At 38.5% G+C, this 143,765-nt stretch overlaps 3 protein-coding genes, 1 long non-coding RNA gene and 1 pseudogene across 9 annotated transcripts; 2 read left to right on the top strand and 3 right to left on the bottom strand.

Annotated features, from left to right (window-relative positions):
- The first annotated feature begins 23,569 nt into the window (after window positions 1-23,569).
- On the top strand, window positions 23,570-29,836 carry LOC126728637 (methylsterol monooxygenase 2-2). Of its 2 annotated transcripts, none has more exons than XM_050434434.1 (7): window positions 23,570-23,804; window positions 25,158-25,295; window positions 27,477-27,622; window positions 27,779-27,898; window positions 28,000-28,212; window positions 28,317-28,397; window positions 29,427-29,836. In XM_050434434.1, the coding sequence occupies exons 1-7, from the start codon at window positions 23,775-23,777 to the stop codon at window positions 29,506-29,508; spliced, it is 810 nt and encodes a 269-aa protein (XP_050290391.1). In that variant the 5' UTR covers window positions 23,570-23,774; the 3' UTR covers window positions 29,509-29,836. The 2 variants fall into 2 exon arrangements, with proteins under 2 accessions (XP_050290391.1, XP_050290396.1); XM_050434439.1 differs by lacking the exon at window positions 23,570-23,804 and adding an exon at window positions 24,714-24,852.
- Window positions 29,837-41,561: 11,725 nt separating this feature from the next.
- Window positions 41,562-43,838, bottom strand: LOC126728650 (probable protein phosphatase 2C 24). The gene is made up of 4 exons (XM_050434447.1): window positions 43,148-43,838; window positions 42,735-43,052; window positions 42,466-42,571; window positions 41,562-42,377 (listed from the first exon to the last, which is right to left on the bottom strand). The coding sequence occupies exons 1-4, from the start codon at window positions 43,592-43,594 to the stop codon at window positions 42,052-42,054; spliced, it is 1,197 nt and encodes a 398-aa protein (XP_050290404.1). The 5' UTR covers window positions 43,595-43,838; the 3' UTR covers window positions 41,562-42,051.
- Window positions 43,839-67,727: 23,889 nt separating this feature from the next.
- LOC126728657 (tropinone reductase homolog At5g06060-like) lies at window positions 67,728-103,028 on the bottom strand. 4 transcript variants are annotated; one of them, XM_050434453.1, is made up of 5 exons: window positions 102,848-103,028; window positions 102,483-102,690; window positions 101,947-102,229; window positions 68,284-68,408; window positions 67,728-68,128 (listed from the first exon to the last, which is right to left on the bottom strand). In XM_050434453.1, exons 1-5 carry the CDS (start codon window positions 102,922-102,924, stop codon window positions 67,946-67,948), a joined length of 876 nt encoding a protein of 291 aa, XP_050290410.1. In that variant the 5' UTR covers window positions 102,925-103,028; the 3' UTR covers window positions 67,728-67,945. The 4 variants fall into 4 exon arrangements, with proteins under 4 accessions (XP_050290410.1, XP_050290414.1, XP_050290419.1 ...); XM_050434457.1 differs by lacking the exons at window positions 101,947-102,229; window positions 102,483-102,690; window positions 102,848-103,028 and adding exons at window positions 68,475-68,691; window positions 68,935-69,142; window positions 69,430-69,596 and having other exon boundaries at window positions 68,284-68,390; XM_050434462.1 differs by lacking the exons at window positions 67,728-68,128; window positions 68,284-68,408 and adding exons at window positions 101,261-101,672; window positions 101,822-101,928 and having other exon boundaries at window positions 102,013-102,229; window positions 102,848-103,026.
- Window positions 75,177-80,501, top strand: LOC126728680 (uncharacterized). 2 transcript variants are annotated; one of them, XR_007656418.1, is made up of 4 exons: window positions 75,177-76,271; window positions 76,414-76,619; window positions 78,671-78,756; window positions 80,009-80,501. It is a non-coding gene; the product is annotated as an uncharacterized LOC126728680 (long non-coding RNA). The 2 variants fall into 2 exon arrangements; XR_007656419.1 differs by having other exon boundaries at window positions 75,188-76,271; window positions 76,414-76,547.
- Window positions 81,325-82,410, bottom strand: LOC126692081 (mannose-1-phosphate guanylyltransferase 1-like; annotated as a pseudogene).
- Window positions 103,029-143,765: the final 40,737 nt, after the last annotated feature.

Genomic DNA, 143,765 nt, shown 5'->3' on the forward strand with positions numbered 1-143,765 from the left:
ATGGAGAAATAGAGAAGGAAGAGAGAGAAAAGAATAGAAATAATGGGTTGATGAGAGAGAAATTTTGAGGGAAAACATCATAAAAAATATATATATATATATTTTTCTTTTTTACAATACTGCTACAATGCAATTCTATGTTTAGAATTGCACTGTAGCAGTATTGCAAATTTAATTTGCAGTACTGTTGTTTACAATTCTCTAATGCAAGAGTTTTTGGAAGTGCAAATGCCAAATTCTCCTTACATTTGGCATTAACATTCTCCAATACTAATGCTCTTAACACATGGAAGGAAAATGGTCCTCGTTGAGTTGTGGTTGACAAATTGTCATGTCATCACACACAAAAGGACTTTTTTTTTTTTTTTTTTTTTTTTTTTTTTTTTTTTTTTTTTAATACAAAAGGACATGTTTTTGGCAAATTATATTTTAGATATTTTTTTAGAAACTCATTTTAGACATCATATCCTAAGGATACTTTCAAATTAAATGATATAATTTCAAATTAAATCTTAAATTTTAAGATGGTTACAAATTATATTTGACAGTCACTCATTAAAAAATTTAGGAGATGTTTTGTACATGCACTTAAAAATATGTGTTTTGTTGTTTGAAAACATATGTGGATATACGTATGAGTGAAAAAGTGTGTGAAAATATATGTAATGTTGTTTAAAAACTGAATACATGTGTTTAAATTGTCATACCAAACGAGGCCTTATATTTTATAGTTTCGTTAGTTTTAAATCAACTCAACTTCTAAAATTAGATGAATTTAAACCCTAAAATTTTCAAATTTGATTTCTATAGATTTGATTAGAGAGTTCAAATTGATACGATTTTAAATTTCAAGATTTGATTTGAAACTAATGAAACCATGTTGTGATAATCTTAAATATTAGGTCCAATTTGAAACCATCCTTAAAATTTATGGTTTAGAAGGTAATTTTCCCCTATCTCTCTCTAAAGTGGTGAAGAGGACAGTACGAAGCTTGGAGGCATATCCATCACAAGTATAAAGGTGCTGGTAGGCCAAAATATGATTGGCGAAAGGGAAATTCAAATAGTCTAAAAATATGTGGCCATGATAATTCATGTTCAATGGTAAGGTTAATCCTTAAAAATTGTGGATGCGTACGAAGTTAAAATTCGATGGACAGGTTCTTAAGGATCATGGGATTTCGTGATTTGCTACAGAGAGGCACGCCGTGCGTTAATCATGATTGCCTTTGCGATATTGCATGTCCAAAGCTAAAGGAAAAGTACACATGAACGTGCTCGCAAAAAGAAGAATCTTTTCAGATTAAAAAATAAAAAGTAGCCGACAAGCCTTGCGATTACTGGAGAAATTATCAGCTCTACCGACTGCTAAAGTGATCCTCTTAACTAATGAAATAATGACATATATAGAGATGTTGGAGTCAGTTTTATAATTAATACAAGAATTTTTTTAAAAAAATTACTATGTCATATTTGCATAAACAAAAAGCGTTTTATTGGATAGATTGACCAAAATGACAAAAATATGTTGGCTCCATAGTTGCTCAATTTCTTCTATCGATTAGGTCACTTGGAATTGTGTGTATTTGTTATTGGGTAATGGCAAAATTATTTTGTTTAAAATATTTTAAATGACTGAATTATTTGTTTTGGGTAAAATTAGTTAATTGATCTTAATTTTTTTTAGGCTTGTTAATTTTGTTTTAAATTTTAAATTTGTAATTTTTTTTTTTTAGAAATAATTATAACATGCTGCTAATCCTGCAGTTCGAATCTTTTCCCCCTAGACCCCCAAGTACTTTGTGCATGGAAAGATATCAATTCAGCTACAAGACCTTTGGCTTGTAAATTTTTATGGACTTTATAAAGATTAATGATATTATTAAAGAGGGGTTAAGTGTAATTTTATTGAACCAAATTACTAAAATTAGTGTACATATAAAATAATAAAATATGATAAATGCAACTAGTTTTTCTATTATCTACAGTAAATGTTAATGCCCAAATGGTTAATGGAGTAATGATATGGCATCTTTTTACGTGATGTAACATTTTTTTAATTAAAAAATTTTAAAAATTGAGTTATCTTGCTACCTGATTGAGTTCCTAACTGGTAATAACTAAAAATCAAATCCCCAAGCGCTCCTAATAATAGTTTTTTATTATCAGACTAAGACACTAATCAGTTTTTGCTGTAGGCGGGGGTTGAACCACAGATCTCTTATACAACTATCAGAGACTTTACCAGCTGAGCTAACTGGAACCTACAAAATTAGTTGTTGAATGCAGAGTAGTAGTTGACCAAATCCAAGGCACTGGAGGGCAACTCCAACATGGACAAATCAAGTTTAACGCTCGTATCAAAACCAAAGTGTGGGCTCAATGGGTGAGGCAAATAAACAACCGTTTAACTTCCCAATGAAAAAATGTCTTCAAATTTTTATAAATAGAGATATTCATGTACTAATAAAAATATTAATTAAGCTCCAAATATTCACCAATAAATAAAAAGTAGTTTTTTTTTGTCAAAGAAAAACCAATTAACGAAAAATCTTTTCATTGGATGTCGCAATGTCTATTTGCTTTTCTCAGTTTTAGAACTTAAAGTGTAAAACTAATTAATCCACACACACAAATACGAAAAAAACTCATCAATCTCCTATTAGTAAATAAATTTATACTCAAATTTTATTTAGAGATATCAAATATATAATTTTATTTAAAATTTTAATCATAATTTTTTAGTATTTGGTTGCTTCTCTCAATAAATAGTGTTTATTTTAATTGCATGGTCATTGAATAATACTATGGATTCGTTTTAATTTGTACTTTTGCATCTAAAAAATAGGTTTTAAATTAAAAAATACTAAATATTAAATAAATATTAAATTAATACTCCATTTAAAATAGTCACCATAGACCTAACAATACCTTGAGATGGCCATAAACCAAAAGTCTGGTAATATGATAATTAGTGGAATAGTAAAGCACACATGTCAAAATCTAAGCATGGTGATGTACTGATAAACACGCATGTTTGAACTAAACATGCTAATGTGATCAACACACATGTTCACAGGGATTAGAACATGGTCATGAAGCACCCTTTTATAAATAATTCTATAGACATTGGACTTCTTTTATTAACACTAGCTTATAACTCATGCATATGCATAGATACACTTAAAGATATACAATAAGATGCATAATATAATTCATATATATATATATAATTTAAATATTATTGATAATCATTTTTATATTTTGTTAACTCTTTAAAAAAATTTGTAAGGATATTATTAGATATAAAATGTAAATTATCCATGTTTAAAAAAAAAAAAAATTATTGTGAAGCATTTTTTTTAACGATTCATTTATTCTAAATTCTTTGATTTTTGTACTTAATAACTTATTTGGATGAATATTTATGATGTGTTCTCATATTTTATTCTAAAATTAAGAAATAAAACTCTTTAAGAATAAATAATTTAGAACACATGATGCAAAATTGAAACTATAATTTAAAATTCTAATTTGAGTTTCTCTCAATTTCACTTATTATTATTATTATAGATAGATTTGAGATAGCTTGTGAATTGTAAGGTTTTTTTTTTTTTTTTTTTTTTTTTTTTTTTTTTTAATTTTTTAAAAAAACGAAAGCCCGCGACTTAGGGGCTTAGTTAAAGTGAAGGGTGGTTTTTGAAAACTTTAAGGTTGATAAATAAGATTTACTCCCTCCGTCCCACTTTGTTTGTCCTGTTTGAAAAGTCAAACATTTTAAGGGAACATCATTTATTATCTTGTCTGCCTTATAAAAATATATAAGTTTACAAAACTACCCTTAAATAAATTTATTAGCTTTTTTTAAAAAGAGTTATTCTTAATGAGGCTTAGGGTTATAATAGGAACATTAGTAAACTAATAGTTTTTATTTTTAGAAACAGGACAATATTTTGGGACATCCTAAAATGGAATAGAGGACAAACAAAGTGGGACGGAGGGAGTAATAAAGGGAGGTAGTGCCTTACTGTAGTAGTATGATATTTTTAAGTAGCCTAGGCCCTAGTAGCCAATAGGATTAGCGGGCTCAACTCTCTTAAGTAAAATGAGTGAGTATGAGTTTCAAAAAAAAAAAAAAAAAAGAGTGGGTATGGTAAAAACGGGTCTACTTTTAAATAAGAAAAATGTTATATTTATAATATTTTCTCAACACTTCACAACACTATACATTAAATCTTAAATAATAGGTTGTTGCTTGTTATTACTAATAGGCAAGAAAGTAATTTGGCTAATTTCAATAGTGAATTTAGATTAAAACCAACAACCTACTACTTAATTTACTATCTAGAATTTGTTGTAAAAATATTGTAAATGTAACAATTTTATTTAAAATTACAAAAATAATAAATTGTTTTTTTAGTGCTAAAAGCCTAAAAACGAGAGATGCATCTACATTAATTACCTATGACCTTCGCCTACCTAATAATTTATTGGGTTAGCCGGATTAATTTATTAGAGTTTCTTTCCTTATCTACACTTCACCTTCTCTCTCTCTCTCTCTCTCTCTCTCTCTCTCTCTCTCTCTCTCTCTCTCTCTCTCTCTATATATATATATATATATATATATGGATTGGGTTCAAGTTACACTTGATGTAACTCTAAGCAATGTTACACCAATCAATATTTTTTAATTGGACATGAATTTTGACTAATTGACCGTTGGATTACATTATCTTTATATATTATCCATGCTTGCAAAATTTCAAGGTGATCAAAGATCAATAGTCATGTCATCTATCACTTTTATAAATTTGAGTTTTTGTAGTTTAAAATAATGTATAAAAGATTAGTTTAAGGATTTAATAGTAAATAACATCTGATTGGTATGAAATTTGGCATGCATGTTTAGAACATATAGAACATGTAATTTAATGATGAAATTTTCAAAATATAAATTCATTAACAAGTTATTGAGTGATGTAACATTGCTTAGAGTTATAGCAGGTTTAACTTGAATCCAACCCCCATATATATAAGTAATAGCAAGTGAAATGGGAACGCAATATGAGATTTATAAGTAATGGCAAGAACTAAGGGCTGAAAAGGTCCAAGTGAAAGAAGAGAAATGAAAAAGCCCAATGGGCCAATACAGTAGAAAGCAACAACAGGCAAACCCTCGGGCCCAAGAAGCGGCAAAAGTGGGGCAGGCCTAATGAGCTTGTGTCATTATCCATAAAAGATGAGCACGGGCAGAGAGTATACAAGAGTAGAATGGGGAAAAGTTAAGCAGTAGCGGCAGAAACAACGTGGGAAAGAAAGAAAACAAAAACAGGTAGTAATGGAACAACCACGCTATGTCCAGAGCACCATCAACCTACACCCAGCCAATGCAAGGGAGGTGGGCCCATGGTCAAAGGATTTGCAGAGGGTGTGGTTGGTGGAGGGGGGGAAAGGGCCTATTCTCGGTATCCAGTCAGGGCCTCTTTTGGGAGATACTTTGCTAAGATGTCATCTTTGCCCAAAATAGGTTGTAAATGGCTGGGACAACTTAATGCATGCCAAAGGGGTAAGTGGAGAGACCCAAAGCCTTATCCATTCGAGCAAGGAGGGAAAGGCTCACGGCAAAACCAAATGAATTAGGATCTATTGTGAGATGGGTAGTGGAAGAGAGAGAATGCATTGAGCATGACTAGATGTAGTGGTGACCGAAAAACCAATAGGATAATGGATAGCCCTGAAGAGGTTTTCATAGCAGACAAAAATGGTTGATGAGCCATGGGGGTAAAATAGAGAAATCCCATAGGCTTGAACCAATGTAAATATGAATAGTAGCCATAAATGGAAAGGGATAGCAACTAAGGCAAGAAACAGAGAGAAATAACAAAGAAAAAAAATAAAGAGTGAAGTAGAAAGAAAAAAGAGTAGACATGGTAGAAAGGCATGCATTAATAGACTATATTTTCCTTCCCTTTTATAGTAAACCCACTCTTTGAAATCCCAAAAATAGCAACAAATAGCCATCTAGGCCCATCCCCTATAATGCATAATGTTGATGGCTTAGCCTAATAATAAGATTGTCCAAGCTGGGGTACAGGTTCTTTTTGGTCTGCTTTTTATGGAAAGGCTTATCATTTTACATTCTACTATATCACTTTATATTCTACTGCATTGTTTTTATATTCTATTGTCTCATTTAATATTTTTCTTTATTGATAGTGTTAAATGCTCCCAGATTACTTCTCTCCGCTATAACTTGTCTTTCTGCCATAAGGCATTCACTTTAAGCTTATGAATATGTACTGACATTCATGAATTGATACATATTCGTACTTGTTAATATATGTTGTCTTTATTCTTGGTATCCTAGGCTTGTGCAAAGACTGGCCCTTTAGCAAGGTTCTACTAGAATAGTGGGCTAGACTCGACTCTTCGACCCACAGCAAAACAGGCCTTAGCTCAGTAGAATAGGCTTAGCCTAACAGCACAAAAAGGCCCTCACAATATACAAGATAGAAATTTTACTCTAATCCAAGTGTATATGTGTATAAAGCTCTCATCTCGAGACTTGAACCCAGGCTCTTTCCCCCCCATCCCACAAGAACTTTGTACTTGTGGAGTGACTATCATGTCAAGGGTGCGTGGTGGTAAAATTAGGATCTTTAAATTTGGTAAGACAACAAAATATGACTTCAACCACTTTAATGGCACAAATTAGGATATTGAATTTTGGTAGGATAATAATACTTGGCTTATATTTTTCTCCACTTTTATTCTAGACTAATGATCCGTTTTGTTGAAAGTGTGGAAAAGTAGAAGGATAGAAATAGAGAAGAGATAAAAAAAAAGAAAAAAAAAAAAAAAAAAAAAAAAAGAAAAGAAAAAAAAATAAAAAATAGAAGAGATTTTAATTTTCCTCATTTGTATTTGGTTGAGGGTGGAAAAGTGGAGAGATGAAAAAAATAAGTTTGTATAAATTTACTTATTTGCCCTTATTAAAAAATGATACCCAATTAATACAAAAAAATTGGTAAACAATTAAAAAAAATAAAAAGAGACAATCACCTAAATTTATTAAAAAATAAAAAACATGTCCAAAAAAAAAAGTTTTAAAAAATCACGTCTAGTTAAACCCAAAAAAAAGAAAAAAAGAAAAAAAAAGAAGAAAATAAGAAGAGCAAAACCTGTATCACTCCAAAAAAAAAATAATAATAATAAAAAAGCAACTAGCAAGTCCACACCCAAGAAAAAAAAAAAAAAAAAAAAAAAAAAAAGGTAGTTCGGTCATTGATGCAATTATTCCTCTCCTCTCTATTTTCTCTCCAAATTAGGGAGACAGAATTTTAGTGGATTAGGGGAGAAAACAATTAAGCTCCACCAATTTTCCATCCTCCCATTTTCTCCAACCAAAAACTTCAATTCTCTCAACTTTTCTCTCCCTTATTTTCTATCCTCCATGTTTAATCTCCAATTAAACAGTGTTGATGCACATTTTTGACAAAAATGGTCCAATGGCAAAAGAAACCTAACAATAAGAAAAAGATAGAAAAAAAGAATAGTAAAATAAAGATCATTGGGCCAGAATGGTAGGAATAATAGTCAACAGGCCCACTAAGATAATAAGTGGCTTGAGAGAAAGCAAACGGATCGAGGAAGCCCCAAGGAATGAAGTAGTAGACTCATGGGAATTGTAAAAGATGGAAAGAAAGTAAAAATAGGCCGGGGAAGCCCAAAGAAAGGAATTAGTAAATGGGATTGGCTTAAAGGCCAATAAGCCCAAAGGTAAAGATGTAGTAATTGGGTCAGGGAACCCCAAAGAATTTAGCAAAAGCCCATAGAAATGAAAGAGGTAGAAAATGATGAAATGGGCCAAGAATGCCTAAAGAAAGAAATGGGCCGAGGAAGCCCAAGGTATAGAATGGATTGACCTAGCAGGAATGCTAGGTAGTAAAGACCAAAAGAAGGAATAAGGTAAGAAATTGACATGGCAGGTGCTTCAACCCTTAAGCCCAGAGGTAATAACAAGGCAAAAAGATAAGTGATATCACAGCAGGAGTAGTACAATGACATGACAGGAGCACCAGTCAGCCCACAGACTCAGGATGAAAAGGGACATGGGCCAAGTTAAAGAAGAGAAAGCTCAAACCCAAGCAATGCCCAGCCCGAAGAAGGGATGAGATGCAAAGAATAAAAATCCAATGATTCATTCACGCCATAAAAGCTAAACGAGCACCAAAGCATGTAGTAGAATCATACAAACCTGGAGGCAATGGCAAACGTGTGAGAGCCAGAAAAGCAACAGACTCATATGGAAGTGGAGCGTGCACACTAGGCTCAAGCACCACCTACCTGTACCCAGCTAATACAAGAGAGGTGGGCCACAGGTCAGAGGTATGAGAGGGTGTGGTCTGGTTGTGGGGAGAAGAGGGAGCCTATTTTAGGGTTCTTGCTCAGAATCTTTTAGGGAAAATGTTCTACTAGGATGACATTTCATCCAAAAGAGGTAAATATAAGCTGGAATTACTAGATGTATGCTATAGAGGTTGGTAAGGGAGAGGTTTAACCTTTATTTGGATGGGAGTGTCAAGGGGAGTAAGAGACAAAACAAAACCACTTTTGTCTGGGGATGAGGCGTGGCACAGCTAATATAGTGTAGTGGTGGTGGTTAGGTAGCTGGCAAACCAGTGGGCAGTCTTGGAAGGACACCCACAAAAGGCCAAAAGTAGTTGAGGGGTAAAAATGACAAATCTTGTCATGACAAGCAATATAAAAGGCCACAGACGTGTAGAATGGAAAGGAGGAGGAAAAAAGGAAGAGAAAAATGGTAAACAAGAGATATAGAAAAACAGAGAGAAAGAAAGAAAGAAAATAGAGCAAAACAAAAAAATAAATGAAGAATATAGAAAACCCAAAGTAATGGAAAAGTATGAGTGATAGGAGTAAAAGCATGTATTAGTAGGCTACCCACTTCTCTCCCTCTCAATAGCCCACCCTCTAATGAATCAAGAATCCAAGATTAAGCCATCTAGGTTCTTTTTCCAAAGTGTGTAACTTCTACGGTAGGATTCCCCTCTGAGGTTACCCATATTGGAGATTAGTTCCCTTTTGAACTTGAAACTGCTAAAGAGCCAAGCCCATTCTTTTAGCAGACTAATCTTCTTTTTCTCTTGTCTTGGTTGATTAATGACTAAATTGACATCTTGCTATTAATCTTTATTGGTTGTAGTCACGTTGTGATATCTTTCTTCGTGAAGCAGTTCACGTATTATTATTCTTAGTAGAAGATGTTTTAGTTAAGAATATTTTAGTTATCTTGCTGCATTGTTTTTCCTGCTATAACATTTTGTAACAATTTTTCTTGCCATGAGCACATAACATTCTCAAGACTCTTGCTAGGGTGCGTCAGCACAAGAAGGGCTCAACTTGCGCACAAGCTGGTCTAAGGTGTGTTTCAGTTAGGCCAGTCCCGACTCTCCTACCCCAGATCACAAGGTCGTGGTGCTGCAGGAGTAATCTAGCCTAAGACACAAAAAAGGCCCACCACAAACGGACCCTAAAGTACACTTTTAACCTTTAGAGTTTGTGGTTGAATTCACTTTGCCCCTTTACATTTCAAAGTTTTCATTTTAGCCCTTCATGTTTGACTCTATTTTCATATTGACACTATAGATTATTAAATGTCCCATTAAGAGTCTTTCGTTTATTTATTCACTAAATAAGCGTATCCCTTATCAAGTTGAGTTTGATTTTTGGCTGGATTTCATTAAGTCCATTATTTCTTCATAAGTCTAACCAAGGTGATTTATAATGTATCAAACATAATGTTTTAACAATTGTTGAGAGACCAAAAGCCTTATAACTAAAAAACATTGTATGTTATCCTTTATTAGGAGAACATGAGTTAGAATCCCCCTCTCTCAAGGTTGGCTCCATATAGTTTGAGGTCAAAAGTGAGAAATTTAAGTGTGTTTGATGAATTGAATACATAACTTGATGAATTAACTAACCAAATCAAGATTAATTTCATATAGAGAATTAAATTTCATAATTCAAGTATAAAATTTAACAAAAAGAAAAGAAAATTTATGACTTAAAAAGAAAAGGAGGTTTACTTTATCTTGGATATAAGGTGATGTGGGGTTAAGTAAAGTTGTAATCTAATTTTCAATTTTGATTTTGGTGTTAAGCGAGAGAGTGAGATTGTTCGGTGTATAGCCATGTAGGGGATAAGGTGCTTGATGTGGACAATTAACTTTGTAGAAGTAGGATTTTTTATTTTTAGTTTCAAGTTGACAAGTAAATTAATTATCATTGATGATTCAACACACTTATAATAATTGTTTTAAAAATAATAATTTTTGGGGGTGGGAGCCCAAAAAGAAGGAACCATCAATAGGATCCATCCGAGGTATACTAGGGCCCAACTGTTCATCAAATCAAGCCCAGCCAAATCAGGATAACCAAGGTGCTAGGTGGATCAATGAATCGGGGTGGGCAATCTGCCTGAGGAGGCTGAGGAGCAAATACTTCTCGAGAGTAGAGAGACAAACCTAAAGGGCTATGAAATTGGAAACTAAAGAGGATCGTTATGACGTACGAATAAGAGTGGGAGGAAATATCCAGGGAAAGCATCCATCACCTCCATATTCAATGTACTGCACCAATTCAGACTACTGCATTAATGATAGAATGAACCCTGAACAGTACCCCCATAGCTTGCAGCCTATTCTACCACCACTAGTAAGGTAGTGATGGGACAAGTATCCAAGGAAAGATCAATAGTACTCCAAGTGGAAGGCTGGGATGCAATCCCTATAAATAGGAAGTAAGGTCCTCCTTGAAAGGGGGATTGGAAGAAGTTCAAAGAGAGAGAAATAGAGAGATAGAGAGAGAAAGTGACTAGTGCAATATCGAGAAGTGTATGTTTAAGAACAATTGCTTCCTCGGGCTAAGGAATGACTCAAATAAGAATCTCTCTTTTCCTGCTATAATTTTGTACATGTATTGTCATTCTCATTAACTCCTTCCCCTTAATTATAGAACCATAGCACTTAGGAATCAAGTGTTGGCCTTAGCTACCCACTTTTATAAATTAGTTGTATTGACCCTCCATCTCAGCCCAATCTTAGTGGGTGGGGCCTGGTTCTAAGGATTTGCCCCCTATAATAATAATTTAAGGTTTTAATTGGGTTGGAGTTTCCATTGGTCTAATATTTTGGAAACTTTGTTAGATATGAGAAAAATAGGCTATAACCCTTAAAAAAAGAAACACTTATTATGATAAAAGTTGGACATCTATCTATCTATATATATATATTAACAGGAAAAACTTAGAGAAAGTTTAATTAGAATTTGAAATTAGAATCCAATTTTGTGCCAGGTATTTAAATTTATGTGGGGACCACAAAATAATTATCTACTTAAGTTTGTGCCATATGTCCACTTAAGTTTTTAAATTTTTGTGCTAAATGAGTTAATGAGTACAAAATATTGAGAATATAATATTAATGAACTAAAAAAAAAAAAAAAAACTAATCACATATATTCAATAAAAATCACCACTTAACAAAGATCACCACATGTTCTATATTATTAAAAATTAGAAAAAAAAATGATCATAAGTAGTATTAAATTTAGGTAAGAATTTTAATATGTGACTAATTACATTTACTTTTTTTTTAAAAAAATTACTACTTATTTAGATTTTTATGATAAAATTGTGTTTAATTTTAAATGTATCGATATGTACGCATGTGTTGCATGCTATTTCTTAAAAAATAATTTGACTAATAATTTATATTTTTATAATAAAAATTGTGTTTAATTTTATATGCATCCATGCATTTGGGCCAATGCATGACTTTGTTACATGCTAGTTTCTATAAAGGGAGTAATGACTTTGTATGAAGGGGGTAAAAATAAAAATTGTGTTACATGCTAGTGTGTATAAAGGGGGTAATGACTTTGTATAGGGAACATAGACCTTAGGCCAAGGCCTTGGGCCAACTATACTTCCCCTAATGTTGGAACCATGGAATCAGGGATGGAGGGAGACTTGGACAAGGGGGGCAATGGCCTCCCCTAATTTTTTTTTTATAAAAAATATTAATATATACATAGGTACAAATTTAGCAATTTTGTTCTATAAAATTACATTTTCCCCCCCTTAACAATATTATTGATTCTTTTAAGAGTACTACTATACCTACAATTTTTTCTACAATATTTTTATAAACTGTTGAGGTAGTAAATTCTTATTAGTTTGCATTTGGGCTCATCACTTACATCACATTTTTACTCACTAATAATCACTCATCACATTAACAATTTGTAAAAAAGTTTGTAACTTTAGCATTTTCTTACTTTTAAAGGCTAGATCTAAAATCTAAAATAAAATAAACAAGTCCAAAAAAGTATCCAACAACAAAAATTACCAATAGTAAAGCTAAAAACAATTAAGCCCAATCAACTAATTTTACCTAAAACAAACAACTTGAGCTTTTAAAAAATTTTAAACAAAATAATTTTGTTCATACCTAGACGCACACATAGAAAACACAAATAAATAAATAAAAAATCATTAGCTATTAAGTAACAGAGCTAGAGGCTAGAGTCGTTGCACGCAACCAACAGTAAAGCCGCCCCTAACCTCAAGTCCCTCCGTCCCTGCATGGAATTGTAAAAAGTAAAATAAGATAACAAATGTTTGAAGAATTCTAATGATCGCAAAATTGCACCATGGCAAAATTCATACATTAAGACCAGAAGGATGGAGAAAGCATTGGTTCATTAAAGAATAATGTTTTTTTTTTTAATTAAATAAATAAATTAAAAAATTATAATAGGGATGAAAGAATTGAACCTAGACATTTTCATTGGAAATATTAAGTATTAATGGAGCTACAACCTACAATGACACTTGACATCAAATGGTTTGGTAATTCAATTTAGAGTTTATCAACTTAGGTGGTTTTCTTAAAATTTAGAAGCTGGTTAAAAAAAAAAAAAAAAAAAAGACTATGAAGTATTAATGGGCTTCAAGCCTAAAAAAAACCTAAGAAGTAATAATAACTAATCTCCCATCGTAACAAATGCCACTTGGCATCAAACAGTTTGGTCATTCAATTTAGAGTTAATCACCTTAGGTCCACTTGCTTAAATGTAGAAGCTGACTTTTTTATAATAAAAAATTAGTTCATTTATCATTTTTCCTTTTGTTTAATGCTACGAGGAGAGATGCACCTTTCGCCTACTTAATAAAGCTAGTCTGGTTAATTGGACTCTCTTTCCTCATCTATCATTCATTAAAAAATGCTTACAAAATTTTCGTAATATTTTCATAACAAATTTTATGAGGTAAGTTGTTGTTAGTTATTATTAATCAAGGGCGGTGTTATGTATGATTCAGGGTGGTCAGGGTAGTCACAGGACCACCCTAAGCTTGGAATTTTTTTTTTTTTTTTTACCTAAAAAAATGAATTTTAAATTAATATAGATTATTGACCACCTAGGGAAAAAAAAAAAAAACTTGACCACCCTAAAAAAAACTTGAACATCCTAGATAAAAAATTTGAGTCCATTAAAAATAAAATTTGACCTCTCTAAAATTTTGGTCTATTAAAGATTGAACCAAAAAATTGCAAAAAATGCTATAGTCACAACATTTTCACAACACTTTTATGACAAATTTTAAGTGATAAGTTGTTACCAGTAAACAAAAAAACAATTTTAGTGATATGTAAATTAGAACCAATAACAATTGTCAACTAGAATTTGCTGTAAAAATTTATGATATAGCATTTCTCAAATATTATCCAAACAAATAAATTAGTCTAAAAGTCCAAATCAAATGTTTAATTGTGATATTTTAAATTGCTTTTTCAAAAGACATATTTTTAAATTGCTATTTTTTTTTATATATAAAAAGCATATTTTCCAATAGCTAGTTGGTTAGTGCCTGCTTTAATCTTTGGCTAATTTTTTTTTTGGATTTATGTGATACATCTTGTACATACGCATATGCACCAAAATAATGTTTCAATACTTTATTGAACATGATTAATGTAACAATTTAATGCCTAAGTTGAATATTTTGAATGAACTTATAATTTACCCTTTATTCTTTTGTTAGCATTATTGACAAAATTCTTATAAGGAAATTAGTTTTATTGCAAATTTTATCTTCTAAACAAATTCATAATTACTTGAATAATTTTCTTTTAGATTCTAGGCTATGAGAAAAGGTCTCATCTTTTCATCCTAATGATAAGGTGAAAATAAAAAGAGCATACATGGTTGGTTTAAAGGATATATTTTCATCCTAAAGATATTCTTGTCAATCTCTTAACCGTGATTTCCCTAAAATGGAAATTAGTGAGGTATTGCATTGATTTAATCCTAATTAGTTTAAAGAATACAAAATATTGGTTGGAACATGTCATAAAAAAGGATAATACATTTTGTTTATATTGTTACTTATTTAGGCAAGATCTAGGTAATTGAATGAGAGATCAGTAATTTAAAATTACTTATTGGTTGTGTGCATTGACAAAGATGTAATTGATAACATTAATAATGAAGCTATCATACAACAATTTCAAATATGAAAAACTCGTAGAAGGAAATTTTAAAACTTTATGTATTTGAGAATTTTTTTTTATGTCAATATATTCAAGTTTTATTTTTATTAAATTTTGTTTAATTTAAATTTCTTAATGACCACCCTAAAAAAAATTCATGGAGCCACCGCTATTAGTTGTCAAAAAAGTAATTTCAAATGTGGTTGTAAATTAGAATCAGTAACAACTTATCACATAAGATTTGTTGTGAAAACATTGTGGACGTAGCTAACACTTGTCCTTCTTCACCTTCTTTAATGCCCAAGATTAGGATCTTTAGATTTGGCAAGACCATAGAATACAATTTCAACCACTTTTTTTTTTTTTTGAGAAACAAACACACACACAAGGGAGAGGGAAATGGTTCTAACACAAAGGAACACCACAACTTCACTCAATTTCAACCACTTTAATTCCAAAAAATAGGATAATGAATTTTTGGTAAGATCTGAATATTTGCCCCCACCTTTATTCTAAACTAAAGTACACTTTTAGCCCTTAAAGTTTTGGTTAATTTCATAGTCTTTCATATTTGATTCTATTTTCATATTAATACAACTCATTATTAAATGCCCATTAAGAGTCTTTTGCTAATTTATCCACTAAATAAATGTATTTCTTCTTAAGTGGAATTTGATTTTAGTCTAGGTTCCATTAAATCCATTATTTATTCATAAGTGTATTCTAGGTAATTTATGGTATATCAAACATAATTTTTTAACAAATGTTGACAGATTAAAATCCTTAGAATTCAATGACATGATCTGTTAGCCTTTATTAGGAGAATAGGAGTTCAAATCCCCCTCCCTAAGGTCGGGCATGATATAGTTTGAAGCCAAATGTGATAAATTTGAGTATGGCTAAGGGGAATTGAATACATAACTTGATGAATTAGCTAACCAAATCAAGGTTAATTTCATATAGAAACTTAAATATCATAATTCAAGCATAAAATTTTACAAAAACATGAGGTTTTCTTTATCTTGGATATAATAATGCATGGTATTTTTGATTGTTTGGTGTATGATCTCGTGGGAGATTAGGTGGCAATTTACTTTGTATTAGTAGGATAATTTTTTTTTAAATTTAAAAATAATAATAAATAAAGTCTCAAGTTGGCAGGGGAATTAATTATCATTGATAATTTGACACATTTATAACATTTTTTTATATAAAAAAAATAATTTAAGGTTTCATTTGGGTTGAAGTTTCTATTGGCCTAATATTTTGGAGACCTTCTTAGATGTGATAAAAATAGTGGATAACCATTAAAAAAACTAGTATGTAACCCATGCAAATTCATGGATACATTTAAAATTAAACACAAATTTTATTATAAAAATATAAATAATTAATCAAATTATTAAAAAAATAGCATGTAACACATGCATACTTATAGATACATTTAAAATTAAACAAAATTTTTATCATAAATGTAGGGATGTTAAGCCCAGTGATATATATGTCTATGTGTATATTGGGCCAGAGGCTCAATCCGAGGACATGAAGTAGTCCGAGGAGGGGCGAACATAATCAGAGGAGTTCGTGTTAGTAAATGAAGAGGTTAGTTTTGATTATATGGGTCCATGAGGGTGGTTTGAGGATGAATCCCTCCTCGGTTGAGAAAAGCTGAGGTTCGAAGTGGTGGTTTATCATCCAGGGCAGCGTTCTAGGAGATTTTATTGATATGGATAAGTATCACAGAAACATAGAATAGATGAAAGTCCTAAATTATTTAGAGAGAAAGTTGCTACCTCCATATTGAATGCTCTACACCTAACCAACTGGCCACATTAATGTGGAAGTGATACCTGAATAATAATTTTCAGCCTTACAGTTACTACCAGAGACTTTAGGAAGGTGCTGATGGGACAATGATCAAATACCAGCAATCTGCCCTACACGTGGAGGGTAAAGAGGAAAGAAGAAAGATAGTATAAAAGTAGAAGACCCTGAAGAGTAGGGATCGGGAAATTAAGAGAAAAACATTGTAGCAATCAAAAGTTGAACTTGTAATCAAACTTGGAAAGAAATATATAAGAACTAGTCTCATCGGATTGTGCCGAGGACGATTTTTTATAGATTAAACCAGTCTATCTTCATTCTCTTGTCATTTGAATCCACTTTACTTGTTGTCTAACTCATTAAAGCCCAGTTTTCCAACCCACTCTCTACAAATTCATTGTATTGGGTTTTTTGTGCCTAAACCCATCCATCCTTTGGGCTAGAGACTCAAATTGCGTCCTTACAGTTCAATTAGAATTTAAAATTAAAATTCAATTTTACGTCATGTGTATAAATTTATGTGGGAACCACACCATAATTATCCACTTAAGTTTATACCATGTGTCCACTTAAGTTTTTTAATTTTTGTGTCAAGTGAGTTAATGAGTAAAAAATATTAAGTATCTAATATTAATGAATTATAAAAAACAATAAAAAGAAACCAATCACATATACTTAATAAAAATCACCACACGTTCTACCTTATTAAAAATTAGAAAAAAATTATCATAATTATTATTAAATTTATGTAAGAATTTTAATATGTAACTAATTACTTTTACTTAAAAAAAATAATTTGACTAATTATTTATATTTTTATTATAAGGATGCAATTTGAGTCCCTAGCCCAAGGGAAGGATGGGTTTAGGCCCAAAAAGTCTAATACAGTGAATTTGTAGAGAGTGAGTTGGAAAACTGGACTTTAATGAGTTAGAAAACAAATAAAGTGGATTCAAATGACGAAAGAATGAAGATAGACTGGTTTAATCTAAAGAAAATCGTCATTGGCACAATCCGAGAAAATTAATTCTTATATATTTCTTCTTAAGTTTGATTACAAGTTCAACTTTTGATTGCTACATTGTTTTTCTCTTAATTTCTCGATCCCTACTCTTCAGGGTCTTCTTTCTCTTTTATACTATCTTATTTCTTTCCTCTTTACCCTCCATGTGTAGGGCAGATTGCTGGTATTTGATCATTGTCCCATCAGCACATTCCTGAAGTCTCTGGTAGTAACTGTAAGGTTGAAAATTACTGTTCGGTTGAAAATTACTGTTCAGGTATCACCTCTACATTAATGCGGCCAGTTGGTTAGATGCAGAGCATTCAATGTGGAGGTAGTAGCTTTCTCTCTAGATATTTTAGTACTTTCCTCTATTCTGTGCTTCTGTGATGCTTATCCATATCAATAGAATCTCTTGGAATGCTGCCCTGGATGATAGACCACCACTTCGGACCTCAACTATGCTCAGCCGATGAGGGATTTATCCTCGGACCACCCTCATGGACCCATATGATCAAAACTAATCTCTTCACTTACTAACCTGAACTCCTCTAATCATGTTCATCCCTCCTCGGACTACTTCATATCTTCGGATTAGGCCTTCGGCCCAAAATACACAAACATATATATCGCTGGGCTTAACATCCCTACATGAACTTTATCTAAACTTTACCTATTAATATATATATATATATATATATATATCTATATGTTTTAGAATCTAATTAGATCTAAACTTTTTGGTTTTTGCACCCAAAAATTCACTTGCCACAAAAATTAAAAAAAATTTGATGGAACACATGGCACAAAATTGAACCTCAATTAAAATTCAATTTAGAATTTAATTGAATTTAAACTCTTTGATATTTGCACTTAATAATTCACCTGACACAAAAATTTAAAAATTAGATGAGACACGTGGCGTAAAATTAGACTCTAATTGAATTTCAATTTGAAATTTAATTGGATTTTCTCTTTGCTTTGCCTATTAATATAAATATATATATATATATATATATAGATTTATTATGATAAAAGTTGGGCATTTTTATTATGGGGCACGATGTATTTTTATAAAGGGTGTAATGGCTTTTCTTTTATAGGGAATTGACCTTAGGCCTACGCCTTGGGCGAACCATACATTTCCTAATGTTACAACTATGAAATCATATTATATTATATATAATAAAAGTTGGGTTTAGACGCCGTGGTTGTGCCACGTAGTTTCACCAAATTGCAGAAATTTTATTAAATTTTTAGATTTTAAAAATTTTTTTTTTTTACTTTTCCTATAATTTCTAAATGTTTATTAGATTAATCAGGACTCTATTTCATTCTCATTATAAAGTAAGTGTATCTCTATAAAAAAAAAAAAAAAAAATCATATAGTAAGCGTAAAAAAGTTTGAGAAGATTGATCCAAGAATTATTGAAGGACGAAGGCAAGAGAGAAACAAATGCAAGGTAGTGCAACGCCCCAACTTCTTCAGAAGTCTGCACTAATTGTAGGTGACCTCACAGACACAAACGGAGAAAGAGGTATTATAGTAGAAACTCAAAGTGATGAACTACAAAGAATTAGTGATCTACATCTGTCATTTATGGTTATGCAGTATCCAATACTGTTTCCTTTTGGAGAAGATGGTTTCTACATTGGCATTCCTTATTTCAATAATGAAGGAAGAAGAAAAATAAAGCGAGAAATTGTTACAATGAGGGAGTATTACGCATATAGGATTCAACACCGAAGAAATGGAGGACAAACAATTCTCTGTGATGGTCGACTCTTCCAACAATTCATAGTTGATGCATATATAGTTATTGAAGAAGAAAGACTAAGGTTTATACGCAAAAAACTGCCACAATTAAGAGCAGATTTTTACAAGAACGTGCGTGATGCTGTTGTTAGAGATGATACAAGTTGTAAATCACTTGGTAAAAGAATAGTTCTCCCTACAACTTTTACAGGTGGACCAAGATATATGATACAAAACTATCAAGATGCCATGGCAGTATGAGATGGGCAGGTAATCCTAATCTATTCATCACATTCACTGCAATGAGAAGACAATTGATGATAATGGATATCCAATTTATAGAAGAAGAGATGATGGAAGATTTATACAAAAAGGAGATGTCAAGCTTGAAATGTTATTTACAGGTATGACATATGGAAGGGCTATGATTGCTCAACTTTTATATCATGTATAATTTAATATACAACAAAAAACTTTAGTTAAATATATATTCATTATATTTTTGAGATCATACAAATTTATGATTGCATTTCTTAACTATTACATTGAGGTTGCCACTTAAATATGCTTTAAATAATTTTTTTTTTTAAATTATTGAATTCAAGGTCTTTCATTTAAATATGCAATTGAGTTTTAATTATGCAAACTCCCCTTATATTTTTCAAGCATCTCCTTTTTTATTAGTTGCATAGTTATCTACCATATTCCATTCAATTAATTTTGGACTTATATATGATTTTTTTAATAAAATTTTAATCTTATACAATATGTATTTATTTGAATATACACCACTGTTAGTTTCTTTAAAAACCTTCTCCCCTCTCCTTTTGTGTGTATATTAAAATACAAAGTATTCTAAAAAAAAAAAAGTAAAAGGTTACATCTTTAAAAAAAAAAAAAGAGAGTAAAATATTAGTTTTTTTTTTATTATTATCTATTTAATTTTAATTAATATAAAATTATTATTTTTTGTTTTCAATAATTTACACATGACTCTTGATTAAGCCATGCATCGCATGACTATATAATAAAAATTTTGTTAGATTTTTAAAAAAAAAAATATATATATATATATATATTTTTTGTTCTCATCTTCTTCTCCTATAATTTCTAAATTGATAAAAATTTCAATTTGAATACAATCCAAATTCTTCATCTAATCCTTTTATTATTAATTTATCTATAATTTCTAAGTGATTTATTTTATTATCAATAGGAGATGAACTTCATTTATGATTTATGAGTTCTAGCATTCCAGGGGATTAGAATTTTGGTTTCACACTAATTGTTCATATCAACATTAATTAAAAAAAAAAAAAAAATCATAGTACACGTATACAACTACTAATATCAACCTTTAATTCTATTTTTTATTTTTTTAAAACACCTCACGGATAGATACAAAATCATAATTGTTCTTATTGATTTTTCTATATATCTCTATCAATTTTTAGATAAATACAAAAACTTAGTTGTTGTTATCTTTTGTTTAAGTTACATATGATTCTTAATTAAACCGTGCATCACACAGGCATAATATTAGTTATAAAAAATAAAATAAAATAATAAATGTTTAAAGAATTCTAATCACTGCAAAATTTCACCTTGGAAAAATTCATACCTCTTTTTTTTTTTTTTTTTTTTTTTTTTTTTTTTTATAATCTGAGAAGAAGAAAAATTATTACCTTAAGTCCAAAAAGATGTAGGAAACATTGGTTCTTTAAAGAATTTTTTAAAAATTTAATAATTATAATGGGGTGAGAGAATTGAACCGAGACATCTTCAAGTGCTAGTGGAGCTACAACGCCACTTCCACTTGACATCAAACGGTTTGGTAATTCAATTTAGAGTTTATCAACTTAGTTATGTTTTCTTATATTTAGAAGCTTGATTTTTATTTTTTATTTTTTTATTACTATGAAGTAGTAATTGGCTAAAAAAAAAAAACCTAAGAAGTAATTATAAGTAATAATCTCTTGTCTTAACAAATGCCACTTGACATCAAACGGTTTGGTCATTCAATTTAGGGTTTATCAACCTAGGTCTGTTTGCTTAAATGTAGAAGCTGGATTTAAATAAATAAAAAGTAGTTCATTTATCACTTTCTAAAATCTCAAATTTCGTATGGGTTATCTCAATATTTTTTCAGGATAAAGATATAACTAATCTGGTAGTATAAGTTCCTATAATTAGAATTTGGTAGCAATTTTTTTTGGATAGGTTGGTAGCAAAAGTTTTGAGTTTACTATAATTAAAAAAAAAAAAAAAAAAAAGCCTCACTGTTTTTTAGGTATGGTTGTACATATCCAACTTTTTTTTTAATAACCAAATAGCATATTTGTTTTTAAAATTTTTTTGTGGAGGAAAAGGGGGAGGTGGGTTAAATGTATGACGCGGATAGTTATTCCATCCATCAAACATATGTATTGTTATTTTCACAAATAAGTTTCCCCTACTATATGATACCGAGATAGATATCAGAAAATGATGTATATATTTGGTAAGTTAACTGTAATAAAATTTATAATATCTTACTTTTTTTTATAAATTTAAATTTAAGACGAGTAGGTGCAGCTAACATTCTTTGCCTTTTATTGGATTGCATCTTCTCATGCAACTCTCTCTCTCTCTCTCTCTCTCTCTCTCTCTCTAAGATTGCGTTTGAGAACAGATTATAAAGTCAGTTTATTTTACTATTTAGCTTATTTTTGCTATTATTTATAAGTCTTACTGATTTTTTGGTACTATTTGTGGGTCTTATATATTATTTCAGCTAACTTTTACTTTTATTTACAGTACTTTCAGTAAAAAGTTTTTAATTTCAACTAAATAAGATGTTCCAAACGGACCCTAATTTTCCTTGGTGGAATAATAATATAAATGATAGCAATTGAACTCATAATATGATTCTATAATGATTGTGCTAATTATGAAACTAATATACCCATGGACGCCATGGTTATATATTAAGTGTCCACGTTACTTCATTTTTTTTTTTAATTTTTTTTAATTTTGAGAAAAAACATACTTTCTCGATTAAAAACACAATTATATTGTTCATTCAAATCATCGAGGCAATAATAAAAGTCTAAAATTTTGGCAGAAGATCAAGAGAACATATCTCCCTGGCTCAAATTGGTAGATCTAATTAAAAGTTAAAACACAAATATAGGTAAGATAATGATAATAAGTAATTGTAGGGACACAATTTGTAACGACCCACAAAATAGTGTTGGGTTCGCACGTTAAGGGCCCAAATAATACAATTTGTAGAGAGTGAGCTTGTGAGGCTAGGTCTTGGTCACCGGACAGCGGTTTGGCCATGGTCAGCCATGGTGTCTATGGAAATTTACATGAAGGCGAATCCTAACGAGTTTAACGAGATCTTCTTCTGGTAGCCACAATGAATGGTTCCCGTTTTTTAGACCTTGTCCGAGGAGCTTCCTCCCTCCCCCCTTTTCTCCTTTGGTTCTCCTTCCATTTTATACTAGCGTTTGCCTCTCTTCTAGTGTTCACATGTCAGCTCCATTTTCTGGGGTTGAGACTTGTCCTATCAGCCCATACCTGGAGTGGTTGGGAGTAGTCGTAAAAGCTGGATAGTATGGTCGAAGGCATGGACCTGTCAGACGCAGGGTTCTTTATTGCTGTATTGACAACTTTTTCCCTTGACCCGCTCCTGCACTGAGTTCGTCCTTTTTCTTTAGGTGTCCTATGGGATGCTGAGCGTGAGATCGTTCTCGGCCACATCCTTGGGCCTTTTTGAGGTTTTCATTATGCGTCCTCGGCAATAGGTCTCCTCGACTTGGGTCTTGAGCCCTAATGTAAAGTAGGCCGGGACCACAAATTCTCCGGCCCCACAGTAATTAATTACTAACTAGTAGTAAAAAGTCAAAATTTGAGAAGCCAAAATTTGAGATTTGGTGCGATATTTATCCGTGAAATAACTCTCAATGACTAAAATTAAGAGTTGAAAAAAAAACAACTTTCAAAATCGACCATTGAATAAAAAAAACAACGTGTATCATTCTGTTTTGATTTGCCTCAAAATTAATTAAGCTTTTTACAATTCTTTCAAAGATATAACAAAATATTACAATATTTTCAAGTGTCAATTAATTAAACATTTTAAAGTTTTTTCAAAGATATAACAAAATATACAAAGTTTCTCATATTTTTGGGGGGACCTAACATGCATGGGTCAAAAAGGTGGTGCAAAGCAAAAGCGATTCATTGGTTGGGGTGCTCAGAACAGAGCAGCACAGCACAGCACATCCGTTTCATAGATAGCAACGACGTGCGCTACTTCAAATCCTATCACTCTATCTCTCTCTTTCTCTTTCTCTGTTTTTAGTGTGTACAATGTACTGCCACCACTTCTTCCAAATCTTGTATTAACAAATAAAATATATAGAAATTGAAAGAGGGGCCCAAGGCCCAGATTCCCCTTAGACAGTCTGTCTCGGGGTGGGTTGTTCCTACCTTCCTTATATTATGCCTCTTCCTCACTGAAACTCTCTCTCACTATCTCTTTCTTTCTCTTAATTTTTGAGTATTATTATATGTAGTTGTAGCTTTGTTCTTAATAAAGATCAAGTTTTTGGTCCAAAAGTCTTCAATGGCTTCGATCGTCGAATCTGGGTGGCAGGTACTCCCTTTTATATACCCTTTTCTTTTGACAACTTTTACTCACTGTTTTTTCACTTCATCTTGAGTCTGGTGTTTGATAATTGTTAGTTCTTGCCCTAGATTTAGTTTCTTTGTTGACCATTGTTGGTTCTGGACCTTGTATGTGCATGTACCAATGTATGTGTGTGAATAGCAATGCAGGTTAGAAGACATCAAATGGGTTTATCTTGGTTTCTTGTTTTTGTTAGCGTTGTGCGTGATATAAGGGATTTGATTTTTGGCAGTGCTTTTCAAATTGCATTTGGGTTTATGGGATTTTGTTTTTTTTTTTTTTTTTTTTTTTTGGTTTCTTAAACTTTTAATTTTTCCTTTTAGTATCTGTTGAGGATAGTGACACTCAAGAGTGCTGTTTATTTGCTAGTGTGAGATTAAATGGTAGAATGATTAGATTGGATGTGAAGCAATGTTTTCTTGGATTTTTGCATATTCTATTAGGAACTGTACCTAAAGGTATTTGGTAATGTATATTTGGATGGAGAATCTAGAATCAACAACTCGAATCATCAAGGTGATGGTCCCACGGTTGAGATGCTCTAGTCAAGCTCTGAATTGTCTTTATAGATCTCTTTGACCCCAAAATTTGAAATTGAAATCTGTGTTGTTCCGAAATTTTTTTCAGGATTGGGTTTTTAGGAGGTTGAGCTCTAGTGGGGATTTGATGTCTCAAGTTTGTGATAAAATACTCTATAGATTTTAGCTGAATTCTTGCCACTCTTCCCCTCTCCTTTCCCTCCTATTTTCCTCCGATGTGAATATACCTTTGGGCCAAGAAATTATTTCTAGTGAGTGGAAACTATTATACCCTTGGGCTAAAAAGTTATTTTGTAGAAAAATGCTTAAAAAGCGGTCAAGATGTTGGAAGTGTTGGCCATTTTCATGATGAGCATTGCACTCTTTTTCTTAACATGCCAAGCACGTTCTTTTCATTTCTCAGGCCTACAGGGACTTGGGTCTTCTGATAGAAACAAGACTGTTAGTTGCTTAGGTGCCACTGTAGATTATTGGCTGTAAGGATGATGAAACTATTCTTTGTACCACGCCCCTTCCCCCCCACTTTTTTTTTGAAGTTTTTTCTTTTGGTTATTTCATTAATAGGAAGACAGTTTTCGGCCTAACCATTTCCTCATCTGTATGAACACCCAAGTTTTTCTTTTTCTTTTTTTTTTCCCCTTGGAAATAGGGCAGTAGGAATGTTACTTGAAAATGTTTCTGATTTGACATTTATGATTCTTGAAATGATAATTGTAAGAATTTCCTTGGTTGTTATGAAATATTTGTTTAACTATGTAGAACTCTCTTTTTGATGATGCAGTATCTGATCACACATTTCAGTGACTTTCAACTGGCATGTCTTGGAAGTTTCTTTCTCCATGAAAGTGTGTTTTTCTTATCTGGACTTCCTTTTATATTTCTTGAGAGGGCAGGCTGGCTGAACAAATACAAAATTCAGGTTTAACTCTTTTACTTTGTCATTACTCATGAAGTAGTTTTGTAATTTCTTACTTTTTCAAGCTGAACTACAACAAAAACAAAGCCTTAGTCCCACATCCATGGATCCTTGACAGCTTAGTTAGGGTTGGATGTAGTGGATCCATTTACAATAGAGTGATTGCCATCAATTTACTGCAACCCTCCTCCTTTTCCTGGCCTTGGGACTGACAATGAACTAAATATATGACACTAAGCACAAACACAGTGATAGTTAGTTTTTTCTTTTCAAGATGAATTGGGGATCATTTTTCCCTTTTGTCAAAGCTTTAGATTAGCCAGTGATATATGGGATTAGAACATTATAAAATTCAGTCAACAATGAACGTGTTTACTAGATAGGGGCAGTGTTCATTTGGACAATAAAATGGAGTTGGCGTTTTCCTTGTTCTGTGGAAATAGCTTTGCAATACTATTCTTCTTCTGATCAAATTCATGCTCTAACCATGGTCAGAATTTTGATCATAGTTTTCAAAATACAAAAATTTCTTATGTGTGTGTGTGGATGGAATTTGTAACAGTTTGCCCATAGAGTTTGATAGTTCCTCACCCATTTTTATCTATATAGATAGAATTTTGTAACATGTTCAAATGTTTTATAAGTTAAGGATTCGTGTACAAGACACTCAAATATATGAAATTGTGTTAGTATGTGTGTGAAGGGAATTTTGTAACGGTTAAGATCAGGTGGTGATGCAGACAATAAAGAGTTCGAGGGAAAACAAGATTAAATACCAAAAGTTTCAAGAATTGTGGTCTAGTTTCAATGTGCAGTTTTTTGACACCTTGGGTGATTTAGGTTATTATTGAGTTTTAGGATTAAGTTTCTTTAGGGTAAGTTTCTGGTTCAATTTTATTTATTTTTTACTACAAGAGTGGTAATTTGTAAATTTTCAGATTTGTGGAATATGCTGTAGCGTGCTGTTCTAGAGAACCATGTCTTCCTTTATGTTTTGAGTCCTTTTCCTTTTTGGTTTAAAAGTTCATAATTACTTTTCGTTATTGTTAGGAGTCCTAGACTTTCTAGGAAGTGATTATTTCAAATCCAAGTGCTTTGAGGAGTAGTCTTGGTAATAGCCTACAAAAGGATCTTTATGTATTCAATTAAAGATAGATATAGAGAGATTGATTTTAATTAAATTCTAGTGGCTTATTTCAAGCTTTGAGGGTGGGTGCGTTTGTCTTCTCCTTCCTATGTGTAATTGCCTAGTTTTTATATTTCTTTGTTTCTCATTCCATTTGCCATTTAACCACAAAGAACCATCAAACTCATTCAAGATCTAATTTTTTTTATCGCTCAACCTACCCGAACCCTTAAACATCAAAGCCTATTCAAGAACTCTTTAATGTCTCATCAAGAACCGTAATTTAGTACTGAACTCCTAAAAAGACCCTACATCACAATCAGCATCAGAGCCCAGCAAGGCTTTTGTCCTGCATCAGGTAGTTCTCCATTGATTTTGATAGGGCCTCACCCATTTTTACCTATGTTGATGGAATTCTGAAACAGTTTAAGATATTCTACAAGTTAAGGACTCTTATACAAGTTATAACAAAGTTAGAATATGATTAAATGCTTTTTTTTCCCCCTGCAAAAGATGAATGTTCCTTTCTTGCTCATGTTTGAACTGCTATCTTCAATTCAAATGCAAGTTCAAAAATAACCATTTTACTCTATTAATTCAAACCCAATTGGAAAATATTGATCATTATGGTTAATAGATTTACTAGTAGACTAATATGTGTAAATGGGTGAGGCCCCATTAAGATTGATAGGAGGCCATCCCATCATAGTTTATTCCTTTATAGGCACACACACAAAGCTATATACAAGAATTATTTTAGTATAACTTATTAAAAAAAAAAAAAAAAAAAAGAGAATCATTTTAGTATACTTCACTTTGCAAATAATGCTGTGTAACAAATAGCACACAACTGCACAATACTAAGCCTTTTTTTCCCCCAAGTTGTCCTCTGACATTTTATAGTCAAAAACTTTCCATTTGCAATTTCTTCTTCCACTAATTTGGTACATAGTATAGATATGTTCATCCTTCTTAGTTGTAGTCAATACAATATCTTTATTTTTCTCCCCTTCCTATTTTATCAACTAGTGACATTACTTATTTATGTTTTCATACAGACCAAAAATAACAGCCCAGCAGCTCAGGAGAAATGTATTACTCGCCTACTGCTTTATCATTTTGGTGTCAATCTTCCAGTTATGCTTCTATCATATCCCGTCTTCAAATTCATGGGCATGCGTAGTAGTCTTCCATTGCCGTCCTGGTATTTTCAGGTCCTTTATATACTAAAGCTTTTTTTGTTAGATATATACAATGCTATTATAATTATATAGATGCCTTCCATCAACTTATGCTGTACCTGTGCAATTTCCATTTCATATAAAGCATACTAAGCAAGATCCTGATTTTGATTCTGCAGGAATATAGTTTTTGTGCAGGTTATGTTCTACTTCGTCCTTGAGGATTTTATATTCTATTGGGGACATCGGGTTCTGCATACAAAATGGTTATACAAACATGTCCACAGTGTCCATCATGAGTAAGTGAAAGCTATGAGTGCTTTATCAGGTATTTGGTTGTGAAATACTCTTTTTCACTAGCTGCTTTTGGTTGCTCTTATGGGCTTGTTAACATGTCCAGATATGCTACGCCCTTTGGTCTGACTTCTGAATATGCTCATCCTGCTGAAATACTTTTCCTTGGTTTTGCTACCATTGTTGGTCCTGCAATCACTGGACCCCATCTGATTACTCTCTGGTTATGGATGGTACTAAGAGTCTTGGAGACAGTTGAGGCACATTGTGGTTACCATTTTCCATGGAGCCTCTCAAACTTCATTCCTTTGTATGGGGGGTAAGTGTCTAGTTTTTCCTCTTGTGGGTTCACTTTGCATTGTGTGTGGTTTAATTTCCATGATTTACATGTTGTTCTGAAGTGTTTGTTTGATGATTTTCCAGTGCTGATTTTCACGACTATCATCACCGTTTGCTCTATACCAAGTCTGGCAACTACTCGTCAACTTTTACTTACATGGACTGGCAAGTATTTTTGCACATGCTGGTGAAAGCATCAGCATGTTTCTATTTTTTGGGTTGGACTCTATACTGTCTTATTATCACTTAGCCAAGCTTGTGAAACATAAATGGATCTATGTTGAATTCTTTTATTTTCTTTTCATTTTGTTGATTTTAAATTCAACCTTTACTGTCTTCAGTCAATTCTTTTAATATGTAATCAGTCAAAAAGAAAGAACGGAAAAAAAGAAAGAATGTGGAAGATAATAATAATAATCTCAAACCAATCCTCGACCAGTTCACTTATAGTGTTAGTTTCTCTAAATATTTTGCAAATATGAGGCTTTTCTGACATTGAGTTTTAGTCTGATTTGCTCTTACTTGTAATTCAAACTTTTTCCAATTGAAGGTGTCTAGAGTATCACCAGTTCTAACCAGCCTCCTGGTTAACATTTACATGCTAATCGTCATGTATGGGTCTTAGATATAGCCAAGCCTTCACCGGAGGCATAAGATGGATTGAAGCTTATCCAAACATATTGTGTACATGCACAGGTGCTCACACAGAGAGAAGTGAAAACACATAGAAGTCTTAAGCTCTGTCTAGATACTAATTACCAGCCTTCTTAGTTTTTAATATTGTATTGAGGCCATCTTAGTTTTTATGATGAACATTTGGTATTGTTATCATTTTAGGTATGGCTGTGAGAACAATGGACTTTAGATTCTTAATGAGCCCTTGTCTCTTTGGTAAAGAATGCGTTAATGTTTTATGTGCGTTGTTGCCAGAATCTGATGCTTATGATTTTCAAGTGCTCATGCTCCAAATGTTTCTTCTTAATGTCCTTTTGACATCTAACACAATTCCAATTTTCTAGTTCTTTTTTTCTTTGTAATCCAATTGGGTTCTAAGCTACTAGAATTGTAACATGCCTATTCTTTTGGGTTTTGGTGCTTTAATTCTTTTCTTGCATGATAATAAGCTTGTAACACCTGGAGCTTAGTATGAAAGTATACTGACCTTGTGATGACTATTCTGTATGTTTTTTTCAGGATATTTGGAACTGATAAAGGTTACAGAAAGTTGAAAGAACTGCAACATGTTGGAGACGGAGATGGAAGCAAGCAAATGTAGCGAGAGTAAATTTCTTTTCTAAATAGCTGGACATCAAAAAAATTTCTTCCTGATTTAACATGTTGGAGGTCCCGTCCTCTCCTTGCCTTATCTTGTGTTCAACCGCCTTTTTGTGTTTGATAGCTGTTCTCATGTACAGCTTGTGGTTATGTGGAATCAGTGGAAAGCTTTCTTAGGACATGGGTCCTGCTGTTGCTTACATGAATGAAGTAGCTGTTCCTTTATTCTTTCTCCTTTTTCTATGTTTGATGCTAATTCCTTATAGATTACTACTGAAGTCACCCAGTTAATAATTTGATTTTGGATCATGGAATCTTGATTGCGAGTACCTTGGACTTCTTAACTGTGAATGCTCATTTCTTTTATATTTGTTTCAGGTAGTTAGGTTAAATGGCAAAGGTTTTAATATATAATGTAACATTCCCTATTTTATTTACATCTTTAGGATGTACCATATGGAATCCTAATGAGATCTATTTGTAAATTATTAAAATGTTATGTCTCAGGTAGTTAAGATTGATCTTAAAAACTTACATGAATTCTCCTTTGTCACATTTCACCAATTGTAGAATTTTTTTATAAAAAAATTATAAATACTTAATGATTTCTAATTCCTTTAAAGATTTACAATGATGACAACAAAGGCAGTTATTTCATGGAATTTTATAAATATGCTTCCAGATATTTGTGGGACTTGGATATGAAGGACAGTTTTATTTGCTCGGATCTTGTTCTTTAACCTCTCGTGGGTCCATTCTTTTCCCATGTTAGATTAGATGTGTGTACATATTCTACAGAATTGTGCAGATTGAACAACTTGATTGTGGAATGTCAATTATTTTTCTTATATTTGATAACCTAAACTGGCACATTGTGTAAACTAACGTATTTTAGTCAGAACAAAATAGAGAAGAGAAGCCTAACGAAGGTTGGATAAAAGAAAAGAATAACTTCCTAATTTGCATTAAAGAAAACTTCAATTGGATGTCAAATTCATACTAAACCAAATGCTTTTCACTGAAGTGGCATAAGGTTGGTCCATAGTTCATAGAAGCTTCAATCATGAGATCATAGGCATTAAATGTTATAAATTTAAAGATATATTCAATGCCATGTTTTTTAAAATTTTAATGATGTAATATCCTATACAGTACTAAATCCAAAGAATAAAATCTTAATCTTGAAATTTGACTCTATTGATTTTAAATGAAATGAAGAGTATCCAATACAGTCCTGTGCTTTAAATGAAATGATGGGATGGTAGGAAGCCAAAACAGTTCTATGCTTTTAGCACTTGTCTCAACGTTTGGTTTAGTGGTTCTCAATGCCGTAAGAGATTTATGGGCAACTTAGTCTAAAACTCTTAACTAGCATCTTAGGGTCATCTCTCTCTCAAAGACTTAATAATTGCTACAAGTACCTTAGTGTGTGGGATGGAGGACTAGGTACAATTTAGAATAGTCAAGTGTTGGACCAAGTTTGGAGGCCTAATTCAAAACCACTAATGAGGTCAAAGAAAAAGCCAACAGAATTTGAGAATCCTGTAATGAGAGGTGATTTGACGTACATGGGTGTCGTTGTGTCTTTGTTTCTCACCAAACAAATTCCCTTAGATTGATAATAGAATTCTATTATGGATCAATCATTCAAACTCGACTGCTCTTTGTTCTTTTCCCCCAATTATTAGCTATAAGGCATAGACTATAGACCACTCACGCTACCGTATCTTAGCGTTCACACTTCACAGCTATATTCCCTTCTCTTATACGTGTCCATTGTTTATTGTTACAGCCTTAGGCTTTTACTAATTTTTAGTACCATCTTTGACGAAGAACCCTAAATTAAATTCACCATTAGAAAATTTTAGGAATCAAATTACTTTTTTATTTTTAATTTTAATTTTTTTTTTTAACATGGTCTATCAGAGTAGTTGTTGGTTTGGCATGATAATCTCTCTCTCTTTTTTTTTTTTTTTTTTTTTTTTTTTTTTTTTGTAAAATGCTATTTTGGCCTCTAAACTTTAATTGTTTCAAAATTTAAATCTTTTTTTTTTTTTTTTTCATTTTTAAATTTTGTGAAGAGTTCTTTTAGTAGTTTAGAGACAAAAATAAGGATGAAAAATGAACATTTTTTAATAATATGGAGATGAAAAACAAACATTTGATAAAGTTTAAGAACAAAAAGTAAAACGCTTTTAAAAAAAAAAATTGATCAAATTTAAGGACTAAAATAATATTTTACTTATATTTTTTTTAATGAAAATATATATTTTGAAAACCAGAAAAGCTTAACAACAAGAAGATCCCAAGTTAGGGACAGAAGGGATTAGTGAGCAGTGACGACAATCAATTCTAGGAATACAATGGAAATGAAAAAAGAAAACTACAAAGACTAAATAATATAAAAAGAAAATTACAAAGACCAAATCATATAAAAAACGTAAGAATTAAGAACCTATATTACAGATGAAAATTTGAAGGGACTAATTGGAAATTCAATAATTTTTTTACTAAGGAAACATATATTTTAACTTAATTATTGCTAATCTTGCATATTTTTTTCCTGTTCATCGATTTGACTTTTTATTTTTAGTCATAAGTTATTTTGATTTTTGAACTGATGGAAAACATCAAATATAACTATATAAGTAACAGCTAATTATTGATTTCTTTTTGAGATTTGTTAATGTCTGTGAAACTCTTCCTTAGTACTTTTTTTTTTTTTGAATGCCAATCCCTAATTTCCTCTGTCATGGAGTTGTAATAACTCATCAGGATTTTACTTTAGGAGACGGAAAATTTTAATTTTGATATAAAGATTTAACTTGCAGAATTTTTACCATTAAAATTGAATTGTAGATTTATTTATTATTTTTAATGTGGCATGCTAAATGAAACTTTGGACTTATCAATCTGGGTTCAAAATATGAGAGATTCAAGCCCACAATTCACTCTAACGCAAGATAGAGGCTAGTACTGAATCCTAAATAACAATATAGAGATACTTTTTATTTGATAGCAGTTTATCTAGTTTTTTCATGTAATTTTTTTTGCTAAAAGTGTACTAAAGTATAATTGTATTTTGAAAAAAATTTGAAAAAGTAAAAAATATGGGAAAAAGTGAAGTTTTAAAAAACTGTACATCAAAAGTAAAAACTAAAAGTTAAAAGTTAATGCTAAAAGCTGATGCCAAACACACTTTTAGCTCATGTTTGGATGTTTTTTTTTTTGTCACTTAATTTCCGTCACTCGTCACTCGTTACTCATCACTTATCACTCTAAAATACCATGTTTGTTTGGCACCATCACTCACTTCCCATCACTCAATATTTTTCACACTATTTGTGGGCCCCATACCTGTCACTCAGTGTAGTTATTTTTTTATTATTATTTTTATTTTTTTTTCTCAATACCCAAACTCACCGAACCTAGTGAAAAAAAAGAAGAAGAAAAAGAAACCCAGAACAGACCGAATCAGTGAAAGAAGAAAAAAAAAAGAAAAAGAAAAAAAAGAAGAAGAAACCCAGAACAGACAGAACCAGTGAAAGAAGAAGAAGAAGAAGAAGAAGAAAAAAAAAAAAAAAACCGAACAACCAACCTAGGAGAAGAAAGGAAAAAAGAAAAAGTCAAAAGGTGGTCAAAAGGTGCGGCTGAGTACTGTTTGTGGGTCCCTTATGTGTGTTTAATTACAATATTGTCATTGAGTTATGAGTTATGGAAACAGAGTTATGAAAACATAGTTATGGACTTTCCAAACAATCTTTTTGCTATGGGTCTTACCATTTTTGAGTTATGAGTTATGAAAATTGAGAATTGAGTTACGGAAATAGGCCATCCAAACAACCCCTTAGTATCCATCTTTGCTAAGAACTGAAACTTTGAGTTGCTGGATTGAATTCTTAGGAGAATTGCAAGTTGCAACCTTAAGCTTTATTCTCACTAGTGTATAACTTGTGCATATGCATGGTAAAATTAAAAAAATTACAATTACACATATATGAATTCAAATTATACTCTCTCTCTCTCTCTTTTATTTTTTTTATTTTAATTTCTTTTGGATATACACATGAGTTTACTTTTTTTTTATTGAGTTTTTTTTTTTTAATGATTTATATATATTAGACTCTTCGTTTTTTGCAACTTATTAACTTACCTAGAACAAAATTAAAAAAAACTTAAATAGAACATGTAGCGCAAAATTAGACAACAATTAGAATCCAATTTAGAACCTAATTGAACTCTCTCTCTCTCTCTCTCTATATATATATATATATATATATAGACACACACACGTACCACTTTTAGGTAAATTGTTTGATAAACCAACTTTTTTGTGCTAAATTTAAGGGATCTCATCAATTTGCATTATGAAGTCGGAATGCTTTCTCATGATTTAAGGCAATTAGTCCGAGATATGAACAAATATATTAGATCAATCAAATGCTCTCCTTATGTTTGTGGCCAACATATGGGCTTAGAGCATTCCATTTGGTCTTCTAAATTGGAGTTTTTGCTATTATAGATGATGATACATGAAAAGAGAGAGAGAAAAAAAAAAAAAAAAGCATCCACTCATGCATTTTGCAAAAAAAATAATACAAACTTGTAAATACACAAGTCCACTATTCATTCCCATCTTTTTTTCCTCATATTAAAATACTCTAAAAATACCATCACACACCTTTAACGGTCACTCTACAAATATAAGTATTTGTAGGGTGTCGAGAGAGGTAAGAGCTGAAGTTCAAGTCTCTGAGTTTCACGCACATATATATTTTGATTATTTTAAAGTTAAATTCAATGATTCTATTGCAGACAAGAAAAAGAAAAAGAAAAACTCTCTCTCTCTCCACAGGGGGTGGCCTTGTGGGTCAAGTCGTGAGGTTTGATAACAAAAATTGGCCAACACGAGTAGATTTGGGTGTGTGTTTTGGGGGGGGGGGGTTGTGTTGCAACTGATAGCTGAGCTTGCCGTTGTCATGAGTAGTATGTTTGTTGATTTTTGTTTTTTTGGTCTTATTTTTTTAACCTGTGGATTGAGCTGGGGATGGTTGATGGGTCGGATTGCCATTGGGTTGGTTGGGTTTTTAATATGATGTGTTGTAAAATGAATGTAATTATGTAAAATAGATAAAATAATTTTTTATTAGTTCATTTTTGAGAATTTTTACAAGACCAGATGTTCTCATGGCTTTGAATTTTGCAAATGTCATTAATCCGTTTGACAAAAATCCCTTTTTATTTATTGGCCCATGGATGAGTTTAAAATATGCATTCTTTTTCCCTCCTTACTGCACTCCTCCAAATTTCCCATGCATATGTGAGAAAACAAATTTGTATAAGTTGTTGCAAACTAATGTTTTGAATTTAAGAGAGCGTTAAAAACAATTCCCGAGTCCCCCTTCAAAATCTGCTTGATAGGTACCGAGCTCCACGACAAAATGGACTGCCTCCTGGTTGCCATTGCTTCCAAAAATCCTATTAATGGTGGAAGAGAAATCTTCTTTGACAACGCTGCCATATCCTCCCTTCCATTTCAGATGATAGTAACAATGCCAGCTTCATTAGTCTTCAAACATAGTCCCGTCGTAGTTTGCCTTAAGCTTGTCGGGGTCTAGAGGTTTCCACTTAACACTAGCAGTACGTAACTGCTTTCGAGAGTTGTAAAGAAACAGAGAAACTAAATAGAATAGAGAGAATTTCATTGATTGAAGAATGAATTACAATGAAATGAATTGAATGAATAAACATCTACACATTACTCTGTTTATATACACAGAGAAATAACTAACTCAACTATTGGCGCCAAAATCAGTTATTTGAATTTTCTGGTGGCTGTACACGTGGCAAGCCTAAGTAACTAACTCCTAGATTTGTGGAACTAACTTCTTCAATGATCCTGGATGAAGAACTCATGATGTGGCATGGACTCAATCATTTCCAAGATTGCTGAGTTGATCTTGTCCTTTGATGCTAGCTTGGTAGTCTGATCAGTGCGTACCTCATCAGCAAATGCTGCACTGACTGCTGGTCTTGTGGCTGAGCTAGTGCTTCCTTCATCAGTCCCAGCTACACTACTAGCTAGCTGTGTGGCTTGAGATATGCAACACTTCTTTGCATTCTTAATACTCCCCCTCAAGAGTACAGCTCTTGCCTGTTGATCTTCCATACCAGTATGAGGATATTCCACATGAGAAGCAAAAATATTTATGACACTTAGTCTTCTAATTAGCCTTAAAAAACTCTCCACTCCCAAGGCCTTGGTAAACACATCTGCCAACTGATTCTTAGTCGAAACATGGAAGGTTTTGAGTGCACCCTCAAGGATCTTATTCCTTACAATATGGCAGTCAGCTTCTATGTGTTTTGACCTCTCATGGAACACTGGATTAGCTGCTATATGGATTGCTGCCTGGTTGTCACAGTACATCAACACAGGCTGATCATGTTTGACATGTAAATCTTGTAGCAGATGCAAAATCCAAGTCAATTCACATGTGGTGTTAGCCATAGCTCTATATTCAGCTTCTGCACTAGACCTAGAGACTATGCTTTGCTTCTTAGACCTCCAAGACACTAAGGCATCACCAAGGAACACACAATAGCCTGTTAGAGACTTTCTTGTGTCAGGACACCCTGCCCAATCAGCATCACAGTATGCTTTTAGGTGTAGATCAGATTTAGTGGGAAAGAAAACACCTTGACCAGGTGTTCCTTTTATGTATTGAAGTATTCTAGAGGCTGCTTTCATGTGTGGTGCTCTAGGGTGTGCTAAGAACTGGCTGAGTCTATGAACTGCATATGTGATATCCGGTCTGCTCAAGGTCAAGTACATAAGCTTCCCAATGAGCCTTCTATACTGTCCTGGATTGGTAAGTAAGTCTCCACTGCCTTTAGACAACTTCAGTTGCTGTTCCATTGGGGTTTGGATTGGTTTACACCCTGTCATACCAGTTTCTTCAAGCACTTCCAAGGCATACTTCCTCTGTGTTAAGCTGATCCCACTCTTGTTCCTTGCAATCTCTAAACCCAAGAAATACTTGAGTGATCCCAAGTCTTTAATACCAAACTTTTGATCAAGAATGGACTTGAGAGAGACAACACAGGCATGATCATTGCCAGTGATCACCATATCATCAACATAGACCAACAGAGCAGTGAACAAGGACCCTTTGCTGTGCACAAATAAGGAATGATCAGCCTGAGATTGAACAAAACCAAGCTCCTTTATTGTTGTTGATAGCTTAGTGTACCATTGCCTTGAAGCTTGTCTCAACCCATAAAGAGATTTAACCAATTTGCACACCTTAGGAGCAGTGGAAGAATCTGAAACACACTCCCCCTTACTGTGAAAACCAGGTGGCAATGACATATAAACCTCTTCATCCAAATCACCATGCAAAAAGGCATTGTTGATGTCCAATTGGTGCAAAGGCCATTGCTTGGCAGCAGCAAGAGCAATCAAGACCCTCACTGAAACTGTTTTAGCAACAGGAGAGAAGGTTTCAAGAAAATCAAGACCTTCCCTTTGAGTATACCCCTTTGCAACCAGCCTAGCTTTGAACCTTTCAACACTTCCATCAGGGTTAAGCTTGACTTTATAAACCCATTTGCAGCCAATGGGAAGCTTACCAGGAGGCAAGGTAGTCACAGTCCAAGTATGATTCTGTTCAAGGGCCTGGATTTCTTTGTCCATGGCAGCCCTCCAAAGTGGATCTTGAACAGCTTGGGAGAAATTTGAAGGCTCTTTAGGACTAGAAGTAACTGCCAGCAAATAAGAATGGTAGCATGGCTCCAAGTGAGAATATGTAAGACATTGATCAAGAGCATAAGGAGCACCAGGTGCAATGGCAGTACAAGCATAGTCCTGCAAATAAGCAGGAGGTCTGATATCCCTAGTGGACTTCCTTAGAGGCACTGGAGGCACTGAAGCAACTGGTGGTGATGAAGAAGGTACTGCATCAGAATGACACATCTGTATAGGACTAGAAGAAGAAATAGGATTAGAAGACAAGACAAGTGGAACATGCTGATGAGAAGAAGAAGGTGGATCAGTAAAATCCATGGAAGAGGGTTCAGAAATGCTGACAGGAGTAACAAAATCAGCAACACCAGCTGAACAAGAAGCTTCCACAGCAGATGATAGGAAAGGATCTGCATTATGAGGTGAAATAGAAGCAAAAGGGAAAGAATTTTCATGGAAAACCACATCTCTAGAAAGGAACACCTTGTTAGTAGACAAATCAAGAACCTTATATCCTTTAACCCCAAAAGGATATCCCAAGAAGACACACCTAACAGCTCTAGGGGCAAATTTAGACCTATGATTTGAAAGAGTGGAAGCAAAGCATAAGCAACCAAACACTTTAAGATGTGCATAGCTAGGTGGATGACCAAATAAAACTTCATAAGGAATCTGATTTGACAAAACAGATGAAGGGGTTCTGTTGATTAAGTACACAGCAGCTAGTATAGCATGACCCCACAAATGCAAAGGTAAATGGGATTGAAACATGAGAGCTCTTGCCACATTTAAGATGTGTTGGTGCTTCCTCTCAACAATAGCATTTTGTTGAGGGGTTTCAACACAACTCAAATGATGTAAGATGCCCCTTTTTGCAAAAAAATCTTTCATGATGAATTCAGTCCCATTGTCAGACCTTAGAGTTTTAATTTTCTTACAAAATTGAGTCTCCACCATAGTGCAAAATTGTTCTAAAACAGATTGTGTTTGAGACTTATGCTTTAACAGATAAACCCAAGTGGTTCTAGAATAGTCATCAACAATGGTTAAAAAATACTTGCAATGATCAATGGTAGAAACCGAGAAGGGTCCCCACAAATCACAATGAATCAACTCAAAGCAAGATTTAGACAAATGAGAGCTTTTATTAAAGGGTAAACGTTTTTGTTTTGCAAGGGGACAAATGTTACAATCAAGGGTCTCAACAGAAATGAAACTAGGTACATCACTAGATTTTATTGAAGCCAATTTGGCATTTGACAGGTGGCCCAATCTGGAGTGCCAGATGTGAACTTGAGGACTATGTACAGAAGCAGCAACAGATGGTGAAGAAATGTAGCTCTTGTCCAGCAAGTAAAGTCCATTGCTTTCTCTACCCAGACCAAGTGTGCTCCAATGAGCAAGGTCCTGGATAAAGCAACAATGTCCAAGGAAAATAAGGCAACAAGCAGTGGACTTAACTAACTGACTGACAGAGATGAGATTGAAACTAAAAGATGGGACACAAAGAACATTGTGAAGTATAAGGTGTTCTGATATCTTCACAATGCCAACATGAGTAACAGAAGCAACTTCACCATTAGGTAAATTGACAAAGGTGTTTAGGGTAGCAGTGATAGTGGTGAAACATGCAATAGAATGGACCATATGATCTGTAGCCCCTGTGTCTATGACCCAATCAGTGGCACAAAAAACATCCCTATCAGCTACTTTAGCAGAAAAGATTGAATGCTTCAAGGAAGGGGAAAAATGAAGCAAAGGATTGATACCTGACATGGTGTCAACAAAGGTAGATTGAGTATAGTCTGAAGATGTCATAGATGTGGAAGGCACACCAGTTGCAGCATGCGAACCAGTAGCTCCAGAAAGCATGCTAGAGACAGCAGCACTTGTACTAACACTTGCAACATGGTGATTAGCACCTTGACCAGTCCCAGAATTGAATAGAGCAAGTAATTGTTCACACTGTGCCTTAGAAATAGGACACTGAACAGATGCATTAGAAGGAACCTCAACAGCTTGACCTTGAGGATATGAAACTTGGTTAGCATTGGAATTAGGCTTCCCTTTGTGCTTGTAACCTGGTGGATACCCGTGGAGCTTGTAACACTTGTCCATAGTATGTCCAAGCATGTTACAATGGGTACACAAAGGTCTTTCCTTCTTGAAACCACATTTATTGCCTGAATATCCCCTGGTATTGGCATACATTGCCACTGAATCAGGCTTAGGTGTGAAGGTAGAGCCATGGCCAATGCCTTTGTGAGATTCTTCTTGGAGAACCAGAGCATATACCTTGCTCATTGAAGGAAATGGTTCAAGCATGAGAATGTGACTCCTCACTGTCTCGAAATTCTCACTGAGTCCCATCAAGAACCTCATCACATAGGATTTCTCATGTGCAATGCTCAGAGTTTTCATTGCTCCACAAGAGCAGGCTGGTAAAGGTTCATAATGAATCAATTGATCCCAAAGCTTCTTGAATTTAGAATAGTACTCAGTCACTGATAATTGCCCCTGAGTTATCTGTGAAATCTCTTGCTGAAGATTATAAACCTTTGGTCCATTTCCTTGTGAAAACACACGCTGTAACTCCAGCCACATCTCCCTTGCAGTCTCACAGTACATGATGCCACTTGAAACATCATCATGCATAGAGTTGATCAACCAAGAAAGCACCATTGTGTTACAACTTTCCCAATCTTCATACAGAGGAGAATCATCTTCAGGCTTTACAATCTTGCCATTCACGAATCCTATCTTTTTCTTGGCAGTCAATGCTAGAACCATAGCCCTAGACCAAGATTGATAGTTCCTCATCCCCAAGAGTGGTTGAGTGACTAAGATATTTCCAGGATTCTCATTTGCACTAAGGAAAAACCGATTGGGAGAATTGATTTCTGTGTTAGACTGAGGAGCTTGGTGTGTGGATTGATTGTGCGTAGGATCAGAGTCACTTCCTTCAACAGAGGCCATTGATGATTTTCACGAAGCTTGAATGAAACTTCTAATGAAATTGGAAATGGAATCGAAAGACAAGATTCAATATCAACAGAGATGAATTAAGATCTTGCAAAATCAGAATTCAAGGAAAACTCTTGAAGTATTCTCTGTTTGGCAAACAAGAAAAGTTTGTAACAAGAAGCGAAGCTAGCACATGCTAGGGCTCTGATACCATGTAAAGAAACAGAGAAACTAAATAGAATAGAGAGAATTTCATTGATTGAAGAATGAATTACAATGAAATGAATTGAATGAATAAACATCTACACATTACTCTGTTTATATACACAGAGAAATAACTAACTCAACTATTGGCGCCAAAATCAGTTATTTGAATTTTCTGGTGGCTGTACACGTGGCAAGCCTAAGTAACTAACTCCTAGATTTGTGGAACTAACTTCTTCAATGATCCTGGATGAAGAACTCATGATGTGGCATGGACTCAATCATTTCCAAGATTGCTGAGTTGATCTTGTCCTTTGATGCTAGCTTGGTAGTCTGATCAGTGCGTACCTCATCAGCAAATGCTGCACTGACTGCTGGTCTTGTGGCTGAGCTAGTGCTTCCTTCATCAGTCCCAGCTACACTACTAGCTAGCTGTGTGGCTTGAGATATGCAACACTTCTTTGCATTCTTAATAAGAGTAATTAACTGATAGTTGACCCTAATCTGCAGTTCTGAGAGTAGGCTGATATAGTTGACCCAAAAATCTTCTGAGATGGTAAACTCGGTTCGTTGAGACGAAACTTGTTTCTTTGAAAATTGAAACCAGATAAACCAAGCCAAAAATTTCCAGAGAACGAGGTCATTGTCCCACGAGTGTAACAGAGTCTCTCTCTATCTTCCTCTTCATTGTATAAATCCCATTTTTACATTTCGGCCAAACCATACAGTCCTGTTGGTAAGTCGCCCACAATGGTATGGACCAATCTTCTGAGCTTCAAAAGGGAGGAAAAGCTGGTCGATCCTATTCGTATCCCACCATCCAGAGCCAGAATCAATTAAGTAGGAGACAATAGTAACATCAAGAATCTCAGCTCGTGGAGAGAGTTTTTGATGGTCTATCCCCCAGCAGCCAGTTATCTTCGTATATTCGAGCACTCTTGCCATCCCCAGTTCTCCACAGCATCCCAGTGGAAATGACAGCTCTAGATTTTAAAATGCTCTGCCACGCAAAAGAGCCCGTACGTTTAAACTTTAGCCTCAAATACTGATCAATGAGGATTACCCAACTTGTAAACAATCATTTTTTATTTTGATTTGAAATTTTGTAAACAATCATTATTACACATTAAAAGAGAGCAATAAAAATGATAGCGCATCCAAATCGAAGAGATATCATTAGAATGAATTATTATTCTGATATCAACCATACGATCCCTTCCATGTGACCAACAGTATCATAACCTCAAAAAAGAGAATCCATTAACCTTAAAAGGCTATCATATTTACTTCATATACTTCATAATGATGTATCTGATTTGGGTTTCAGCCCAGTTTAATGAAAGCTTATCAGCATTCTTATAAAAAAAAAAAGAAAAAGAAAAAACTACAATTACACCATTGGCCTTTTTTAATTGAATGAAATCTCTTGATAAAAGATATATCGTTCGAAAACCAAATACAAAAAAAGTTGAGCTCAGCAGTTACAAACAAATAGTGGTTTCACTATTTCAAATTTGATTCTCTTCTTACCAATCACCCAAAAAAGCCCAACCCTACAAACCCAACCCATAAATTTAATTTTTTTTTTCTTTAAAAAAAAAAAAAAAAAAAAAAACATTGGATGGCTAATGGTTACGTGTCCCTTCTTAGGTTTACCACGACCACGCTCACGTTGTCAGTACTGTGCCTAGCCAAGGCCAACTTCGTCAGCAACATCGCCGCGTCCGAACACGCCTTGTCGGATGTTTCGGAAACAGCCACCTCAGCACCCGGCGGAGAACACGGAGGCGCGTGTGCTTTCCCTCTTAAGCACATACGCGCCACCCCACACGCCGTCTCGTTTGAAACCACGTCCCAAAGCCCATCACTCGCCAGAATCAGACAGTCATCCTCCGCCGTCCGATCCGTGATCGTCACCTCTGGCTCACAGCTCACATAAGGCTTCAGATAATTATCACCTGCCCAAAATATCAGAACCCAATTGAGAAAATTTACCATTGAATTTGAACACGCAGACCGTGTTAGTTTTCAGTGTTTAATAATTACCAATAGCTCTAGACATGGCGAGAACTCCGAGGACACGTGGGCCGTCCCAGTAGATAACCCGACCACCTGCGGCTTGGATCCGATTCAACTCGTCCGGACGATCCGGCTGTTACCACAGCATCTCAAATGTCACTGAAAAGAACAATTTTCAAATAAAGAAATTTGACATATTTTTTTTTTGCAACAATCACAACCCTCGGATCAGACGATCCGACGGTCCATGCTTCCTATTGTTGTTGCAATTATATGTACTCTTTTTAAGTACTAACCTTGTGATCGGAGGAAAGAGGTACAGCCTTGCCGTTTCGGCAAAGCACAGCTCTTGAATCGCCACAATTGGCAACGATGATCTTATTGGGTGTCACAATTGCAACCACCGCAGTAGATCCAACCGCATCACACTCTGGAGATTGAAGCTCACACCTACACTTTGCACCCAAAACGGTCTCGTTCCATGCATTCACTTCCTTGTCCATGCGATAAAAGCTTCGCTCCATCACTCCCTTCCATTCTTCCTCTTGCGTCTCCAACAACAACAACTCTTCCTTCACCAGCTCATGTAACTTTTCTCTACACTTCGTTGCCACCTGAAAATAAAAACAAGGCAAATTTTAAATCAAAGTTGCTATTTTTAATGGTTTGAATGACAAAGCGAGAAGAGAAAAAAAAAAAAAACACATACGTGAGAGCAACCATGGCCGTCGTAAACGCCGAAGTAATGCAATTTCGTTGTGGAATTGTGGTCATGGCTAGAGAACGAAGGGTGGATAGCCACAGCGTCTTCCATGTCTCTCCGTCTTCCACACACAGATGCAACACCGAATTTCGGGTACTCACTCGAAACCGAAGTCGAAGCACAACCATCATTCGAATTCGAGATCTCTTTGGTCTCTACTACCGCCACTTCTTTCTTCTCATCGTCCGTACTAGAAAACGACGCCGTGTAATAGCCTTCTAGCTTCTGACGCTTTTGCTCAGTACTAGAACTCTCTGGCTCCGTTGTGGCCACGCCGGTTACGAATTTGAACCGTCTGATCTCCATTCTCCTCCGCCTCGCCGCTCGGGAGCTCTGCTCACACGCCGTTGATGTCTCGCTTTTGTTCACCAATCCACAGCAGATCCCCGCCATTTTGAAAAACCACCCAGTTTCATAACCAAAACCCAAAAAATAAATAATCTCAGGCCATTTAAACTTTTGATTTTTCTCTTCAAATGATTGAAATCCAAGAGAATGCTCGCGCGCTAATGAAAAAAAATGCTTTGAAAGGACTTTCAGTCTAAATGGCCTTCTTTTTACGTAGAGAGAGGCTTTTTTTTTTTCTTTTTTTTTTTGGGTTATGACCGTAGTGGTTCTCGGCCTAAAAGAACAGATCTCCACCGTTGATCTTCGCGGTATTCTTCTTTTCTACTACGTTAAAATCAACCACGTGTATCTGCAATTTCATGTAAAGAGGTACGTGGTCCAATTGGATTTAAACACCTTTGAGTACATGAACTTTCTTTCCTTACACGCATGTTGTCCTACGCTAGGCGTGGGTTTTCTCTGTTTTTTAAAAATAAAAAATTTTCGCTTTTCATGATTTTAGAGTTGTTGACACGTGGGATACTAGACTCGGCCACGATTGTTGTTTAATTAATTAATTAATTTATTTTTTAAATTCCAACTTTATTCCTCTCAGCTTTTGTGGTCCAATCAAATGCCTGTACGTATCAGTTTCCGATTTGGACAGGTGGGGCCCATGTGTCCCAATCGTTGACGTCTAATGGGAATATCTATAGGCGATTTCCTAATCTTTTGACACGTGTCTTAATCTAAGACCTATTTCATTGACCCCATATTAAAATTGGTCTAAAAAGTCTAAAATAACCCCTACCGTACACGTCAGTAATAATAAAGCTTTTGATTCAGGTAGGCAGGAACAAAATCAATAAACTAGATTTCTTTTACACGTGGTGTGAGGGCATTGGGCAACGTGTGCAGTGACAGATAGGACAGTACGTCTTATGGGGGCCCCATGCCATGGAAGAAAACACTCAGGCCTTAGAATAGGCTCCACGTGGAAAATCTGGCTGGCGAGCAATTGTACTGTTTCTGTTGCATGAAATTGACAGGAGGCAAAGTCAGTGCCACCCGCCACGTGACCAGGCAACAAGGTCCATTCACGGCTCTAACTAGGGTTACTTTTTATGGTAATGGTACTAGAAAGGTCAGGTTAGGTTAAAAATTAATTCTTTCGCTTTTGAAATGGGAAATTGAAACCCTACCAAACTTCAACCGTACTCAACATGTGCTGCTGGCTTAAGTTGTGTGGGGATGTTTGACACGTGTGGAAGAGGGGTTGTGATGTGCAGGGGCGGAGCTACAGCAAGGCTTGGGGGGGCCATGGCCCCCCCCCAAATTTTAAAAATTTATTTTATATTATGTATAAGTATTAAAAAATTTAAATATTTAGCTAAAAAATAGAAGTTGGCCCTCCCAAATGTTTGAATTAGTTCAATGATGCTCTTAAAAATCAATAGAAATTTTCAATTGATCTAGTAGTTATAAAAACAAGGTAGTTTTTGTTTTCTCTAATTCGTTTTTTTTACATGTTTAATATCAAACTAGACAGTTTTTGTATAGTATTGGAGTTTAAAAGATGATAAATTCCCCTAAAAAATTATCTTGCGAATATACAAATGTGAAAGTTATTAATTTTATATACAATATATTTATAAATTATGACCTACTCTAGTATCAAAATATTAATGTTTATATTTATGTATGTGCGTTTATGCCTGAGTGTGATGGTTTATCTTGACTCGAAACTAATATATTAGTAACAAAATTTGGCCCCCCCAAACAAAAAATCCTAGCTCCGCCCCTGGTGATGTGAGATACGTGTTGGGGAGAGGTGGACACGTTAAGCGTTGAAGTGACTCGTGTCTGGTTGGATCTATCTAGGGTTGTAAAAATTGGATGGCGTTGATCGGGTAAGAAAGAAGAGGAGGGTACGTGGTGAGCGATGATGTGGTGGGGCTTTGGGGGTTATAGCATAATATAGGAGTGGTGCATGTTGGGCAGGTTGCATTCGAGGGAGGTTGCATGCGTGCTTGGTTTTTAGAGCTGTGGGTTTGTAAACAATTGGCGCTGTGTGTGTGTGTATGTGTGACAAACATGCATGCAATGAAGCAAGTAAAGCTTTGACACAGCGACTTAATTTTATAGTGTTTTCAAGCTCTTTGTGGCAGCCTAAAATCGGGATCTTGTACACATTTTTTATATTTTTCCTCTTTCTTTTCTTTGAACTCAGGCGGGCAAGCGGAGCTACGTGTTGAGTGGAGGCTCCTCCAAAAAATGAAAATAATTGAAGAACATTTATCCCTAAGGATATAATTAAAAATCATATTTTTGAACTTTGGTCTAACAAATTTATGAACTCCTCCCTGAAAACAAAAGTATTAGATCTGATAATTAAAGGAAATACTACACCTATAACATTTTCATAACAATCAAATTTTAAATAATAAGTTATTATCGGTAAATAAAAAATTGGTTTTAGTAATGGTTTAGAATTAAATCCAGCTTTGTACTTTGAGATTTTTTTGGTTGTCCAAGCAATATTTCTTAGCTTGATTTGTCCATTAATCGCTAGTGTTAATATGAATGATGAGGAAGACATGATCATACGGTTTTGATCTCAAGCCCTCGTGAAACATATTTTCAATTCTGTTGATGATATTCTCTTGTCAGCATATGGAAGTGATTAACAATATGATGCACAGGGGTAAATTTCACTAAAGCAGATTTTTTCTAGCATCGGAGGAGGATGCTAGTTAAATTTCTCAAAAACCATGATGAGGTTATAAACTTATTCAACGTGAAAAACAATTTTTAACAAATCCAATAAGACAAAAGCATGTTCTAAGAATCCAATGAATCTTTTTCAGGTTAATGAAAGGATATGAAATAAAATTAAATTTAGATAAGGCGAAGTATTATGTTCAACTAAACTCTGTTTATTGTCATTGCATTATTGCCAGCTCTTAACAAATGAGATCTTTTGCGTGTATTTGTAAGCATGTTTGATTATGTAGGAAAGTTTGATTTAATAGGAAATACTAAGAAAAAATAAATACTGACGAAAGGAAAGAACTAAGTGGGAACAAAGAACTGAAAGAAGGGACAGATACAAGTATTTCGAGTTCTTTTTTATATCGTAACATTGATTATAACTTACACAATGATCTTGTCTACTACTAATAGTTTTATAAATTAATTTTGTTAATGTATTAGTTTATAAAAACATTGTTAAGAATCATGGAAAAGGATCATATCTTAAAATCAAAATAGAGTTTTGATTAGGTATATAGTATCTATTCTGGTGAAGTTCCTTAGAAGTGCACGTAAATAAACTATGAATTCTTTGGCGTCTTATATGTTAGCAATGAATTATTAAAGCAGCCAATATGGAAGGTGCTTGTTCGCTTGATCAGAATTTTGCCATATTTAGCAAGCATTTAAAACGATGCCAAACAAAAAGAGCCCAAGTTTATTAAAAAAGAAAAGTCAAAGAGCCGAAAGGAGCTATGGAAGGAGCCGTGCAGAGAAGAGGAGGTTCGTTTTTGCGTAAACGTCATTCTCTTTTCATTATTTTCCTTCCCTTTCCTATTTTAATTTTCTATCTTTCATTTAGGGAGGACCTAAATATTGTATTTTACAAAAAAATTTCATAATCCCAGCAAGCACGTAGTAGTTGAGTAGTGGTTTTAATTGGAGATATAAAATAATAATATTTACATGAATTATATATATTTGACTGAAATTTTCTGAAATGCTTCACAATTACCGGTTGGTGCAGAAGTCTAGCAATTGAAGTTAGAATATTTTGGAGACCTTATAGAACTTTTTAGATACGTAATGTTGCTATTGGATGGTTCGGTCGGTTTAATTTGTTTGAAACTTTTTTTAGGTTGGGCCAAAAAAAAAAAGTTTTTAAATAAAAAAATTGGGGTTTCAAGCCACAAATTGGCCCAGAAGCTCTATTTTGCCCCTCCAACAATAACAATTTAGACAAAACATAAACTTGATATATTAAGTTACTTAATTAATATTTTGATTTAGTTCATATTTGATATTATTGAATGAAATTATTCATAATTTTTTCCCCTAATTACATATAGGGAAAAGGTTTTAACAAAAAACTTGTTTAAACTAAAATTTACTTGAAACACTTATTTTTGTTATGTTGTTTCGCAGATAGAGGAAGACAAAATGATCTATTTGAGTATTTTTCAAAGTTCAAGGATTTCTAATTTTAAATTAATGGCTTGTTTGGAAGATAAAAGAAGATGTGGGAGTAGAGTAGAGAGAGGAAGAGTAATTTAATTACCTTGTTTAGAAGTTTTTTAAGGAAGGAGGGGAGGAGTTTGGAGGGGTTTCAACCACCTCTAACCCTTTATTTTTTATTCTTTCAAATTGGAGAGATTTGGAGGGAGAGTAGAGTAGATAAATTATTGACTAGATAAATTTATCAATTTACCATTTCTAAATTAATAATAGACCAATGTTGCAAGTCTATTTTCAAATAGGGGTAAATTTGTCTATTTTAATAATTTCTTTTCCTCTCCATCCTAATTTTTAAAACATCCAAATAAGGGGAAGGGCTATTTACTTCCTTCCCCCTTACTAATTTTAAAAACTTCTAAATAAGGTGGAGGGGAACTATTTCCTTTTACTCTTCTCCCCACTACTCTTCTCCTCTCTACTCTCTTCTACTCTCCTTACTCTCTAAACTTCCAAACAAGCCATAAAAGTTCATGAGGACAATTTAATTTTAACCTAAAGTTCAAGGTTGTTTTTAAATTTTACTCAAAAATTATTTTAGCTATAAATCATTTTCATTATGTTTAGCTAAAAAAAAAAAAAAAAAAAAAATCAGTTTTTCATAATTTTCTATAGTAAAAATAATCACTTTCTTGAGTTTCTTGTCTATTTCAATGTCATTAGTCCAAGCTAGCCCCTCCCCTTGGTAGATCCGTAGACCAAAATGCCTTACCGGGTCCCAATATCACAACCAAATTACGTAGCATACAGCACGCTTGTGGGTCCCCATTTCAGTGATTGTTCAACGAAGTAAAAGAGAGTAGAATTCGTACCAATTTACCAAAGTGAATCTCGGACCCAACAATATCCACCTGGGCGTCAAAATTTTAGGCTGTGGTCCAATCTTGTAGAACACATGAGTCGACATAATCATATTATTAGATACGTGGGCAGCATTAGGCATCGTTGAAATGATCCTCTAGAAGAACTGAATAATTTATTGAATCAGTCTTTTGATCAACAACAAAAGTTAAGCCGTAATTATCCTAATAATAAATATATTAAAATACACTTTTCGTCCTTCACGTTTTAAAAGTTTCATTTTATCACTTACTAATGTTTTGCTTCTGTTTCTAAAAAAAAAAAAAAAAAAAAACAAAAAATGTTTTGCTTCTGTTTCTCTAAAGGGCCGTCCCCGTCCATATTTGGTGGTAGTCTCACCATTAAAGGTTGGATAGGCCTCCACACATCACCATTTTATATTATGCCACATATCACCAATTGTCACCTCATCCATTTACTTGTATAAAATGAAAATCACTTAAATCCAAAGAGAAATGGTATCTAGAACATTTTCACAATAAATCTTTAATAATAAATTGTTAATTATTAATTGTAATTGATAGGCAAAAAGGTAATTTTAGTAGTGAGCTCTAATTAGAATTAGTAATAATTTGCCACATAAATTTTTTTGTGAAATTAATGTGAAAATATTATGAGCATAGTATTACTCAAATTTAAAATGCTAATTATTATTGCACACGTTGAGTTACTCACGGTCGACATACATTATAATTACTAGCATGTAACCCATGCAAACGCATGGATACATTTACAATTAAACACAATTTTTATTATAAATGATTAGTCAAATTATTAAAAAAAAAAGCATGAAACACATGCATACGTATAGATACATTTAAAATTAAACACAATTTTTATCATAAAAATATAAATTATTAGTTAAATTATTTTTTTAAAAGTAAACATAATTAATCACATATTAAAATTCTTACATAAATTTAATACTACTTATGATAAATTTTTTTTCTAATTTTTAATAAGATAGAACGTGTGGCAATCTTTGTTGTGTGGTGATTACTATTGAGTATATGGTATTGGTTTAAAAAAAAAAAATTATAGTTCATTAATATTAGATTCTTAATATTTTGCACTCATTAACTCACTTGACACAAAAATTAAAAAATTTAAGTGGATAATTATGGTATGGTCTCCACATAAATTTAGATAAATGACGCAAAATTGGATTCTAATTTCAAATTCTAATCAAACTTTCTCTAAGCTTTGCCTATATATATATAATAGTGTTGTTGTGTCTTTGTTGTCTGTCTGTGTCTATTCGAACCTTTGATACTCCTTTGTTCTGTTCCCTTCTTACCGTCGTTGGCGTCATCTTAGACATAAAGTGAATTCCCAAAACCGAACAGTAAGGCCCGTTTGAGCTAGAGAGGGCCTGTAGGGCATGAGAGGTATAGGGTTGCTTAGGGTATGTGTTACGAAATGCAACAGTGTTGAGAAAAACATGATAATTGAGTGTTAAACCTAGGATAGTATGGATAGGTTGTGGAGATCCAACTTCTCTGTTAGCTCCAAGACTAGTTGTCCTCCTGATATTGTGAATAAAGAAGATCACACTGTTGAAGAAAATGAGATTCCGGATTTCCAGAAATGGAATATCCCCAAGGTTAATACTAAGTCCATCTACAACATTAGTTGGGCTGAAAATACTGCTTTTTCCCAATACAGAGTTAGAACTGTTGAACAAACATTTTCTATCTCTAAAACTCATGAAAAATGCTGCTTGTTTTCTAAAAGAAATATTAATGATTTTCTTGCTAAAAAACTCAGTTATTTGCATATTGGTCTTGATCAAGTTGCTGTTAAACCACTTACAAGAAAAGGTATTAATGCTTATATTCTTATGTGCTTAAGAGATGCTAGATTTAAGAAATTTAATGATAGCATTCTTGGTATGATTACTGCTTCTTTGTATGATGGTCCTGTTTACTTTGACTGTTATCTTGATATTTGTCTTGCTTTGGATGATCTTAATATTGTTAAAGCTTTGAATATTCTGACATCTGGTTATGACATGGAAGAAGGTAGTAAGCTTTTTGCTCTTATCTACCGCATTTACTACAGACTTTTGGGTTCTCAATTGAATCCTTGTGCTAGGATCAAGGATCCTACTGATAAAACTATGTTGATTCAATGTTCTACCCCTGATGATAAGATTTAAGTCTCAAAAATGATTCAATGGCAAGATATCAATCTTTCCAAAGAATGGTTGTTGGAACGAGAATCCCTTCCTGCTAAACCTGTTATTGATGAATTAAACCTTGCTCATATTCACCAATATCTTGATGGAATTGTTAAAATAAGTTTTCATGATGAAAAACCTTTGACGAACAACGAAGGAAGACACTCCTTCGCTGGATCTGAAAGTATTTCAAAAAGAGATCAAGATCTCACTGATTTTCTTCAAAAGAATTTTGAAAAACCTGGTTTGAAGCTAAAAGGAGTTTCAAGTGATAACTCCCAAGTTAGCACTGCTTTCTATTCTACTAAAACTAAACCTTCCTCTCCATATAGCAGAATTGCTAATGAAGAAGAAGAAGAGACTAAATCTGTGTCTCCATCTGCTTCTGAATTTCAAACTGTTGAAACCCCTGTTTTTCAAAGTTAATTAAGAGTTTTGAATGCTTTTGATAAAAACTTTGAAATCGATATGGTTTCCCTATTTAATGAATTTATTTCTTCTAAAAATAGAGATAAAAGAAAATATTACCAAAGTAGTTTTGCCCAATCTAAAAAGGATCGTGTTAAAAGGAAATGGAAAGAAAAAAATGAATCAATTGCAAAAACATATTCTGTTTTTTGATTTCCTTGAAAATTATTTTGTTTCAAAAGTTGAAGTTTCAAAAAATCATTTGAATGTAATAAAAAAATCAAATTTTGTTAAAGAAGATAAAACTGTTGTCAAGTCTAGCCATCTGCCCCTTGAGACAGTTCTTGTAAGCTGTAAAAGGACTGAAGTGAAGGTTTCTCCTTTCAAAATTGCTGATGATCAAACCCCTGTTATTAGTATCATTGAACAAAACAATTTTACTAATGAGTCTTTGCATGTTATCGGTTAACAACTTGACTGTATTGAAGAAAAAATTGTTGAAAAAACTCTTTTTGTAAAACTTGAGAAACCTTTGATTGATTTGTCCTGTCAAAGAGAAAAAATAAGTTTAAAAACCTCTCAGGTGAAAACCATTGACATTGTTGAAAAAATGCTTTTTGATTTAAAAGTTAAAATTGAGGGTACTTTTACCAATGCTGCTCGAACCATTTCAAGAAATGAGAAAGAGCCTATCTTTGAGACAAACTTTGAATCATTGTCTACTGTTTATGCTAAAAATGCTTTTGATGATGGATTACCAGAAATTAAAATATTTGCTGGAAAAACCAATCCCATGTCTTTTACAAAAAACTGGTATTCAAAACGTACTCTTCCTGATATGTAGTTTGAAGAAAGATCTTTTCAAAATCAATTTTCTGTTTCTGCTGATAAACTTTATGAATGAAATATTGATGGTTTGTTTGAACAAGAAATCATTAATAAAATAGGTCATATGTCTATGGTTGGAATTGATTATATGAATAACCATAATCTTGACCACCCTGAAATTGTTGACCTCCTTGTTACTGGTTTTTCTGGCACTCTTCGTGGATGGTGGGACTCATATCTCATAGAAGATTCCAGAGAATCTATTAAAACTGCTGTTAAAAAGACTGATGAAGGTTTTCCTATTTTTGATGAAAGTATTGGTCGAGGTATTCCTGATGGTGTCAATACCTTAATTTATACTTTTCTCAAACATTTTGTTGGTACCCCCTCTAATGTTTCATCTCCAATTTCTGATTATCTAAACAATTTGAGATGCCCTACTATGTCTGATTACAGATGGTATCAAGATGTTTTCCTTTCTAGAGTTATGCTTTGGAAAGACTGCTGCAAACCTTATTGGAAAGAGAAGTTTATTAATGGTCTGCCTCCTATCTTTGCTCATAAGGTAAAACAAGAATTAATCGGTAAAAATGATTCTATTGATTATGTTAATTTTACATATGGTGATATTCTCAGCACTATTAAAAAACTTGGTATTAATATGTGCAATGATGAAAAACTACTAAAACACCAATAAAAAAACAAAAGAAAAGCTAAATATGAAATGAGTAATTTCTGTGAACAATATAGTTTGCCCCCTATTCCTCCTTCCTGGAAAAAGGGTAAAAAACATGATAAAATTCACAAAGATGGAGACGAAATAATTGAACTAAAAATTGGTTGCAGAGATTCCTGTTGTAATGTTATTAAATTTGTTAATTTTCTCACTAAAAGTGAAGAAAATGAAAGCTTGTTAATCAAATTAATAGGTCAGATTGAAAATCCTGAACTGCAAAAAGAATATTTGGATAAGTTAAAGAAAAACTTAACCAAAGAAGAAAATACTAAAAAACTGAAATCAAAGATAAGCTTTGAAGAAACTTTGGAAAGATTTAATAAAAAGAAATCCAAAGAATTAATTGTTAATGATCTTCAACATGAGATCAATGTTGTTAAACAAGAAATAATTGAACTAAAAAATGAGTAAAAAACCATTAAAGCTGATAATGTTAATCTTAAACAAGAATTTTTGTTATTAAGAATTGATAAAAACCTTGATAAACATCAGTCTGATAATAAACAAGATGAGCTCAAAGATGGAGACGAAAACCAGTCAACAGACTCCTCTTTTTGGTACAAGTATTGTTGATGTTTTTGATAAAGCTCAACTTAATCTTGTTAACAAAATGCTTCCTCCAAAATGGTTTACAAGAGTTAAAATTTTTGTTTCCCATGATTATTGCTTTGATGTTATTGCCATGACTGATTCTGGTGTGGATATGAACAATATCTAGGAAGGGTTGATTCATTCCAAATATTTTGAAAAATCTACTGAAAAGTTGATTTCTACTAATGATACTCAAATGAAAATTAAATATGAATTGAACAATGCTCATGTTTGCCATGATATTGTTTGTTTCAAGATACCTTCTATGCTTGTTAAAAACATGACTGATAAGCTGATACTTGGTTTGCCATTTATCAATGCTTTGTATCCCTTTCTTGTTGAACATGATGGAATTACTATTGAACTTTTTGGACAGAAAGTAAAATTCAAATTTGCTTCAAAGTTTGAAATCGATACTGCTGATGCCTTAAATTTGATTCATGCTAAAACCAAACATCTCAACTTCCTTAAGCAAGAAGTTAGATACAAGAAAATTGTTGAACAGCTTTCTGATAAATTGTTACAATAAAAAATTGACATTTTTCAAAAAATTTTGATTGATGATGTTTCCTCTGATATTCCTAATGCTTTTTGGCATAGGAAGAAACATACTGTTAACCTACCTTATGTCAAAGGCTTTGATGAGAATAACATTCCCACCAAAGCTCGCCCCATTCAGATGAATGCTGAAACTGTTGAATTTTGCAAAACTGAAATTCATGATTTGCTTAAAAAGAATTTGATTAGAAATAGCAAGTCCCCCTGGTCATGTGTTGCTTTCTATCTTCAAAAAAATGCCGAGATTAAGAGAGTAACCCCTCGCCTAGTTATCAATTATAAGCCCTTGAATAAAGTCTTAGAATGGATTAGGTATCCTATACCCAACAAGAATGACTTGATTCATAGGTTGAGTGAGGCTGTGGCATTCTCCAAGTTTGATATGAAGTCTGAAGTTTGATATGAAGTCTGGATTTTGGCAAGTCCAGATTAGTGAGAATGATAAGTACAAAACTGCTTTTACCTCTCCTTTTGGGCATTATGAGTGGAATGTTTTGCCTTTTGGTCTTAAGAATGCCCCTAGTGTGTTCCAAAATATTATGAATGATATTTTTAATCCTTTCATTCACTTCACCATTGTCTATATTGATGATGTTCTTGTTTACTCCAACTCTATTGATGAAAACTGGAAACATTTGTATTCGTTTCTAAAAGCCATCAAAAGAAATGGTCTTGTTCTTTCTGCTAAGAAAATCAAACTGTTCCAAACAAAAGTTCGTTTTCTTGGCTATAACATTTTTGAAGGACAAATCCGTCCTATTGATAGACCTATTCAGTTTGTTGATAAATTTCCTGATGTCATCACTGATAAAAGTCAATTACAGAGATTCCTTGGATCTCTTAACTATGTTGTTGATTTTTACAAGGATTTGAGAAAGCATTGTAAACAGTAAACCCCTCTTTGATCATTTACAAAGCAATCCTCCTCCTTGGACTGATATTCATACTTCCCTTGTTAAATAGATCAATTTCCATGTTAAAATTCTACCTTGTCTTGGTATTCCTACTGCCAATGCTTTCAAAATTGTTGAGACTGATGCCTCTAACATTGGTTACAGAGGTATTCTAAAAGAAAGAGTTTCCCCAGACTCATCTGAACAAACTGTTTGATTCTATTCTAGTGTCTGGAATACTGCACAGTTAAACTATAGTACTATTAAAAAAGAAATTTTATCTATAGTACTATGTATTTCAAAATTTCAAAGTGATTTATTAAACTAAAAGTTTTTGTTAAGAATTGATTGTAAAAGTGCTAAATATGTTCTTGAAAAGGATGTTGAAAATATTGCATCAAAACATATTTTTGCTAGATGGCAAGCTATATTAAGTGTTTTTGATATTGATATTGAATATATTAAAAGCTCTCAAAAAGCTATTCCTGATTTCCTTACCCGTGAATTTCTGCAGTGCCACAATGGCAAGTAGAAGATCCAAAGATAAACACCCTACTAAAACTTCCAAGCAAATTGTCAAAAAAGAACTTGTTTCTTCCTTGGAAGTGGCCAACCGATTTACCACCTTAGGAACCATCCCTAAGCCTAACTACTCCACTATTATAGCTTCATCTTATGATCCTTATGCTTTAACCCCTGTTAACCAACCCATTAGGACTGTTTTCCCCAGAAATTCCAATGTTTCCCAATATGTCAAAAAACAGTATTTCCAAAACTTGTTTTCCATTGAACCCAATCGGGCATCAACTGTTGATCCTCTCTAGCTTGCTAAAAGTTACTTCCCTCCAAACTTCCATTGGATTCTTGAGCATGGAGAAAAGAATTTACAGTATTATTTTGATCTCTTGCGTCATGAAAAATCCATTATTATTAGAACTATACCTGATAAAAGTGATCCCTCCAAAATTATTTATCACAGTGTTTTCCTGACTAATATCATTCCTGAAGGAAAATGGGGCCCTTCCCCTAGTTCCACCAAAAGGATGCCATCTTCTCCCATTCCCTATTCATATCATGATTATATCACTGCTTGGTCTAGATTCATGCTACACTAGAATGAAAACATTTCTCATTCTTGGTTTGTTCATTTTGATATACATTTTAGTGCTTATTTGCCTCTTTGGTTCAATCGTTGGTGGACTCAATTTGGCCCTATTGCTAAAATATTTCTAGAACCATTACTTAATGCTTTTAAGTGTTTCTCACGAGCATTCAAAGTTGATGCTTATGGTGCTAAGTTCCCTGCTCTGCTCCATTTTGTTAAACGCCATAAGATCCCTTGGATTCTAAAATGGCAATATAAAAAAGAAGGTGATGTTCTAGCTCGTCATTGGTATGTCAAATGGTGGGATAAATTTCCCCATACCCAGAGCATTGTTGCCATTATTATCAGAGAATTTTCACCCTATGCTGATTCCCTTGCTGCTAAAGACTATTCACCAGCTTAATCACCTGTTCAAACTGACGCACCCACCACCTCCTCCATTAAAAATGTTAAGTCTAAAAAGAAGAGTTCCCCTCTTGATGACTTACGCAAAAACCTTGATGCTTTGTTTGCTTTTCTCAAGTGGGCTGAGGAAGCAACCGCTAATCGTGAGTCAAAAAGTAAAGGTTCCAAAACATCTTCTGAAGCATCTGTTGCTGATAGCCCCTATTACCCTTATGACCAGGAACTATTTGGTTATGATGTTGATGACACTTCTGACCTAGGAGATAATTGATGCTCTATTATTTGTCTAGCCTGCACAAAGGCCAAAGTGATGATGCTCTACTGTTTGTCTAGCCTGCACAAAGGCCAATGTTGTTGATTGATGCTCCACTGATTGTCTGGCCTGCACAACGGCCAAATTGCTACATTGTTTGCCCAGGGTAAAAGCTTTGATTGTTGCTCTGCTTGTTCCCCACAAGAATCTGCTGCTACTTTTTGGCAAAATGCCAAAACTACTTTCGGTGTAAAAGCCAAACTGTTTGAACTGGTTCTTTTGATAAAGCTCCGGATTTTGCTCCTGTTGTCCGTTACTATTCACTGTTACAGTTCACTATTTAAAAATGCTTTTTCTGCCTATATAAGGGGGGATGTCCCTTATTGCAAATCAAGTTCTACAAATTATAAAACTTCACCACTTGAGAAACCTCTAGACTTCAGAATTCCCTTTAGGATTCTCCTCTAGAACCCTCACTTGCTTCTTGCATACAAAGCTTGTAACTAGAACTAGTTCCCAAGCCTTGTACCTGTTAACCTATAACTACTCCTACTACTGTAAGTGCTTCAAGTATTTTCAATAATACTTTTGTTTATATTACTTTGAATTGTTTTGATATACTGCTTGGCTAGTTTTACTGCCTTAATATTTGTTTTAAAACTATTCTAATTATATCTATTGCTACCGCCTCCTTGACTGGTCCTAACTATTTTCATCTATTATAACTATGCTTCTGCCTTCAGCGTTGTGCTAGCTTCCTTTTGTGGTATATATATACTAGTATGTAACCCATGCTTATGCATGAGAATGAAAAATTGAAGTGGTGCTATTGATGCTAGCTTTAGAGGTATTAAAATGGTTTTTCCTTGTAATTTTTATGGTATTAGTTATGCCAAGTTTCTCATTACATTGCTATTATATATATAATTTTGAAAATCACTATTAGATACTACATATAAAATATCAATTTACAACCATTGTACTTGAAATTCTACTAAATACAACACAAAATATTAAGAATAGATTGGTACACTAATATATCCTAAATTGAATAGGGATGGGTGCATGGGATCGTTTGGCTCAATTACAATTTTTTAGGTTCAAGATCTTTGCATTCAAAATATTTGAATAGAAATAGTATAAGAAAAAAAAAATGCTCATCAGTTTACTCTCTCTCTCTCTCTCTCTCTCTCTCTCTCTCTCTATATATATATATATATAGACTAGCTTGTAACCCCATGCATATACATAGATATACATTAAGATGCATCATATAATTCTTAAATATATAATTTAAATATTATTGATAATCATTTTTATATATATTTTTAACTCTTTAAAAAGTCTTGTAAGAATATTATTAGGTAGAAAATATAAATTGTCCATTTAATTTTTTTTATGTTCATTAATTCTAAACTCTTTGGTTTTTGTGCGTAATAACTCACTTGGATGGATATTTATGATGTAGTCATACATTTGACTCTAAAATTAAGAAATAAAACTCTCTCTAAAAATAAATAATTTAGGTCACATGACGCAAAATTTGGACTTCAATTGTATAATCTAATTAGATTTTATCTAACTTTTACCTATTAATATATACTAGCATGTAACCCATGCAAACACAAGGATGCATTTAAAATTATACACAATTTTTATTATAAAAATATAAATAATTAGTCAAATTATTAGAAAAAAAAAAAAAAAGCATGTAACACATGCATACATATAGATACATTTAAAATTAAACACAGTTTTTATCATAAAATATAAATAATTAGTTAAATTTTTTTTTAAAGTAAACATAATTAGTTAAATATTAAAATTTTTACCTAAATTTAATACTACTTACGATCAATTTTTTTTTTTTAATTTTTTCAAAAATAAAATGTGTGGTGATCTTTGTTGTGTGATGATTTTTACTGAGTATATGTGATTATTATTTTATTTTATTTTATAGTTCATTAATATTAGATTTGTGGGGCCCAATAATTTATGGGTCAGGTCCATTTGCTCGTGGGAAGTCCAAGGGCCCAAGCCAAAGACAGCTACAGCCTAAACTCAATAACATAAAGCCCAAATGGCCCGGAGATGTTGCCGAGGACAGTTCAGTCCTCGGCAGACCCAAAATTCCACCAAAAAAGAGGGGTAAAAACGGTATAGGACCAGACTGGAAAGGAGATCTAAAATATCTCGGGAAAGCTGCCCTCATTACCCTTCCCAAATAAGACTCAGCATCCAGCAGAGCCGGATTCTTCGGCTTTATCAACCATCCCCAACAATTCTAGGATTAGACTGACGGGACAAATATCAGTCTTGTAAAAGTTGACCCTACATGTGGACGAAGAACAGCAAACGTAGGCTAGTATAAGAGAGAAAGTAAGTAATCTGGGTAAAGGGGGGGAGGAATGGACAAGAAACCAGGGATTCCCATCCCACCTCAAGGAAAAAGACTCCATGGGTGAAAATCACTTAAAGATGTATGCATACCACAAAAACTACCGCCGGATAACCGGAGGAAGATCTTAATGATCCTCGGACTAAGTCCGAGGAGTCCAACCCCTCAGGATGTAATGATATAGGGCCTAAATGTTCAAATCCAACTCTTATCTTCCACATGAATTTCTCTAAAAACAGGACCGGACCATCACCCCGTGATCAAAGGTAAGCCTTTCAAGCCCACTCTCTACAAATCATATTGTGAGGGATCTTTCATGTACGAGCCCAACATCATTATTGGGCCGTTAAGAAAATCGTGTCCCTACAATTGGCGCCGTCTGTGGGAAAGGCTAGCGTGTTGGCGCGGCTGGCGGTGGAGTCAAGGCTATATCTAGTAGAGGTCCGTGAAGTTTCCTCCATCTCCGGCGATATGCAGTTATTGCTTTGACATAAACTTCCGTTAGGGGCTACGCCCTGCAGTGCCGATGGCGCGGGCAACTCTAGGGGCTTCCGGTCTCAAGTCGACTCTCCCCGCTCTGGTCTAGGGGCTAACCTTCGAAAAATAAATAAATACAGAGAAAAAACTACTTAAAATTACAAGTTTTGGATAGAACCAAGGCCTTGCATGGTCCTCGGACTCAAGCCTATGGGGAAACCAAGTACTCAGAAGTTTTGGACAGAACCAAGGCCTTGCATGGTCCTCGGACTCAAGCCTATGGGGAAACCAAGTACTCAGAAGTTTTGGACGGAACCAAGGCCTTGCATGGTCCTCGGACTCAAGCCTATGGGGAAACCAAGTACTCAGAAGTTTTGGACGGAACCAAGGCCTTGCATGGTCCTCGGACTCAAGCCTATGGGGAAACCAAGTACTCAGAAGTTTTGGACGGAACCAAGGCCTTGCATGGTCCTCGGACTCAAGCCTCTGGGAAAACCAAGTACTTATAACGAAAAACTACATTACAAGGACCGATGCAATATAGAGCAATATGTCGCCTGAAAAGCGATCGAGGTTCCCAACTACTCAGTCAACTCCTCGGATGGGTTATTTTGAGATTATCATTCTCGGACAATATTTTCGCACTTATTACAGAACGTTCAACCGTTATCTCGGTTAGTTTCCTAAGTTTAACTTACTATGAATTGTTATTATTATGCCTGGTAGTGTCGGTAAATTAGAATTAGTTGGATTGTGTTTCAAGGGTTTTTGCTGTAAATATTGCTGAGGAGAAACACACACATGAAGCACACCCATTCACAAAGTAGTGTTGCAAAAAGAATAGTATTCAAAACAAGTAAATAAATTTCCCTTTTTACTAAAACAAAGAAATAGTACAGCGTACATTGAAAAGCTGGAATCAGCTTATGTCAGAGCTCACTACATAATTGAAAAGAAAGATACAAGAGAATAAGATAAAGCTGAGGAGGCAACAAAGAAAAGAGGTTGGCTACTGTCTCAAGACCTTGCTCTTCTTCAATGCTTTTACATGCCCATAGTTCAGGCAGTAAAAGAACCCAGCTTAGGGCTTGCACCGTCGAAGAAAAGGTGCAGAGAGAAAACCCAACTTGAGCCTCACACCGCCGAAGGAAAGGCGCAGGGAGCCGGAAGTTGAGGAGCCTTCACCAAAAATTTGCCTGCAACAAGGCAGAGGCGATGATGGCAGAGAATCTTTCTTCTGACACACCAAAATTCGGGCATGAACAGAACCTGCTTCAGATTTTGACTAAAAGAGGGAGAAACACCCTTTCCCCTCTGCCGAAACGGAATATTCTCTTGAATTTATGCCTCCTTTGCCCGTACCTCACTACTTTGAGTCTCAGGAGGACACGGCGCCTCTGTGGCGGAAAGAGTTCCTTTTCCTCAACCCTCGCCTCAGACATGATATACTAAGGGAGGAAACTGAAGGACTTGTGTGAAGGTAAAACACCTTTCTCTCCTATTTATTTAAAAAGGTAAGGTGGTGGCATTTAATTCTCGCAGCGTCCCAAGGAACGCTACAGACAAAATGACTCTGGCTCAACTTCCAACGCCACCTGCAACCATGAGATTAAAGGAGCCTCGTAAAGGCGCACCTCGAACACTGGGACGCCAAAAAGTACCGCGTGACCAGAGACTACAGAAATATCTCTTAACTTGTGGGCCTAGTGAATTCGCGGCCCAGGCCCGTTCTGCGTGGGGGGCCCAGGGACTATGGCCCACGCCGAGGAATAGCCGTTTCCAAGGACAATCTCCTGCTCGGCACCTCGTGAAATACCTGAGGAAAGGAAAAAAGTTTTGGACAGAACTAAGGCCTTGCATGGTCCTCGGACTCAAGCCTATGGGGAAACCAAGTACACAAAAAAGTTTTGGACAGAACCAAGGCCTTGCATGGTCCTCGGACTCAAGCCTATGGGGAAACCAAGTACACAAAAAAGTTTTGGACAGAACCAAGGCCTTGCATGGTCCTCGGACTCAAGCCTATGGGGAAACCAAGTACTCAAAAGTTTTGGACAGAACTAAGGCCTTGCATGGTCCTCGGACCCATGCCTATGGGGAAACCAAGTACTCAAAAGTTTTGGACAGGACCAAGGCCTTGCATGGTCCTCGGACCCAAGCCTATGGGGAAACCAAGTACTCAAAAGTTTTGGACAGAACCAAGGCCTTGCATAGTCCTCGGACTCAAGCCTATGGGGAAACCAAGTACACAAAGTTTTGGACAGAACCAAGGCCTTGCATGGTCCTTGGACTCAAGCCTATGGGAAGCCTATGGGGAAACCAAGTACTCAAAAGTTTTGGACAGAACCAAGGCCTTGCATGGTCCTCGGACTCAAGCCTATGGGGAAACCAAGTACACAAAAAGTTTTGGACAGAACCAAGACTTTGCATGGTCCTCGGACTCAAGCCTATGGGGAAACCAAGTACACAAAAAGTTTTGGACAGAACCAAGGCTTTGCATGGTCCTCGGACTCAAGTCTATGGGGAAACCAAGTACACAAAAAAGTTTTGGATAGAACCAAGGCCTTACATGGTCTTCGGACTCAAGCCTATGGGGAAACCAAGTACACAAAGTTTTGGACAGAACCAAGGCCTTGTATGGTCCTCAGACTCAAGCCTATGGGGAAACCAAGTACACAAAAAGTTTTGGATAGAATCAAGGCTTTGCATGGTCCTCGGACTCAAGTCTATGGGGAAACCAAGTACACAAAAAAGTTTTGGATAGAACCAAGGCTTTGCATGGTCCTCGGACTCAAGTCTATGGGGAAACCAAGTACAAAAAAAAGTTTTGGACAGAACCAAGGCTTTGCATGGTCCTCGGACTCAAGTCTATGGGGAAACCAAGTACAAAAAAAAAAGTTTTGGACAGAATCAAGGCTTTGCATGGTCCTCGGACTCAGCCTATGGGGAAACCAAGTACACAAAAAAGTTTTGGACAGAACCAAGGCTTTGCATGGTTCTCGGACTCAAGTTTATGGGGAAACCAAGTACAAAAAAAAAAGTTTTGGACAGAACCAAGGCTTTGCATGGTCCTCGGACTCAGCCTATGGGGAAACCAAGTACTCGAAAATTTTTGGACAGAACCAAGGCTTTGCATGGTCCTCGGACTCAAGTCTATGGGGAAACCAAGTACACAAAAAGTTTTGGACAGAACCAAGGCTTTGCATGGTCCTCGGACTCAGCCTATGGGGAAACCAAGTACTCGAAAATTTTTGGACAGAACCAAGGCCTTGCATGGTCCTCGGACTCAAGCCTATTGAGATGCTAATTACTCGGATGGGGAAAGTCCTCGGCTCAAATACTGTAAAATGTTAAGGCCAATGAAAGCGTTAGGATGATGGCGAGACGCCCCACTATTTGGTAGCCTAAGGGGCTGTTCATTTTTGCGGGTGATATGTCCTCAGATGACTACTTACTACACCGCATAAAGCATCCAGTTCTAATCTTGGCGTTGTTTTGGGTAAGTATCGTTATTCACAGGTAAGCATTGTTGTGTCAAACAATTCTATTAAAGTTATAGTGATATCTTTTCGTTATCAAGCATTTTGGCCTTAGTTATCATTGGTTCAAATGCTATATTATTGTGTCGAGCAGTGCTTGCAAATTTGTAAAAACATAGAAACAAAACATGCGAAGTAAAATAACAACAATTTTTATTAATATAAAAAATTATTACAACGTACAAAGAGGGGCTTAAACAAGCCTATACAAAAAGTGAACTGCCGAAGCAACAATAACCTCCGCAATACAGATAAGTAAACAGTCAGGTGTCTTTTAAACTTGTCTTCAAAGTTTCTCCAATCTCTGCCTCAGTATTGCTCATGTTGAGAGAAGAACCTGCTTTAGGAAAAAATGAAGGAGAAGGAAGAAGAATATGAAGGAGAAGGAAGAAGAGGATGAAGGAGATGAATGAGGAAGATGGAGGAGATGAATGAGGAAGATGGAGGACATGAGTAAAAGAAGGAGGAGAAGAAGAGGGAAGAGATGAAAAGAAAGAGAAAGGAGCAAAAGAGGGAGAAAGAAAAGCACCAGGATGGACCTGGTGGTGGAAAGAAGAAGAAAGAGAGGCTAAGGGAGGCGCCAGTGAACGAAGAGAGGAAGAAGCAGGGGCACTTAGTCCCTGCCCCAGTCCTGACTCCTAACACACTGGTGTCGTGTTAGATATGCTCGTGAGAGAACGGGTGGTACTGATGATGTGCTTCCTCGGCTCAGTCACGCCGAAAGTGTGACGTGACGAGTCCCTGCTTCGGATTTTGGCTAAAAGGAATGCGAGGCAAATCTTGAGTCTCCGCCATCCCTGCCTTGACCGAGCCATTTCGAGCTTTGTTATAACATGGTGTTTCTGGGAGGGGAATGGTTTCTTCATTGCTTAATACTACGGTGAGTATATTTCAGGCTAAGATATAACCGGAGAGCAAAAGTAAACTCCGGAAGGAATCTAAGGGTTTCAAATTTTGTGGGGATTAAAGGGATTCATCTGTGGGAGAAACAACTCTTGTTTCTTCTCTTTATATAGGGGACGAAGGGGAGAGCACTTAATGTGTGCAGATCTCCAAGGAGATCTGCAAACATGAATACGCCCGTTTCATTCCCCCACGCCATCAAAAACCGTTGAATCTGGGAGGTCTCGTAAAAGGAAGATATTAAAGGCATGCTTCGGATAACCAAACAGCATAAACGCATCGTGCGTAAATTGAAGGAAACGTCTTGTAGACCGGCACATTCCCTGGGGAGGTGAAGAGTCGCCAGCGTCGGTCAAGGGCTGAATTAAATGAGCCATAATAAAGGCTCGGTATTACCAAAACCCCCCTCTCCAACCATGAAGTCGGACAGCAGGGTTTTGAGGGGCTATTGTGGGGCCCAATAATTTATGGGTCAGGTCCATTTGCTCGTGGGAAGTCCAAGGGCCCAAGCTAAAGACAGCTACGGCCCAAGCTCAATAACATAAAGCCCAAATGGCCCGGAGATGTTGCCGAGGACAGTTCGGTCCTCGGCAGACCCAAAATTCCACCAAAAAAGAGGGGCAAAAACGGTATAGGACCAGACTGGAAAGGAGATCTAAAATATCTCGGGAAAGCTGCCCTCATTACCCTTCCCAGATAAGACTCAGCATCCAGCAGAGCCGGATTCTTCGGCTTTATCAACCATCCCCAACAATTCTAGGATTAGACTGACGGGACAAATATCAGTCTTGTAAAAGTTGACCCTACATGTGGATGAAGGACAGCAAACATAGGCTAGTATAAAAGAGAAAGTAAGTAATCTGGGTAAAAGGGGGGGAGGAATGGACAAGAAACCAGGGATTCCCATCCCACCTCAAGGAAAAAGACTCCATGGGTGAAAATCACTTAAAGATGTATGCATACCACAAAAACTACTGCCGGATAACCGGAGGAAGATCTTAATGATCCTCGGACTAAGTCCGAGGAGTCCAACCCCTCAGGATGTAATGATATAGGGCCTAAATGTTCAAATCCAACTCTTATCTGCCACATGAATTTCTCTAAAAACAGGACCGGACCATCACCCCGTGATCAAAGGCAAGCCTTTCAAGCCCACTCTCTACAAATCATATTGTGAGGGATCTTTCATGTACGAGCCCAACATCATTATTGGGCCGTTAAGAAAATCGTGTCCCTACAAGATTCTTAGTATTTTGCACTCATTAACTCACTTGGCATAATGATTAAAAAACTTAAGCAGACACATGGTACAAACTTAAGTGGATAATTATAATGTGGTTCCCACATAAATTTAGACACATGGTGCAAAATTGGATTCTAATTTCAAATTTTAATGGAATTTTTTCTAAGTATTTCCTATTAACATATACTAGTGTATAACCCGTGCATATGCACGATACACTTAAAAAAAAATTACAATTACACACATATATGGATTCAAATTATACTCTCTCTCTCTCTTTTATTTTTTATTTTTATATTTTAATTTCTTTTGGATATACACATGAGTTTACTTTTTTTATATTGAGTTTTTTATGATTATTTATATTAGACCCTTTGTCTTTTGCACCACATTAAATCGCCTAAGAAAAAAAAAAAACCTTAAGTAGGACACATGGTGCAAAATTAGACAACAATTGGAATCCAATTTAAAACCTAATTGGATTTTTTCTCAGGTTTACCTATTAAAAAAATATATATGTAGATATTAAATCACTTGGCACAAAGATTAAAAAACTTAAGTAGACATATGGCACAAACTTAAGTGGATAATTATGGTGTGATCCCACATAAATTTTAATTGAATTCTCTCTCTCTCTCTCTCTCTCTCTCTCTCTCTCTCTATATATATATATATATATATATATATAGCTTCGGTTTCTAGTCCTAGGAGTGTAGGACTCATCGCCCCACTCGCACCATTAGGCCTTTTGAGTTGTACCCATTGTTCCAAATATAGGGCCCATATCAACAATTTGAAAGCAACGGGCATTTTTAAGAGGCCGCCCCAGAAGCCCAACCTATATGCACTATAGCACAGTAGAGACTCGTGCAAACTTAAGGGTACGTTATTTTCGAGCTTCTTAGTAATAGATTTTGTTTGATTTTGAATTTTGTTTGTAAGGTTTTGGAATTTCAATTATGGGGTGTTTAGTTTTTGGAGTAAGCACAATCAGAATTTTCTAATTTTTATGTAGTACCGCGAAAAAATGCACAAATTTTGCTACAATTCTCCATGTGATTGATTATGATCGGTTGAGAAAAAGTAGTGAATTTATGTGAAAGTGACATACAATTAGTCACAGTATGCCACGTAAAAGAGTTGTGGAAAAAGTTGTGAGTTTGTTTGTTGTACTAAAAGAACTCTTTTTTAAAAACAAAAACAAACATTTTTAGGGCCAAAATGAAACATTTTGAATCATTAAGGGTCAAAATGAGAAAACCTCAAACTTTAAGAAGGAAAAATACACTTCAACTGAATAAATAATTAGCTTTATGCATGTTGTGTTTTAATACTTTTTTAAAATTCCATTGTATAATAATTTTTCTATTCAAAATAAGTTTAACTGTGATGTGAATGAAGTTTTGAAAGTTTCTACAATTAAAAATATGGAAACAACGTCTATTAAGAAAAAAGAAAAAAAATGGATACAATGTAAAGTATGAAGTTTGATATATTTAAGATTTATTTTAATTTGACTATTTTACCCCATATATATATATTCAATTTTTTCTTTTAAAAATTTTTCAAAATACTTTTTTTTTTCTTTCTTAATTTGTGTTTTTGAGAAATGGATAAAGGTGGACACCAAAGAGTCATATATTCCAATTATATAAACGAAATTACAAATAACAAAAAAACACATGGGTACGGTTAACTTACAAAAGTGAAAGTGCTTCGTGTAAGAAATTCTCTCCATTTGAAATGGACCAATTTAATGGTTTAAATTAAATATTATAAATTTAAAATTGTGTCTAATAATATGTCATCTAAAATTTAAAATAACATGATGTAATGTACACAGTTTGAGGCTCATATAAAAAAAAAAAAAAAAAATTATTTATAGCTTATCACAACAAGCCTAGAAAAATAAACTTCACTTCTTCGGGTCCAAAAAACTTAGGTTCACTTAGGTTAAAAGAAATGGGTTTTGGCCACTCAAGTAAAGCTTGAAATTAGAATTACACGAATACTGAAGGCCAAATTGAGGCCATCCACTAGGTGAAAAATGGGCCAGACAAATACGAATTCCCAAGATTGGATTTGTTCTTCAAATACCCATCTCAGAGCTAATAGTAATCTTTAGCTTTTAGTTTAAAAACTAAAAAAGTAAACCAATGGTTTTTCATGTTACTTTCCCTACATTGCTTAACCATGATTATTGTTTACTAATACCAACCATAGTTTTATTAGAGAACAAAATGGTAACCTAATTGAAGCACTTGAGAAGGAAGAAATTTAAGATTAAGGGTCCGTTTGAGAACCGCTTATTTTGATGAAACTGAAAACCACTTATTTTGATGAAAGTATGTAGAAAAAAGCTGACTTTTGGAGTAATGTGATCCACTTAACAGTGAAATGAGACCCACTTTATGAGCAAAAATAAGCTAAAAAGAAAAATAAGCTAAGTTTTTCTCAAATCCAAATTGCAACCTAAGTTCCCTCTCACAAACCCAAATCGAATGGTCCAACCAGTAGCAGGGTGCTACGTGTTATGATCACAAAAATAACTACCCTTCAACATAAACTAAAACATGAAATAAATCAATTTCACTTGCCAAAAGACTCATATCTATGCACGCAATAGTGTAATAGTTTATTGGTGATTACATGCATACATCATAATGTAACAAAACTAATTAGGGACACGCAAAAGAGATCAAATTGAAATTGCCTTATTATGCAATACTACAAAGTACGGAAACCGGCATTTGTTTGCGCTAATTTTGAACCATTTATGCTTATGGGAACGTGAAGCCATTCACTGTCATACCTCCATCAACGCATATAGTCTGCCCGGTTATGTATGAGGCCGCCGGTAGGCATAGGAATGCTACCAAGGAAGACACCTCTTTGGGCTCTCCAACGCGTTCCATAGGTGTTCGAGAGATAATAGCATTGAAAAAGTTTTCATCATCCAAATACTACAATAGAAAAGGAAAATAATAATTATGACATAATTTAATAAGCTAGTAATTAATTTCGATACATTGATAGGTTAAAATTTTACCGTTTCTTAAAAGAAAAAAGAAAAAAAGAAAAGAAAAAAAGCACACGGGTGTGATGAAAAGGTCATTACAGGTTGGGATAAAGGGGTCTTCATGAACCAAGGTGCAACACAATTGGTCCTTATATTATCTTTTGCCCACTCGCATGCCAAATTTTTTGTCAGCTGATTCATTGCCCCTGCATACTTATAAAGACCTTCAATATTGTAGCTCAAAGTAGTAATAATATAATCCAAAAAATGATGAGACAAGCTTAGGTTACCTTTACTTGCTCCATATATGGAACCAGTACTGATTGATATGGCCCCACAAACTGAAGACACAAAGACAATGCTTCCTGCTGACGAAGCTTTCAATAGAGGATGGGCAAGTTGGCTCAAGTGATAAGCTGATTCAAAATTTGTGGCCATGATAAAAGAGAAATCTTGGGCCGTATACTCCAAGGTCGGTTTTGTTTTGTTTGTCCCCACATTGTTTATCTATATCCATGCAATTATTGAACAATAGCACCAATTAGGAAATATATAAAAAATGCTAGTAAAAGCTAGTGTTATTAATAAATTGACATAATAAATAAATTTCTGAATGATTTGTTTTTTGAAAGCTTATTTGCATCACTATTTCAAAATAGTTATGCAAATGCATACATAAAAATATGTGCTGAAGTACAACCTTAAGGGAGGGATTAACCAAAAAATAAGCATAACCAAGGGGTGACTTACAAGGATGTTAAGTTTCCCATTAAAGAGATTAGAGGCAGTGCTAATTAGATTCTCTCTTTCAGCTCTAGAGGATACATCGCACACTGAACCAGTGACTTGGAGACCCTTCTTTCTGCATTCACTTAAACACTCGTTAAGGTCGACTTCGTTTCGAGAGCATGTATGGACAGTTGCTCCAAAACCTGCTAGTTCCTCCACAATAGCATGCCTAATCACAAAGTAATAAAAGGGGGTCAATTTTTTTAGAGAATCAACGCGTTGAGAACATTGCTTAAGCTTCTTTTGAATGAATATACTATTATGAGGTGAATCACTTAATATAATTGAACTGACGATACATATCATACTGTCATGCATAAAGGAGAGCTACTAGCATGAAAGTATTATGATTGAAAATATTAGCAAGAATAATTAGTAACAATAAGTTATTGATGAAGCTTTCTAGTTAAAAACAATAGCAACAAAGGGAACACAAAAGGGAAAGAAAGTAGGGACCCTATTCCTTTGCTTCCACCGGTAACAAGAGCGGTCATGCCCTGAAGAGACCACCTACTGTTATCGGGCTGAGCCATTCTGTAAGATTTGTAAACCTAGAGAGGAAAGCTCGAAACTTTTAGATTTTATTGAATTGATTAAGACCGTACAAGATCCTATATCTATATATCAGTAACAGAAAGTGAAAAACAAACTACCAAAATATCAGGGAGTTAGTTACTGCACGTGTCATATACACGTGTGTTATTTACGACAGATAAAGAATAGCTTATCTAGACTACTTGTGGTTTAACCATCTTTTCTGTCGTTTAACTTGCTATTTCTGCATTTGCTTCTTTTTCTTCTTCTGATCTCGATCATTTTCACACTCCCGCACAAGATGAGAGCTAGAACTGTGAATGTTAATGATGCTCATCTTGGTAAGTAGAGTAGCAAGCCGTTGAGCACTGAGTGCTTTTGTAAGCAAGTCTGCCAATTGTGTATGTATAGGAGTATAAAATAACTTGATCACTTTGTCTTGTACCTTAGCTCTAACTAAATGACAGTCTACCTCGATATATTTAATCCTTTCATGGAATACAGGGTTCTCTCCAATATACATTGTTGCTTGATTATCACAGAAGAGCTATGCTGGTTGTGGATGATAGACTTTAAGATCCTTCAATAATGCTAACAGCCAAGTAATTTCACACACAGTCACAACCATAGCTCTGTATTCTGCCTTTGCAGATCATCTAGAAACTATGGATTGCTTTTTAGACTTTCATGAAATCAGAGACTCTCCCAAGAAAACACAATAACTAGTAGTTGATCTTCTGGTGTCAATACATGCTGCCCATTTAGCATCTGTAAAGGCTTTCAAATGAAAATCTGATGTGGAAGATGGCAAAATCCCTTGACCAGGACAGCCTTTGATATATTGCAAAACTTTACAAGTTCCATCTAAATGGGGTTTTCTAGGCTTAGTAGTAGTTCTCCATTTAAATTTACTCAGTTTTAGATTTTGTTCCATTGGAACTTTGCTAGGCTTACAAGCTATCTGATAATTAAAAGAAATATTACACCTATAACATTTTCATAACAAATAAATTTTAGATGATAAGTTATTATTGATAGATAAAAAAGTAATTTTAATAATGGGTTCAAATTAAATCCAACTTGGTACTTGGTTGTCCAAGCAATATTTCTTAGCTTAATTTGTCCATTGATCGTCAAGTTTTGATATGAATGATGAGGAAGACATGATCATACGGTTTTGATCTCAAGTCTCATGAAACATATTTTCAATTCTGTTAATGATATTCTCTTGTCAGCATATGGACGTGATTGACAATATGCTGCACAGGGGTAAATTTCACTGAAACAGATTTTTTCTAGAATCGGAGGAGGATGCTAGTTAAATTTCGTAGAAACCATGAGGAGGTTATAAACGTCAACGTACAAATACAGTAAGACAAAAGCATGTTCTATGAATAGTAGCGGTTTCTAGAATTTTTTTTTAAGAGGGGTCATTAAGAAACTTAAATTATACAAAATTTAATAAAAAGAAAACATATATGGACAAAAACACACATACGCAAATAAATAAAATCTTACAATTTCCTTCTACAATTATTTATTTATTTATTTTGAAATCATTATATGATAATCTCATTATCAATGTTACAAACTACATCTCTTCAAAAGTTTAGTTAAATAAAAATTTTCTTGGACTCTTTATTTTTATTTGCAAGGACTTAATATGCTATTAAAGGGACCAAAGTTTAAGAACAAAATTTGGCTACAAACTTAATTGTAGTCACCCTCACTAAATGAATTAATATTATTACATATTTTGAAAATCTAAACGAGGAATTGCATGTTCTCTATGTTCTTAAAACATGTCAAAATTTCATGCCAATTGGATGTTATTTACCATTCGATCCATTAAATAATTTTTTATGTATAATTTTAGACTACAAAAACTTAAAATTTAAATATTTGATTGGCAACATAAATATTGATCTTTTATCTTTTTTAAATTTTGCAAGTATGGAGGATTTAAAAAAGAAATTAAATGGTGGATTTGTTAAAATTCACATTTAATAAAAAAATATTGAATAGAGTTGTAGCCTTAGTCTACAACCAAGTTTGTTGCCAAATTTTGTCCAAAATTTAATTATGTTGGGCCTAAAAAAATTTGGGGTGGTTACAAAATTTTTTTAATGATAAAAAAATCATAAATTTTTAAAATTTATACATAGTAATTGTTTTTTTTTTTCTAGGTTAGGATGGTCCTGTGATCATCCTAGACTCTCTGTAGAGCCACCCCGGTCTAGGAATCCAATGAATCTTTTTCAGGTTAATGAAAGGATATGAAATAAAGTTAAATTTAGATAAGGCGAAGTATTATGTTCAACTATACTCTTTTTATTGTCATTACATTATTGCCAGCTCTTAACAAATGAGATCTTTTGCGTGTATTTGTAAGCGATTATGTAGGGAAGTTCGATTTAATAGGAAATACTAAGAAAAAATAAATACTGACGAAAGGAAAGAACTGAGTGGGAACAAAGAACTGAAAGAATGGACAGATATACAAGTATTTCAAGTTATTTTTTATATCTTAACATTGATTATAACTCGCACAATGATCTTGTCTACTACTAATAGTTTTATAAATTAATTTTGTTGATGGAGTAATTCTACGGTACCCAAAAAAAAAGGGGTATGGCACCCACTAGTTAGTAACATGGTAGGCCCCATTAGATCAACATGAAGTAACTCCAAGCACCAAGAGGTGGCTATCACATTCACCTTGTGATGACTTGCCTTAGTTTGCTTCCCCATTTGACATGCACCACAAATGGTCTTCTTCACTTTTCCAAACTTAGGAAGTCCCTCGACTGCTTCAAGTTTGGAGACTTTTGCTACTTGTTTGAAGTTGGCATGCCCAAATCTGTGATGCCACAGCTCCAACATATCCATACGAGCACTTCTACACGATATGGGTGTCGTGGGAACTATTCCATAACAGTTATCTGTAGTCCGATTTCCTTCCAAAACCTGAATCCCCTCTTCATTGATGATCAAACATCCTTTCTTAGAGAATTGTACCAGGAAATCATCATCACAAATTTGAGTGATGCTCAGCAAATTCGCCTTCAGCCCTTTTATGAACAGCACATCTTTCAATAGAGGCAAACCAGGTATCTCAATGGTTCATTTGCCTAGGACTTGAGCATGACTTCCATCACCAAAGATCACATAGTCACCAACCTTTTCTTTGAGTGTCTTAAACAGTGACTTATCCCCTGTCATATGGCGAGAACACCCACTGTCAAGATACCACAAACACGCATTAAACACCTTCAATGAGGTATGCACAAATAGGTTCACATGTGACAGACATTCTTGACCTTCAAACACAAACTCATCATCAGTTTTCATGCTTCTTTCAGATTAATTTTTCATTTTCAGATTCTCAATCATCTCACACAACATTCTATTCTTTCTTTTATATTTCTTAATCAAAGATTTAGATTCAGATATGCTACTGTGTAAGACAAGATTTTGATTTTCAAGATATTCCAGCATGTGAACAAATACTCTAGCATGTTTCTTAGTTTTTAACAACTCTACAAGATCATCAGTAAGACACCTTTCAGACATATGCATAGAGTCATTTTCACAAACACTTAAGCTACAATTCAGCATGGTAAATTCTAAAACAACAACCACAGCACAGGGGTCTAGGATCACACTTAGGTAATAAAACCACAACAAGTGTACCTGCTCTGATACCAATTGAAAGTTCAAAAACGTGTACAAAACACCTTTGAACGTTTAGACCCCCAAAATACAACTTAACCAATTCAAGCAATATGTCAAACAACTAGAATGCGGAAACTTACCATATGCTATAATATGAAATTGGTTAAAAGTTATCTAAGCCATAACAAAATAAAACCACAGCAGATAATAAAAAGGCAAAGATAGAGAGGAAGGAAGATGCAAACACAAAGACAACATGTGATGTGTTATCGAAGAGGAAACCGAAGTCCTCGGCGAAAAACCTCTCCGCCGCCCTCCAAGCGGTAAACAATCCACTAGAAAATACAGTTGGGATACAAGGACAGCAATAGACCCTCCAAGCCTAATCTACCCAGTGCACCTAAGCCCTCCAAGCTTCTTGCTCCAACGAGGTTGCGCCGAACCTTTTTCTTTTCTAGCTTCCCGGATTCCACTACTAGACCGTAGCATCAACCAATGAAGATTGGTTCCTTCCTAACTGCTTCCCAGAAATCCAAACAACTGTCTCACAGTGATGATGATGGTGAGAACCAGGTTTGGTATAATGCCTCTCAAGGATTTGACAATGGAGAGGAAGAGAGTAGAGGAATTTGAAGAGACTCTAAGGTATAGATTGTGGGTGAAACAATCTTATTTTTCTTTAGGGTTTCTCTCTCAAAATTCTCTCTGGAAGCTCTCTTTCAATCGTGGGTAAAATGGGTATTTATACTGGAGTGGGAGAGGAATGTGAAACGTCAGGTTTTACAAAACAGGGGTGGCTTGCGGCTTGACTAAGTCGCGAGATCCAGTCGTGAGTTAACCATATGGCCAGTTGTCCTGTTTTGTCCTGTAGTGCTCCAGCTAGCATGACTGTTCATCTTCCAGCATGCTTGGCACGTGTGCTGCTTCTGGCGGCTTGTAGCCGCGAGTCACCCGCGAGTCCCAACCGCGAGTCTCTGTTTTCTTGCACACTCTTGAGCAATCTTCACTTGATCTCACTCACTACCCTTACAACAAACCCACCTAAATACAGGGTTACTAAATGCTGAATTACAAGCAAATTTGGCACGAAATAAAGCCAATTAGATGGTTGAATAAATTCAACCTTACAGTTTTCCATCTGGGTTTTTTGCCGTTTGGCTTTTGTATTGTTGAATTATTATTAATCTTGTTTTGTTTTTGTTTTCCTTTTGGTTTCGCAAGTCCAGGGACATACACAGGTAGGGGCTCGGGCCCCTCTGGCCCATTTTTTTTTTTTTTTTTTTTTTTTTTTTTTTTTTTTTTAAGTAGGTTAAATTTTATTTTATTATTATTATTTTTTAAAAGGACTTGGCCCCCTTACAAAAAGCTTAGCCCCTCTGAAATTGTAAACCATTAACCTAGCGTCCTAGCTGGCCAACCCACATGTAAAAAAAGAAAAAAGAAAAAAAAAGAAGAGTTTAAGGTTTGATTGTATTGGGCGTCTACGTTTGTGCATCCACGTCTCAAGCTTTATTTATTTATTTATATTTTTTTAACCAGTGTGTTATGCATTGTTCATTGGCCATGAACAGTGAATTTAGGCCAATGAATAGTGCCAAACAGTAATAAATAGAAAAGAAAAAATTATTTTTTTATTGTTTTCAGTTTTTAGCAATATAAGTTGTATCCAAACACACACTCAGTCCAAAAGACAAAGTGAGAGGCAAGAGACTCAGAGTGAGAGAGACTTTGCCACTGCCCATGCCATGATGCTGCCACCATGCGAGAGCGACGAGACCCATCTCTTAGACCCACGCTACACCCACACAGCCACACCCACCATGCGACACCCATCTTGCCGTGATGGCGTTGCTGGCTTTGATCTGCTCCAGCCTTCACACTTAAGTATTTAATCTATCCTTCAAAATCTCAGAATCTATGCTTGTGGTGTTTGTGTTTTTATTGATGAGGAATCTGTGCTTGTGTTATTTTTTTTTGGCTTTTTGGCTCTTTGACTCTGTGACTATCTTATTGATGAGTCTGTGTTTGTCTTTGGGAATTGTGACTTTGTGTGACTCTATTATATAGATAAGAGAGAGAGTAGAGAAAATATCAGTGTTTGACTGTTTGTTGTGTGGTAGTTGGGAAATAAAATAGGGACAAGTTACAGGCTCACAGCAAAAGGAAAACTTCATTTTTGGTTATTGTTATCACATTGTTAGTTTTTGGAATAGAGTTACTAGATTGGAGTTGGTATTAAGTTCATCTTGTTATCATTGGTTCTTTTTAGTTGCCCGCTTTATGTTTTCTAATATGAAAAACTCTTTGAGTACTGATCTTAGAAGCAAACCCTGAGTTCTTAGTCATGTGGCTTAATGGTTAGAAATTTTCTGTTCTAGGTTCTGTTTCTATTTATTTTTTTCTTTTTTCAGCTGCTAACCAGAACAATATGTTTTATGGAACTATGACATGAACATTTGAGGTAATTGATGTAGTCACTTCCTTTTTGCTTGTCTAATGTTTTATGTTTTTCATTTCAGCTAGTGCTTATATACCTGGAGCACTAGATTTGATGACTGACTTACTTCACAACCTCCAATATAAGACTATGGATCTAATGTTTTATCATATTCTTGTTTATTTAGCAGCTGTTTCAGCAAAACCCACTTTTAAGCACATTCCTAAGGTATGCTGTTACAGTGTAGTGTTAATATGTTTGGATATATCAGTCAAGGGGTTTAATAGGTTTGTGTTTTTATTCTTTCGTTGTTTGGTAGATATGTCATGTAATTGGGCTCTGGCTGTTTTGAGGCAAGTTTTACCCCCTTGAGCATTTTGGACAGTGTATTTTGATATTCTAATTCTGTATTCCAGGACTAGTATTTTTATATCTATATAGGGATCATTATTTGAGTATCTGGGTAAATTTATTACTTATAGTCTTATATACTTGGATGAAACATTTGGATCAAAATATTTTTGATTTAGAAAATGAATTTTTTATTTGGTTTTTCAATTACAATTAATTGGTTGACCACTGTAGAATTTTTTTGGATTGCAAGTACATGACTGGGAAGCTGCTTTTGAAGTTGGATACTGTTAAATTCATGGTAGCAAATTATACCATAATTTCAGCTCTGAACTATATCTTTAAAAAAAAAAAAAAAACATTTTCCACTTTTTATTTGACTGTCTATAAAATGAATCTTTATACTTATCATAGTCACTCTTTCCTCAAATTTATAATTTCAGGGGGAGCAATTGCATTTTTAGAAGAATATAGATGCTCTCCAAGCAGAACAACTTTCCATTATACTATTGGCTAGTTAAATTTTATGGAGCACAACCCCGTGAAATTTAAGTCATCAATGGATCCACTTTTGCAAGTACTCACCTCTCTCTCTCTGTCTGTTTCCAACATGTGTCTTTAAGAGGATTCTGTCCTGATAGTGTATATGGTAATTGTGCTTCAAAGCTTGATCTTGTTAATTTTGGCACTTAATAAATGCCTTTGTGTTTAAATAGTTAAATAGATATTTACCCCTTTGGCTCCTGAACTTTTATAACTCTTCTTGTTATTACTGTTGTCGTTATTTGTACTGTTAGTCTGTTGCAATCATTGATATCTTCATGATTATTGTTCTTGTTGTTAATGTTTAAGAGCATCTACAGCAGTGGAGCTAAAAATTTAGCTTTTTAACTCCACCAAAAGTTACTTTATCTATTTAACCTACATACATGCTGTAGCAGTGGATCTATTTTAACTTTTAACACAATAAAATAATATATCCATTACAATAAAATAATATATCCACTACAATAAAATAATATATCCTATACAATAATAACAATCACAACCTTCTCAACCGCCACCGCCACTGCTGTTGCCGCCACCGCCACTGCTGTTGCCGCCACCGCCACCACCACCGTCGTCGCCGCCACTGCCACCGACGACTCTTTTTCCACCGCCGTCACCGCCACCGCCACTACCGTTGCCATTTATAGAGACATTTATAGAGACAAATTACACAACAAACTTACATTTATATTACAGAGACATTTATATTACATTTATAGACAAATTACAGAGACATTTATAGACATTTATATTACAAATTACAGAGACAAATTACACAACAAACTTACATTTACAGCGACATTTATATCAACACAACAAATGTAAACTTCCCTGCACACAGAAAATTCCCAAACCTAACTCTGTGATTTTGTGCAACACAACAAATTACAGTGACAACAAAACATGTAAACTTCCCTGCACAAATTACAGAGACCACAGAAACCACACAACAAATTTCTGCAAACAGAAAATTTCCAATACATTCCTCCATTCAGATGTTATACCCAGCAAAAACAGCAAAAAAATAACACCATTTGCCCAAAACAACATAGCAACAACACCATTTTTCACCACAAAATAATATCACAAAATAACAATAAACCCAGAAAAATTAAGCCAAAACAACAAACACCTAGATGAAAAAATTCACTACAAAAGAAAAGAGAGAGCACTGACCTGAAGTGGATCGGTTGGGACGGCGACGGCGTGGGTTGAGGCGTGGGCTGGGCTGGGATGGCAACGGCGTGAAGAGCTTGATGAGTGAGAGAGATGAGAGCTTGCGACGGCGTGGGCTGGGTTGGGATGGCGAGGGACGGCGTAGGCTGGGCTGGGACGGGGATGGTGATGGTGTGGAGAGCTTGATGAGTGAGAGAGATGAGAGCTTGCGACAGCGTGGGCTAGGCTGGGACGGCGACGGCGACGGCGTGGAGAGCTTGATGAGTGAGAGAGATGAGAGCTTGCGACGGTGTGGGCTGGGCTGGGATGGCAACGACGTGGAGAGCTTGATGAGTGAGAGAGATGAGAGCTTGATGAGTGAGAGAGATGAGAGCTCTGAAGAGTGATGATGGCCTGGTGGAGATAGAATAAAAGAATGAAAAAAAATAAAGTGACTTTTATTATTTTAATCGAGAGTTGGATTAAAAAATTATTATTTTTTTAAATGTGTGCTACAGTGCACATCTATAGATAGATGTGCACTGTAGCAAATCAGCTAAAATTTATGAATTTGACTCCACTACTGCAAGCCTTTTTTGGTATATTGGTGGAGCTAAAATAGCATTATAGCTTTTTAGCTCCACTACTGCAAATGCTCTTACCCTATTAAGAGTACTCTTTCTATTAAATGAATGTGATATGGTGTATCTTTTGCTTGTGAACCATGCAATATGTAGTTGTGTGTGTGTGTGTACTTTTTCTTTAATAGTGTCACAGAAATTTGATGGACTTTTCCCGTACTCCAAGCATGAGGGAAAAAAGAAAAGAAAAAAGAACTAAGGAACTGATATTTCTGTTATGCTAATTATTTTAGGTGTTAGAATTTTTTTTTTTGATTTGTATGGCTGTAATTGCCAACAAACCATGTTGTTATATTACCAGTTTTGCTTTTATTTAATACTCTATATTCATGAATTATACCTTTGAGTGCTTCAGGTACGTTTAAATTGACGCTTCAGTTTACAGAGGATTATCCAAACAAGCCACCGTGTGCTTTGTCTCTAGAATGTTCCATCCAAATAGTAAGTTTACTAATTATGTTTAACACCTACAGTTTATTATTCCTGATATTCTTGCTTTATAGTTTACACCAAGGATGCACGGACGCGGCTCCCAGGCCGGCGCACCCGCGTCCGACGCGGCGGGACGCGGCGACGCGGGAGGGACGCCGCAGACCGCGCGTCCGTCCCGCGTCGTGCCGCGTCGCGCCACGTGGCGGATCCGACTCGGGCCGACGCGGGCAAAATTGGCGCCGACCCGGCCCAAATCGGGCCGAATCGGTCCGTATCGGCCGTATCGGCCATATCGGTCGGCGACCGATACGGCCGAAACAGGCTGGAATCGGCCGAAACATGCCGGAATCGGCCGAAATCGGCCGTGAAAATCGCCGGAGAGGCCGAAATTCTGGCCTCAGATGCGTTTCTTGCCTTATTCTTTCTTTGTTTTGTGAATCAAGTATATTAATGTGTTTTTTTAAGAATATTTTAATAGTAAAAATATATAGAAAATATAAATAAAAATATTTTTAATAATTTTTTAATCGCCGAGTCCCGCCGCACCCGCACCCTACTTTTTCAAAAATTGCCGAGTCCCGCACCCACACCCGCACCCGAGTCCCGAAACGCACCCATGCTTCATAGGTTTACACTTTGGATTTGAAAAAAAGGACAGAATTTTTTTCCAAATTGGTTTGGATGAAATTTCCCCCAGCCCAATATGTGGCAATATAATTGTAAGGGCCTCACTTGTTCTTTCTGCTCTGTTCTGTCTTCTTTCTCTTCTTTTTTGTGTGTGTTATAGATACATACAGCTGGGTTATCTGGGTTTGTGTTCACCAATTCCTGTTGCTATCTCCAATGCTGATGTGCTTTCATTTTGAATATATTTATGCTTTAGCTTTCTGTAATTCTATCTTTTTCTATAAGGCTCACCCTGCAAAGCTAATAGTTATTGAGATTTGAGCCTGATTGGGAAACCTGGTGGTTGTTATGAAGCTTCTTTTCTTATCTTATTTTTTATTAATTATATATATATATATATATATTGATGAATCTTTTTATTAACTATTTATTGGATAGATCAAGTTCCTAAATTAATGTGAACTTAGTATTGGTCCCATTTACTTGTCCAGCTTTGCCATTCAACTCTTGACTTTTCTTTGTTTTTGCTTTGCTTGGTCGTTATTCTATTCTCTTTTGTTAATATCTTCAAAATATTTAGTGAGAGGTTTTGCTTGTTTGTATTAATCCTAGCCATTTATTGCCCTTTTTATAGTTTATGCAGATGGAAGCATATGTTTGGACATTCTACAAAATCAATGGAGCCCTATATACGATGTTGCAGCTATAATGGGTCATATGTTGTGTTTGGAGAATGATGACCTTTGGAGAAGGGTCATTGAGGCAAAGTATGGGAATGGGGATGGCTGGTGTACAAATCTGTGATGGGGCTAGCTTGACATCTCTCTAGTCTGTTGGTTCAAAGAAAGGGAAAATAATAACCTGTGTACTCATTTTTTTTTCGGATTATGTTATTTTACACTACCTAATAGCAGCAATGACAGCAATGGCAACCCAACCTAGTGGCTAATCAGCTCACATCAAACATTTTCCATAAGCCATTAATCTGTAGAACCTTTTTATACTGTCGGTGCCACTCTGTGAAGTATGGATGTGGCATAAACAGCCCAAAAGTTTTGGCTCTTTTATTATATTGTTAATTTTGCTAAACAATGAGATAGAAAAATGAAATTTTCAGGTCAAGAAAATATCAACTCAGATCTTTAGTTAGCTCTGGCCTATGATTCAGAAGAAATCATAGGGCTCTAATTTCTCTTCTAGATCTTTAGTTAGCTTTGGCCTATGATTAAGAAGAAATCATAGGGCTCTAATTTCTCTTCTAGCCCAATATGTACTCTTGATACATTTTAGGTGGGTGAGAGAGGAGATGAATCTTGGATGTTTCTGTTGAAATTTTGAAATACCAAACATGTCATTGAGCTATACATATTAGTTGAAATAAAACATCTACTTCATTTTTGCTTTGTATCCCATTGATATTAGGATTGCCATGTTTTCCTTAAGCATGTAAAAGCTATGCAGGAAAAAGAATGCATGACAAACTTGTCCCACTCAAACAAGCAATTTTATGAGTGCGTATTTGATACATTGCATTACAAAAAAATGTCACATAGCTTTTAATTTTCTTGTTTTTAATAAAAAAAATGCCATGCTCAAACGCATACTTGTTCTTCACCCTGTGTCTCTATACACACCCCCCCACCCCCCCAAAAAAAAAAAAAAAAAAAAAAAAAAAGGGTTCTTCACCTTGTGTTGCATATGTCAAGAAAGCATTACTATTCAGCAAATCAGACAAAAGATGATAAAGAGAGATCTGTATAGGTCCACCCTGTAAAATATTTATTGTCATTATGATTGAGATGAATAAAGAATTTAGAACGTATGCTACCAACACTGGGATTAACCATCACAGAATACGAACATTGAAAACATTGCATAAACCATCTGATTAAAAATGTTATTAAAAACAAAATATTCATAAAATATTCATCTCGATAAGTTACACAAAGCTGGAGAAACAAATAATTTATTTCTATATATACACTTCTAAGATACAAGTCACACCAATGTGCATTTTATGCCATTCAATAAAAAAAACATTGACCCTTCCAATAATTTAACTCACATCACTCAGATTTGAAGACACTTAACTTTTACAAAGAAGAGAAATGAATAAAAATAGAACAAACATGCTGTTGGAAATGCAAGCATGCTTCTTGATGCGGACTCCCTGCATTACTGTGCAGCGAGAAAGCCTAACTCCTGACTCAACAATACAACCGAGGCCAATGGCAACATCAGGCCCAATTAGACAACACTCGCCAATTTTGGCAGTCTCATCCACTATAACATTTCCCACAATGTGGGGGCCATTGGCCAACTTTGATGGAGAATTCTTTCTCAATGAGTCTAGCTACAGTCTCAGCCCTGTAATGTAATCCCTCGGTTGTCCAATGTCCATCCAAAACCCTGGTAGCACCATAGCATAGAGCTTGTTCTCTGCTGCAATTTTTGGGAAGACCTCTTTCTCAATTGAGGTGGGCCTCAGTTCAATTCGATCAGGAACTGAGGGGTTCAACAAGTAAATTCCAACATTTATTTTGTTACCAACAAATAATTTTGGATTCTCTACAAATTTCTTAACTTTTCCAGTAGATTGTTCCATAACCACCACTTATCACCTTTCCCCACATTTTTCACAATGTCTTCAAGTAAGATATATTTAGAGTGTTACCTTGGTCACCATTATTAAAGCTTCTCCTCCATGGGACTTGTGGAATGCAATCATTTCCTTAAGAGGATATTCACTAATAACATCACTGTTGAGAACAAAAAATGGCTCACCAGAATCATCTAGTAGTTTGTCCCTAGCAAGAGCAAGAGGACCAGCAGTGCCGAGTGGCTCAGTCTCTTGTGAGCATGTGATCTTTATCCCAAGCTTTGTTTCAAAATCCTTCAAGAAGTTCAACATTACCTGCAGAACCAACAAATAATGGTAGTAAGAAGAAAGGCCATATTCCTTACCTCTGGTTGGTAATTGATAGCCAAAACCACTTCACTGACTCCAATAGCCTTAAGAGCCTCTATCTGATGAAAAATTTAAAAGATATATCAACTTATATTTATCACACAAACAAACAAGGGATAGTTGGAAAATTTTAGAAGCCGATTTGGACAAGTGATTGGGCTTCTCAAGATAGCATCAATAGTTCTAATTTTCACACGACATACTTAAGCAGAAGAGAAAGGTCTCTGATAGTAATGGTTCTGTAATTTTGCACTACTTCACTTGGCAATTGGTGGAACTGCTTTACAGGAGTCATAACCTACCCTTCCTTTACGATTAGGAAATACATGTTCCTTCCTTTTATTTTGTCTTTTTGGTTTCAGCCCACCTTTTTGTACACTTGTGACAGAAAACATGTTGCTTAAAGATGTTTTAATTTTGAAAGTTATGATTTTACACATTCTTTAAAGATGTCCTATATAAAGAACCTGTGGGGTAGAACTAGGATGAAGTGAAAAGAGATGCCATTACACAGCCAAATAATAATATATGTCGCTAAGATGAACCATGCAATTTATTAAGCCTTCAAGTTTTGCTCCAGACTGAAGATGATGTGACATAATTTTTTGATTAAGCAAGTGTTGCAGGTAGTTGGATTTTTAATTTAGAAAGGGGGATTGAGCCAATCATGATGGTTAGTTGTTTATTCAATATCATCTTGATTCAGAGTACCTCACCTCACCTAGGAAAAACCAAAGCTAAAATAAACTCTCAATGAGAAATAATGTTAACCTGATTTTTCAGTCACTAGACTAAAAAAGAAAAAAGAAAAATAGTTAGCTAATCCTAATTTGAAAGTAATTACTGGGCTGAACCTGAAACTATCTATGCAGCGTTTGTTGTTGCTATTCAGAATTGGAGATGACCTTACCTTGTACTTTGTAATTGTTGTTGAGGTAAAGGTGTCAGAGTTGCTATATCTTTGTCGAACAAACAAGTGGGTTTTGGTTTTTGTCTCTTGCTACATTCTCTTTCTCTAGGTGCAGTGCTGCTCTACAACTTTTGCAGTAATGTACAAATGCTTTGGGAGCTGGGGGACCAACTATTCGTTACTCAAGTTGAGAGATCGCTTTGTTACTGACTAATTCCCAGTTGAATCCTTGCCTTTGGCACCAACTGGCTCTATGTAGAGCCACATTACTAGAAAGTAGAAATTAGAAACTAATGCTAAAAGAGGGACGCAATTTTGATACAGGAGATGATCTAATTAGGAAGGCTGTTTTTATTACAACTTCAATTTATGGTGAACATCATCCAGATAAAATATTTGCTCCTGAAACTCTGAGCAAACTCACCAGGCTTCTTTCAAATTCTAAATTTTGGAGAAACCAACTCTAAAATTGGAAGCCAACTCTAAAATATAGCACAAACCAACACTGAAATTGGTGTTCTTACTACCAAGGTGGTTGAAAAAAAAAATATATCCTAAATCCGTAGGTTCATAGTATCGTGTCCTCCCCACACTCCCAACCAAATCTAATCTTATCCCAACTTATGGATAGGGGTTCCCATGTCTCACATCCCAAACTCGAAAGTGTAAAGATTTTTTTTTTTTTTCTTTTTTTTTGAGAAACCAGTCTGTGAGATAGGCCGATGCTTTTATTAAAACATAAGAAAACTAATCAAACAGAGCAAGGGGGATAATGTCCCCAGGTTAGTCTTCAGCCCAAACTTGACGTTCTAATTCTAGCCCAGCCCGGGATTTCTTTGCCAAAGCATTGGCAACCCTATTACAATTTTGTTTCACATGGTAGTAGTGATCCAAGCAATCAATGGTGGACTATCAATCCCTTCGGTGTAAAGATTAATTTGTCAAATATATAATATCATAAACCCATATCAAAACAATAATATCATAAACCCAAACAAAACAATAATATCATAAAAACTCAAACAAAACAATAATATCATAGACCCACAAAGTTTAGAGAAATAATATAAACCCATATCAGCGTTAATCATATGTAAAGAGAGAATCTGAAGATTGTGGGTGGCGCTGTTGATTTAGAATGGAAGAGAAGAAGTGCTGTCGAGTCGTCTGAGAAGAGATGAAGTGCTGCCGATTTGAATATGGATTGGAAGAGAATAAGCTAGAGAGTGGTGCCGACAAGTGGATTGGATGAGAAGAAGCGCCTCCGATTTGAGGTTGTGGGTGCGTCGGGCTTTGAGGGTTTTGTGGGTGCGTTGTAGATGTGGTATCAACGATTTGAGGGTTTTGTTTAGAGAGGAAAACAGAGCAATGAGCAAACGAAGTAGAGAGGTAGAGGAGCAAACGTGAGACAGGAGAAAAGGTTGAAAAAGAGAAAAGGATGTTTTAATTTTTTGTTTATATATAAAACCTGTTTAACTAGTAACCAAAAACCTTTAAAATTAAATCAACGGACAAGATTAAAACCATAATAAATTAACGACTCAGATATAGATGGGTACCGTACCTCTTTTTTTTTTTTTTGGGGGGGGGGGGGGGCGTAAAATTAAATCAATGGACAAGATTAAAACCATAATAAATTAACGACTCAGATATAGATGGGTACCGTACCTCTTTTTTTTTTTTTGGGGGGGGGGGGGGGGCGTATTAGTTTATAAAAACGTTGTTAAGATTCATGGAAAAGGATCATATCTTAAAATCAAAATAGAGTTTTGATTAGGTATATAATATCTATTCTGGTAAAGTTCCTTAGAAATGCACGTAAATAAACTATGAATTCTTTGGCATCTTATATGTTAGCAATGAATTATTAAAGAAGCCAGTAAGGAAGGTGTTTGTTTGCTTGATTAGAATTTTGCCATATTTAGCAAGCATTTAAAACGATGCTAAACAAAAAGAGCAAAAGTTTATTAAAAAATAAAAGTCAAAGAGCCAAAAGGAGCTATTGAATTTGAAGGAGACGGGAAGGGAAGAGAAGCAGGTTCGTTTTTGCGTAAACGTCATTCTCTTTTCATTATTAATGGGTAGCAGGTTTTTTTGGGCTTACAAGCCTTTTTTTTTTTTTTTTTTTTTTTTTAATTTGAAATTTGATTTCAGCACTTGCCAACTTGTTCAAATAAACTGGTAGGTCGTTTGTCAGATTGACAATTTTGTGCACCATATAGTTGATATATTAAGTTAGTTAATATTCTGATTTGGTTCATATATAATTGATATTATTGAATGAAATTATTCTTCATTTTTCCCCCTAATTACATATAGGGATAAGGTTTTAACAAAAAACCTGTAGAAACTAAAATTTACTTGAAACACTTATTTTTGTTATGCTGTTTCGCAAATAGAAGAAGACAAAATGATCAATTTGAGTAGTTGTTAAACTTCAAGGATTTCTAATTTTAAATTAGAAGCTCATGAGGGCAATTTAATTTTAACCTAAAGTTCAGGGTTGTTTTTAAATTTTACCCAAAAATTATTTAGTTATGAGATTTAGACTATAAATCATTTTCAATTTTTCATTATGTTTAGCTTAAAAAAAAAATCAATTTTTCATTGATGATGCAAAAATCGTCGGTAAGTTGCGTAGTCCTCACGTGCTCTAGACAAAACATGCGAAATAAAAACAAAGAAAACCCTACAGAGAGTACCGGTGTGGTATTGGCCAAATACCCTCCGAAGGTTAAGTTAGAGAGAATTTCTACAACTTTAGAGTGCTAGAGTTGAAAAAATTAAGCGTACCTCGATTTGTGAGGGATTTGGGGGGGTTTTTATAGTAGTCTAGAGCCGACCTCCATTTTTTGATGGAGAACGTATTTCCTTATAGAGAAGATCCTCTTCAGTGCTTCATATATCGTAGGATTTTTTCCTTGTAGGGATTCCTTTGATTACGGTTTAACATGAGATGCAAGACATTTCCATATTAGGTTTCTTGGAGAACACTTGGGCCACATAAGTGCCATGTGGCTTTGCTACCCGTCTCCCTTGCGTTCATCTGTCTCATTGGAATCGGTCCACTATGAAGAATTTGTCCGTCTTACTTGAATCCGTCCACTTCAAAGAGTCTATCCGTCTTTCTGCCTTTTTGTCCGAGACACGATTTCCTCGACCAGTACATTGACTGTTAGGCCATCTAGACCGTCTCTTTTGACAATACCATCACTTATGACTAACTCTATTAATTGGATCAGTCTATCTTGGGATTTATCCCTATCATTCATTATTTTCTATGGTAAAAATAATCACTTTCTTGAGTTTCTTGTCTATTTCAATTTTCAATGTCATTAGTCCAAGCTATCCCCTCCCCTTGGTAGATCCGTAGACCAAAATGCCTTACCGGTTCCCAATATCACTACCAAATTAAGTAGCATACAGCACACTTGTGGGTCCCCATTTCAGTGATTGATCAGCTAAGTAAAAGTGAGTAGAATTCGTACCAATTTACTAAAGTGAATCTTGGACCCAACAATATCCACCTGCGCGTCCAAATTTTAGGCTGTGGTCCAATCTTGTAGAACACATGAGTCGACATGATCATATTATTAGATATGGGAGCAGCATTAAGCATCGTTGAAATGCTCCTCCACGAGAATTGAATAATTTATTGAAAATGCAGTCTTTTGATCAACAACAAAAATTAAGCCATAATTATCCTTGTAGGAGGCAAAATTTTAAGTCAATTATAAAATGCCATATCAAAATTTAGTGGCATTAATTTAATTAAATCAAATGATGACATGTGTCATCCAAATTGATATTACATTGACATATTAAAATTTGCCATGTGTCATTTAGTCCACAAGATAGAGATAAATTTCTTATTCAAAATTTATGGATAATTATTTTTATAAATAAATAAAATAAAGATAAATTTTCTATTCAAAATTGATAAATAATTATCTTTATTAAAATAAATTATATAGAGATAATTATTTATCTTTATTGATTATTATCTTTATCAAAATATGATATTTATCAAAATAGATAAATAGAGATAATTATCTCTAAGAAGAATTTGGGCCAATCAAAAGTCTACTACATACTTTCAAGTATATCAATTCGAAGTGTAGATTATTCTCTAAAATCACTATAAATAAAGGACATCCCTTCTCATTTTCAACACCAAGTTTTCAAGGGGTCCAAGCTTTGGAGAAATTCTGTCTCAAGAATCTTTGAAGAACTTGAAGCATCTTCGAAGAACTCAAAGAACAACAAATCTCTAACAAGCTCAAGGCTAGAGATTCATTGAGAAGACCATTCAATCCATTTTCCAACCAAAGTCAAGAAGATCTCTTGTTCGAGTTCTTTGAAGTTCTATTGGAATTAAGCTAAAAAACCTCCATAAACCTCAACAAACCCAAATATTTGAAGCTCAACGGATCAAGCCTCTAAAGCCCCGAAAAACTTCAACCCTAGAGCCTTCACATTCGAAGACTTGAAGAACAATAAATCTCTAATAAACTCAAAGCTAGAGATTTATTGTGAAGACCGTTCAATCCATCTTCCAACCAAAGTCAAGAAGATCTCTTGTTTGAGTCAAGTTCAAAGAAGATAGAATTAGAGGGTATTCTTTTGTAAAAGATCTGAAATAGAGATTGTACTCATTATTCATCAATACAAATTTATATTTGCAAACCATATTTCTTTTCAATTGTTTGATTTTTTGCAATTGGGAAATTTTGTGTTTACTAGTTGTAATTGATAGGCAAAATGGTAATTTTAGTTGTGAGTTCTGATTAGAACTAGTAACAACTTGCCACATAAATTTTTTTGTGAAATTATTGTGAAAATATTGTGAGTGTGGCATTACTCAAATTTAAAATGCAAATTATTATTGCACACGCTGAGTTACTCATGGTCATACATTATAATTACTAGTGTACAGGGTATGGCCTCGGGCTCAATGGGCCTTGGCTCGAACATTCTCAAGAATCGGAGTTGGGCCCAAACCTCACAATGAGTCCATATCCATCCTGACTGCATGATTAATAAGTCCATATCCAGCCATTCATTGTCTGTTCGGGATTGCGTATGCCCGGGACAACGTACCTCCCTTATGGCTCGATATTGCCTTGGGGAGTATCGTAGCCTGGCAATCATTTGGAGGCGAAAATTGGTTCCAAAGCCACTATCACCATTCCCAATGAGATAGATTCTATGTCAAGAATAATCACATCGAACACCACCCACATGAGTGAGATCAAAATGTAATCATGAAACTCCCACAAATCTCAAGCTATAAATAGAAGAATTACGTAAGGAAAGGGGGTTGAAGGAAAAACTGGAGAAAGAGAGAGAGAGAGAGAGAGAGTGTGTGTGTGTGTGTGTGTGTGTGTGTGTGTGTGTGTGTGTGTGTGTGTGTGTGTGTGTGCTAGGATAGCCAAGGGAAAGAGCAACACAGAGTGGGAGTGTTACTCAGGAAGGGAAAAGAGAGAATTCATGGGGGATAAACGGTGCCACCAGGTCACTCGGCCAGAAACAACCCTTAGTAGGAAACACTAAGCCCACTAATACAAGTAAATTGTGAGTCCATTCTAAGCTCGACCCATCAAGCAGAGTTTGGGTATGCACAATTGGCATCGTCTGTAGGGATTTCCTACGTAGCTGTGGTTCTGTCAAGACTTGCGCGGGGAAAATGTTTAATGGCCAATCAGGGAGTTATGTTAAAAGTGGTTTCGGGAGGTCTTCTTGGGGATCCACTTGGAAGGAGAGAAGGCAGAAAAGGCGTGAAGATAGGGAGCATAAGCAGGAGGAAGAGCAATTTGGCCTTGGAGAAGGGTCGTTTTAAACGCACCGGATGATGTCAATCGCATCGGGGCGTGAGCGTTTTGATGTAGGTTGGTAAGGGATTTGGAGTTGGAAGCAAAAGGTTGGCGTAGGAGAAGGGATCGCGAGGAGTATGAAGAGGGGTTAGCTAGTGTGGGGAGTTGCTATGGAGAGGGGTCCCATTGATTCAGTTCCCACTAACACTAGGATCGGTCACGAGAGTACGCAGACCAGGACTCAGTTTCCCTAAAAGAGCGATGACCTCGGAATGCCACTATGGATGCTATAAGCCGAGCATTACGTAGAGTTGCTCAATCGTCATTCTCGGGGGACATTGAACGGGCTCTTATGCTTGGCAGATTTACGTGGCCTCCGTTTAACTCTTATGATGGGAAAACGGATCCAATGGAGCATATAAGCCATTATATCCAAATGATTTCTTTACACACGCACAACGATGCGCTCATGTGCAAGGTATTTCTTTCGAGTCTCGGGCCCAACGCTTTGAGATCGTTCAATGGATTGAGGAAAGACTCGATTCATAGTATTGCCGAGATGATACAAGAGTTCGGTGTCTGGTTTATGACCTGCACTCGGGTGCCACAACTAGTGGACTCGCTGCTATCTATGAAAATAGGAGTCGGGAAAACCTTTCGCAGCTACACTAGCCGGTACTGGGAGTTGTACAACGAGATTGGTGGAGGCAATGAAAAAATTGCAGCAAGTACTTTCCGATTGGGATTGCCCGATGAATCCGAATTGCGAGACTCGTTGATGAGGAGGCCTCCCGAGGATATGAGGCAGCTGATGAGATGTATCAAAGAGTATAAAAGATTGGAGGATGATTAGCAACAGAACAAAGGCAAGGCTCCAATCACAAATTAGCCTCAGCAAGGGGGTTTTTAGTCAAGGCCCCGAAAGGATTTGAAAATTTAGGAACCGGGCACACAGGTGGGGGAAATGAATGTGACGTTCAAGGAGCTGGTGCACAGGATCGTAGAATGAATAAAAAACGAGCCATACTTTCGGTGGCCAAACAAGATGGGAAATGACCCATCGAGGAGAAATCAAAACCTGTACTATACTTACCATAGAGATAAGGGGCATACCACTGAACAATGCAGGATGCTAAAAAATCATTTAGAGCAGCTGGTAAAGGCAGGGTATTTGAAAGAGTTTATGGTGGACCCTAAAAATCAAGAGGCCGGGCAGGGTACTTGACCTCGGGGTAATGCTCTCCCACCCCCAGTGTTAGTGATAGTGATAGTGGTTATCCACGTGGCATTAAGGGGTACCATGGTATCCAAGAGGAGAGGGGTACTGGCCGTGGTTTCGGTAGAAGGTTGCTCTGGCAAACAACCTCCTGAGAAAAACTTAAAGTACACTCGAGAGCCCGTTGCCTTGAATGATGACGATCTAGAAGGAACAATTCAATTGCATGATGATGCTTTGGTGGTCACAACCCGGATAAATGGTTTTATAGTGAAGAGGGTTCTGATAGATCAGGAGAGTGGTGCTAAAGTGATGTATCCTGATCTGTTCAGAGAGCTCGACTTGAAGAAAGAGGATTTCTCTAAGTACGACACACCCCTAGTGGGGTTTGATGGTTAGATGGTGGTCCTAGAGGGACATATTTCGTTTCCCGTATATATGGAAGGTAAGGAAGTAATGGTGACATTTATAGTGGTCACTTCGTTTTCTCCTTATATGGCTATCCTTAGAATGCCATGGATTCATGCAATGAAGGCAGTCCCATCCACCTTGCATATAAAGATTAAATTTTGAACAGAGTAAGGCATTGCTATAGTAAGGGGAAACCAGCAAGTGGCTAGGCAGTGTTTGGTGGCCGCTGTAAACCGGGAGATCAAACAAAAGGAACCAGCCAAGGAGGTACCCTTATAGCAATTACAGGAACCCGAGGAGGGAAGGGGGACTAGTTGTGCCAAGAACTTAATAAGAATAAGGATACTACCAGACGATGATAGGAGTTTCCAGATAGGAGCAAGTATGAAGGATGAAGATAGGGTGGGGATGCTACTATTTCTTATACGGAACGTGGATGTATTTGCATGGAGCCTATACGAGGTGCCCGGGGTAGACCTTGAGTTCATAGTTCATAAGCTTAATGTGGACCCATTGTTCCCTCCTAAAAAGTAGAAACCAAGGAGATCAGCTAAGGAGAACATTGAAGCCATTAGGCAAGAGGTTATGAGGTTGACGGAGGCAGGGGTAATAAAGGAGGTTTTCTTTCCCATGTGGCTTGCGAATACTGTGATAGTAAAGAAGAAGAATGGCAAATGAAGGGTTTGTGTTGATTTTACTGATTTGAACCGAGCATGTCCAAAAGACCCATTCTCCATGTCGAAGATCGATCAATTAGTGGATGCCACGTACGAGCATCCGAGGATGAGCTTTCTGGATACTTTCCAGGGTTATCATTAAATTGCCCTAGTCACCGAGGATCAGGAGAAGACGGTGTTCATCTCCCTTGATGCTAATTACCACTATACCGTAATGCCGTTTGGGCTAAAGAATGTTGGGGCTACTTATCAAGGGATGATGATGATGATGTTCAGAGATAAGATTGGGCGTACGGTGGAGGTGTATATTGACCATATGGTGGTTAAAAGTAAACAGGAGGCGCAAGATATTGATGATCTTAAAGAGGTGTTTGAAGTGCTCCAGTGACACAAGTTGCGCCTCAATGCTAACAAGTGTGCTTTTGGAGTAGGGTCTGGCAATTTCCTAGGGTATATGATCACTAACTGAGGAATAGAAGTCAACCCTGATTAGACTGAAGCTTGTAGAGCGCCTTAAGCCTCCGAGCAATCCAAAGGAGGTTTAAATGCTAACCAGAATGCTAGCTGCCCTTAATCGTTTTATTTCCAAGTTTGTCGATTAGTGTCGTTCATTTTACCAACTTTTAAAGAAGTGGGAGGGATTCTAGTGGAACGAGGAGTGTGAGAAAGCCTTTCAGGATTTGAAGGAATATTTGGTACGGGTGCCTATGTTGGCAGCCCCAAAACTCGGAGAGGATTTATTCATGTATCTGTCGATGTTTGAGCATGCCGTAAGTGCTGTGCTACTGAGAGATTAAGGAGTGCAACAACCAATCTATTATGTTAGCAAAACCTTGGTTAATGCCGAGATGAGGTATTTGTCTCTAGAGAAGTTGGTATTAGCACTAGTACATGCTACACGGAAGTTACTTTATTATTTCCAAGCTTGCACCATCTATGTATTAACCTAGTATCCTTTGCAGTTGTTGTTGAAGAGATTCGACTTCACGGGTAGAATAGCTAAGTGGAGAACTTGTCTAGGCTCTTTTGACATTAGGTATAGACTTAGAAGTTCGGTGAAGGGCCAGGTTCTTGCCAATTTTACAGCAGAATTTTCCTTGAGGAGGGAGATGGAGTTGGTTTGCCATATGGAGGTTCACCCATGGAAAGTATTTGTGGATGGTGCATCTAGCGCAATGGGGGCTGGGGCTGGAATTGTCATCATTACCTTGGAAGGGATAAGATTGGAACATTCTTTTAGGTTGGGTTTTAGGCCTTCCAACAACAAAGCCAAGTATAAAGCCTTGCTTGCTAGATTGAGGGCTGTTCTAGATATGGGTGCTCGGGAAGTTGAGGTTTATTCGGATTCCTAGTTGGGGGTTAATCAGGTGCAAGGTAGTTTTGAAGCTAGGGATCCCTGAATGATGGAGTACTTGCGGTTGGTAAGGTAGGTTATGAACTAGTTTTTGAAGGCAAAGGTGGTCTAAGTGGCCAAGGGGTAGAATTGACATACAGATTCTCTAGCCACTTTAGCGTCATCATTGACCGAGGAGGTACCTCGGTTAATCAAAGTAGAGCTGGTGGCAGAACTAAGTATTAACGGAAGGGTAGGTATTTTAGTGGTAACAATATCCAAGCCGTGTTGGATGGGCCCAATCATTGACTTTTTGGCCGAGGATCGAGTGCCAGATGATGAAAAAGAAGTAGGCAAGGTGTGCAGGGTAGTTGCTCGGAACTGGTTATCAGCAGACCGTAAGCTGTACCGGAGGTCTTTTGGGGGCTGTATCTTCTATGCTTGCACCCCGATAAAGTTAATGAGCTCTTGACCAAACTCTATGAAGGAGTGTGTGGCAGTCAGGTTGGGGGACGCTCATTGGCACACCGAGCAATGACCAAAGGATTTTGGTGGCCACAAATGTAGAAGGATGTTGCTGAATACGTGCGGAAGTGTGAATAGTGTCATAAGCATGCCTCGTTGATCCATCAACCAGTGGGAAGTTTGAATCCCGTCAGTAGCTTATGGCCCTTTGCGCAGTGGGGGTTGGACATTGTCGGTTTGTTCCCTTGGGCAACGGGCAATCTCAGGTTTGTTCTAGTGGCCATGGATTGCTTCACTAAGTGGGTGGAGGTTGAGGCGATGACTAATATTCGGGACATAGATGTTAAGAAGTTTGTGTGGAGGAACATAGTAATGAGATTTGGAGTACCAGAGTCCCTGGTATTTGACAACGGATTGCAGTTTGATAGCAAAACCTTTCACAAGTTCTGTAGTGATCTCGGTATCAAGAACAAGTACTCCACCCTGGCATGTCCGCAAAGTAACGGATTAAAAAAGAGATTGGAGGGTGCCAAATGTAAGTGGGCCGAGGAGTTGCCCAATGTTTTGTGAGCATACCGTACAACCCCTAGAAGGTCCACGGGAGAAACTCCATTTTCTTTAACGTATGGAGTGGACGCAGTCATATCGATCGAGTTAAACCTATGTAGTGCTCAGGTTACAGGATTTGTCCCTGCCAAGAATGGTGAAGTAGCTGGACCTGTTAGAGGAATGCCGAGAATCAGCGACCATACGACTAACTGAGTATCAACAGAAGCTTGCCTGGCGATATAATAGGGATGTGAAGAGGAGGGAATTTAGCGCTGGGGACTTGGTGCTACGGAAAGTAGTAGGAAACGCAAGAGACATTGGCAAGGGAAAATTAGCCCCAACCTGAGAGGAGCCATATAGAATTACTACCATTGCTAGAGTAGGAGCTCACTATCTGGAGGATTCGGATGTAAGACAACTTCTTCGACCATGGAATGTATACAATTTGAAAAAGTTTTACCACTGATTGTTGGAATGTAGTAACTTGGGTTGAATGCAATGTAATATGTGAACAATGTATATGAATGCATGTGTATCCACATTCTCAACATCGGCATTATTAATTTGTTGACTAGTCATTATTTTATCTAAGGACAGAAGCCTGTCCTCGGTTCGATCCTTATCATCGTTTAGGTGGAAACCTAGTCTCTATTTTATCTAAGAACAGAAGCCAGTCCCCGGTTCAATCCCTTTCACCGGGCAGGTGGAGACCTAGTCTCTATTTTATCTAAGGATAAAAGCTTGTCCCCAGTTTGATCCCTATCACCGTGCAGGTGGAGACCTAGTCTCTATTTTATCTAAGGACATAAGCCTGGCCTTGGTTTGATCCTTATCACTGGGTAGGTTTCCATTTTATCTAAGGATAGAAGCTAGTCCTCGGTTCGATCCTTATCACTCGGTAGGTGGAAACCTAGTCTTTATTTTATCTAAGGATAGAAGCCTATCCTTGATTAAATCCTTATCACCGGGCAGGTGGAAACCTAGTTTCTATTTTATCTAAGGACAAAAGCCTGTCCTCGGTTCGATCCTTATCACTGGGCAGGTGGAAACTTAGTCGATTTTTCTAAGTATACAAACTCGTTCCCAGTATGACCCTCAAGACAGGACATGTGGAAACCTAATCCTGACATCTTTTTAATCTAAAAGCATAAGCCTGTTAACCTTGATTGTTGGTCAAAATAGCATCATAATTCAGTTAAGCGAAGAAAAACATAGCTGAAATAGCTTAGCTCCAAATATATTAATAAAAACCGTTCATCGTGGCAAACATCAATAAAGTTGTCCACATATTTAAAACAAAGTGTTTTATCATCACATCCTGGTTACCATAGGCAAATCAACCAAAATGAATATAAAAGCTAAATAAGATAGGCATAAGATAAAGTAAGGCAAATGTTCTGTCACCACATCTCCGTGACCATAGGCGAATCAAACGAAAGGACCATAAAAATGGCAGGATCATCAAGTTGGCGGGGAGAATGTGTTAGCACCTTGCTCGACTTGGGCATCTTCGGTGGGCTGAGGGGCAGGATTTGGAGTTGAGGACGGGATGTTGCGTGGCAGGGCTTCAGGGTTACTAGTAATCTCGAGATCAACTAACTCCACGTGAGAGTCAATTGCCTCCACCAACACCCTCATGCTAGGAGTGTCTCCTTCTTCCTCAATGTCTACAAGATTTTGAACTGTGGGGGGAGGAGGCTCGAGTTAAGGTATTTGCTCGGGGTTTCTCAATGGTGAATCGTCTTGCACCCTCATCGCTTGTAAAGAAGCTACCCACCCGTCACTGAACCCATGATGCCGTGAATGGTAAATGATGGGCTCCATGGAATTTTTAGCGTCTGTGAAGCCTACATTGTACCATTTGTCCTCAGCTGCTGCAAGGGCTTCCTTTAGCTCTGTTATCTCGGTGGCCTGCGCTAGACTTAGGCTCTCCATCTCGGCCAGCTTAAGCTCCATGTCCCTCAGTTTCTCACCTGCCTCTGCTAGGCTTTGCTCGGCCAACGCCTGGGCCTTCTCAGCTTCCCTTTTTTTTTTTTTTTTTTTTTTTTTTTTTTTTTTTTTTTTTTTTTTTTCCAGCATCCTTGGCCGCCTTACCCTTCTCCTTTGCTGTGGCCACTGCAAGAACAAGTGCACGTCTTCCGGAAGCTGTAGGCCAAAGCCCAGGCTTCGAGCAACTCGAGCACCCTTACCTTGAGCCTAGGTTCTCACACTGGCGGTCACGGGGAGGGGCTCGTTCCCGAGCCTAAAAATGGTCTGCCATCTTACTGTCAGGTGTGTGGAGGAAGATGCCACGTTGGATTCGAGCTGTCGGGTAGGTCGAGCTCTGCCAAAGAGCTTTCGAATAACCACACTGCCCGTCGCGGCGACCGGGGGAGTCCTTGTGGGGGCTTCTTCTTGTACTCAGGGAGGGTTTGCAGTGCGCTGCCTTTTCCAGGTTCGGGTGATTGGAGGATGTTGTTCTCTGCCCAGGGCCTGTTGCTGTTGGGCTGATGGGCGTGCACTGGGGATGACCCTCTCCATCATCATTTTCCTTCGGGTCACCATATTGCCCTCTGCCTCAAACTTTTTAGTCTTCTTAGCCAAGAAATTATTCTTAAATCTCAGTGCTCTAATAGTTTGATTGGCTTCATCAAACTTTGTAGAGATTTCTTCTCGCTTAAGCTTCACATCACTAAGCTTCTTGGTGGCCAACCTATATAGCTTTTCATGCTTTTCGGAGACCTTGTATAACTTTGCAATGGCTATGTGGATGTCATCTTGTTCATCCATCTTCTCAAACTTAGACTCCACCAATTCCTCTTCTTCATTTACATCTTCAACAATCCCCTCAGTAGGATTTACAGTGGCAGTGAAGGCATTTAGGATTCCATCATCCTCATTATCGGAGTCACCTTCAGGCTCAGTGTCGCTCAAGGTAGCTGCAAGTGCCTTGCTTTTTTCGATGGTCTTGAGAGAAGTATGGCACCCTTGTTTCATATGACTGAAACCTTGACACCCAAAGCTCTTTGGTCTTGAGGGAACAGTGTACTGACCGCCATTTCTAGGATCCTTTTTCCCTTTATCTTGGCTCTTGAACTGTGAGGAACTGGATTGCCTACGGTCCTTGTCAAAGCCCTTCCCATTGGCATTTTTCATGAACTTCTCGAATTGCCTTGTAATGTAGGACTTCATTTTAGAATCTTTATCGTCTGAAGACTCATCAGTATCACTGCTTTTGGTCTTCAATGCCATGCTCTTGCTCTTGCTCGATTTTCCGATCCTTGTCAAATCCAATTCATAGGTCTGCAGATTGCCAACCAACTCTGTCAAAGGAATTTTGTCAATATCCTTTGATTCCTCAATTGCGGTGATCTTGGCATGGAATCTCTCGGGTAGAGATCTGAGTACCTTTCTCACAATCTTGGGTTCAGGAATGGTTTCTCCAAGATTAAATGCTGAGTTTACTATGCCCTTAAGCTTGGCATAAAACTTATCAAATGACTCATCCTCCTCCATCTTGATCTTTTCAAAGCTCGTAGTAAGCCTCTGAAACTTTGAATCCTTGATAGCCTTAGTTCCTTCATAGGTTGTTTGGAGAATGGTTCATTCTTCCTTAGCAGTTTCAGTGGAGGATATCTTCTTGAATTCCTCATTAGTGATTGCACTGAATAGAGCATTCAGTGTCCTATGGTTAAAGTTTGTCACCTTGATCTTAGCATCATCCTAGTCGGCCGGCGCTTTCGTAGACTTAGTCTAGCTTATCTCCACACCTTGCTACATTTTCTCATCTAAAGACTGCAAGAAAACTCTCATACGTACTTTCCAGTATGCATAATTAGTGTCATCAAATAAAGGAGGTATAATAAGAGATGTCCTCTATCTATGACAAATAGGGGTCAATGGATCACACAGTAAAGATTAACCCTAATCAAAGTGTGCCTGCTTTGATACCACTTGATAAGCCAAGAATGTATTGACCCCTTATAATGAATTAATTGATTAATTAGCCAAGTTTATTAATTAATTAAATTAACATGCAAGATGCGTGGTAGCACAAACAAATCACCAATTAAACTAAATATGCAGAAGAAAATAAATTGAAATGGTGATTTGTTTACGAATGGGGAAAACATCCACGGAAAAAACCCCACCGAGTGATTTTAAGGTCACCACTTCCTAGAATCCACTATTATCAAACAAGCAGTTACAAGTAAAGGAATTCTAGTACCTTATACCAATCTACAGTTGAACCCTTACCCCAATACTCAATTAGACTTGTTCTGTAGTGACAATCTCTCCTTTCAATGCACGTCTCCTAGTACGTGACTAACCAATTGCGAGGATCCCAGTACATGACTTAATCACTAACTTGAGAAGAATGTTGGCTACAAAGTTCTTCAGTTCATCACACGATGAAGATCAAGAACGTCCTTGGTCACAAAACTCTACTGTGTACAAACACTGCAGTTTCTTCAAAAGAAAGATGAACTAGGGCAAATTCTATCTCCGGTCACAATTTGCATGAACAAGACTTTGCATCACACTTGTGCAACTATGCGTAACCTTTGACGGCCTTAAAATAATTCTTATATATGTTTAGGGTTGTGAGAAAAGAAGACCTAAACACATACTTACGGATTGGATGAAAAACAGCTCAGAAAAACTGAGTTTCATAAACCTCGATAAATAGCCATCTATTGAGCTAGTTGTTGAGCCATGGGCTTCAGCAGCTTTTAAACCTTGATAGATGTTAGCTGTTGAGCTAGCTGTCGAGTTTAAAATCCTGCACTTTGTACTTGATTCTTGGACAGACATGCATGACTTTAACACTTGAACTTGAAACTTTGTTTCTTGAAGTATTAAACACATCCTAGATCTACCTAATTACAAGTAAAGTGCGTTTTTTGAAATGATTAGCCAATTACATAAAATGTTGACATATGTTCCTAACATTGAATCACATATGTCCTAACAAGACACATGACACAAAATTGGATTCTAATTTCAAATTCTAATGGAACTTTTTCTAAGTTTTACCTATTAATATATAGTAGTATATAATTTGTGCATATGCATAGTAAAATTAAAAAAAAAAAAAAATACAATTACACACATATATGGATTCAAATTATACTCTCTCTCTCTCTCTCTCTCTTTTATTTATTTATTTTTTAATTTCTTTGGGATATAGACATGAGCTTACTTTTTTTATTATTGAGTTTTTGATGATTTTTTTTTTTTTTTTTTTTTTTTTTTTAATATTAGAACCCTTGTCCTTTGCACCACATTAACTCACCTAAAAAAAATAAGAAAAACCTTTAATAGGACACATGACGCAAAATTAGACAACAATTGGAATCCAATTTAAAACCTAATTAGATTTTCTCTCAGGTTTACCTATTAAATATATATATATTTATTTATATTTGTAGATATTAACTCACATAGCATAAACTTAAGTGGATAATTATGGTGTAATCCCACATAAATTTAGACACATTGTGTAAAATTGGATTTTAATTTTAAATTTTAATTGAATTTTCTCTTTACTTTACTCTTTTATATATATATATATATATAGATAGATAGATGAAATGGTAAAAAATTATAATTGAAAACATAATTCCAAGTGTCTCGGGTCACTTAATGATGTAGCTGACCTTGACATTAGGAAAAAAAAAAAAAAGGGTCAAGATTCTCTCCCGAGACCATAACCTCTAGGAGTCTAGGACTCATCGCCCCACTCGCACCACTAGGCCTTTTGAGTTGTACCCATTGTTCCAAATATAGGGCCCATTTCAACAATTTGAAAGCAACGGGCGTTTTCAGGAGACCGCCCTAGAAGCCCAGCCCATCTGCACCACAGCACAGTAGACGCCTCGTGCAAACTTAAGGGTACGTTATTTTCGAGCTTCTTAGTAATAGATTTTGTTTGATTTTGAATTTTGTTTGTTAGGTTCTTGAATTTCAATTATGGGGTGTTTAGTTTTTGGAGTAAGCACAAACAAAATTTTCTAATTTTTATGTAGTACGGCGAAAAAATGCACAATTTAATTTTTGTCACAATTCTCCATATGGCTGATTGTGATCGGTAGTGAAAAAGTAGTGAATCCATATGAAAGTGATATGCAATCAGTCACAATATATCATGTAAAAGAGTCATGGTAAAAGTTGTGAGTTTGTTTGTTGTACTAAAAGAACTCTTTAAAAATAGAAACAAACCTTTAGGGTCAAAATGAAACTTTTTGAATCATTAAGGGTCAAAATGAAAACAACTCCAAACTTTAAGAACGAAAAATACACTTCAACTGAATAAATAATTAGCTTTATGCATGTTGTATTTCAAAACTTTTTTAAAATTCCATTGTATAATAATTTTTCTATTCAAAATAAATTTAACTGAGATGTGAATGAAGTTTTGAAAGTTTCTACAGTTAAAAATATGGACACAACGTCTATTAAGAAAAAAGAAAAAAAATGGATACAATGTAAAGTATGAAGTTTGATATATTTACGATTTATTTTAATTTGACTATGTAAAGTAAAAATTTGTCAAAATACCTTTTTTTTTTCTTTCTTAATTTGTGTTTTTGAGAAATAGATAAAGATGGACAACAAAGAGTCATTTATTCCAATTATATATACAAAATTACAAATAACAAAAAACATGAGTACGGTTAACTTACAAAAGTGAAAGTGCTTCTTGTAAAAAATTCTCCCTATTTGAAATGGACCAATTTAATGGTTTAAATTAAATATTATAAATTTAAAATTGTATCTAATAATACCTCATCTAAAATTTAAAATAACGTACACAGTTTGAGGCTGATATAAATTTATATGGTTTTTTTTTTTTTTAGCTTATCACAACAAGCCTAGAAAAATAAACTTCACTTATTCGGATCCAAAAAACTGCCAAAGGCCTAATCACTTAGGTTAGAAGACATGGGTTTTGGCCACTCAAAAGTAAAGCTTGAAATTAGAATTTCACGAATACTCGAGGCCAAGTTGAGGCTGTCTGCTAAGTGAAAAAGGGGCCAGACAAAGACGAATTCCCAAGATTGGATTTGTTCTTCAAATACCCATCTCAAAGCTAATAGAAATCTTTAGCTTTTAGTGTAAAAAGAAAAAACCAAGGGTTTTTCTTGTTACTTTCCCTACATTGCTTAACCATGATTATCGTACGTTCACTTATACCAACCATAGTTTTATTAGAGAACAAAATGGTAACCTACTTGAAGCACCTGACAAGGAAGAAATTTAAGATTATAGATTTGTTTGGGAACCACTTATTTTGTTGAAACTAAAAACTGAGAACTGAAAACCACTTATTTTGATAAAAGTATGTAGAAAAAAGCTAAAACCTGACTTTTGGAGCAGTGTGACTCACTTAACAATGAAATGAGATCCACTTTAAGGGTAAAAATAAGCTAAAAAAAAAAAAAATTAAGTTTTTTTCAAATTCCAAATGCAACCTAAGATCCTTCTCACGAATCCAAATCAAATAGTCCAACAAGTAGCAGAGTGCTACATGTTATGATCACAAAAATAACCAACCTTCAACATTAACTAAAACATGAAATAAATCAATTTCACTTGCCAAAAGACTCATATCTATGCACGCAATAGTATAATAGTTTATTGGTGATTACATGCATACATCATAATGTAATCATAATGTAACAAAACTAATTAGGGACACGCAAAAGAGATAAAACTGAAATTGCCTTATTATGCAATACTACAAAGTACAGAAACTGGCATTTTTTTGCGCTAATTCTGAACCATATATGCTTATGGGAACATGAAGCCATTCACCGTCATACCTCCATCAACGCATATAGTCTGCCCGGTTATGTACGAGGCTGCCGGTAGGCATAGGAATGCTACCAAGGAAGACACCTCTTTGGGCTCTCCAACGCGTCCCATAGGTGTTCGAGAGATAACAGCATTGAAAAAGTTTTCATCATCCAAATACTACAATAAAAAAAGGAAAATAATAACTATAACATATAATTTAATAAGCTAATAATTAACTTCGATACGTTGATAGGTTAAAATTCTACTGTATTTAAATATAAAAATAAAAAAATTAAAGCACACAGGTGTGATGAAAAGGTCATTACGGGTTGGGCTAAAGGGGTCTTGATGTACCAAGGGGCAACACAATTGGTCCTTATATTATCTTTTGCCCATTCGCATGCCAAATTTTTTGTCAGCTGATTCATTGCCCCTGCGTACTTATAAAGACCTTCAATGTTGTAGCTCAAAGTAGTAATAATATAATCCAAAAAATGATGAGACAAGCTTAGGTTACCTTTACTTGCTCCATATATGGAGCCAACACTGACTGATACGACCCCACAAACTGAAGACACAAAGACAATGCTTCCTGCTGACGAAGCTTTCAATAGAGGATGGGCAAGTTGGCTCAAGTGATAAGCTGATTCAAAATTTGTGGCCATGATAAATGAGAAATCTTGGGCCGTATACTCCAAAGTCGGTTTTGTTTTGTTTGTCCCAACATTGTTTATCTATATCCATGCAATTATTGAACAACAGCACCAATTAGGAAATATATAAAAAAATGCTAGTAAAAGCTAGTGTTATTAATAAATTGACATAATAAATAAATTTCTGGATGATTTGTTTTTAAAAGCTTATTTGCATCACTATTTCAAAATAGTTAATGCAAATACATACATAAAAATATGTGCTAAAATACAACCTTAATCATAAGGGAGGATTAACCCAAAAAAAAAAAAAGCAAACCAAGGGTTGACTTACAAGGATGTTAAGTTTTCCATTAAAGAGATTAGAGGCAGTGCTAATTAGATTCTCTCTTTCAGCTCTAGAGGATACATCGCACACTGAACCAGTGACTTGGAGACCCTTCTTTCTCCATTCACTTAAACACTCATTAAGGTCGACTTCGTTTCGAGAGCATGTATGCACAGTTGCTCCAAAACCTGCTAGTTCCTCCACAATAGCATGCCTAATCACAAAATAATAAAAGGGGATCAATTTTTTTAGCGAATCAACGCTTTGAGAACATTGCTTAAGCTTCTTTTGAATGAATAAGTTATTGATGAAGCTTTCTAGTTAAAAACAATAGCAACAAAGGGAACACAAAAGGGAAAGAAAGTAGGGACCCTATTCCTTTGCTTCCACCGGTAACAAGAGCGGTCATGCCCTGAAGAGACCATCCACTGTTATCGGGCTGAGCCATTCTGTAAGATTTGTAAACCTGGAGAGGAAAGCTTGAAAGCTAGAGAGAAAACTAGAGAGAGAGATTGAGAAACTTTTAGATATTATTGAATTGATTAAGACCGTACAAGATCCTATTTCGATATATCAGTAGCAGAAAGTGAAAAACAAACTACCAAAATATCAGGGAGTTAGTTACCGCACGTGTCATATACACGTGTTATTTACGACAGATAAAGAATAGCTTATCTAGACCACTTGTAATTTAATCATCTTTTTTGTTGTTTAACTTACTACTTTTGCTTAAGATTTTTATATCAAGACCGTTCATTGAGCCCTAAAAGGGAGAAGTTCAAGGTTTTTGAGGTCAAATTGAGGTTAAATCGGGGTCGAATCGTGATGACATCATAATTAATTTAATAATTATTTTAAATATAAATAAATATATTAATTTGGTACAAAAAAAAAATAGTCAAATTAAAACTATAAATCTATATTTTAGTTAATATCTAATAATTTATCAATGTTAAGCCCATTTACATAATATTAATAACCATTTTAAAAATATATATATCAAAAGCATTGATATGCACAAAAAAAGAAAAAAAAAAACTACAATAGTCCAATTAAAACTATAAATCTATATTTTAGTTAATATCTAATAATTTATCAATGTCAAGCCCATAATAATAATAATAATAACCATTTAAAAAATATATATCAAAGCATCAATATGCATGTAAATGAAAAAAATAGTATTAAAATACTTGATAGGAATGTCTTATTTACTTTTTTTTTTTAAATTTTTTTATTTTTTTATATAATAGTTTCAACTAAATAAGATATTAATATTATATAAAAAAATGTCTATTTTTGTTTTTTTAAAAATTGTCTCATATATGCATGTTGAGTATAGACTTGTGATTTGTTAGCAATCTGTAGGGACACGTTTTCTCAGGCCGAGTCCAAGATGCTCGGAACTTTAGACTAGTGAGTCCAATACAATGAATTTGTAGAGCGTGGACCAAAGAGCTGGGCTTAGGTGGGTGAATGATGACCATCAAGGTATTCCTCTTGGGCTGAGTTTAACAGAGAAAGTTTGGTCCTTGGCAAGATCCGAGGAGCTTTTTCTAGTGCCTCTCATGTGTTGCGAATCCCCCTTTTTGTTTCTCTTTACTCCCCTTTTATAGTCATTTTCTTCCTCCTGACTGGGGTCCCTAGGGTAGGTACTTATCCCATCCGCCTCTACCTCCAGTGGTTGGGAGTGGTTGTAAGGACAGAATAGTATGGCTGTGTTAGGCACAAGGCACTGAATACAATAAAGGCTGCCTTCCCTTGTACGCTTTCGTTCTATTTGTAGTCTTTCTCTACTTTCGTGCTTTCCCTGCCCTGTGGAACGGTCTGGAGTTTCGCCATTGGTCTGTTACCTCTTTTGCCCTCGACTATATCCATCCGAGGAGGATTTTTCATTGCTGAGGAGGGGTTTTTCCGTGGGCTGGGCCCCTGGCCTAGTATAGATGTTCAAACGGGCCTATTAGTCTTTTTCTCTCCACAATAGTCCCTCAAAATCCTGCTGTTCGGCTCCTTGGACGGACAGGAGGGTTCTGGTGACATCGAGCCTCTGTCACGGTTTCCCAAACCTTTCCTTCCATTAATGCCAGAGTCTCTTCGTTTGCTCGAGGCGCGTTCTTGGCCCTGAAACATTCTTTTAATCTATATCAGCCACATCCTTGTCATTTCGGTACACGAGGCAGGCTCTTAATTAGGGCTCTTTCACGAGGTGACAAATTTAACAGCTGAAGATTACTTTGGAATTTGAGCGAGATTAATCTCGTTTGTAATTCCTTCCTAGGGTTTTGGAGCGAATTGATTGCTTCCAGATTCGTCCCCTATATAAGACGCGCGGTGAGAGATAGTCCATCTTTGTTTGCAGAGCCTTGAGTTTCTAGATTTCTAACTCCTCAAACATTCCCAAAGTCCCTACTATAAGAGTAACTGAGATCTTGGGAGTGAAATGATCATGGTTAAGATGAGGATGAAAGAACAACTCCCTCTTTAGAAGCCTTGGGTATCTTCGAGGTTCAGAATGGCTCGGTCAGGACAAGGGAGACAAAGGCTTAAGGCCCTCCTTCTCCTGGACAGTGTAAGGGAGGAGCCTCCTTTTCCTTCAGCCAAAATCCGAAGCAGGTGGATGTCGCATCAGATTTTTGGTGCGACAACACTGAGATTTCCCATCATCGGTACCATTCGCTCTTGCGCGATTGTAGCTAATATGATACTTGCTCGACTACCATCGGAGCTGGTATGGGGATTTAGCATCCTCGCTTCTTCCTCTATTCCATCACTGGCGCCATCCGGGTGCCTCTGCTTCTTTTTCTCTTCCATCACTGGTGCCACCCAGACTTGCCTAGTCGTTGTTGGAGCAGAATTGAAGGGTCTAGCATCCCCGTGTATTTTTATGTTATAATTTTTTATTTTCAGTTAGCTTCTAATTTCAGGCTTGTCTAAGCTTCTTTATGTATATTGTACCATCTCTTTATCTAATAAAAGATGATCTTGCCGCATTTTACATATCCTTTCTTTTTTGTAATAATTATCGTGTGAACGGATGTACTAGTGTTCTTCTCTTGAATCATATTTAGAATCGATGACTTCAACGATATAGTTATTGACCAAAATCGACGAGCACTACAGTGCTGATTTTAAATAAGTTAACCATACAGGACTAACCGGGATAACAACTTAGTTATGTGTAATCTGAAATAAGCTGTCCGAGAGGGTCGCCCGACATTAGGGTCCTTCCTCTAGTTTCCGATGATATTCGTAGTTTTAACTTGTTGTATATAGTCCGAGGACCATGCAAGGCCTTGGTTCTGTCTAGCCTCTAGGCTTTATTTTCAGAGCGTTTAGTTACCCCACAAGCTTGAGTCCGGGGACCATGTAAGGCATTGGTTCCGTCTAGCACTTAGCCTTTGTTTTCAGAGTGTCTAGTTTCTCTATAGGTTTGAGTCCGAGGACCATGCAAGGCCTTGGTTCTGTCTAGCCTCTAGGCTTTATTTTCAGAGCGTTTAGTTACCCCACAAGCTTGAGTCCGGGGACCATGTAAGGCATTGGTTCCGTCTAGCACTTAGCCTTTGTTTTCAGAGTGTCTAGTTTCCCTATAGGTTTGAGTCCGAGGACCATGCAAGGCCTTGGTTCTGTCTAGCCTCTAGGTTTTATTTTCATAGTGTCGAGTTTCTTCATAGGCTTGAGTCCGAGGACCATGCAAGGCCTTGGTTCTGTCTAGCCTCCAGGCTTTATTTTCAGAGTGTCTAGTTTCCCCATAGGCTTGAATCCGAGAACCATGCAAGGTCTTGGTTCTGTCTAGCATTTAGCCTTTGTTTTCAGAGTGTCTAGTTTCCCTATAGCTTGAGTCCGAGGACCATGCAAGGCACAGGTTCTGTCTAGCCACTAGGCTTTATTTTTAGAGTGTCTAGTTTCCCCATAGGCTTGAGTCCGAGGACCATGCAAGGTCTTGGTTCTGTCTAGCCTCTAGGCTTTATTTTCAGAGTGTCTAGTTTTCCATAGGCTTGAGTCCGAGGACCATGCAAGGCCTTGGTTCTGTCTAATACTTAGCTTTTGTTTTCAGAGTGTCTAGTTTCCCCATAGGCTTGAGTTCGAGGACCACGCAAGGCCTTGGTTCTGTCTAGCCTCTAGGTTTTATTTTCAGAGTTTCTAGTTTCCCCATAGGCTTGAGTCCGAGGACCATGCAAGGCCTTGGTTCTGTCTAGCCTCTAGGCTTTATTTTCAGAGTGTCTAGTTTCCCCACAGGCTTGAGTCTGAGGACCATGCAAGGCCTTGGTTCTGCCTAGCACTTAGCCTTTGTTTTCAGAGTGTCTAGTTTCCCCATAGCTTGAATTCGAAGACCATGCAAGGCATTGGTTTTGTCTAGCCGCTAGGCTTTATTTTCAGAGTGTCTAGTTTCCCCATAAACTTGAGTCCGAGGACCACGCAAGGCCTAGGTTCTGTCTAGCTTCTAGGCTTTATTTTCAGAGTGTCTAGTTTCCACATAGGTTTGAGTCCGAGGACCATGCAAGGTTTTGGTTCTGTCTAGCCTTTAGGCTTTATTTTCAGAGTGTCTAGTTTCCCATAGGCTTGAGTCCGAGGACTATACAAACCCTTGGTTCTGTCTACCATTGAGCCTTCGTTTTCAGAGTGTCTAGTTTCCCCATAGGCTTGAGTCCGAGGACCATGCAAGGCCTTTGTTCTGTCTAGCCTCTAGGCTTTATTTTCAGAGTGTCCAGTTTCCCCATAGGCTTGAGTCCGAGGACCATGCAAGGAGATGGTTCTGTCTAGCACTTAGCATTTGTTTTCAGAGTGTCTAGTTTTCCCATAGACTTGAGTCCGAGGACCATGCAAGGCCTTGGTTCTGTCTAGCACTTAGCCTTTTTTTTTAGAATGTCTAGTTTCCCCAAAGGCTTGAGTCCGAGGACCATGCAAGACCTTGGTTCTATCTAGCCTCTAGGCTTTTTTTTCAGAGGGTCTAGTTTCCCCATAGGCTTGAGTCCGAGGACCATGCAAGGCCTTGGTTCTGTCTAGCCTCTAGGCTTTATTTTCAGAGTGTCTAGTTTCCCCATAGGCTTGAGTTCGAGGACCATGCAAGGTCTTGGTTTTGTCTAGCCTATAGGCTTTATTTTTAGAGTGTCTAGTTTCCCCATCGACTTGAGTCCGAGGACCATGCAAGGCCTTGGTTCTGTCTAGCCTCTAGGCTTTATTTTCAGAGTGACCAGTTTCCCCATAAGCTTGAGTCTGAGGACCATGTAAGGGCTTGGTTCTGTCCAGCACTTAGCATTAGTTTTCAGAGTGTCTAGTTTCCCCAAAGACTTGAGCCCGAGGACCATGCAAGGCCTTGGTTCTGTCTAGCACTTAGCCTTTTTTTTAGAATGTCTAGTTTCCCTATAGGCTTGAGTCCGAGGACCATGCAAGACATTGGTTCTGTCTAGCCTCTAGGCTTTATTTTCAAAGGGTCTAGTTTCCCCATAGGCTTTAGTCCGAGGACCATGCAAGGACTTGGTTCTGTCTACCCTCTATGCTTTATTTTCAGAGTGTCTAGTTTCCCCATAGGCTTGAGTTCGAGGACCATGCAAGCCCTTGGTTCTGTCTAGCCTCTAGGCTTTATTTTCAGAGTGTCTAGTTTCCCCATAGGATTGAGTCCGAGGACCATGCAAGGTCTTGGTTCTGTCTAGCCTCTAGGTTTTATTTTCAGAGTGTCTAGTTTCCCATAGGCTTGAGTTCGAGGATCATGCAAGGCCTTGGTTCTGTCTTGCACTTAGCCTTTGTTTTCAGAGTGTCTAGTTTCCCCATAGGCTTGAGTCCGAGGACCATGCAAGGCATTGGTTTTGTTTAGCCGCTAGGCTTTATTTTCAGAGTGTCTAGTTTCCCCATAGGCTTGAGTTTGAGGACCATGCAAGGTCTTGGTTTTGTCTAGCCTCTAGGCTTTATTTTCAGAGTGTCTAGTTTCCCCACAGGCTTGAGTACGGGGACCATGTAAGGCCTTGGTTCTGTGTAGCATCTAGGCTTTATTTTCGGAGTGTCCAGTTTCCCCATAGGTTTGAGTCCGAGGACCATGCAAGGTTTTTGTTCTGTCTAGCCTCTAGGCTTTATTTTCAGAGTGTCTAGTTTCCCATAGGCTTGAGTCCGAGGACTATGCAAAGCCTTGGTTCTGTCTAGCATTTAGCCTTTGTTTTCAGAGTGTCTAGTTTCCCCATAGGCTTGAGTCCGAGTACCATGCAAGGCCTTGGTTCGGTCTAGCCTCTAGGCTTTATTTTCAGAGTGTCCAGTTTCCCCATAGGCTTGAGTCCGAGGACCATGCAAGGAATTGGTTCTGTCTAGCACTTAGCATTTGTTTTCAGAGTGTCTAGTTTTCCCATAGACTTGAGTCCGAGGACGATGCAAGGCCTTGGTTCTGTCTAGCACTTAGCCTTCTTTTTTAGAATGTCTAGTTTCCCCATAGGCTTGAGTCCGAGGACCATGCAAGACCTTGGTTCTGTCTAGCCTCTAGGCTTTATTTTCAGAGGGTCTATTTTCCCCATAGGCTTGAGTCCGAGGACCATGCAAGGCCTTGGTTCTGTCTAGCCTCTAGGCTTTATTTTCAGAGTGTCTAGTTTCCCCATAGACTTGAGTCCGAGGACCATGCAAGGCCTTGGTTCTGTCTAGCCTCTAGGCTTTTTTTTCAGAGTGTCCAATTTCCCCACAGGCTTGAGTCTGAGGACCATGCAAGGGCTTGGTTCTGTCCAGCACTTAGCATTTGTTTTCAGAGTGTCTAGTTTCCCCAAAGACTTGAGCCCGAGGACCATGCAAGGCCTTGGTTCGGTCTAGCACTTAGCCTTTTTTTTAGAATGTCTAGTTTCCCCATAGGCTTGATTCTGAGGACCATGCAAGACCTTGGTTCTTTCTAACCTCTTGGCTTTATTTGTAGAGTGTCTAGTTTCCCCATAGGCTTGAGTTCGAGGACCTTGCAAGGTCTTGGTTTTGTTTAGAATCTAGGCTTTATTTTCAGAGTGTCTAGTTTCCTCAAAGGCTTGAGTCCGTGGACCATGCAAGGTCTTGGTTCTGTCTAGCCTCTAGGCTTTATTTTCAGAGTGTCTAGTTTCCCCATAGGCTTGAGTCCGAGGACCATGCAAGGTCTTGGTTCTGTCTAGCCTCTAGGCATTATTTTCAGAGTGTCCAGTTTCCCCATAGGCTTGAGTCCGAGGAGCATGCAAGGAGTTGGTTCTGTCCAGCACTTAGCATTTGTTTTCAGAGTGTCTAGTTTTCCCATAGACTTGTGTCCGAGGACCATGCAAGGCCTTGGTTCTGTCTAGCAATTAGCCTTTTTTTTTAGAATGTCTAGTTTCCCCATAGGCTTGAGTCCGAGGACCATGCAAGACCTTGGTTCTGTCTAGCCTCTAGGCATTATTTTCAGAGTGTCCAGTTTCCCCATAGGCTTGAGTCCGACGAGCATGCAAGGAGTTGGTTCTGTCTAGCACTTAGCATTTGTTTTCAGAGTGTCTAGTTTTCCCATAGACTTGTGTCCGAGGACCATGCAAGGCCTTGGTTCTGTCTAGCAATTAGCCTTTTTTTTTAGAATGTCTAGTTTCCCCATAGGCTTGAGTCCGAGGACCATGCAAGGTCTTGGTTCTGTCTAGCCTCTAGGCATTATTTTCAGAGTGTCCAGTTTCCCCATAGGCTTGAGTCCGAGGAGCATGCAAGGAGTTGGTTCTGTCCAGCACTTAGCATTTGTTTTCAGAGTGTCTAGTTTTCCCATAGACTTGTGTCCGAGGACCATGCAAGGCCTTGGTTCTGTCTAGCAATTAGCCTTTTTTTTTAGAATGTCTAGTTTCCCCATAGGCTTGAGTCCGAGGACCATGCAAGACCTTGGTTCTGTCTAGCCTCTAGGCTTTATTTTCAGAGGGTCTAGTTTCCCCATAGGCTTGAGTACGAGGACCGTGCAAGGCCTTGGTTCTGTCCAGCCTCTAGGCTTTATTTTCAGAGTGTCTAGTTTCCCCATAGGCTTGAGTCCGAGGACCATGCAAGGTCTTGGTTCTGTCTAGCCTCTAGGCTTTATTTTCAGAGTGTCTAGTTTTCCATAGGCTTGAGTCCGAGGACCATGCAAGGCCTTGGTTCTGTCTAATACTTAGCTTTTGTTTTCAGAGTGTCTAGTTTCCCCATAGGCTTGAGTTCGAGGACCACGCAAGGCCTTGGTTCTGTCTAGCCTCTAGGTTTTATTTTCAGAGTTTCTAGTTTCCCCATAGGCTTGAGTCCGAGGACCATGCAAGGCCTTGGTTCTGTCTAGCCTCTAGGCTTTATTTTCAGAGTGTCTAGTTTCCCCACAGGCTTGAGTCTGAGGACCATGCAAGGCCTTGGTTCTGCCTAGCACTTAGCCTTTGTTTTCAGAGTGTCTAGTTTCCCCATAGCTTGAATTCGAAGACCATGCAAGGCATTGGTTCTGTCTAGCCGCTAGGCTTTATTTTCAGAGTGTCTAGTTTCCCCATAAACTTGAGTCCGAGGACCACGCAAGGCCTAGGTTCTGTCTAGCTTGTAGGCTTTATTTTCAGAGTGTCTAGTTTCCACATAGGTTTGAGTCCGCGGACCATGCAAGGTTTTGGTTCTGTCTAGCCTTTAGGCTTTATTTTCAGAGTGTCTAGTTTCCCATAGGCTTGAGTCCGAGGACTATACAAACCCTTGGTTCTGTCTAGCATTAAGCCTTCGTTTTCAGAGTGTCTAGTTTCCCCATAGGCTTGAGTCCGAGGACCATGCAAGGCCTTTGTTCTGTCTAGCCTCTAGGCTTTATTTTCAGAGTGTCCAGTTTCCCCATAGGCTTGAGTCCGAGGACCATGCGAGGAGATGGTTCTGTCTAGCACTTAGCATTTGTTTTCAGAGTGTCTAGTTTTCCCATAGACTTGAGTCCGAGGACCATGCAAGGCCTTGGTTCTGTCTAGCACTTAGCCTTTTTTTTTAGAATGTCTATTTCCCCAAAGGCTTGAGTCCGAGGACCATGCAAGACCTTGGTTCTGTCTAGCCTCTAGGCTTTATTTTCAGAGGGTCTAGTTTCCCCATAGGCTTGAGTCCGAGGACCATGCAAGGCCTTGGTTCTGTCTAGCCTCTAGGCTTTATTTTCAGAGTGTCTAGTTTCCCCATAGGCTTGAGTTCGAGGACCATGCAAGGTCTTGGTTTTGTCTAGCCTATAGGCTTTATTTTTAGAGTGTCTAGTTTCCCCATCGACTTGAGTCCGAGGACCATGCAAGGCCTTGGTTCTGTCTAGCCTCTAGGCTTTATTTTCAGAGTGACCAGTTTCCCCATAAGCTTGAGTCTGAGGACCATGTAAGGGCTTGGTTCTGTCTAGCACTTAGCATTAGTTTTCAGAGTGTCTAGTTTCCCCAAAGACTTGAGCCCGAGGACCATGCAAGGCCTTGGTTCTGTCTAGCACTTAGCCTTTTTTTTAGAATGTCTAGTTTCCCTATAGGCTTGAGTCCGAGGACCATGCAAGACATTGGTTCTGTCTAGCCTCTAGGCTTTATTTTCAAAGGGTCTAGTTTCCCCATAGGCTTTAGTCCGAGGACCATGCAAGGCCTTGGTTCTGTCTACCCTCTATGCTTTATTTTCAGAGTGTCTAGTTTCCCCATAGGCTTGAGTTCGAGGACCATGCAAGCCCTTGGTTCTGTCTAGCCTCTAGGCTTTATTTTCAGAGTGTCTAGTTTCCCCATAGGATTGAGTCCGAGGACCATGCAAGGTCTTGGTTCTGTCTAGCCTCTAGGTTTTATTTTCAGAGTGTCTAGTTTCCCATAGGCTTGAGTTCGAGGATCATGCAAGGCCTTGGTTCTGTCTTGCAATTAGCCTTTGTTTTCAGAGTGTCTAGTTTCCCCATAGGCTTGAGTCCGAGGACCATGCAAGGCATTGGTTTTGTTTAGCCGCTAGGCTTTATTTTCAGAGTGTCTAGTTTCCCCATAGGCTTGAGTTTGAGGACCATGCAAGGTCTTGGTTTTGTCTAGCCTCTAGGCTTTATTTTCAGAGTGTCTAGTTTCCCCACAGGCTTGAGTACGGGGACCATGTAAGGCCTTGGTTCTGTGTAGCCTCTAGGCTTTATTTTCGGAGTGTCCAGTTTCCCCATAGGTTTGAGTCCGAGGACCATGCAAGGTTTTTGTTCTGTCTAGCCTCTAGGCTTTATATTCAGAGTGTCTAGTTTCCCATAGGCTTGAGTCCGAGGACTATGCAAAGCCTTGGTTCTGTCTAGCATTTAGCCTTTGTTTTCAGAGTGTCTAGTTTCCCCATAGGCTTGAGTCCGAGTACCATGCAAGGCCTTGGTTCTGTCTAGCCTCTAGGCTTTATTTTCAGAGTGTCCAGTTTCCCCATAGGCTTGAGTCCGAGGACCATGCAAGGAGTTGGTTCTGTCTAGCACTTAGCATTTGTTTTCAGAGTGTCTAGTTTTCCCATAGACTTGAGTCCGAGGACGATGCAAGGCCTTGGTTCTGTCTAGCACTTAGCCTTTTTTTTTAGAATGTCTAGTTTCCCCATAGGCTTGAGTCCGAGGACCATGCAAGACCTTGGTTCTGTCTAGCCTCTAGGCTTTATTTTCAGAGGGTCTATTTTCCCCATAGGCTTGAGTCCGAGGACCATGCAAGGCCTTGGTTCTGTCTAGCCTCTAGGCTTTATTTTCAGAGTGTCTAGTTTCCCCATAGACTTGAGTCCGAGGACCATGCAAGGCCTTGGTTCTGTCTAGCCTCTAGGCTTTTTTTTCAGAGTGTCCAATTTCCCCACAGGCTTGAGTCTGAGGACCATGCAAGGGCTTGGTTCTGTCCAGCACTTAGCATTTGTTTTCAGAGTGTCTAGTTTCCCCAAAGACTTGAGCCCGAGGACCATGCAAGGCCTTGGTTCGGTCTAGCACTTAGCCTTTTTTTTAGAATGTCTAGTTTCCCCATAGGCTTGATTCTGAGGACCATGCAAGACCTTGGTTCTTTCTAACCTCTTGGCTTTATTTGTAGAGTGTCTAGTTTCCCCATAGGCTTGAGTTCGAGGACCTTGCAAGGTCTTGGTTAAGTTTAGAATCTAGGCTTTATTTTCAGAGTGTCTAGTTTCCCCAAAGGCTTGAGTCCGTGGACCATGCAAGGTCTTGGTTCTGTCTAGCCTCTAGGCTTTATTTTCAGAGTGTCTAGTTTCCCCATAGGCTTGAGTCCGTGGACCATGCAAGGTCTTGGTTCTGTCTAGCCTCTAGGCATTATTTTCAGAGTGTCCAGTTTCCCCATAGGCTTGAGTCCGAGGAGCATGCAAGGAGTTGGTTCTGTCCAGCACTTAGCATTTGTTTTCAGAGTGTCTAGTTTTCCCATAGACTTGTGTCCGAGGACCATGCAAGGCCTTGGTTCTGTCTAGCAATTAGCCTTTTTTTTTAGAATGTCTAGTTTCCCCATAGGCTTGAGTCCGAGGACCATGCAAGACCTTGGTTCTGTCTAGCCTCTAGGCATTATTTTCAGAGTGTCCAGTTTCCCCATAGGCTTGAGTCCGACGAGCATGCAAGGAGTTGGTTCTGTCCAGCACTTAGCATTTGTTTTCAGAGTGTCTAGTTTTCCCATAGACTTGTGTCCGAGGACCATGCAAGGCCTTGGTTCTGTCTAGCAATTAGCCTTTTTTTTTAGAATGTCTAGTTTCCCCATAGGCTTGAGTCCGAGGACCATGCAAGGTCTTGGTTCTGTCTAGCCTCTAGGCATTATTTTCAGAGTGTCCAGTTTCCCCATAGGCTTGAGTCCGAGGAGCATGCAAGGAGTTGGTTCTGTCCAGCACTTAGCATTTGTTTTCAGAGTGTCTAGTTTTCCCATAGACTTGTGTCCGAGGACCATGCAAGGCCTTGGTTCTGTCTAGCAATTAGCCTTTTTTTTTAGAATGTCTAGTTTCCCCATAGGCTTGAGTCCGAGGACCATGCAAGACCTTGGTTCTGTCTAGCCTCTAGGCTTTATTTTCAGAGGGTCTAGTTTCCCCATAGGCTTGAGTACGAGGACCATGCAAGGCCTTGGTTCTGTCCAGCCTCTAGGCTTTATTTTCAGAGTGTCTAGTTTCCCCATAGGCTTGAGTCCGAGGACCATGCAAGGTCTTGGTTCTGTCTAGCCTCTAGGCTTTATTTTCAGAGTGTCTAGTTTTCCATAGGCTTGAGTCCGAGGACCATGCAAGGCCTTGGTTCTGTCTAATACTTAGCTTTTGTTTTCAGAGTGTCTAGTTTCCCCATAGGCTTGAGTTCGAGGACCACGCAAGGCCTTGGTTCTGTCTAGCCTCTTGGTTTTATTTTCAGAGTTTCTAGTTTCCCCATAGGCTTGAGTCCGAGGACCATGCAAGGCCTTGGTTCTGTCTAGCCTCTAGGCTTTATTTTCAGAGTGTCTAGTTTCCCCACAGGCTTGAGTCTGAGGACCATGCAAGGCCTTGGTTCTGCCTAGCACTTAGCCTTTGTTTTCAGAGTGTCTAGTTTCCCCATAGCTTGAATTCGAAGACCATGCAAGGCATTGGTTCTGTCTAGCCGCTAGGCTTTATTTTTAGAGTGTCTAGTTTCCCCATAAACTTGAGTCCGAGGACCACGCAAGGCCTAGGTTCTGTCTAGCTTGTAGGCTTTATTTTCAGAGTGTCTAGTTTCCACATAGGTTTGAGTCCGAGGACCATGCAAGGTTTTGGTTCTGTCTAGCCTTTAGGCTTTATTTTCAGAGTGTCTAGTTTCCCATAGGCTTGAGTCCGAGGACTATACAAACCCTTGGTTCTGTCTAGCATTAAGCCTTCGTTTTCAGAGTGTCTAGTTTCCCCATAGGCTTGAGTCCGAGGACCATGCAAGGCCTTTGTTCTGTCTAGCCTCTAGGCTTTATTTTCAGAGTGTCCAGTTTCCCCATAGGCTTGAGTCCGAGGACCATGCGAGGAGATGGTTCTGTCTAGCACTTAGCATTTGTTTTCAGAGTGTCTAGTTTTCCCATAGACTTGAGTCCGAGGACCATGCAAGGCCTTGGTTCTGTCTAGCACTTAGCCTTTTTTTTTAGAATGTCTAGTTTCCCCAAAGGCTTGAGTCCGAGGACCATGCAAGACGTTGGTTCTGTCTAGCCTCTAGGCTTTATTTTCAGAGTGTCTAGTTTCCCCATAGGCTTGAGTTCGAGGACCATGCAAGGTCTTGGTTTTGTCTAGCCTATAGGCTTTATTTTTAGAGTGTCTAGTTTCCCCATCGACTTGAGTCCGAGGACCATGCAAGGCCTTGGTTCTGTCTAGCCTCTAGGCTTTATTTTCAGAGTGTCTAGTTTCCCCATAGGCTTGAGTCCGAGGACCATGCAAGGCCTTGGTTCTGTCTAGCCTCTAGGCTTTATTTTCAGAGTGTCTAGTTTCCCCATAGGCTTGAGTTCGAGGACCATGCAAGGTCTTGGTTTTGTCTAGACTTTAGGCTTTATTTTTAGAGTGTCTTGTTTCCCCATAGACTTGAGTCCGAGGACCATGCAAGGCCTTGGTTCTGTCTAGCCTCTAGGCTTTATTTTCAGAGTGACCAGTTTCCCCATAAGCTTGAGTCTGAGGACCATGTAAGGGCTTGGTTCTGTCTAGCACTTAGCATTAGTTTTCAGAGTGTGTAGTTTCCCCAAAGACTTGAGCCCGAGGACCATGCAAGGCCTTGGTTCTGTCTAGCACTTAGCCTTTTTTTTAGAATGTCTAGTTTCCCTATAGGCTTGAGTCCGAGGACCATGCAAGACATTGGTTCTGTCTAGCCTCTAGGCTTTATTTTCAAAGGGTCTAGTTTCCCCATAGGCTTTAGTCCGAGGACCATGCGAGGCCTTGGTTCTGTCTACCCTCTATGCTTTATTTTCAGAGTGTCTAGTTTCCCCATAGGCTTGAGTTCGAGGACCATGCAAGCCCTTGGTTCTGTCTAGCCTCTAGGCTTTATTTTCAGAGTGTCTAGTTTCCCCATAGGATTGAGTCCGAGGACCATGCAAGGTCTTGGTTCTGTCCAGCCTCTAGGTTTTATTTTCAGAGTGTCTAGTTTCCCATAGGCTTGAGTTCGAGGATCATGCAAGGCCTTGGTTCTGTCTTGCACTTAGCCTTTGTTTTCAGAGTGTCTAGTTTCCCCATTGGCTTGAGTCCGAGGACCATGCAAGGCATTGGTTTAGTTTAGCCGCTAGGCTTTATTTTCAGGGTTTCTAGTTTCCCCATAGGCTTGAGTTTGAGGACCATGCAAGGTTTTGGTTTTGTCTAGCCTCTAGGCTTTATTTTCAGAGTGTCTAGTTTCCCCACAGGCTTGAGTACGGGGACCATGTAAGGCCTTGGTTCTGTGTAGCCTCTAGGCTTTATTTTCGGAGTGTCCAGTTTCCCCATAGGTTTGAGTCCGAGGACCATGCAAGGTTTTTGTTCTGTCTAGCCTCTAGGCTTTATTTTCAGAGTGTCTAGTTTCCCATAGGCTTGAGTCCGAGGACTATGCAAAGCCTTGGTTCTGTCTAGCATTTAGCCTTTGTTTTCAGAGTGTCTAGTTTCCCCATAGGCTTGAGTCCGAGTACCATGCAAGGCCTTGGTTCTGTCTAGCCTCTAGGCTTTATTTTCAGAGTGTCCAGTTTCCCCATAGGCTTGAGTCCGAGGACCATGCAAGGAGTTGGTTCTGTCTAGCACTTAGCATTTGTTTTCAGAGTGTCTAGTTTTCCCATAGACTTGAGTCCGAGGACGATGCAAGGCCATGGTTCTTTCTAGCACTTAGCCTTTTTTTTTAGAATGTCTAGTTTCCCCATAGGCTTGAGTCCGAGGACCATGCAAGACCTTGGTTCTCTCTAGCCTCTAGGCTTTATTTTCAGAGGGTCTATTTTCCCCATAAGCTTGAGTCCGAGGACCATGCAAGGCCTTGGTTCTGTCTAGCCTCTAGGCTTTATTTTCAGAGTGTCTAGTTTCCCCATAGACTTGAGTCCGAGGACCATGCAAGGCCTTGGTTCTGTCTAGCCTCTAGGCTTTTTTTTCAGAGTGTCCAATTTCCCCACAGGCTTGAGTCTGAGGACCATGCAAGGGCTTGGTTCTGTCCAGCACTTAGCATTTGTTTTCAGAGTGTCTAGTTTCCCCAAAGACTTAAGCCCGAGGACCATGCAAGGCCTTGGTTCGGTCTAGCACTTAGCCTTAATTTAGAATGTCTAGTTTCCCCATTTGCTTGATTCTGAGCACCATGCAAGACCTTGGTTCTTTCTAATCTCTTGGCTTTATTTTTAGAGTGTCTAGTTTCCCCATAGGCTTGAGTTCGAGGACCTTGCAAGGTCTTGGTTTTGTTTAGAATCTAGGCTTTATTTTCAGAGTGTCTAGTTTCCCCAAAGGCTTGAGTCCGTGGACCATGCAAGGTCTTGGTTCTGTCTAGCCTCTAGGCTTTATTTTCAGAGTGTCTAGTTTCCCCATAGGCTTGAGTCCGAGGACCATGCAAGGTCTTGGTTCTGTCTAGCCTCTAGGCATTATTTTCAGAGTGTCCAGTTTCCCCATAGGCTTGAGTCCGAGGAGCATGCAAGGAGTTGGTTCTGTCCAGCACTCAGCATTTGTTTTCAGAGTGTCTAGTTTTCCCATAGACTTGTGTCCGAGGACCATGCAAGGCCTTGGTTCTGTCTAGCAATTAGCCTTTTTTTTAGAATGTCTAGTTTCCCCATAGGCTTGAGTCCGAGGACCATGCAAGACCTTGGTTCTGTCTAGCCTCTAGGCTTTATTTTCAGAGGGCCTAGTTTCCCCATAGGCTTGAGTACGAGGACCGTGCAAGGCCTTGGTTCTGTCCAGCCTCTAGGCTTTATTTTCAGAGTGTCTAGTTTCCCCATAGGCTTGAGTTCGAGGACCATGCAAGGTCTTGGTTTTGTCTAGCCTCTAGGCTTTATTTTTAGAGTGTCTTGTTTCCCCATAGACTTGAGTCCGAGGACCATGGAAGGCCTTGGTTCTGCCTAGCCTCTAGGTTTTATTTTCAGAGTGACCAGTTTCCCCATAAGCTTGAGTCTGAGGAGCATGTAAGGGCTTGGTTCTGTCTAGCACTTAGCATTTGTTTTCAGAGTGTCTAGTTTCCCCAAAGACTTGACCCCGAGGACCATGCAAGGCCTTGGTTCTGTCTAGCACTTAGCCTTTTTTTTAGAATGTCTAGTTTCCCCATAGTCTTGAGTCCGAGGACCATGCAAGACCTTGGTTCTGTCTAGACTCTAGGCTTTATTTTCAAAGGGTCTAGTTTCCCCATAGGCTTGAGTCCGAGGTCCATGCAAGGCCTTGGTTCTGTCTAGTCTCTATGCTTTATTTTCAGAGTGTCTAGTTTCCCCATAGGCTAGAGTTCGAGGACCATGCAAGGTCTTGGTTTTGTCTAGCGTCTAGGCTTTATTTTCAGAGTGTCTAATTTCCCCATAGGCTTGAGTCCGAGGACCATGCAAGGCCTTGGTTCTGTCTAGCCTCTAGGCTTTATTTTCGGAGTGTCTAGTTTCCCCATAGGTTTGAGTCCGAGGACCATGCAAGGTTTTGGTTCTGTCTAGCCTCAAGGCTTTATTTTCAGAATGTCTAGTTTCCCATAGGCTTGAGTCCGAGGACTATGCAAAGCCTTGGTTCTGTCTAGCATTTAGCCTTTGTTTTCAGAGTGTCTAGTTTCCCCATAGGCTTGAGTCCGAGGACCATGTAGGGCCTTGGTTTTGTCTAGCCTCTAGGCTTTATTTTCAGAGTGTCCAGTTTCCCCATAGGCTTGAGTCCGAGGACCATGCAAGGAGTTGGTTCTGTTTAGCACTTAGCATTTGTTTTCAGAGTGTCTAGTTTTCCCATAGACTTGAGTCCGAGGACGATGCAAGGCCTTGGTTCTGTCTAGCACTTAGCCATTTTTTTTAGAATGTCTAGTTTCCCCATAGGCTTGAGTCCGAGGACCATGCAAGACCTTGGTTCAGTCTAGCCTCTAGGCTTTATTTTCAGAGGGTCTAGTTTCCACATAGGCTTGAGTCCGAGGACCAAGCAAGGCCTTGGTTCTGTCTAGCCTCTAGGATTTATTTTCAGAGTGTCTAGTTTCCCCATAGACTTGAGTCCGAGGACCATGCAAGGCCTTGGTTCTGTCTAGCCTCTAGGGTTTATTTTCAGAGTGTCCAGTTTCGCCATAGGCTTGAGTCTGAGGACCATGAAAGGGCTTGGTTCTGTCCAGCACTTAGCATTTGTTTTCAGAGTGTCTAGTTTCCCCAAAGATTTGAGCCCGAGGACCATGCAAGGCCTTGGTTCGGTCTAGCACTTAGCCTTTTTTTTAGAATGTCTAGTTTCCCCATAGGCTTGATTCTGAGGACCATGCAAGACCTTGGTTCTTTCTAACCTCTTGGCTTTATTTTTAGAGTGTCTAGTTTCCCCATAGGCTTGAGTTCGAGGACCTTGCAAGGTCTTGGTTTTGTCTAGCCTCTAGGCTTTATTTTCAGAGTGTCTAGTTTCCCCAAAGGCTTGAGTCCGTGGACCATGCAAGGTCTTCGTTCTGTCTAGCCTCTGGGCTTTATTTTCAGAGTGTCTAGTTTCCCCATAGGCTTGAGTTCGAGGACCATGCAAGCCCTTGGTTCTGTCTAGCCTCTAGGCTTTATTTTCAGAGTGTCTAGTTTCCCCATAGGCTTGAGTCCGAGGACCATGCAAGGTCTTGGTTCTGTCTAGCCTTTAGGCTTTATTTTCAGAGTGTCCAGTTTCCCCATAGGCTTGAGTCCGAGGACCATGCAAGGAGTTGGTTCTGTCTAGCACTTAGCATTTGTTTTCAGAGTGTCTAGTTTTCCCATAGACTTGAGTCCGAGGACCATGCAAGGCCTTGGTTCTGTCTAGCAATTAGCCTTTTTTTTTAGAATGTCTAGTTTCCCATCAGGCTTGAGTTTGAGGACCATGCAAGACCTTGGTTCTGTCTAGCCTCTAGGCTTTATTTTCAGAGGGTCTAGTTTCCCCATAGGCTTGAGTACGAGGACCATGCACGGCCTTGGTTCTGTCCAGCCTCTACGCTTTATTTTCAGAGTGTCTAGTTTCACCATAGGTTTGAGTTCGAGGACCAAGCAAGGTCTTGGTTTTGTCTAGCCTCTAGGCTTTATTTTCAGATTGTCTAGTTTCCCCACAGGCCTGAGTACGGGGACCATGCAAGGCCTTGGTTCTGTGTAGCCTCTAGGCTTTATTTTCAGAGTGTCTAGTTTCCCCATAGGCTTGAGTTCGAGGACCATGCAAGGTCTTGGTTTTGTCTAGCCTCTAGGCTTTATTTTCAAAGTGTCTAGTTTCCCCACAGGCTTGAGTACGGGGACCATGCAAGGCCTTGGTTCTGTGTAGCCTCTAGGCTTTATTTTCGGAGTGTCCAGTTTCCCCATAGGTTTGAGTCCGAGGACCATGCAAGGTTTTTGTTCTGTCTAGCCTCTAGGCTTTATTTTCAGAGTGTCTAGTTTCCCATAGGCTTGAGTCCGAGGACTATGCAAAGCCTTGGTTCTGTCTAGCATTTAGCCTTTGTTTTCAGAGTGTCTAGTTTCCCCATAGGCTTGAGTCCGAGGACCATGCAAGGCCTTGGTTCTGTCTAGCCTCTAGGCTTTATTTTCAGAGTGTCCAGTTTCCCCATAGGCTTGAGTCCGAGGACCATGCAAGGAGTTGGTTCTGTCTAGCACTTAGCATTTGTTTTCAGAGTGTCTAGTTTTCCCATAGACTTGAGTCCGAGGACCATGCAAGGCCTTGGTTCTGTCTAGCACTTAGCCTTTTTTTTTAGAATATCTAGTTTCCCCATAGGCTTGAGTCCGAGGACCATGCAAGGCCTTGGTTCTGTCTAGCCTCTAGGCTTTATTTTCAGAGTGTCTAGTTTCCCCATAGGCTTGAGTTCGAGGACCATGCAAGGTCTTGGTTTTGTCTAGCCTCTAGGCTTTATTTTCAGAGTGTCTAGTTTCCCCACAGGCTTGAGTACGGGGACCATGCAAGGCCTTGGTTCTGTGTAGCCTCTAGGCTTTATTTTCGGAGTGTCCAGTTTCCCCATAGGTTTGAGTCCGAGGACCATGCAAGGTTTTTGTTCTTTCTAGCCTCTAGGCTTTATTTTCAGAGTGTCTAGTTTCCCATAGGCTTGAGTCCGAGGACTATGCAAAGCCTTGGTTCTGTCTAGCATTTAGCCTTTGTTTTCAGTGTGTCTAGTTTCCCCATAGGCTTGAGTCCGAGGACCATGCAAGGCCTTGGTTCTGTCTAGCCTCTAGGCTTTATTTTCAGAGTGTCCAGTTTCCCCATAGGCTTGAGTCCGAGGACCATGCAAGGAGTTGGTTCTGTCTAGCACTTAGCATTTGTTTTCAGAGTGTCTAGTTTTCCCATAGACTTGAGTCCGAGGACGATGCAAGGCCTTGGTTCTGTCTAGCACTTAGCCTTTTTTTTTAGAATATCTAGTTTCCCCACAGGCTTGAGTCCGAGGACCATGCAAGACCTTGGTTCTGTCTAGCCTTTAGGCTTTATTTTCAGAGGGTCTATTTTCCTCATAGGCTTGAGTCCGAGGACCATGCAAGGCCTTGGTTCTGTCTAGCCTCTAGGCTTTAGTTTTAGAGTGTCTCGTTTCCCCATAGAATTGAGTCCGAGGACCATGCAAGGCCTGGTTCTGTCTAGCCTCTAGGATTTATTTTCAGAGTGTCCAGTTTTCCCATAGGCTTGAGTCCGAGGACCATGCAAGGAATTGGTTCTGTCTAGCACTTAGCATTTGTTTTCAGAGTGTCTAGTTTTCCCATAGACTTGAGTCCGAGGACCATGCAAGGCCTTGGTTCTGTCTAGCCTCTAGGCTTTATTTTTAGAGTGTCTCGTTTCCCCATAGAATTGAGTCTGAGGACCATGCAAGGGCTTGGTTCTGTCCAGCACTTAGCATTTGTTTTCAGAGTGTCTAGTTTCCCCAAAGACTTGAGCCCGAGGACCATGCAAGGCCTTGGTTCGGTCTAGCACTTAGCCTTTTTTTTAGAATGTCTAGTTTTCCCATAGTCTTGATTCTGAGGACCATGCAAGACCTTGGTTCTTTCTAACCTCTTGGCTTTATTTTCAGAGTGTCTAGTTTCCCCATAGGCTTGAGTTCGAGGACCTTGCAAGGTCTTGGTTTTGTCTAGCCTCTAGGCTTTATTTTCAGAGTGTCTAGTTTCCCCAAAGGATTGAGTCCGTGGACCATGCAAGTCCTGGTTCTGTCTATCCTCTAGGCTTTATTTTCAGAGTGTCCAGTTTCCCCATAGGCTTGAGTCCGAGGACCATGCAAGGAGTTGGTTCTGTTTAGCACTTAGCATTTGTTTTCAGAGTGTCTAGTTTTCCCATAGACTTGAGTCCGAGGACGATGCAAGGCCTTGGTTCTGTCTAGCACTTAGCCATTTTTTTTAGAATGTCTAGTTTCCCCATAGGCTTGAGTCCGAGGACCATGCAAGACCTTGGTTCAGTGTAGCCTCTAGGCTTTATTTTCAGAGGGTCTAGTTTCCACATAGGCTTGAGTCCGAGGACCAAGCAAGGCCTTGGTTCTGTCTAGCCTCTAGGATTTATTTTCAGAGTGTCTAGTTTCCCCATAGACTTGAGTCCGAGGACCATGCAAGGCCTTGGTTCTGTCTAGCCTCTAGGGTTTATTTTCAGAGTGTCCAGTTTCGCCATAGGCTTGAGTCTGAGGACCATGAAAGGGCTTGGTTCTGTCCAGCACTTAGCATTTGTTTTCAGAGTGTCTAGTTTCCCCAAAGATTTGAGCCCGAGGACCATGCAAGGCCTTGGTTCGGTCTAGCACTTAGCCTTTTTTTTAGAATGTCTAGTTTCCCCATAGGCTTGATTCTGAGGACCATGCAAGACCTTGGTTCTTTCTAACCTCTTGGCTTTATTTTTAGAGTGTCTAGTTTCCCCATAGGCTTGAGTTCGAGGACCTTGCAAGGTCTTGGTTTTGTCTAGCCTCTAGGCTTTATTTTCAGAGTGTCTAGTTTCCCCAAAGGCTTGAGTCCGTGGACCATGCAAGGTCTTCGTTCTGTCTAGCCTCTGGGCTTTATTTTCAGAGTGTTTAGTTTCCCCATAGGCTTGAGTTCGAGGACCATGCAAGCCCTTGGTTCTGTCTAGCCTCTAGGCTTTATTTTCAGAGTGTCTAGTTTCCCCATAGGCTTGAGTCCGAGGACCATGCAAGGTCTTGGTTCTGTCTAGCCTCTAGGCTTTATTTTCAGAGTGTCCAGTTTCCCCATAGGCTTGAGTCCGAGGACCATGCAAGGAGTTGGTTCTGTCTAGCACTTAGCATTTGTTTTCAGAGTGTCTAGTTTTCCCATAGACTTGAGTCCGAGGACCATGCAAGGCCTTGGTTCTGTCTAGCAATTAGCCTTTTTTTTTAGAATGTCTAGTTTCCCATCAGGCTTGAGTTTGAGGACCATGCAAGACCTTGGTTCTGTCTAGCCTCTAGGCTTTATTTTCAGAGGGTCTAGTTTCCCCATAGGCTTGAGTACGAGGACCATGCAAGGCCTTGGTTCTGTCCAGCCTCTAGGCTTTATTTTCAGAGTGTCTAGTTTCACCATAGGTTTGAGTTCGAGGACCAAGCAAGGTCTTGGTTTTGTCTAGCCTCTAGGCTTTATTTTCAGATTGTCTAGTTTCCCCACAGGCCTGAGTACGGGGACCATGCAAGGCCTTGGTTCTGTGTAGCCTCTAGGCTTTATTTTCAGAGTGTCTAGTTTCCCCATAGGCTTGAGTTCGAGGACCATGCAAGGTCTTGGTTTTGTCTAGCCTCTAGGCTTTATTTTCAAAGTGTCTAGTTTCCCCACAGGCTTGAGTACGGGGACCATGCAAGGCCTTGGTTCTGTGTAGCCTCTAGGCTTTATTTTCGGAGTGTCCAGTTTCCCCATAGGTTTGAGTCCGAGGACCATGCAAGGTTTTTGATCTTTCTAGCCTCTAGGCTTTATTTTCAGAGTGTCTAGTCTCCCATAGGCTTGAGTCCGAGGACTATGCAAAGCCTTGGTTCTGTCTAGCATTTAGCCTTTGTTTTCAGAGTGTCTAGTTTCCCCATAGGCTTGAGTCCGAGGACCATGCAAGGCCTTGGTTCTGTCTAGCCTCTAGGCTTTATTTTCAGAGTGTCCAGTTTCCCCATAGGCTTGAGTCCGAGGACCATGCAAGGAGTTGGTTTTGTCTAGCACTTAGCATTTGTTTTCAGAGTGTCTAGTTTTCCCATAGACTTGAGTCCGAGGACGATGCAAGGCCTTGGTTCTGTCTAGCACTTAGCCTTTTTTTTTAGAATATCTAGTTTCCCCACAGGCTTGAGTCCGAGGACCATGCAAGACCTTGGTTCTGTCTAGCCTCTAGGCTTTATTTTCAGAGGGTCTATTTTCCTCATAGGCTTGAGTCCGAGGACCATGCAAGGCCTTGGTTCTGTCTAGCCTCTAGGCTTTAGTTTTAGAGTGTCTCGTTTCCCCATAGAATTGAGTCCGAGGACCATGCAAGGCCTGGTTCTGTCTAGCCTCTAGGATTTATTTTCAGAGTGTCCAGTTTTCCCATAGGCTTGAGTCCGAGGACCATGCAAGGAATTGGTTCTGTCTAGCACTTAGCATTTGTTTTCAGAGTGTCTAGTTTTCCCATAGACTTGAGTCCGATGACCATGCAAGGCCTTGGTTCTGTCTAGCCTCTCGGCTTTATTTTTAGAGTGTCTCGTTTCCCCATAGAATTGAGTCTGAGGACCATGCAAGGGCTTGGTTCTGTCCAGCACTTAGCATTTGTTTTCAGAGTGTCTAGTTTCCCCAAAGACTTGAGCCCGAGGACCATGCAAGGCCTTGGTTCGGTCTAGCACTTAGCCTTTTTTTTAGAATGTCTAGTTTTCCCATAGTCTTGATTCTGAGGACCATGCAAGACCTTGGTTCTTTCTAACCTCTTGGCTTTATTTTCAGAGTGTCTAGTTTCCCCATAGGCTTGAGTTCGAGGACCTTGCAAGGTCTTGGTTTTGTCTAGCCTCTAGGCTTTATTTTCAGAGTGTCTAGTTTCCCCAAAGGATTGAGTCCGTGGACCATGCAAGTCCTGGTTCTGTCTATCCTCTAGGCTTTATTTTCAGAGTGTCCAGTTTCCCCATAGGCTTGAGTCCGAGGACCATGCAAGGAGTTGGTTCTGTTTAGCACTTAGCATTTGTTTTCAGAGTGTCTAGTTTTCCCATAGACTTGAGTCCGAGGACGATGCAAGGCCTTGGTTCTGTCTAGCACTTAGCCATTTTTTTTAGAATGTCTAGTTTCCCCATAGGCTTGAGTCCGAGGACCATGCAAGACCTTGGTTCAGTCTAGCCTCTAGGCTTTATTTTCAGAGGGTCTAGTTTCCACATAGGCTTGAGTCCGAGGACCAAGCAAGGCCTTGGTTCTGTCTAGCCTCTAGGATTTATTTTCAGAGTGTCTAGTTTCCCCATAGACTTGAGTCCGAGGACCATGCAAGGCCTTGATTCTGTCTAGCCTCTAGGGTTTATTTTCAGAGTGTCCAGTTTCGCCATAGGCTTGAGTCTGAGGACCATGAAAGGGCTTGGTTCTATCCAGCACTTAGCATTTGTTTTCAGAGTGTCTAGTTTCCCCAAAGATTTGAGCCCGAGGACCATGCAAGGCCTTGGTTCGGTCTAGCACTTAGCCTTTTTTTTAGAATGTCTAGTTTCCCCATAGGCTTGATTCTGAGGACCATGCAAGACCTTGGTTCTTTCTAACCTCTTGGCTTTATTTTTAGAGTGTCTAGTTTCCCCATAGGCTTGAGTTCGAGGGCCTTGCAAGGTCTTGGTTTTGTCTAGCCTCTAGGCTTTATTTTCAGAGTGTCTAGTTTCCCCAAAGGCTTGAGTCCGTGGACCATGCAAGGTCTTCGTTCTGTCTAGCCTCTGGGCTTTATTTTCAGAGTGTTTAGTTTCCCCATAGGCTTGAGTTCGAGGACCATGCAAGCCCTTGGTTCTGTCTAGCCTCTAGGCTTTATTTTCAGAGTGTCTAGTTTCCCCATAGGCTTGAGTCCGAGGACCATGCAAGGTCTTGGTTCTGTCTAGCCTTTAGGCTTTATTTTCAGAGTGTCCAGTTTCCCCATAGGCTTGAGTCCGAGGACCATGCAAGGAGTTGGTTCTGTCTAGCACTTAGCATTTGTTTTCAGAGTGTCTAGTTTTCCCATAGACTTGAGTCCGAGGACCATGCAAGGCCTTGGTTCTGTCTAGCAATTAGCCTTTTTTTTTAGAATGTCTAGTTTCCCATCAGGCTTGAGTTTGAGGACCATGCAAGACCTTGGTTCTGTCTAGCCTCTAGGCTTTATTTTCAGAGGGTCTAGTTTCCCCATAGGCTTGAGTACGAGGACCATGCAAGGCCTTGGTTCTGTCCAGCCTCTACGCTTTATTTTCAGAGTGTCTAGTTTCACCATAGGTTTGAGTTCGAGGACCAAGCAAGGTCTTGGTTTTGTCTAGCCTCTAGGCTTTATTTTCAGATTGTCTAGTTTCCCCACAGGCCTGAGTACGGGGACCATGCAAGGCCTTGGTTCTGTGTAGCCTCTAGGCTTTATTTTCAGAGTGTCTAGTTTCCCCATAGGCTTGAGTTCGAGGACCATGCAAGGTCTTGGTTTTGTCTAGCCTCTAGGCTTTATTTTCAAAGTGTCTAGTTTCCCCACAGGCTTGAGTACGGGGACCATGCAAGGCCTTGGTTCTGTGTAGCCTCTAGGCTTTATTTTCGGAGTGTCCAGTTTCCCCATAGGTTTGAGTCCGAGGACCATGCAAGGTTTTTGTTCTTTCTAGCCTCTAGGCTTTATTTTCAGAGTGTCTAGTCTCCCATAGGATTGAGTCCGAGGACTATGCAAAGCCTTGGTTCTGTCTAGCATTTAGCCTTTGTTTTCAGAGTGTCTAGTTTCCCCATAGGCTTGAGTCCGAGGACCATGCAAGGCCTTGGTTCTGTCTAGCCTCTAGGCTTTATTTTCAGAGTGTCCAGTTTCCCCATAGGCTTGAGTCCGAGGACCATGCAAGGAGTTGGTTCTGTCTAGCACTTAGCATTTGTTTTCAGAGTGTCTAGTTTTCCCATAGACTTGAGTCCGAGGACGATGCAAGGCCTTGGTTCTGTCTAGCACTTAGCCTTTTTTTTTAGAATATCTAGTTTCCCCACAGGCTTGAGTCCGAGGACCATGCAAGGCCTTGGTTCTGTCTAGCCTCTAGGCTTTATTTTCAGAGTGTCTAGTTTCCCCATAGGCTTGAGTTCGAGGACCATGCAAGGTCTTGGTTTTGTCTAGCCTCTAGGCTTTATTTTCAAAGTGTCTAGTTTCCCCACAGGCTTGAGTACGGGGACCATGCAAGGCCTTGGTTCTGTGTAGCCTCTAGGCTTTATTTTCGGAGTGTCCAGTTTCCCCATAGGTTTGAGTCCGAGGACCATGCAAGGTTTTTGTTCTGTCTAGCCTCTAGGCTTTATTTTCAGAGTGTCTAGTTTCCCATAGGCTTGAGTCCGAGGACTATGCAAAGCCTTGGTTCTGTCTAGCATTTAGCCTTTGTTTTCAGAGTGTCTAGTTTCCCCATAGGCTTGAGTCCGAGGACCATGCAAGGCCTTGGTTCTGTCTAGCCTCTAGGCTTTATTTTCAGAGTGTCCAGTTTCCCCATAGGCTTGAGTCCGAGGACCATGCAAGGAGTTGGTTCTGTCTAGCACTTAGCATTTGTTTTCAGAGTGTCTAGTTTTCCCATAGACTTGAGTCCGAGGACGATGCAAGGCCTTGGTTCTGTCTAGCACTTAGCCTTTTTTTTTAGAATATCTAGTTTCCCCACAGGCTTGAGTCCGAGGACCATGCAAGACCTTGGTTCTGTCTAGCCTCTAGGCTTTATTTTCAGAGGGTCTATTTTCCTCATAGGCTTGAGTCCGAGGACCATGCAAGGCCTTGGTTCTGTCTAGCCTCTAGGCTTTAGTTTTAGAGTGTCTCGTTTCCCCATAGAATTGAGTCCGAGGACCATGCAAGGCCTGGTTCTGTCTAGCCTCTAGGATTTATTTTCAGAGTGTCCAGTTTTCCCATAGGCTTGAGTCCGAGGACCATGCAAGGAATTGGTTCTGTCTAGCACTTAGCATTTGTTTTCAGAGTGTCTAGTTTTCCCATAGACTTGAGTCCGAGGACCATGCAAGGACTTGGTTCTGTCTAGCCTCTAGGCTTTATTTTTAGAGTGTCTCGTTTCCCCATAGAATTGAGTCTGAGGACCATGCAAGGGCTTGGTTCTGTCCAGCACTTAGCATTTGTTTTCAGAGTGTCTAGTTTCCCCAAAGACTTGAGCCCGAGGACCATGCAAGGCCTTGGTTCGGTCTAGCACTTAGCCTTTTTTTTAGAATCTCTAGTTTTCCCATAGTCTTGATTCTGAGGACCATGCAAGACCTTGGTTCTTTCTAACCTCTTGGCTTTATTTTCAGAGTGTCTAGTTTCCCCATAGGCTTGAGTTCGAGGACCTTGCAAGGTCTTGGTTTTGTCTAGCCTCTAGGCTTTATTTTCAGAGTGTCTAGTTTCCCCAAAGGATTGAGTCCGTGGACCATGCAAGTCCTGGTTCTGTCTATCCTCTAGGCTTTATTTTCAGAGTGTCTAGTTTCCCCATAGGCTTGAGTCCGAGGACCATGCAAGGTCTTGGTTCTGTCTAGCCTCTAGGCATTATTTTCAGAGTGTCCAGTTTCCCCATAGGCTTGAGTCCGAGGACCATGCAAGGAGTTGGTTCTGTCTAGCACTTAGCATTTGTTTTCAGAGTGTCTAGTTTCCCCATAGACTTGAGTCCGAGGACCATGGAAGGACTTGGTTCTGTCTTGCCTCTAGGCTTTATTTTCAGAGTGACCAGTTTCCCCATAAGCTTGAGTCTGAGGAGCATGTAAGGGCTTGGTTCTGTCTAGCACTTAGCATTTGTTTTCAGAGTGTCTAGTTTCCCCAAAGACTTGAGCCCGAGGACCATGCAAGGCCTTGGTTCTGTCTAGCACTTAGCCTTTTTTTTAGAATGTCTAGTTTCCCCATAGGCTTGAGTCCGAGGACCATGTAAGACCTTGGTTCTGTCTAGACTCTAGGCTCTATTTTCAAAGGGTCTAGTTTCCCCATAGGCTTGAGTCCGAGGACCATGCAAGGCCTTGGTTCTGTCTAGCCTCTAGCCTTTGTTTTCAGAGTGTCTAGTTTCCCCATAGGCTTTAGTCCGAGGACCATGTAAGGCCTTGGTTCTGTCTAGCCTCTAGGTTTTATTTTTAGAGTGTCCAGTTTCCCCATAGGCTTGAGTCCGAGGACCATGCAAGGAGTTGGTTCTGTCTAGCACTTAGCATTTCTTTTCAGAGTGTCTAGTTTTCCCGTAGACTTGAGTCCGAGGACGATGCAAGGCCTTGGTTCTGTCTAGCACTTAACCTTTTTTTTTAGAATGTCTAGTTTCCCCATAGGCTTGAGTCCGAGGACCATGCAAGACCTTGGTTCAGTCTAGCCTCTAGGCTTTATTTTCAGAGGGTCTAGTTTCCCCATAGGCTTGAGTCCGAGGACCATGCATGGCCTTGGTTCTGTCTAGCCTCTAGGCTTTATTTTCAGAGTGTCTAGTTTCCCCATAAACTTGAGTCCGAGGACCATGCAAGTCCTTGGTTCTGTCTAGCCTCTAGGCTTTATTTTCAGAGTGTCCAGTTTCCCCATAGGCTTGAGTCTGAGGACCATGCAAGGGCTTGGTTCTGTCCAGCACTTAGCATTTGTTTTCAGAGTGTCTAGTTTCCCCAAAGACTTGAGCCCGAGGACCATGCAAGGCCTTGGTTTGGTCTAGCACTTAGCCTTTTTTTTAGAATGTCTAGTTTCGCCATAGGCTTGAGTCCGAGGACCATGCAAGTCCTTGGTTCTGTCTAGCCTCTAGGCTTTATTTTCAGAGTGTCCAGTTTCCCCATAGGCTTGAGTCCGAGGACCATGCAAGGAGTTGGTTCTGTCTAGCACTTAGCATTTGTTTTAAGAGTGTCTAGTTTTCCCATAGACTTGAGTCCGAGGACCATGCAAGGCCTTGGTTCTGTCTAGCAATTAGCCTTTTTTTTTTAGAATGTCTAGTTTCCCCATAGGCTTGAGTCCGAGGACCATGCAAGACCTTGGTTCTGTCTAGACTCTAGGCTTTATTTTCAAAGGGTCTAGTTTCCCCATAGGCTTGAGTCCGAGGACCATGCAAGGCCTTGGTTCTGTCTAGTCTCTATGCTTTATTTTCAGAGTGTCTAGTTTCCCCATAGGCTAGAGTTCGAGGACCATGGAAGGTCTTGGTTTTGTCTAGCCTCTTGGCTTTATTTTCAGAGTGTCTAATTTCCCCATAGGCTTGAGTCCGGGGACCATGCAAGGCCTTGGTTCTGTCTATCCTCTAGGCTTTATTTTCGGAGTGTCTAGTTTCCCCATAGGTTTGAGTCCGAGGACCATGCAAGGTTTTGGTTCTGTCTAGCCTCAAGGCTTTATTTTCAGAATGTCTAGTTTCCCATAGGCTTGAGTCCGAGGACTATGCAAAGCATTGGTTCTGTCTAGCATTTAGCCTTTGTTTTCAGAGTGTCTAGTTTCCCCGTAGGCTTGAGTCCGAGGACCATGTAAGGCCTTGGTTCTGTCTAGCCTCTAGGCTTTATTTTCAGAGTGTCCAGTTTCCCCATAGGCTTGAGTCCGAGGACCATGCAAGGAGTTGGTTCTGTCTAGCACTTAGCATTTGTTTTCAGAGTGTCTAGTTTCCCCATAGACTTGAGTCCGAGGACCATGCAAGGCCTTGGTTCTGTCTAGCCTCTAGGCTTTATTTTCAGAGTGACCAGTTTCCCCATAAGCTTGAGTCTGAGGAGCATGTAAGGGCTTGGTTCTGTCTAGCACTTAGCATTTGTTTTCAGAGTGTCTAGTTTCCCCAAAGACTTGAGCCCGAGGACTATGCAAGGCCTTGGTTCTGTCTAGCACTTAGCCTTTTTTTTAGAATGTCTAGTTTCCCCATAGGCTTGAGTCCGAGGACCATGCAAGACCTTGGTTCTGTCTAGACTCTAGGCTTTATTTTCAAAGGGTCTAGTTTCCCCATAGGCTTGAGTCCGAGGACCATGCAAGGCCTTGGTTCTGTCTAGCCTCTAGCCTTTGTTTTCAGAGTGTCTAGTTTCCCCATAGGCTTGAGTCCGAGGACCATGTAAGGCCTTGGTTCTGTCTGGCCTCTAGGTTTTATTTTTAGAGTGTCCAGTTTCCCCATAGGCTTGAGTCCGAGGACCATGCAAGGAGTTGGTTCTGTCTAGCACTTAGCATTTGTTTTCAGAGTGTCTAGTTTTCCCGTAGACTTGAGTCCGAGGACGATGCAAGGCCTTGGTTCTGTCTAGCACTTAACCTTTTTTTTTAGAATGTCTGGTTTCCCCATAGGCTTGAGTCCGAGGACCATGCAAGACCTTGGTTCAGTCTAGCCTCTAGGCTTTATTTTCAGAGGGTCTAGTTTCCCCATAGGCTTGAGTCCGAGGACCATGCATGGCCTTGGTTCTGGCTAGCCTCTAGGCTTTATTTTCAGAGTGTCTAGTTTCCCCATAGACTTGAGTCCGAGGACCATGCAAGTCCTTGGTTCTGTCTAGCCTCTAGGCTTTATTTTCAGAGTGTCCAGTTTCCCCATAGGCTTGAGTCTGAGGACCATGCAAGGGCTTGGTTCTGTCCAGCACTTAGCATTTGTTTTCAGAGTGTCTAGTTTCCCCAAAGACTTGAGCCCGAGGACCATGCAAGGCCTTGGTTTGGTCTAGCACTTAGCCTTTTTTTTAGAATGTCTAGTTTCGCCATAGGCTTGATTCTGAGGACCATGCAAGAACTTGGTTCTTTGTAACCTCTTAGCTTTATTTTCAGAGTGTCTAGTTTCCCCATAGGCTTGAGTTCGAGGACCTTGCAAGGTCTTGGTTTTGTCAAGCCTCTAGGCTTTATTTTCAGAGTGTCTAGTTTCCCCAAAGGCTTGAGTCCGTGGACCATGCAAGGTCTTGGTTCTGTCTAGCCTCTAGGCTTTATTTTCAGAGTGTCTAGTTTCCCCATAGGCTTGAGTCCGAGGACCATGCAAGGTCTTGGTTCTGTCTAGCCCCTTGGCTTTATTTTCAGAGTGTCCAGTTTCCCCATAGGCTTGAGTCCGAGGACCATGCAAGGAGTTGGTTCTGTCTAGCACTTAGCATTTGTTTTCAGAGTGTCTAGTTTTCCCATAGACTTGAGTCCGAGGACCATGCAAGGCCTTGGTTCTGTCTAGCAATTAGCCTTTTTTTTTTAGAATGTCTAGTTTCCCCATAGGCTTGAGTCCGAGGACCATGCAAGACCTTGGTTCTGTCTAGACTCTAGGCTTTATTTTCAAAGGGTCTAGTTTCCCCATAGGCTTGAGTCCGAGGACCATGCAAGGCCTTGGTTCTGTCTAGTCTCTATGCTTTATTTTCAGAGTGTCTAGTTTCCCCATAGGCTAGAGTTCGAGGACCATGCGAGGTCTTGGTTTTGTCTAGCCCCTAGGCTTTATTTTCAGAGTGTCTAATTTCCCCAAAGGCTTGAGTCCGGGGACCATGCAAGGCCTTGGTTCTGTCTAGCCTCTAGGCTTTATTTTCGGAGTGTCTAGTTTCCCCATAGGTTTGAGTCCGAGGACCATGCAAGGTTTTGGTTCTGTCTAGCCTCAAGGCTTTATTTTCAGAATGTCTAGTTTCCCATAGGCTTGAGTCCGAGGACTATGCAAAGCATTGGTTCTGTCTAGCATTTAGCCTTTGTTTTCAGAGTGTCTAGTTTCCCCGTAGGCTTGAGTCCGAGGACCATGTAAGGCCTTGGTTCTGTCTAGCCTCTAGGCTTTATTTTCAGAGTGTCCAGTTTCCCCATAGGCTTGAGTCCGAGGACCATGCAAGGAGTTGGTTCTGTCTAGCACTTAGCATTTGTTTTCAGAGTGTCTAGTTTTCCCATAGACTTGAGTCCGAGGACGATGCAAGGCCTTGGTTCTGTCTAGCACTTAGCCTCTTTTTTTAGAATGTCTAGTTTCCCCACAGGCTTGAGTCCGAGGACCATGCAAGACCTTGGTTCTGTCTAGCCTCTAGGCTTTATTTTCAGAGGGTCTATTTTCCCCATAGGCTTGAGTCCGAGGATCATGCAAGGCCTTGGTTCTGTCTAGCCTCTAGGCTTTATTTTCAGAGTGTCTCGTTTCCCCATAGAATTGAGTCCGAGGACCACGCAAGGCCTTGGTTCTGTCTAGCCTCTAGGCTTTATTTTCAGAGTGTCCAGTTTCTCCACAGGCTTGAGTCTGAGGACCATGCAAGGGCTTGGTTCTGTCCAGCACTTAGCATTTGTTTTCAGAGTGTCTAGTTTCCCCAAAGACTTGAGCCCGAGGACCATGCAAGGCCTTGGTTCGGTCTAGCACTTAGCCTTTTTTTTAGAAAGTCTAGTTTCGCCATAGGCTTGATTCTGAGGACCATGCAAGAACTTGGTTCTTTCTAACCTCTTGGCTTTATTTTCAGAGTGTCTAGTTTCCCCATAGGCTTGAGTTCGAGGACCTTGCAAGGTCTTGGTTTTGTCTAGCCTCTAGGCTTTATTTTCAGAGTGTCTAGTTTCCCCAAAGGCTTGAGTCCGTGGACCATGCAAGGTCCTGGTTCTGTCTATCCTCTAGGCTTTATTTTCAGAGTGTCTAGTTTCCCCATAGGCTTGAGTCCGAGGACCATGCAAGGGCTTGGTTCTGTCCAGCACTTAGCATTTGTTTTCAGAGTGTCTAGTTTCCCCAAAGACTTGAGCCCGAGGACCATGCAAGGCCTTGGTTCGGTCTAGCACTTAGCCTTTTTTTTAGAATGTCTAGTTTCCCCATAGGCTTGATTCTGAGGACCATGCAAGACCTTGGTTCTTTCTAACCTCTTGGCTTTATTTTCAGAGTGTCTAGTTTCCCCATAGGCTTGAGTTCGAGGACCTTGCAAGGTCTTGGTTTTGTCTAGCCTCTAGGCTTTATTTTCAGAGTGTCTAGTTTCCCCAAAGGCTTGAGTCCGTGGACCATGCAAGGTCCTGGTTCTGTCTATCCTCTAGGCTTTATTTTCAGAGTGTCTAGTTTCCCCATAGGCTTGAGTCCGAGGACCATGCAAGGTCTTGGTTCTGTCTAGCCTCTAGGCATTATTTTCAGAGTGTCCAGTTTCCCCATAGGCTTGAGTCCGAGGACCATGCAAGGAGTTGGTTCTGTCTAGCACTTAGCATTTGTTTTCAGAGTGTCTAGTTTCCCCATAGACTTGAGTCCGAGGACCATGGAAGGCCTTGGTTCTGTCTAGCCTCTAGGCTTTATTTTCAGAGTGACCAGTTTCCCCATAAGCTTGAGTCTGAGGAGCATGTAAGGGCTTGGTTCTGTCTAGCACTTAGCATTTGTTTTCAGAGTGTCTAGTTTCCCCAAAGACTTGAGCCCGAGGACCATGCAAGGCCTTGGTTCTGTCTAGCACTTAGCCTTTTTTTTAGAATGTCTAGTTTCCCCATAGGCTTGAGTCCGAGGACCATGCAAGACCTTGGTTCTGTCTAGACTCTAGGCTTTATTTTCAAAGGGTCTAGTTTCCCCATAGGCTTGAGTCCGAGGACCATGCAAGGCCTTGGTTCTGTCTAGCCTCTAGCCTTTGTTTTCAGAGTGTCTAGTTTCCCCATAGGCTTGAGTCCGAGGACCATGTAAGGCCTTGGTTCTGTCTGGCCTCTAGGTTTTATTTTTAGAGTGTCCAGTTTCCCCATAGGCTTGAGTCCGAGGACCATGCAAGGAGTTGGTTCTGTCTAGCACTTAGCATTTGTTTTCAGAGTGTCTAGTTTTCCCGTAGACTTGAGTCCGAGGACGATGCAAGGCCTTGGTTCTGTCTAGCACTTAACCTTTTTTTTTAGAATGTCTAGTTTCCCCATAGGCTTGAGTCCGAGGTCCATGCAAGACCTTGGTTCAGTCTAGCCTCTAGGCTTTATTTTCAGAGGGTCTAGTTTCCCCATAGGCTTGAGTCCGAGGACCATGCATGGCCTTGGTTCTGTGTAGCCTCTAGGCTTTATTTTCAGAGTGTCTAGTTTCCCCATAGACTTGAGTCCGAGGACCATGCAAGTCCTTGGTTCTGTCTAGCCTCTAGGCTTTATTTTCAGAGTGTCCAGTTTCCCCATAGGCTTGAGTCTGAGGACCATGCAAGGGCTTGGTTCTGTCCAGCACTTAGCATTTGTTTTCAGAGTGTCTAGTTTCCCCAAAGACTTGAGCCCGAGGACCATGCAAGGCCTTGGTTTGGTCTAGCACTTAGCCTTTTTTTTAGAATGTCTAGTTTCGCCATAGGCTTGATTCTGAGGACCATGCAAGAACTTGGTTCTTTCTAACCTCTTGGCTTTATTTTCAGAGTGTCTAGTTTCCCCATAGGCTTGAGTTCGAGGACCTTGCAAGGTCTTGGTTTTGTCTAGCCTCTAGGCTTTACTTTCAGAGTGTCTAGTTTCCCCAAAGGCTTGAGTCCGTGGACCATGCAAGGTCTTGGTTCTGTCTAGCCTCTAGGCTTTATTTTCAGAGTGTCTAGTTTTCCCATAGACTTGAGTCCGAGGACCATGCAAGGCCTTGGTTCTGTCTAGCAATTAGCCTTTTTTTTTTTAGAATGTCTAGTTTCCCCATAGGCTTGAGTCCGAGGACCATGCAAGACCTTGGTTCTGTCTAGACTCTAGGCTTTATTTTCAAAGGGTCTAGTTTCCCCATAGGCTTGAGTCCGAGGACCATGCAAGGCCTTGGTTCTGTCTAGTCTCTATGCTTTATTTTCAGAGTGTCTAGTTTCCCCATAGGATAGAGTTCGAGGACCATGCAAGGTCTTGGTTTTGTCTAGCCTCTAGGCTTTATTTTCAGAGTGTCTAATTTCCCCATAGGTTTGAGTCCGAGGACCATGCAAGGCCTTGGTTCTGTCTAGCCTCTAGGCTTTATTTTCGGAGTGTCTAGTTTCCCCATAGGTTTGAGTCCGAGGACCATGCAAGGTTTTGGTTCTGTCTAGCCTCAAGGCTTTATTTTCAGAATGTCTAGTTTCCCATAGGCTTGAGTCCGAGGACTATGCAAAGCATTGGTTCTGTCTAGCATTTAGCCTTTGTTTTCAGAGTGTCTAGTTTCCCCGTAGGCTTGAGTCCGGGGACCATGTAAGGCCTTTGTTCTGTCTAGCCTCTAGGCTTTATTTTCAGAGTGTCCAGTTTCCCCATAGGCTTGAGTCCGAGGACCATGCAAGGAGTTGGTTCTGTCTAGCACTTAGCATTTGTTTTCAGAGTGTCTAGTTTTCCCATAGACTTGAGTCCGAGGACGATGCAAGGCCTTGGTTCTGTCTAGCACTTAGCCTTTTTTTTTAGAATGTCTAGTTTCCCCATAGGCTTGAGTCCGAGGACCATGCAAGACCTTGGTTCTGTCTAGCCTCTAGGCTTTATTTTCAGAGGGTCTATTTTCCCCATAGGCTTGAGTCCGAGGACCATGCAAGGCCTTGGTTCTGTCTAGCCTCTAGGCTTTATTTTCAGAGTGTCTCGTTTCCCCATAGAATTGAGTCCGAGGACCATGCAAGGCCTTGGTTCTGTCAAGCCTCTAGGCTTTATTTTCAGAGTGTCCAGTTTCCCCACAGGCTTGAGTCTGAGGACCATGCAAGGGCTTGGTTCTGTCCAGCACTTAGCATTTGTTTTCAGAGTGTCTAGTTTCCCCAAAGACTTGAGCCCGAGGACCATGCAAGGCCTTGGTTCGGTCTAGCACTTAGCCTTTTTTTTAGAATGTCTAGTTTCCCCATAGGCTTGATTCTGAGGACCATGCAAGACCTTGGTTCTTTCTAACCTCTTGGCTTTATTTTCAGAGTGTCTAGTTTCCCCATAGGCTTGAGTTCGAGGACCTTGCAAGGTCTTGGTTTTGTCTAGCCTCTAGGCTTTATTTTCAGAGTGTCTAGTTTCCCCAAAGGCTTGAGTCCGTGGACCATGCAAGGTCCTGGTTCTGTCTAGCCTCTAGGCTTTATTTTCAGAGTGTCTAGTTTCCCCATAGGCTTGAGTCCGAGGACCATGCAAGGTCTTGGTTCTGTCTAGCCTCTAGGCATTATTTTCAGAGTGTCCAGTTTCCCCATAGGCTTGAGTCCGAGGAGCATGCAAGGAGTTGGTTCTGTCTAGCACTTAGCATTTGTTTTCAGAGTGTCTAGTTTCCCCATAGACTTGAGTCCGAGGACCATGGAAGGCCTTGGTTCTGTCTAGCCTCTAGGCTTTATTTTCAGAGTGATCAGTTTCCCCAAAAGCTTGAGTCTGAGGAGCATGTAAGGGCTTGGTTCTGTCTAGCACTTAGCATTTGTTTTCAGAGTGTCTAGTTTCCCCAAAGACTTGAGCCCGAGGACCATGCAAGCCCTTGGTTCTGTCTAGCCTCTAGGCTTTATTTTCGGAGTGTCTAGTTTCCCCATAGGTTTGAGTCCGAGGACCATGCAAGGTTTTGGTTCTGTCTAGCCTCAAGGCTTTATTTTCAGAATGTCTAGTTTCCCATAGGCTTGAGTCCGAGGACTATGGAAAGCATTGGTTCTGTCTAGCATTTAGCCTTTGTTTTCAGAGTGTCTAGTTTCCCCGTAGGCTTGAGTCCGGGGACCATGTAAGGCCTTTGTTCTGTCTAGCCTCTAGGCTTTATTTTCAGAGTGTCCAGTTTCCCCATAGGCTTGAGTCCGAGGACCATGCAAGGAGTTGGTTCTGTCTAGCACTTAGCATTTGTTTTCAGAGTGTCTAGTTTTCCCATAGACTTGAGTCCGAGGACGATGCAAGGCCTTGGTTCTGTCTAGCACTTAGCCTTTTTTTTTAGAATGTCTAGTTTCCCCATAGGCTTGAGTCCGAGGACCATGCAAGACCTTGGTTCTGTCTAGCCTCTAGGCTTTATTTTCAGAGGGTCTATTTTCCCCATAGGCTTGAGTCCGAGGACCATGCAAGGCCTTGGTTCTGTCTAGCCTCTAGGCTTTATTTTCAGAGTGTCTCGTTTCCCCATAGAATTGAGTCCGAGGACCATGCAAGGCCTTGGTTCTGTCTAGCCTCTAGGCTTTATTTTCAGAGTGTCCAGTTTCCCCACAGGCTTGAGTCTGAGGACCATGCAAGGGCTTGGTTCTGTCCAGCACTTAGCATTTGTTTTCAGAGTGTCTAGTTTCCCCAAAGACTTGAGCCCGAGGACCATGCAAGGCCTTGGTTCGGTCTAGCACTTAGCCTTTTTTTTAGAATGTCTAGTTTCCCCATAGGCTTGATTCTGAGGACCATGCAAGACCTTGGTTCTTTCTAACCTCTTGGCTTTATTTTCAGAGTGTCTAGTTTCCCCATAGGCTTGAGTTCGAGCACCTTGCAAGGTCTTGGTTTTGTCTAGCCTCTAGGCTTTATTTTCAGAGTGTCTAGTTTCCCCAAAGGCTTGAGTCCGTGGACCATGCAAGGTCCTGGTTCTGTCTAGCCTCTAGGCTTTATTTTCAGAGTGTCTAGTTTCCCCATAGGCTTGAGTCCGAGGACCATGCAAGGTCTTGGTTCTGTCTAGCCTCTAGGCATTATTTTCAGAGTGTCCAGTTTCCCCATAGGCTTGAGTCCGAGGAGCATGCAAGGAGTTGGTTCTGTCTAGCACTTAGCATTTGTTTTCAGAGTGTCTAGTTTCCCCATAGACTTGAGTCCGAGGACCATGGAAAGCCTTGGTTCTGTCTAGCCTCTAGGCTTTATTTTCAGAGTGATCAGTTTCCCCAAAAGCTTGAGTCTGAGGAGCATGTAAGGGCTTGGTTCTGTCTAGCACTTAGCATTTGTTTTCAGAGTGTCTAGTTTCCCCAAAGACTTGAGCCCGAGGACCATGCAAGCCCTTGGTTCTGTCTAGCCTCTAGGCTTTATTTTCGGAGTGTCTAGTTTCCCCATAGGTTTGAGTCCGAGGACCATGCAAGGTTTTGGTTTTGTCTAGCCTCAAGGCTTTATTTTCAGAATGTCTAGTTTCCCATAGGCTTGAGTCCGAGGACTATGCAAAGCATTGGTTCTGTCTGGCATTTAGCCTTTGTTTTCAGAGTGTCTAGTTTCCCCGTAGGCTTGAGTCCGGGGACCATGTAAGGCCTTTGTTCTGTCTAGCCTCTAGGCTTTATTTTCAGAGTGTCTAGTTTCCCCATAGGCTTGAGTCCGAGGACCATGCAAGGAGTTGGTTCTGTCTAGCACTTAGCATTTGTTTTCAGAGTGTCTAGTTTTCCCATAGACTTGAGTCCGAGGACGATTCAAGGCCTTGGTTCTGTCTAGCACTTAGCCTTTTTTTTTAGAATGTCTAGTTTCCCCATAGGCTTGAGTCCGAGGACCATGCAAGACCTTGGTTCTGTCTAGCCTCTAGGCTTTATTTTCAGAGGGTCTATTTTCCCCATAGGCTTGAGTCCGAGGACCATGCAAGGCCTTGGTTCTGTCTAGCCTCTAGGCTTTATTTTCAGAGTGTCTCGTTTCCCCATAGAATTGAGTCCGAGGACCATGCAAGGCCTTGGTTCTGTCTAGCCTCTAGGCTTTATTTTCAGAGTGTCCAGTTTCCCCACAGGCTTGAGTTTGAGGACCATGCAAGGGCTTGGTTCTGTCCAGCACTTAGCATTTGTTTTCAGAGTGTCTAGTTTCCCCAAAGACTTGAGCCCGAGGACCATGCAAGGCCTTGGTTCGGTCTAGCACTTAGCCTTTTTTTTAGAATGTCTAGTTTCCCCATAGGCTTGATTCTGAGGACCATGCAAGACCTTGGTTCTTTCTAACCTCTTGGCTTTATTTTCAGAGTGTCTAGTTTCCCCATAGGCTTGAGTTCGAGGACCTTGCAAGGTCTTGGTTTTGTCTAGCCTCTAGGCTTTATTTTCAGAGTGTCTAGTTTCCCCAAAGGCTTAAGTCCGTGGACCATGCAAGGTCCTGGTTCTGTCTAGCCTCTAGGCTTTATTTTCAGAGTGTCTAGTTTCCCCATAGGCTTGATTCCGAGGACCATGCAAGGTCTTGGTTCTGTCTAGCCTCTAGGCATCATTTTCAGAGTGTCCAGTTTCCCCATAGGCTTGAGTCCGAGGAGCATGCAAGGAGTTGGTTCTGTCTAGCACTTAGCATTTGTTTTCAGAGTGTCTAGTTTCCCCATAGACTTGAGTCCGGGGACCATGGAAGGCCTTGGTTCTGTCTAGCCTCTAGGCTTTATTTTCAGAGTGATCAGTTTCCCCATAAGCTTGAGTCTGAGGAGCATGTAAGGGCTTGGTTCTGTCTAGCACTTAGCATTTGTTTTCAGAGTGTCTAGTTTCCCCAAAGACTTGAGCCCGAGGACCATGCAAGGCCTTTGTTCTGTCTAGCACTTAGCCTTTTTTTTAGAATGTCTAGTTTCCCCATAGGCTTGAGTCCGAGGACCATGCAAGACCATGGTTCTGTCTAGCCTCTAGGCTTTATTTTCAGAGGGTCTAGTTTCCCCATAGGCTAGAGTTCGAGGACCATGCAAGGTTTTGGTTCTGTCTAGCCTCAAGGCTTTATTTTCAGAATGTCTAGTTTCCCATAGGCATGAGTCCGAGGACTATGCAAAGCCTTGGTTTTGTCTAGCATTTAGCCTTTGTTTTCAGAGTGTCTAGTTTCCCCATAGGCTTGAGTCCGAGGACCATGTAAGGCCTTGGTTCTGTCTAGCCTCTAGGTTTTATTTTTAGAGTGTCCAGTTTCCCCATAGGCTTGAGTCCGAGGACCATGCAAGGAGTTGGTTCTGTCTAGCACTTAGCATTTGTTTTCAGAGTGTCTAGTTTTCCCATAGACTTGAGTCCGAGGACGATGCAAGGCCTTGGTTCTGTCTAGCACTTAACCTTTTTTTTTAGAATGTCTAGTTTCCCCATAGGCTTGAGTCCGAGGACCATGCAAGACCTTGGTTCAGTCTAGCCTCTAGGCTTTATTTTCAGAGGGTCTAGTTTCCCCATAGGCTTGAGTCCGAGGACCATGCATGGCCTTGGTTCTGTCTAGCCTCTAGGCTTTATTTTCAGAGTGTCTAGTTTCCCCATAGACTTGAGTCCGAGGACCATGCAAGGCCTTGGTTCTGTCTAGCCTCTATGCTTTATTTTCAGAGTGTCCAGTTTCCCCATAGGCTTGAGTCTGAGGACCATGCAAGGGCTTGGTTCTGTCCAGCACTTAGCATTTGTTTTCAGAGTGTCTAGTTTCCCCAAAGACTTGAGCCCGAGGACCATGCAAGGCCTTGGTTCGGTCTAGCACTTAGCCTTTTTTTTAGAAAGTCTAGTTTCGCCATAGGCTTGATTCTGAGGACCATGCAAGAACTTGGTTCTTTCTAACCTCTTGGCTTTATTTTCAGAGTGTCTAGTTTCCCCATAGGCTTGAGTTCGAGGACCTTGCAAGGTCTTGGTTTTGTCTAGCCTCTAGGCTTTATTTTCAGAGTGTCTAGTTTCCCCAAAGGCTTGAGTCCGTGGACCATGCAAGGTCTTGGTTCTGTCTAGCCACTAGGCTTTATTTTCAGAGTGTCTAGTTTCCCCATAGGCTTGAGTCCGAGGACCATGCAAGGTCTTGGTTCTGTCTAGCCTCTAGGCTTTATTTTCAGAGTGTCCAGTTTGCCCATAGGCTTGAGTCCGAGGACCATGCAAGGAGTTGGTTCTGTCTAGCACTTAGCATTTGTTTTCAGAGTGTCTAGTTTTCCCATAGACTTGAGTCCGAGGACCATGCAAGGCCTTGGTTCTGTCCAGCAATTAGCCTTTTTTTTTTAGAATGTCTAGTTTCCCCACAGGCTTGAGTCCGAGGACCATGCAAGACCTTGGTTCTGTCTAGCCTCTAGGCTTTATTTTCAGAGGGTCTAGTTTCCCCATAGGCTTGAGTCCGAGGACCATGCAAGAACTTGGTTCTGTCTAGACTCTAGGCTTTATTTTCAAAGGGTCTAGTTTCCCCATAGGCTTGAGTCCGAGGACCATGCAAGGCCTTGGTTCTGTCTAGTCTCTATGCTTTATTTTCAGAGTGTCTAGTTTCCCCATAGGCTAGAGTTCGAGGACCATGCAAGGTCTTGGTTTTGTCTAGCCTCTAGGCTTTATTTTCAGAGTGTCTAATTTCCCCATAGGCTTGAGTCCGAGGACCATGCAAGGCCTTGGTTCTGTCTAGCCTCTAGGCTTTATTTTCGGAGTGTCTAGTTTCCCCATAGGTTTGAGTCCGAGGACCATGCAAGGTTTTGGTTCTGTCTAGCCTCAAGGCTTTATTTTCAGAATGTCTAGTTTCCCATAGGCTTGAGTCCGAGGACTATGCAAAGCCTTGGTTCTGTCTAGCATTTAGCCTTTGTTTTCAGAGTGTCTAGTTTCCCCGTAGGCTTGAGTCCGAGGACCATGTAAGGCCTTGGTTCTGTCTAGCCTCTAGGCTTTATTTTCAGAGTGTCCAGTTTCCCCATAGGCTTGAGTCCGAGGACCATGCAAGGAGTTGGTTCTGTCTAGCACTTAGCATTTGTTTTCAGAGTGTCTAGTTTTCCCATAGACTTGAGTCCGAGGACGATGCAAGGCCTTGGTTCTGTCTAGCACTTAGCCTTTTTTTTTAGAATGTCTAGTTTCCCCATAGGCTTGAGTCCGAGGACCATGCAAGACCTTGGTTCTGTCTAGCCTCTAGGCTTTATTTTCGGAGTGTCCAGTTTCCCCATAGGTTTGAGTCCGAGGACCATGCAAGGTTTTGGTTCTGTCTAGCCTCTAGGCTTTATTTTCAGAGTGTCTAGTTTCCCATAGGCTTGAGTCCGAGGACTATGTAAAGCCTTGGTTTTGTCTAGCATTTAGCCGTTGTTTTCAGAGTGTCTAGTTTCCCCATAGGCTTGAGTCCGAGGACCATGCAAGGCCTTGGTTCTGTCTAGCCTCTAGGCTTTATTTTCAGAGTGTCCAGTTTCCCCATAGGCTTGAGTCCGAGAACCATAAAAGGTCTTGGTTCTGTCTAGCCTCTAGGCTTTATTTTCAGAGTGTCTTGTTTTCCGTAGGCCTGAGTCCGAGGACCATGCAAGGCCTTGGTTCTGTCTAATACTTAGCCTTTGTTTTCAGAGTGTCTAGTTTCCCCATAGGCTTGAGTTTGAGGACCACGCAAGGCCTTGGTTCTGTCTAGCCTATAGGCTTTATTTTCGGAGTGTCCAGTTTCCCATAGGTTTGAGTCCGAGGACCATGCAAGGTCTTGGTTCTGTCTATCCTCTAGGCTTTATTTTCAGAGTGTCTAGTTTCCCATAGGCTTGAGTCAGAGGACTATGTAAAGCCTTGGTTTTGTCTAGCATTTAGCCGTTGTTTTCAGAGTCTCTAGTTTCCACATAGACTTGAGTCCGAGGACCATGCAAGGGCTTGGTTCTGTCTAGCCTCTAGGCTTTATTTTCAGGGTGTCCAGTTTCCCCATAGGCTTGAGTCCGAGGACCATAAAAGGTCTTGGTTCTGTCTAGCCTCTAGGCTTTATTTTCAGAGTGTCTAGTTTTCCGTAGGCTTGAGTCCGAGGACCATGCAAGGCCTTGGTTCTGTCTAATACTTAGCCTTTGTTTTCAGAGTGTCTAGTTTCCCCATAGGCTTGAGTTTGAGGACCACGCAAGGCCTTGGTTCTGTCTAGCCTCTAGGTTTTATTTTCATAGTGTCTAGTTTCCCCATAGGCTTTAGTCCGAGGACC

The sequence above is a fragment of the Quercus robur genome, chromosome 1 (assembly GCF_932294415.1).
Source record: "Quercus robur chromosome 1, dhQueRobu3.1, whole genome shotgun sequence".
Lineage (NCBI taxonomy): Eukaryota > Viridiplantae > Streptophyta > Magnoliopsida > Fagales > Fagaceae > Quercus > Quercus robur.

Bases quoted from the DNA above. Each gene is read 5' to 3' on its own strand.
- LOC126728637 (XM_050434434.1), top strand. From the start codon at position 23,775: ATGGCTTCGATCGTCGAATCTGGGTGGCAG. The intron at 27,899-27,999 runs GTAAGTGAAAGC...TAACATGTCCAG, and splicing joins GTCCACAGTGTCCATCATGA to ATATGCTACGCCCTTTGGTC. The intron at 28,213-28,316 runs GTAAGTGTCTAG...ATGATTTTCCAG, and splicing joins TTCATTCCTTTGTATGGGGG to TGCTGATTTTCACGACTATC.
- LOC126728650 (XM_050434447.1), bottom strand. From the start codon at position 43,594: ATGGCGGGGATCTGCTGTGGATTGGTGAACAAAAGCGAGACATCAACG. The intron at 42,572-42,734 runs GTTAGTACTTAA...CTGTGGTAACAG, and splicing joins CTCTTTCCTCCGATCACAAG to CCGGATCGTCCGGACGAGTT. The intron at 42,378-42,465 runs GTAATTATTAAA...TATTTTGGGCAG, and splicing joins CGCCATGTCTAGAGCTATTG to GTGATAATTATCTGAAGCCT.
- LOC126728657 (XM_050434453.1), bottom strand. From the start codon at position 102,924: ATGGCTCAGCCCGATAACAGTGGATGGTCTCTTCAGGGCATGACCGCT. The intron at 102,691-102,847 runs GTCCCTACTTTC...TTTTGTGATTAG, and splicing joins GGTGGAAGCAAAGGAATAGG to GCATGCTATTGTGGAGGAAC. The intron at 102,230-102,482 runs GTAAGTCAACCC...GCATGGATATAG, and splicing joins ATGGAAAACTTAACATCCTT to ATAAACAATGTTGGGACAAA.